The 144,179-nt window shown below is 40.3% G+C and overlaps 6 protein-coding genes and 1 long non-coding RNA gene across 9 annotated transcripts; 5 read left to right on the top strand and 2 right to left on the bottom strand.

Annotated features, from left to right (window-relative positions):
* Nucleotides 1-1,882: 1,882 nt before the first annotated feature.
* LOC145458761 (SCO-spondin-like) lies at nt 1,883-25,452 on the bottom strand. The gene is made up of 27 exons (XM_080337228.1): nt 25,285-25,452; nt 25,025-25,162; nt 23,710-23,865; nt 23,052-23,192; nt 22,830-22,982; nt 20,927-21,079; nt 20,195-20,356; nt 18,733-18,888; nt 17,123-17,269; nt 15,361-15,510; nt 14,288-14,434; nt 13,754-13,891; nt 12,934-13,092; nt 12,721-12,876; nt 10,697-10,858; nt 9,777-9,938; nt 8,006-8,161; nt 7,790-7,945; nt 7,236-7,391; nt 6,983-7,159; nt 6,592-6,677; nt 4,705-4,822; nt 3,790-3,911; nt 3,534-3,732; nt 2,351-2,459; nt 2,155-2,287; nt 1,883-2,091 (listed from the first exon to the last, which is right to left on the bottom strand). Exons 1-27 carry the CDS (start codon nt 25,349-25,351, stop codon nt 1,954-1,956), a joined length of 3,897 nt encoding a protein of 1,298 aa, XP_080193354.1. The 5' UTR covers nt 25,352-25,452; the 3' UTR covers nt 1,883-1,953.
* Nucleotides 25,453-30,336: 4,884 nt separating this feature from the next.
* LOC145458618 (transcriptional activator protein Pur-alpha-like) lies at nt 30,337-43,465 on the top strand. Its single transcript, XM_080337036.1, has 8 exons — nt 30,337-30,593; nt 34,947-35,078; nt 36,311-36,414; nt 36,674-36,744; nt 36,806-36,921; nt 38,073-38,157; nt 40,213-40,427; nt 41,277-43,465. Exons 1-7 carry the CDS (start codon nt 30,426-30,428, stop codon nt 40,398-40,400), a joined length of 864 nt encoding a protein of 287 aa, XP_080193162.1. The 5' UTR covers nt 30,337-30,425; the 3' UTR covers nt 40,401-40,427; nt 41,277-43,465.
* A 9,821-nt stretch (nt 43,466-53,286) lies between these two features.
* Nucleotides 53,287-82,290, top strand: LOC145459203 (guanine nucleotide-binding protein G(i) subunit alpha-like). 2 transcript variants are annotated; one of them, XR_013921305.1, is made up of 10 exons: nt 53,287-61,320; nt 63,557-63,681; nt 64,695-64,788; nt 66,381-66,485; nt 68,515-68,666; nt 70,746-70,878; nt 71,897-72,074; nt 73,850-73,974; nt 78,959-80,259; nt 80,326-82,290. XR_013921305.1 is itself a non-coding variant. In XM_080337835.1 (9 exons), the coding sequence occupies exons 1-9, from the start codon at nt 61,237-61,239 to the stop codon at nt 79,022-79,024; spliced, it is 1,062 nt and encodes a 353-aa protein (XP_080193961.1). In that variant the 5' UTR covers nt 53,287-61,236; the 3' UTR covers nt 79,025-82,290. The 2 variants fall into 2 exon arrangements, 1 of the variants encoding a protein (XP_080193961.1); XM_080337835.1 differs by having other exon boundaries at nt 78,959-82,290.
* Nucleotides 73,981-78,051, top strand: LOC145459204 (uncharacterized). Its single transcript, XR_013921306.1, has 2 exons — nt 73,981-76,051; nt 76,111-78,051. It is a non-coding gene; the product is annotated as an uncharacterized LOC145459204 (long non-coding RNA).
* Nucleotides 82,291-90,076: 7,786 nt separating the features above from the next.
* On the top strand, nt 90,077-114,891 carry LOC145458981 (protein Niban 2-like). Of its 2 annotated transcripts, XM_080337497.1 has the most exons (16): nt 90,080-90,293; nt 94,777-94,910; nt 95,581-95,706; nt 97,351-97,465; nt 97,530-97,721; nt 97,990-98,105; nt 98,924-99,058; nt 104,795-104,927; nt 105,616-105,701; nt 106,209-106,351; nt 106,726-106,852; nt 107,494-107,607; nt 108,374-108,481; nt 112,316-112,424; nt 112,495-112,572; nt 114,388-114,891. In XM_080337497.1, the coding sequence occupies exons 1-16, from the start codon at nt 90,239-90,241 to the stop codon at nt 114,441-114,443; spliced, it is 1,827 nt and encodes a 608-aa protein (XP_080193623.1). In that variant the 5' UTR covers nt 90,080-90,238; the 3' UTR covers nt 114,444-114,891. The 2 variants fall into 2 exon arrangements, with proteins under 2 accessions (XP_080193622.1, XP_080193623.1); XM_080337496.1 differs by having other exon boundaries at nt 90,077-90,293; nt 112,495-114,891.
* Nucleotides 114,892-117,858: 2,967 nt separating this feature from the next.
* On the bottom strand, nt 117,859-124,179 carry LOC145458979 (E3 ubiquitin-protein ligase RNF31-like). The gene has a single exon (XM_080337492.1). The coding sequence runs from the start codon at nt 122,567-122,569 to the stop codon at nt 118,997-118,999; it is 3,573 nt and encodes a 1,190-aa protein (XP_080193618.1). The 5' UTR covers nt 122,570-124,179; the 3' UTR covers nt 117,859-118,996.
* LOC145458688 (beta-1,3-galactosyltransferase 5-like) lies at nt 123,874-141,040 on the top strand. The gene is made up of 8 exons (XM_080337137.1): nt 123,874-123,902; nt 124,176-124,274; nt 129,426-129,477; nt 129,551-129,675; nt 130,222-130,354; nt 134,128-134,371; nt 137,280-137,470; nt 140,488-141,040. The coding sequence occupies exons 1-8, from the start codon at nt 123,874-123,876 to the stop codon at nt 140,704-140,706; spliced, it is 1,092 nt and encodes a 363-aa protein (XP_080193263.1). The 3' UTR covers nt 140,707-141,040.
* Nucleotides 141,041-144,179: the final 3,139 nt, after the last annotated feature.

Here is a 144,179-nt window from a genome sequence, read left to right as displayed (position 1 = left end):
ATATGTTTGCGCTCGATGGAGTCTGTCCACTGCACAGTACACAGTCAGTGACTTCCACATTTCACATTTGGCCTACTTTATACCGTTGTAAATAGCTTATTATAGCCTACCCATATTACGAAATGAAAGGGAAATAATTAGGCTGTGATGATGTGATGCTCAACACACCTCGAAAGGTGTGAAGTTTTTCGTAGGACTAAAGTTTTTTGTGGTGATGGTGTGTGGGTAAAGCGAGCAAAAGCAGCTATGACTGACTGCAAAGATATAGGCTGGTATCTCAAATCTGAAACAAAACTGCGTATGGTTTACAGGAGTCTCTACGGTTCACGGTCCAAACATAGGCCGAGTAAAGGTAGGCCTATAAACGTGTCGCAAGATCGCAACTGAACCAGATCGATCTATCAATCAATGCCATATATAGTAAGATCTGTCTGAGATTTGGCTCAAATTTGCGCGGGTAAATAATCCCAGGGCCTGCAAAGAACAAATTATCAATTTTGAAATGTTTGCGGTCCACGAAATCTGTCTCTAATTTAACCTCCTCCGGTACTTGCTAATGCGGGGTGAGAGAAGGGCGGGTACACTTAAATATGCACAATGCACATGCACATGTTGACGTTTAACGAATTTTGCTAGTGAGATGCTCCTGAGCTGGGTGTCTTTAGTAACTCTTTTATATGTTACAAATATCTACACCTTGATATTTATCTTATCATATTCAACTTCATATTTTTAATGTACGCCATCATTGATGTACGCCATCTACTGATTTGAACGGCTTACGAATAAAAGACTATCTCTCACAGTCGACACTCCAACCGCAGTCTCCCGTGCACAAAGTCGTGTACCATCCAGCTGTGATAACTAGGGCAAGCTTTTGCAACTTTTTACAGCTTTCGGCAGCTTCCTAAATACTCGGAATCGGAAGATATGTAGTATGCCGTTTTAAGCTGTTTGGAGAAATCTTATAGTGTAACTTTTGTCTTTTTTTTCATGCAATTTTTGCAACATTTTCGATGTTACTTGAAAGTATTTTCGATTTTGGTGAAATACACGGCCAAATCCAACTGAAATACCTTAAATCAGCACTGAAGTAACGATCTCGCGGGCATTTCGCGAGCTGAGTCGGTAAGTTGACTTTTTTTTAGTCAACCAATAGAATGCGGATGGAAAACTGTATTTCGGGAGTGAAACTGGGAAGTTGACCTTTTTTTAGTCAACCGAGCAAAACGTGGTCTTCTAGAGAAACTTTTGTGAAAAAATAAATGCAACTTTTGTCAAAAATAAATGCAAATTTCCACGGATTTAACTGCAACAAAAACTTGCCCTAGTGATCTAGGGCTGGGCAAAATCGAGTACCTGAGTGATTCGATTCTGAATCACGAAATATGCTTCGAGTCGAGTCGAGTAATCGAGTATCACCCAGTATGACGTCAGAACAGAATTTAATACGTCAACGTTCAAATATGTACCGTTTATGCCACCACAAAGAATATAATGCCTGTTATCCATCTCATAAATGATACTTTGTTATTTTTTCGACCATACCGATTTCATCCACTTGGTGTGTGGGATACTTACGACTTCAAAAATGTGCTACGTCCAGTAACCTTCGTAGCTTTGTACTATATGTTTCGTATGCTACGATACCGCCAATCAAGGTTTCAAGGCTTGAACAGTGAAAATTAATATCGAAACTATAATTCCCGTTGATAAATTAGCTTTCACTTGCGAGAAGCGTATAATTTCAGTACTCGAAAAAATTATCTTTTACTACTCGACTCGAATCATTAGAATTAATACTAGATTCAGATTCGAGTTCTCGAATCATTGTGCCCAGCCCTAGTGATAACTCCTTTCACAAGATTCGCAACACAATCGCTTAATACAAGTACAATCTTTATTCATCAATCAGTGAAATAGGCCAATACAGCTTAATCTGTGTCGGCCATTCTATTCCATTGATTTGGATATCCACTGAATGAGATGCGTAACGTCAGTATAATACTGAACCGTTGAAGACGAGCACGACCAGTTCTTTGTGAACAATCCGACTTGCACCCAACACTTGTTTGCATCGCTTAGCTGAACCTAAGAATATCCGTTTATTTCAATAGCTGATCTGAGATAGAGCATCAGCGCAATGATACTTACCTGTTTCACCAATGGATCCCCCGGGGAACCTTCGCATGGTTGCGGAAGTGGATTTTTATCCGTACAAAGATTCCTGGGGGTAAACCTAGCTCTTCTGTGAGTTTTTCTTATATCCTTCATCGCAGATTTACACCTTTGGACAAACATTACACATATATGACCTGCGCGAACTCACGAGTGAATTGAACATATTTACGTTTCGCCTTTTTGGAGTTGCATATCGTACGAGTGAAGGCCGCCTGAATCCTTGTTGCCAAACCCAAACAAGGCCATATCGGGGTTATCGGTTGATTTGATATTTCTTGCTGAAGAGAGCAAAACGGACAAATTATAGATTTCTTCAGAGGTGGTCAAATTGGTCAGTGATACCACTCTCAAGAAGAAGTATATGAGTAACACCGTAAATTTTGATACCTACTCAATTACACCGAAAAGTAGCGATATCTAAGGCATGTCTATGTCCAAACTACTGAAAATTGGAGTAGAGATTGAAAGATTGGAGAAATACTCAAGAACACTCTAAATACGAGACAACGCCGTACTCCAACACCAAACTTCTTTTCAGGTGTTTAGTTATTTTTACACAAAACAAGTTCTCTTTGGTGTTGACACCAACGGAAAAAGTTTTAGAGTGTATATAAATTTTTAAAAACTAGATTCACTCAAGGGGTCGCATGATTGTCGTAGTTAATCGTGGCTGACTGCTTTTAGAAATTGCAGCGTTCATTCTTTACGATCGGAAAATTTCAGATATCGCTACAAATATATGCAATCTTCGCAGATGTATTTCGTTACTGAGATATTTCACGCGTTTCTTCCGACAATCTCACTCGTAAAAGCGACGCAAACGCAGGGTTGTAACCAAGTCACACTGTCCCCAGTCACAAGTCAATTGTGCTTTTATAGTTTTGACACGAGTCATTTTCAATCCACTAAAGCGTCACGTCCGAGTCCAAGTCAGGGTTCAAAGGTTCTATTCCGAGTCACAGTGTTGAGACCCGAGTCCGAGTCCAAGTCATTGGGATCAATGCTCATCATCTAGGGCAAACCTGTTCAACTCACGTTTTTACAGATTTGTTTGGGTGATCTTGAATGATTCGTGTTCATAATGTAGTATTTTTCCTAATTTATTACACAGTTTCTGGCCCTATTTTACAAACGCTAGTACCGATAGACGAAATACCAATAATGTGGTGGATTGCTATTCTTCGAAGCTACAATGAAACGCCTGTTATGACCGTTGGAGTGGAGAAATGGCAAAACCTACTTGAGTACTAGGAAAAAGTAGGAATATACTATACAAGCAGGAATTACCGCCTCTGATTCATTTACTAAACTAACTTGAATTTCATCAAGTTTTGCGGGTGATAAATACTAACCATATTTTTGACATCTTTTTCTATTATAAGGCGCAATGCGAATTCCATTTTCTTGTGCATTTGTAGCGTGGTCGCAGGCACTTATACATGGTAGAGAAACTGGGCTGATGTGGTTATCAATTTCGACGGGCCCGCCCCGACCGAGTGGATCGGAAACTAGGTCATTCCCGCTCACTTGTAGCAGATCTCCGACTTTCACCTGCAAGGAATGATTCTCACCGACAGTTACCGTAATGATAGGTATAGCTTAACTTACGAGGGCGATGTCATGATCATATGTTCTCCCATTGTATTTTGGGTGGATCAAAATCGTCCCAGCTCTGTATATCTTCGCGTGTGACGGGATAGACGCGCCTCCGGAAATTTCCGCAGTGATTCCTGTTTATATGGAAAATGAACATGCGCCACTACATTTGTAGGTTAGGGAATTTAAATAGGCAACCGTTTCACTAGTAATAGAAATATGCATCCTCGACTAACGCAAACTGACCAATAGCGTAACAAATAGCTGGACTGTCGAATTTAGATCCTGTCGCCGTGATGTATCGTTAGGGTCATTTCAAATGATAACAGATGACTATTTATGCAAAGGCCATTTTCTGTACTATTACAATTAGGGAAGTAGGAACTGCCAGAATGAAGTGAACGCAAAACCACTCGAAATCAAGTGAAAGTTGACAAGACCCATAGGAGTATTTAAATATAGCAGATGCAATTCGTTACCGATTACTTATCTTCTCTCGGAATATCTATAGTGTGGGCGTTCAAAGTCAGTGGGTAATGTAGGCGAAAATACATGCAAAGTACATCGCTGTCTAGTGTCTATATCTGTTGATAGTGCTGTAATATGTACTGTTCAAGTGTTCATACTGTAATCGTAAGCGTTATAGCCTACTATACAACTACAAATAGTTTAATGTATCAATCAAATGATGGACTGGTCACCGGACACTATAATCTACCTTGAGTTCATTTCGTAGCTTATACTTCGTTTGGACTTCACGCAAGCCTTGAATAGCAACGAATTTATTTTCCATTCAAATTGAAAAGGAACTCTATTATGTTCTTGTGAACATTATTGACTTCGTTCGACATCCAATAGTTTTGTTCCATCATCTTGGCCAGAAGCACGTTTTTAAAATCATTACCTATACTTATAGATTATCCATACCTAACGCAAGAATAGCCGATGTTGGATTGGTCTGAGACAAACTTTCGATCGCATGGGCTGCTGTTAACACCCATCTGTCGTTGATTAGAGAGCCACCTCCTAACTTTGCTTCGTTGCTCTGAAAATAAGTCAGCTTTGTAAGCTAAGTCAGCAATCTAATCTCTAATACTTGTACGTACACGAATAGAAAATCGAATTAAAAACACGCAGCATATCATATGTGACGCGAGTAGATTATAAGAGGCAGAGATGAGCTGTAGATCGAAATGGCCTCCCTTATTATATCAAGTTAATTGCTACCGCTATATCCAGGGTTGCCATACCGTCCTTATTTCTAAGATTTGTCCTTATTTTGAAGGGCCGCGTCTTAGAAAACTCGACTGTCCTTATTTCTAAGAAATGTCCTTATTTTCGACTTGTGTCCTTATTTTGTCTTATTTTCAAACACTACACTACTGAACTTCGGTCGTTTTCCTCTGGTATCTGTGTTGCATAATATTTTAAAATTATGCTTTTGCATCGAGATTTTATGACATCATAACTGAATTGAACTCTCGTGACGTACACAGCACAAGATTTGACTTCTAAGTGATGAGATAGCTCGTGCAGTGATTAGTGGTATAGCAGTTTCGTATGTACCAAGCTACCGCAGCGGACGTCATTTTATCAGTAAACAGCAGTGCCAGGTTCCTGCTGTTTGGTCTACAGCAGAATAAGCTCAAGCTGTGGGGAAGGCAGCATTTATTGCGCAATAAAAAAGGCGCAGTGCAGTCTACACACTGGTTAAAAAGTAGTAAAGCTATAAGTCATTGATAAATTTATCTAAATTATATTGCACTTGCGCATATAGTTTTATCTACTAGTAAGGCTACATCTGATTAGTTGAAATGAACAGGCGAAAAAACGTGTTTTGTGACGATTATGAGAGAAAATTCAAAGATATCTAACGAAACTTGAAGGGCGAGTGTTTCGCACATTGCAATATCTGCAATTGTGACGCTAACCTGGAGGCTATCGGAAAGACCACTATTTTAACTCACATTGATACCCCAAAACACAAGAAGTGTGTCACGATGATTAATTTGAGCCAGTCGATGAATAATTTTTCCACAAGGCTATCAGCATCAACGACCAAGGCAGCTGCTGCAGAGGGTAACTGGGTAATGGGTATTCCATACTGTCAAAACCAGCAATCGTTCCTCACCAACGATTGCACATTGCAATTGTTCAAAGCAATATTCCCTGATTCCAACATCGCAAATAAGTTTTATTCGGCCAGGACTAAGACTATAAGCATCGTTACTGGAGTTCTTGCTTCATACGCTCAAAAAATGATTTTGTCTAGACTTGGCTTCTAATCGCGAGGTGAAGAAGTTTGGTTTATTACCCTATGGGGGGAGGGGAACCGGGCCAACGTTTTTTCTTCCTTTTTGGGGGGGGGGGGACTGACGAAGTTCTGTTTCGGCCCTGAGTTAAGGTAAACCTAGACGAGACCTGAGCTGTTGTGTGATCCACGAATAACTTTCTAATAATAAGTAGTTGCAGGAGCATGTTGTTTCAGGAGAAAAGTATGGAATGTGATATGCCACAGCTCGTAAAAATACAAAGTTTGTAAAAAACTCTTTCTCGTTCTAATCTAATTTTTCGACTGTCCTTATTTTTGGGTCCATGTCGGTGGCAACCCTGGCTATACCCCATAGATATTTGATGCATGTTTGTGGCATGAAAACTTGTCCAATGTCAGTTGTGACTTAATATGGTGGTATTATATGTTTTGTGTTCGCGGACAACCAGAAGAAGCTCTTTGATTTATACAATGACGCCTTGTGAACAATATGAAGTCGCGGATGGCCAGTCGCGGATGGCCAGTGCTAAATAACATATTACCTCCATCAATATGTTATTTCTTTCTTGTAGTATGATAACATACCAGGGCGCGTCCTTGGATGACGGATCATCAATGCTAACGCCAGCTGCAATAAAGCGACATTGAGTACAGATAGCATCAACTATAAGACGGTAGTAACGATGTCTTTGTGCGATGACCAAAGCTTGTCCGCATGCACTGAGGGAATGTTGATAAAATCTGGTTCTTATTTGTAACAGACGCTACATAGATATAATCAACCTATACGGAGGTTAGTCATCTATAGGCACTTCATCGTTATGGATACACATTTCTGCTACATTCTTATTGCTTACTCACACGTTATTCCATGTTAAGCAAATGTATTGGTAAATATTGTGCTTTTATATGCAGACACCGATGTGTAATTACCCCTGCCCATTGCCTTTTGACATGGCGGTCGCTCGCATTGTCTGACCTCTTCGCCCTCTCCGCTACATAGCCCCGGGGAACTGCAGATTCGCGACCTTGACTCTACCCCATATCCACAACTCACTGGGCACTCACTCCAATTCGACCACAGAGACCATTTTGTAGTTGTGTCTTCCCCTAAATGTCACGCATGATTGCTTGCAGTTTGACAGGAAGGAAATCGCCATTTACGCGATATTATGTGGCGACTTACCGTCGCAGGGACCGTCGGAACAATCTTTCGTCTCGCTTCCACCCTCGTTGCAGCCCTTGTCTCCGATACTGCCACCAATACATACGCGTGTTCTTATCGCAAGGCCGTCGCCACATGTTTTCGAACACATGCTCCATAGCTGCCATTCTCCCCATCCTGTAAAACATGCACACAGGCGAATCGTGCTAGTCTATTTCTTCATTTTATTAAATCTCGTGGTGCTTTGAAATGATGAAAATATTAATAAATTGAACTGATCTGATGTAACGACCAGAGTTTAAAATGGCCTGAGTCATTTAGTACCTAGTACTCGTTCGGTCTGGTATGGTACAGTCCGGCCTGTGTCACCTGGCCATATTGGCTGATGTAGATTAGTACAAACGTATTCTGTGTAACTCAGCAGTAGAGGATGCGCGGTGCCTTCTTCCACTACCTCGTGTTATTTCCATCATCCACGTCCGCATATATATTTGCTGGTTTTGAAGTGTATTCCGATAGTCTTGGGGGATTAAATGTGAACTTCCAACATAAGTAGAATGACTTCTGTTACTCACTTGCAGAGCAATCTTCTTTAGTGCATGTCTTGGTATCTAGCTTGGGGCCGGGGCAATTATTTCCTGGCGATTCACAAGTCCTTTCTCTGTAAGTAGTGCCGATACCACACGAAGCGGTGCACTCCGTCCAGTCTGACCATTCTCCCCACTTACCGGCTGTGCGAAGTAGTTCAAATTCGTAAGCCTGCCCAGAGATCATGCATTCTTCATACTCACATTTCTTAGTACATGCTTCAGTTTCACATTCCTTTTTTTCTTCATCGACCCCTTCGCAATTTGTGCCGGTGTTGCACACTCGCTTCATGGAAGATATGCCTTTTCCGCATGTTGCGGAACAAGCGGACCACGGCCCCCAGTCACCCCACTCGCTCACTAACACACGAAGAAATCACTGTAAGTTATTCACTTTTATATACTTATCAATTCTTTTTTCTACGATGGTTGGGCCAAAATACGAAAGCTTGACAATGAAATGGCATCATTACTTCCCAGACAAAGTATCACCATTGGATATCGAAGGTGTCTTCATTCAACTGGATACAGTCCAATTTCGATAGTGTCAGCGCCTCAGCGGTGTCGTAGGCTACGATATCGATAATGATTATCGTCTTCAAAAGTTCAGGAGGCTCCACCCGTGCATTTTTAGTTTAAAACTATTGTATTCGAATGATAATATTATGGAAAGATATGTTTACATTGATTAAATTTATACAGGCCTGATTATCTCGAAACTTCAGATTTAATAATGTGCAATATAGAATGTTGATCATATGATAATAATTTGAAGGGTAAGTTTCAGTGGAATTGCGTATTCCCAAAACTATGTAGAAACGTACCGTCACATCAGCTTACATTGCAATTGTGTTTGAAACTTGACAAACTTCACCCGTGCCTCTTTTCAAGAGTTAACGTCACAGCGCAGCATAAGACATATCCTTTTCAAAAGAAAACCAATATGTCCATACTTAAAATAGGTCTTCGTGTGAGAAGGATATCTCGCATAGCTTCGTCGTGACGTTACCTCGTGATAGGAGGAACACGAAAAGTTCATCGAGTGTCAAATAAAATTGCGATGGCAGTTGTTAAGAAGGCTATATTTAGGTTCTGTACCACAAATCAGTTGTTCAAATTTTAGATTTGATTATATTGTACATTATAGCATATACTAGGTGATATAGTATTTAAAGGTAATATTTCGTAGGCTAATTTTATTGCCCGAGGTCGTACCAATGACAAGATGTTTAGCAATGTCGCGAGGATTTCTTATAGCATGTACAATAAGGTTGTTCAATAATAACTTTTCTTCAAGTTTTTGTGGTTATTAGATAAAATTGTTAGGTTGGCTAAAACGTTGCACACCAAATTTGGCTCAATTGCAACCGGTAGATGTAAAGCTATAGGATCTTTAAAATTTTGAAATTATACTAAAAAATTTAAAAATAAATCCATCTAATTTTACCGTTTACCCTATGAAATTGTTTAGTTGTCTACAAAAACGATGCAAAGAAAATTTTACACAATTCCGACCCTTAGAAGCGAAGTTATACGAATTTTCATTATTAATTCTGGGATTACCCGCCGTCAATGCTATTTCCACAAGTCCAAAATTTACAACTGCAATAACTTCGCTTCTGCCGATTTGAATTGAGCGAAAATTGTTCTGCATCGTTATTTTAGACACCTTAACAATTTCATGGGGTTACCAGTAAAGTCTGAAAAATATTTTCATATTTTTTATAATAAATAAAAAATTTCCAAATTCCTAAAGCTTCACATCTACTAGTTGGAATTGGGCCAAATTTTGTGTGCAACGTTTTCGTGGCCAACCTTTATCAAATTGCCGCAAAAATTTGAAAAAAAATTGGAACAACCCTAATGTACAATTTGAAGTACCTTTTAAACGTGACGCATGAAAGATCAAAGTCGTTGACATACATTGCACCAATTTATAAACGACATAACGTGATGTTTTTATAGTATACGAAACCTGTTACGCAAGGGCCCTCTTCGCATTTGTTGGTTTCGGAGGACGAACCCTCGCACCCAGGATCATTCGGCGCTCCGCCAATACACACCCGCTCTCTGTTTGTAGTACCCTCGCCGCAGGATGCAGTGCAAGGACGCCAGGGCGACCATTTACTCCATCGAGCTTACAAGAGATCAGAATTAGAATGCTACATTATGAGACTTTGAGTTGTGTAGAGCTGTATCTACACCAATGTTTTGAACTCACAACTCAAGTTAAAGAAACGAGTGGTATTTGTTTCAACACCAGACACTTTAAATCCAGATGGAGTCAATAACTAAGTAATTCTACTTTTCGCGATACTCGAGTAGGTTATCGGTAATGCCCCCTTACAATTTACCCAAGTCTACTTTTTCCCTGTTTCCTTTGCTACTTGTACAGTTTCCAGGCAAAACTACATCCTTGAGTTTTGAGAAAAGTGGGCATCGCTTTTACAAGTAAAAATGTCACAATAACCCGCAATATATATTGGTAGATGACAACTATTTGTAGTGCCAATAGTCGTTTTGAATGCGCCATGCAATTTTGAAAGCAGCTACCTTGACTTAACTGCTAGAAGTATGCAATAACTCGACAAAATCTATTTTCGGAAACTACGTATACTCGATTACTTTTCAGACCTTTCGTTTTCTAATTCCATTCGAAGTAGCTTTGACAAACTGGAAAAAGTTACTTGCGTTACTTCTGTTTGTACTTGAGTTAAAACACTGACTATAGTTTGACCATCTCTTGTTCGATCTGTTCAGCATTAGTCTCGTGAATCTACAGTCTAACAAACTTCGCAACGAATTACTCTTGAAGTCGAGAACATGAACCACTGCTTAAACCCCCAAGTTCGACTTCTACTACGATGGGCCATCATACAGTTGTGAAGATCTCACCGCTGATACAAGGCGGCTGGGTGCATGGTTCCTTGTCAAGGTTGCTACCAAAGCATCCTTCATCCCACTGCTTCCCGTTGATACATATTCTAGTTCGAGCCCGTTCGCCGTTACCGCAAGATGCTGTGCAGTCGCTCCATACGCTCCAATTGGACCATCGAGCTTGAAGAAGTATGACAAAGTACACTATGAATGCCATCTTAGCCGAGAATACAACCGAGATTCGTATGTATGTAGGACCAGCATAATGTCCTATATGGTGTGGACACAAGCAAATCTCACGGCTCACTGCAATTGGTCTACGTCACACTTTCCATTTGGGTAAAGGCAATTTAACGGTAATTTTTGACCGGCTTGCCGAGCATTAAATCTAATAAAACGGGTATGAATCAAAAGCTTCCGATGAACTGATTCCGCTCATGGTCCTGGAACCCCCGCAATTAGCCTCGAATTTCTCATTGTTATGAAGATTGGCATTGTGACGCAACGTAGGGCCCTAATGCACTATGAACCCAATTCTACCCTTACAAGCCAAGGCTGGTAATGTGTGCTCACTTCTACCGAAGCACCTGTAGAAAGTGTCAACAGCGCAACGTTTCTCTGCGACGCGATTCCACTTCGAAACACAAGCTCATTGCCTATTGCCGCATCGCCAGCTGAGCAGTGAGCACTCTCACTCTCGCCGCTCAGCCGCTCATCTGCTCTTGAGCTGCGGTCTCGTTTAGCCTGACAGCATTGTTGCATCACAATGCCAATCTCCAGAACCGTGTGTCCACTGTCCACACCATGTAGGACACTACTCCACCCAGATCTGGGTTTTTCGAGCATCACCTGGGTTTCTGGGTTTTTATCCTTGAATTTTGTTTTTTTTTCAACATCATGTTGGTCAGGTCAATTCTACGCTAGAAAATTAATAATTAGATTAGTATGATCATTAGGGCTCTTCAAAAATGACTTTTTTTCTCAAATCGTACTGGCTACTTGATAAAATTGTTAGGTTACCTAATTTAAGCCTACACACAAAATTTGGTTCAATTCCAGCCAGTAACCGCTTTGCTACAGGAGAAGAAAGTTTCTAATTATTATATAAAAATGAATGATAAAAAATTTGAAAATTTTCTGTTCACCCCATGAAAGTGTTAGGCTGTCTATAGAAACGATGCTCACCAAATTTGGTTCGATTCCAACCAGTGGAAGCGGAGATATTGCCGTCGAAAAATTTGGATTTGAATAAAATAGTATTTACGGTGACCGATTCTTCGTTTATTTATTATAGTTGTGCTCACCGTAAATACTATTTTATTCGAATCCAAATTTTTCGACAGCAATAACTCCGCATCCACAGGTTGGAATTGAACCAAATTTGGTGAGGATCGTTTCTATAGACAGCCTAACACTTTCATGGGGTGAACAGAGAGAGCCATTTGGAAATCCCCCAGCAAGTTAATCAGCGGGGGGCGTTATCAGCACATTCAAATATACGCTGGATTTCATAATTTGGTTGTATATTTTTCGGTTTAATGGTCAAGACTCAAGATCATTGAAGTATATATAGTATAATGTGTGGTGTGATTCGAATTTTTTTGTCACAAATATCAAGTTTTCATCGGCTATGTTACGAGAATTCTATAGTTTTACATACGTTCTACAGAAGCGTCAGAGTCCTACTACTCGCTATAAGCCATATATATAGCTAGCCATGGAGGCTAATTATCATTAATCTAGATATGGTTGATATTGTCACCACGCCTTTTCTAGAATCCACTCGTTACGATGTACCCATGTAGCCTACTGGGCGTTATTAATGAGCTGACCATCCATTGACTTTACTAATTCTATATAATATCTTGGTTACGGAATACATTTCGAGTTAAAAGGCAGTAAAGACAGAATTTTCACACAGTCGATTCGGACGACAACAATTGCTCTGCACATTGCACGCACATCCAAAACACTAATGCGATATTTTAAACGAAATCCAAAACATTAAGTTGAAAGTAAACACGTAGGTCAGTGGTACTAACCTTTCAAGCAATCGTCGGTGTTACACGCTTTCGTCTCCTCGTCGTCACCTTCGCAGTCGCCGGTACCAGTACAGTCACGTTTACGTACCGATACTCCAGATCCGCAGTTCTCCGAACACTCTCCCCAGTTGTTCCACGGCCCCCAGACGCCCAAATCTAATCGAAGGACGTGTTAGAGATGTAGGGTAAAGTGATATGGGATTGAAATCCTACCGCTCTCGCAAGGCTGAGTGTTGCATTCCCTGAAGTCTCTGTCGTCACCAGGGCATTTCTCGGAAGGCAGGGATTCAACGCATCTCCGCCTCCTATAGTCGAAACCGGACCCACACGTTTTATGGCATCCCTGCCACGCGCTCCAATCCTCCCAGCCATCTGGTACGAATCAAATTAGTTCATAAATGTCGTATGGCTGCATAGTGGACACCCTTTATTAGGCTACATCTTCGACAAGAGAAAGAAGCGAAGAATTCTTCAATGCTGCCTCAAAACTATATATCCATTTATCCATGCATATAAAAATAGAGTCATGTGGTATATTCCGCATGCACAATCTAGATATTAATATGACTATTGATTTCCGCTGTATTGGCTAATTTGACAACGCAGTCGTGACGATCATTGGTAACACAGCAATTCATAACAATCATTTATGGGAGTGGCACGAGGAATGAGCATTTCTGAGCATTGTGATAATGTTATTCTCACAACATAGTGCATATACAAGTAATTATGTCGGCATTATGCCACGATTAAACCTGCAGCATGCAGCAATACACCTGTGATTCCTCTATTCCAGCATCGTAATTCATTCAAATTCAGTGTCATTTATAGGGTATTGTTAAATACCACATGGCCGTTCATATGTTCCTTCAATACCATCAAACAATTACTGGGAGTAATTGGATAGGCTTACATGCCTACGGTTAAACAATCAATATGATTTCGAGCTTATATATATATGTTATATCATATTCACATTACACAACCTCACTATTTTTGTCTTGTTATTGGCGTTCTCATACGACAGGCTTACCTGCACACTTGGGCATGTCGCAAGGTGTTTGTTGCTTTTCCTCGCAAACCCCAACGGTACAAAACCTCTTCCTAGTCGCAGTTCCTGGTCCGCATGTCACGGAGCACCTGCCCCAATCCTCCCATTCTGTGTAGTCCGCTGATATACACAAAACAACATTCGTCATATTGAAGCGCGTTCATTCATTCAATTTCTGATCACTATTTTCGACCAGAATTGAAAAATACATCCACTCTTAGCCTATAGCGCATACAACGGGGCTGACTAGTCCTATATGAAGTGACGCGTTGATACTCATGAACTGTTTGAGCAGTGAACACGAGATCAGTGCGGTATAATGGCAATGATTCCTCGAAGATAAGTCATGGGCATCTGTATCAATCCCTTGCTAGTTACAAATATAGGTGCATTCGTATGGCCTCAAAACTAGGGAAAACACATTTATAGAGCTCGAGCCTGTCATGTATCAACCAGGGTTTTCTCATAATCTCGAATCAATGATTTGAACTAGCGCGTGTTGGCAACTTCACTCACTTGGACACGCCCCGAGCCGACATGTCTTTGAAGACGTTTGATTGCAATTCCCGACTCGGCAAAATCGCTGCCTTTTCGAGATTCCAAACCCGCATGTTTTGCTGCACGCACTCCATGCTTGCCAAGGACCGTACTTGTCTTCAAGATCTGAAACAGATATACGGCAGCGGTTCTTAGACAGAGGTACACGGATCCGTTTAGGGTACAAACCATCAAAGTAGGGGGTTCGAGATGCAGTGTGCAATCATATGATATCTAATTACGCATATTATTTTGCATATTTACATAAAGCGGAATATTATAGGCCAGATTTCGTCAACACGAAAATTTTCTTCGCGCAATTCCCTTTCATGAGCTTTGTTACTTAAACTTTGGGCTCGTCGTCCCCTACTACCAAATAATGGTAGGCTTATAATGAAAAATACAACACAAGTTGCAGAAATTAGTCTATAACTTTTTCGCAATTACGAGAGAATGGTGCTTAGAGGCCGTTAGGGTGCTATATTCGAGGGGTGTGAAACCTGCTGGGGCGGGACTATCACACTCCCACATATCGGCGCAGGCCGTAACTTACATCTCTGAATACATCAAGACCTGTGACATTTCAGTGTACCGGCGGTGGCGATTTACATTTGGACCCTGAAATCACAGCATATCAGCGAAACCTTCGATAGAAATTTCTCCAGTCGCTGAAATGTCTCCTGAGCCTGCTATCCAAATAAGTTGCGTTGAAAACCCTATGGGGTCTTTGGGGTGGCTTGACAAATTGCTGTTTCGATCCTGGATAGGGGGTACGAAAACATTTCATATTAGCTCAACGGGTATGAGCGCAAAAAGTTTAAGAAACTCTCATATACGGTTCGAGTTCTTCCTGTCCACGCGTCACCGTGATTACGTGTTAAATTCCCTATCTCATTCGCGTAGGCAGTGTCTTATAATAGCCTAGAAGTGGGCCGTGCTACAAGTAGTCGGCAGCTAGGGAATAAACATTAAGAATATCGGCCTGGTGTAAATGACCCTTGTAGTCGACTAACACCATGAATACCACAAACAACCACAACAGTATTATTTACTTATAGTTTTGCATTCCTGAAGCGTGCATGGTTTTGTTTGCGCGTCCTGACACGTTCCAACCTTGCACGGGCGGACTCTGGTGGATATTCCGGTGCCACAAGTAACACTGCAACCAGACCAACTTTGCCAGTTCGAATATTTGTCGTCTCCTGTCAATAGCAATTCAGCCATAGTCAGGTGTTCTTATTGTCAGCATATCAACATTATCAGAATAGAAGGATGTGATTTCGTCGCGCTGTTTCTGTATCAGGCATTGCAAAGCAGTCGAATTGCGATGTGTTAAGGTGATATTATTAAAGCCTAGTGTTAAGCTAGTTAGAACCAAGTCGGGCGCTACATTTCTTCAAATTTTTACATACCATGTCGTCTACAGCTCATTCGTAATCCAACGCCCCGTCTCACTACATTATACTATAACGCTCCGTGCGAAAAGATTGATCATATAAATTTATTTCATTACGGTATTGCCATCAATGCGACGGTTATAGGAAGTGTGTGAAGTGAGTAATTGCGTATCGAGCAGACATATTGTCACACAACAGTTCATGACGTATAGTGTCGAGATATAGCGGGCATTGGTGTTGCATCAGAAATGCACAGAATATGTCTGAGTTCGGCTGCCAGCGAATATTAACCTTACTGACCTTGCGGACCGGTAAAACATCAAAATAATTGTCGAGGACCGGCGAAATTTTAATTATCAAAATTCACCCAAATTACAATTACGACTAATGTATTCAAATAAAAGGTAAATATTGGAGACTTCTTAAAGCTTATGATATTAGACGTGTGGTTCCATCGAAGTTTCTACGAGGCTGCTGCTGTTCAAAACCACTAACGATGGGTTTGATTGTTCTGTCTCTTTGAAAGAAGTGGGATCAGGCCTATCAGTAATCAGTACTGAAAGAAGTGGGAATCTGCTGTTTGCTAGCTAAATGTCGCTAAATTGTTTAAACGTCTTCTTATAGCTTATAAATGTCCCAAAAAGAGCCGTAAGCTTCTTTTAAACAGTTTAATACAACACCCGCAGGCTGCAGCATTGTGGCGGTCACCAAGTCCGTAGCAGAGCATGAACTCTATATATTACGACACCATGCGGAGAAATATATCTCAAATTTCGAAATCAATTAAAATTTGATGTTTCGATTCTCTAATTGATCGACAAGTCTCCAACTTCTTGTATTTTGGAATTGCGATATAAAAGTCTGCTATATTTGGCGGGACGGCAGGAAACTTGCCACGGACCACTGGTCTAAAAGATTGCTCCACGAATTGCTCAAAGCGAGTTGTTATGCCGCTCTCGTAAGTTAAGCTATAGAATGTATAGATAACTGACCTACGGAGGTTAGCTATTTATAAATGAACACAGGAGTATCGTATGCAGCTCGGTATACGTGTGCGGTATTGAGTATTGACTTGGAAGCAGTATCGGTAATGCCTGCATAATTTTGTGCCTTCTACATACGTTAGCGAAAAATGCAACTGTAATCGTTGTGCTCGTAACATTGTCTGTAAATTAATCGGGTCAGATTCATTGTGATGGCAAAATAAATAAACACAGAAAACAATATTGTATGATGTCAAGTTTCATTGAATTGCTCGCGCATTGGCGGGAAATTTTATGTTTAATTATAATTTAATCCTCATGACGATCTGCGATAGCTTGGTTGTTATCAATACTTGCATTGTCCACTATCGCTCAGTCTTCAGACAAAAATATGTTATCGCCCAAGATAATCTGAAATAGACTTCTCGCTATACCTCTGTCGCATGGCTTCAAAACGCATCCTTTCAATTGCTGTTGAGTAGGACCATTTGCAACGCTGGTTCTCGTCCGTTTAGACTCCCCGGATCCACACGAAGCGCTGCATTTCGACCACGCAGACCATTGACTGTATCGATTTTCAGCTGAAACGATGTAATATGTTATGACTGTACTGTACAGTAATTTCATACAGATCTACAAGGCGGGTCGCGGATGAAATTCATCCATGCAAATCTTTGGAATCAATACGAAAACGTAAATGTTGGAGGTTTATCTAGGCTTCTTCTCGCCATCTGGTCCGCGTAAACGGTGTCTTAAAAAGCTGGTCGTACAAGTCAGCCGCTACGGGAGCATAATAAAGAATATAGGCTATGTCTGGTGTAAATTACCATTGTGGTCAAACGTCACCATGTATATATCACAAATAACAACCCCACGTAAACATTCAGGAAAGTATTCCAAAATGTCAACGCATTGATATCCCAACTCAGGCTGTTCAGACAGAAAGCAAGGTGGTCTGACCTCATTAAAAAATGAGAAGAGCTTCGGTGACCACAACAGACGTATACTGTCCTAATTCAGTGGCTGTCAAGGTCAGCCCGTTTTCCCGGCGACCCATATGAAAAAACATATATTGGTAAAATCTTGCGACCAAAATTGTGAATGTGACTGGTGCTTGAGTTATGTATTGTTGAATCGGGATATTTGATATCCACCGTTTATCTTGGCGAGAGTATCGCGAGGTCGCCTTGCGAATAAGCAATTAGATGCAGAACAGTAGCTGAATGTTGAATTTGGTAGTCGCATCACTCGTTGTGACTTGTATTCCATTGTTAGAATGTCATGTTGGAGTAGTTGGACCATCTGCATTTCCATTCAACTTAAAAAGGACAAGACACAGGTTTACACCGGTACTGTCGTCCAGATCTGAGGTTGCCGAGTGCCGACACGGCCAAATCACAAACGAACTCGTTGATTGCGAGTCGTGCTGCGTCTCGAATTACAAGAGTTCACATGAGTTCAAAGCGCCCTCACAAACTAATATTGGCGCTTCGCGGTAATTTAATTCGAGAGCGCTAATTGCCGATGGCTGGAATTATCATTTACCACACTTTTTGTGGTATCTCTCCCGATATTGACATGAACTTGGTGTATGTATTTTCAAGTTTTGTGGTCTCTTCACGTACTCCGTGATGGTCGCTGTCTATGTGATACTTAAAGTACGATTTTCCGTTGGCAAGGGAAATATATGCATGCTAATATCGAAATAGCAGTACATAATTATTGGTTAGTGGTGCTCATAATTTTCTGGCTATCTATGTTATCAATGAATCCATTGGTTTATCGCGACTCCGTTCTACCTGTCGAATTGCAATTGCTTCATAATGAGAAAAGTCTTTCATAGATGAATGTGTTACTGATCATCAGACTGCATCAATTTTAAGCGCCTAATCAATTATGCGAAGAGACTGCTTTTCCAAACCAATGTCCGTTGCAATTGCAACGCTGACTTTCACAAACAGGGCTTCGTGGATTTGCATGGCAGTCCCGAATTATATGTCAGGTACATGTCGAAAAACATTTGATCACATGAATCAAAGCTTACTCGAAGTCGTACAGCGCTGAACATTGCAGGTTTGGGCCTGATTTTCCACGCATTTCGCTGGCGCCTTGCATCCTCTTGATCTGCGCCTTTCTCCACCCCCGCATGACTCGCTGCACTCTCCCCAAGCGGTCCACGGAAGAAAATTGTCTTCTCGCGCTGAACAAAATTTCAGGTGGAATTGATCGAAAGTCTGAGTGAGAGTGAGAGTATAGCAGAGCTTGCGAGTGTACTGCAATTCATACATATATCTAACACGCAGCAGGGATCCTCAGCACACCGAACGTATGCTAAGAATGGCGAAAGAAATTTAACACAGATCGTATGTTGAGTTGAATGCTACATTAAACTTTGGTGTGCTTCGAGCGTTTGTGTAAATGGGGGACAGGTGCTTGTCAAAAAAAGCTTTAATCTTATGGTGACGTCTTTTTTATAATGTCGAGATGACGCGAGGTTGTGATTCCGAGTTTTAATGTAATTTTCAAGAGCTATATACACAGTGACTGGCCTGTCCACAACTCACAAGGCTCTTTCGTGAAATCCAATCGAAAGAATACTAAGATTGACATTCACATTCGCATATATACTGCTGCTAACGAATGATGAGATTGCAGATTCGAGTCGTTACCTTACTCTAAAACTTCACTAATGCTTAGACGATATCAGTGAAATCGCCTACCCGAATCTATCCACAAACAGATTTCCATTTTACTAATTTTATGAGGTAGAAAAGAAAAATAGCCAATACTAAACTATTTGCGCAAGTATATTACATAAGCATTGTGCATATTCCTTAGCGAGCAACTGTAAATTATCGGTAATTTATACAGATAATTACAAATCAAATTGTGGTGATCGTGTGGGAACAGGTGAGAGTTTCCGCACTCAACGAGACTCGTCCAAAATATCTGCAGATGAAGCCTGGAGTTAGATCCATACGACATCCGTCTGTATACTTAGATAATAAAGTCTGGAATTACGAAACACCGCGGGACACTTGAAATTCTTTGGAATTACAAGCTCGATACATTATAATCCTATAATGCAGGTTGTTTCAACGAGATTAGTTGTGATTAGTGGTCAGTACGACGACGTAAATGAACGCAGAATGAAAGTGATAGTGTAGTTTGAATCGGTACGTTCTATGCAGGCGTATGAGTGGCGACACAAAAACGAAAAAGCAATCTGTTGGTATTATTGTCATTTCCGACAACATATCCTGACGCTATGTTACCACGATGGGTTTTAGATATAAGCTTGGGCGTCATAGGCTTAAAGCCAAGCGGCGAAAAACTGAATTGATAAATTTATTTCCTCGCAATGGAAATAATGTCACAATAAGAGCGATTACTGTTTGTCTCTATTATCTGTTATAATTATGTCACGCCGTTTATATAGATCAGTGACATAACTGTAGACCTTGGACTACGGATACAGTGAGAATAATCATATATGCAATAATTACTTGTTCCTGGGCAAGATGGTTTAAGACAGGTCTTTCTCATTACTTCTTGGCACAACCCTACTACACACTGCCGCACTCTTCGCTCCAGGCCAACTCCGCAAGTTACGCTGCATGGTTCCCAAGGTCCCCACTCTTCGTATTCCTTATTCTGACTCGACGAGTCTATGGTTGGAAATATAAATCAATTACTTTAAACTAGAATTTGGTAGAATAGATTGTAGAATCAACGATGATGCGCGCATTCTTAGTGAAAAGAGTATAGTAGCTATACTACTGGCATAATGCATGTTACCGAATGCAATCGCTGGAATATTAATATTACTTCTAATTCTAATGTAAATATCCTTATTCTACGTGTAGGCTTATGTAGGACAATCAATAAATACCATTTAACTAAGACCAACACGAATCGGTTGCTATATGTATTTATACTTGAATAAATGTGAGAATGTTCAAGGAAGGAATGTATCTGATGTTTCTGCAAGATTGTCATTCGTCACATTTTGCCCCTACCAATTCAATTTTGTCGTCGTTTCCTTCAATGCTACGACGCCGAACATTGAGTGTGCAGATGACATTGTTCGCTTGGATCAAGCACAACGTTTGAATTCGCAATATCATTATTCGTAACTTATACCATCAACCTCCAAACCCAGGCGATATTTTTAGCATCAATGACGCATAAAGATTGAATATCCGTTACGCAATTTGTTTACTTGAAGTGAATTTTACCTCCCGGGCAAACCTCTGGCCTGCAGCTAGAGGTTTGGGTCTGCTCGCAGACGCCGACGACGCAATTTCGGATTCTTCTACGAGTGCCTGTTCCGCACGTCACGCTGCACTTCTGCCACGCCTGCCATTCACCGAGAACAATACCTGGCAAAACTATACAAGAATGGTTACCGTCTGGACAATGAAGAGTTGCATATAAGAATAATATGTGACTTTCGTCGAGGGACTGGAAATTGACTAAAGTTTTAATGCTGGTCGACACGATGTTTGTGGCAAACAATTCACGAACAAAGTCGAACATATGTCCAGTCTACTCGACAAATCTGTTTTTGTCGAGCATAGTTGAACTTGTTAAACCTAGTGCGATAACAATTTGAGAGTAAATATTGGAACGCTGATCTCAATAACGATAATGCAACAATAGGCATTTATAAAAAATACGCGTGCCCTAGATATGACCCGCTTGACGATGCTGTAGTTCATTCAATTCAACAATGGAGTCGCTAAATGATATGCATCCAGGCGCTAGTTATATTTTTAGTTGAAGATGAAAGTATTCATATGTAATTTGGTAACGCGAGACGCCTATTGGGTTGAAGATATAATTTTCAGGAAACCCAAACACGCAATTGCTTGTAAATCCGAAATTGCACGAAGATCAACCGAGCTCTTTTCCCCGATCCATTACACTAAATTTATTTTGATAGTTTGCTGCAGCATTCAGCCATGCAATCTGCTCTACCATACTATACTGGCAAAGGGTTTCAAATTCGAAATAATACCCTCGTTCTTGATGGGAAATTCCATAATGTTCGCGGTTGAAAATTCAGGATGATTCAGAAATATCACTTTGCCTAAACACTTGCATAATCACTTCGCAAGATTTTAGTTTATTTAGATATGGATACTCCCGAGCGTTAGACCTGCACTCGAAATGGCAATAGCCCTAAAATGAAATTTGAGGCCCTAAACGGCCTAAATAATTTGTACGACTTTGTTTCGTTTGTGTGTTTATTCGGACTGATAGTCTCTTGGTTTATTGTATCAATCACATAACGGAGTTGCGAAGTAGCGGGGTGTTCACGGCCGATTGTTCTAGCACGGGGCAGGGATGATAATCCATGGACTGGACACTGGACAGTGGACACCCGCTGGATTATTTTTACTTTTGGTATGAACCGGATCAGGGCCGGATTGATAGATTTTGTTATACGGCAAGAGCTGGATCGGAGCCGGCTTCCATTTTGAAGAAACAGGATTGAAGTCGGACAAGGGAATTTGTCGATACGCCCCGCAGTAATCGGTTGACGATTTTGCGATACGGAAAATATAGCTACATATCAGGGTCTGCTGGTACCAGACGTGGGTTAGGTATAGGTTAGGTTAGCTTGAAAACAGAATTAGTGAACACGCAATCCTTGCAGGCACTGTTGGTTACTGTATTATATTGTACTGTATTAAAAATCGATGCGTTTCTTAGTGTGTATTCAGACGCAACAATTGTAACACGAAAACAAAACCTAACTTGGAATTATATCGCAGTTATAAATCCTACGTGCCTCGGCATACCTTCCTACGTCCCTACGTGTAAGCATCATTTGGATTAAAATATTGTGACATTGATTTATACAGCAGTGTAAGTTGAGGTTGTATGTGGTTTCGCATACCACTGGTGTATGTATTCACACTCGTATCACGGGTGACACGCGGGTGTGAGTGAATACACTACACACGTTTTTCGCTAAGTGTGTGGCTCAAAACCTGCTGAGATAGCCTAAGATACAAGCCTAATAATCATCTGCAATGCGCGTACTCGTACAGGAATAGTATTCGTGATCATAAGAGCGGTGAAAGAGAATAGCACCCAGATGCGCCTTCATTATGACAACTTGCGTTATATTACCTTCACCATCGCATGGCTTAACAGAGCATGTCTGAACTGCATTTTCCTTGCATGTTCCGATCCTGCAGCGTCTACTTCTTCGCCTTTCTCCTTCGCCACATGTTTTGCTGCAGCCGGACCAAGTTTCCCAAGCTGTGAATGTATCTCCGCCACCTTTGTGGTAAAAGATGACGAGGACTAGCGTAAAAGGATAAAGTACAATTATTGACGTGAAGAGCTTACTTCCGCCAGGGCAGGTCTTTGAGGAACACGTTTTAGTCTGCCGTTGAATGCAACTTCCGACGGCGCACCGTCTTTGTCTTCTTGCAATTCCCTGACCGCAAGTAGCACTGCATCTCGACCACTCTGTCCAGCCCTCGATGTCTGGAATGAAATGGTGTAGCCGTATGAATGCGTCTATTCGTAGCTAGAATATTGATATACGATTGTGTTGCAGTATCATGTCAATATTAACAGCCTCAACGTCCCCAGACTCGAATAACCAAGAAATATGTCATTGTTTTACACGCGCACGTGCATCACTCTGTGCTTTGTTGAACGTTTACTATTTTTGTGATAATTGGCAATTTCATGGTGATTTGCAGCAGGCTGAGGTAGGCATACGACATAATGAGGCTCAGTTGCCACGCATTTACGTCTTGCTTGCGTTATCGTAACGAACGAGTAATTTCAACTTCCGAAAGTATAGACCTCGACTGTCCAGTCTGTATACTAGGTCAAACCTTCGACTAACTTCAGGAAAATTCAAATTTGACTCAGGTCAGGTCAAGTCAAGTCTATTAACATTTTTCTAGTTAATTCACGAGTCAAGGCATGCACATTTTCGACGTGATTCGAGTTAATTAAACTCATCTCAAATATTCCGATTTCGAGCTAATACCTTCTGGGCACGTTCGTATTCTGCAGCTTTTTGTTTGTTTTTCCAGGCATCTGTCATTGGTACACTTTCGCTGTCGTTCTTGAACGCCGTCGCCACATGATTTGCTGCACGAAGACCAGCTCTCCCACTCCTTGAACTGGCTTCCTTCAGCGTCGCCTAAGGATTGTACAGGTCACTGTGCAGTTGTAGGCTACATATTGTACAGAATAAACACGACCTCAATATATAGTACGATTACAAACAGAGTCTGATGCTTCCCAAACTTAATCACCGGAATACGCGATACACTATATGATTATGATAAAGGTAATGTCTGCAATTCTGCTATTGGACAACTTTTGCCTCATCCTGAATGCGCAAAACCAATGGTTCTTAACCGAAGCTCCCGGGAATCCCCGGATTTCCTGGGCCGTTATCAAAGACAAAAATAGGCGGGTACGATTATATAAGTTGTACGATGGATATAGACTAGAGTGACGTAGCAAGCAAATCATGTCAGAATTAAAAAAAAAATACTGTTCAAGTTCACTCACGATGCTGTCTCGTGTTCGAAACTTCAGTTGAAGGCAGCAAAATTATTGTAATCGTGAATAATCGTGATTACGTTTGCTTGTAATCGGAATCACGCATTTCAGAAGTAGTCGTAATCGAAATCGATTACATTGATACGGCAATCGCCCTATGTCTGATGTCTACTATAGTTGTCTGTTGTCACTATTATCACGTCGTCCAGACTTAAAATTTCGATATTGATTCATCGTACCACCGGCCTTCGCTATTATATCAGAGTCAGTAGAAAGAAAGGCTTTTAGATAATAAATTAACAATACGAAGTTATTTTTACGTGTAATTCTGAAGTTCTATACGACAAAAGGTTTCTGTGAATATTAAATTCAAATTTGTTGTCCGTTCAATCGCGTTTTTATTTATACATTACCAATCTCTTCTCGAATCCAATATCACATCAGCTTTCTTTTGTAGATTACATTCGCTCATGGATCATATACGTCGTTAAGTTTGGTAATTCGCATTTGTGGTATATGTAAGGCAAAGCCTAGTGAGATTGGGTTTTACTTTGAGGCTCTACCTTAAGTCGACGGCAACAATTGAGTGTTTTCCTTTCTCATGGTATATGTTTATTGTTTAAATTAGTCATCGATAATGACGATAGGTGCACGATATTCTTTAATTTCAAATATATATCATAAACGTCATTGTGATACACACGATTATTTCAATAATGCGGACGTTTGATCTACATTAACTGTTACGTTAATGTTCGCATAGGCGCAACAGGTGATAATAACTTACCTACCTTCACAATCTTTCGGTAAACACCCCTTCGTTTGCCGTTCAATGCACGACCCGTCTGCGCAACGCCTTTGCCTCTGCATTGTGCCTACTCCACAAGTTACCGAACACTTCGTCCACACACTCCATGGTTGATATTTCTCTGCCGAAATTTTTTCCTACTGTCACCGGTGCAAAGCGTAAAACAAAAATACACCTCGAACAAATATGACTGCTTATTCATCATAAATTTAAATTAGATATTACACAATAAATCACACTTACGGCAGGACGCGCTTCCAATGATGCAAAACACAATTGCAAGATGTATTGAAGAGTTTAATGACAACATATCGCCTGTATGTTGACTAATCTAATAGCCTATATATGGCGAGTATTAAGGATATATGTAGGTTTCAAGAAAACCTGTGAACCAAAATAAATTATACCATCTGCGCCTCCAATCAAACTGCCGATTCCAGCAACAGCCCGAAGGCGTGAATGGCTAGGATATTATGTCACCCGGATATAAAAGTATACATCAAACCATAGGAATTTGTCATCTTCCAAATTGGTGTATTACTTGAGACGGAATTTTTTCATCAAAGCTCGTGCTTCTACTGTTAAAAGTTGCTGGATTTTTGGATATTTTCTGGAATGGAACTACGGTGACGCCGCCCTATTGTTTAAAACATGTTGTTTTATAGTTTTTTTTTCTATTTTAAGCCACGGCGTCACGAATATTCAATTGTGACGCCATAGTCGATTGACATAGTCAATTGAAAACATGGGTAAATACTAAATATAGCCCCTGTCATATACGGATCAAAAATCTTCTTTACCAGGACTACATCGTAATGCAGCATTTTTGCGGTCGGCGGTCATCTCCATCAGGACATTAATTCCGTACCAATTATCTATATCTACGTACTACAGCTGTTGAGCCGACTATTTTGAGGATACCAACCGTTCCATATAGTATACGTCGGCTATATTGGGTATAAACCGTCCGTAGGCTCATACTACATGTATTTTTGGAAAGTGTTTACACAATTATGGTATAATTATACAACCTAAAAAACACGATTTTTTCAAAGAGGCATTTGTTTAAAACACTGTTTAAAACATGTTTTAAAGAAAGTGTTTTAAACAACCATTCATACTTTTTTTTTATAAACCGTTCTTCCTTTTTACGATACTTATAGGCCAGGGGGACTTTCAGTGACACTAAGAGGTTTAAACTCATTTATATATTTACATTGTATCGCACTCCTGAGCTGTTTGATCCAGGGATATCTAATCTACTGAAATTCGTAATAAACTGCATTGAGCCTCTCCCACGTCAAGTAATGACTACCACAAAAAAGATTGTCACTAGTGGGCGATCGATAGTGGTCTACTGTATAGACAACTAACCTACGGTTAGCTACTGTCGTTCGCATTACGAAAATATATTTATATTCTGGATAGCGCACTGCAATTCCGATATTCAAGTGGCCCGCGCAATGGTTCGTGAATCTAATATGGCCCGTGGGCCGAAAAGGTTGGCCCCCCTTAGATATATCTACGTTGCTTTGGCGAAAAGCTCAATGGAATCACTCCTACGGTGCTCGGAACAATGCATATTTGTGACTTGTGCTTCATCATCATCATTGGTTTATTAGCAATTTTATCAGTTCAATACACCACAAAAAATGCGATACAATGGAGAGAAGGGAAGATGTCGAAGCGACTAGGAGTTGTCTATGGAATCGGACACCCACCTTGGCCTAGGCGATGTAAAGAGGCGGCATGCACACTGAATGAAAGTAAAGAAGATAGTATAGAAAAAGAAAGTGACAAGAAATAGGGCGGCATGTCATGGGAAGTGAGATCGATAGGTCAGTCGTGGTCCGGTAATCTTGAGGATGGACTTTATTTATTTAGTAGTAATTGCTTGTATTTCGACTTGAATGTGGACATGCTCGTCGACTGTCGGACGGCCGGCGGGATACTGTTCCACACATCAGGTCCGGCATATTTGATAGAGCGATGATCTTTTCGGTCGCTCATATGATATTTGGATGCTTCCGGGGACTTTTAGTATGGTTACCATATTTTAGAAATCTGAAAAGAGGGGACACTAAATTTTTCCCACATTGTGATCAGTTGACTAAAAAAAATGGTCAACTTTTCACTCGGCTCCCGAAATACCCGACGGAGCGTAACTCTGGTGCTGATTTACGGCATGACAGTTGAATTTTGCTATAGATATGACCAAAATTCGTAAAAAAGAGAACAAAATCTCAAAAAAAGGACAAAAGGGCGTCCTCCGAGGACACTTTCTAAAAAGTCAAAAAAGAGGACAAATCCTCTTAAAAGAGGACGTATGGTAACCCTATTTTTAGGGCCCTTACATATTTGCTCTTAATGAGTGTTGATCTTAGCTAGCGTTAATATATTCATATCGAAATTTACTCGAATATATTAGGATGACACTGGTCAGGGGTAGGCTTACAATCTACAGCAGCGGTTCTTAACCCTTTTTCCTCCAGCGCCCCCTTTCAAAAATTATCGTGCTCCAGCGCCCCCCAACTTCATATTGTAAGGAATGTAATGAGTAAGAGTGAGGGCCGTACCAGCACTTCGTCAACCCCCCTAAAAACGATTGCCTTGCGCACCCATAGCGTGATAAACCAAACTTCTGAGGGCTTCGCCCCCACGAACCCCATAGCGTGATTTCGATGGTCTGCAAAGTTTGTGTGGCCTGGTCGCCCTAGGTACCAAAATTTTCTATAATGCATAAATGAATAGGTGGTAATTACATAAATAAGTCGCTATAAACTTTTATCCTCTCAGCCTGGGCCCCCATCGGGTGATAAACCAAACTTCCGGGGGACTTCACTCCCAGACCCCCATCCGGCTGTCCGCTATTTGCTGATACTGGTCATCTACATTGGGTGTGCATTTACTGAGCCAGCTATTCTCGCCTAGACGCGCGAAGCGCGAAAAATTTCAATAATTATTGATTGAATTGGTCAATATGATCGGTAACTGCATATATATTGATATCAATTTTTATCCTCTCTCTGCTCACATAAACAGATTTACCGGTAGAGCTGAGTGATGTGTGATTGAAAAGGTAGGACTCCTCAATAATAATTATACATCTTAGGGCGTATACCCGTTGGCAGGAACGAAACGACATTTCGTCAGGCCCGCCGAAAAAACTTGGGTCTTGGGCTCCCATAGGGTGATAAACCGACCAACCCCCCCCCATCACGTTTTTCGCTTTTGCCACGAAATCAGCTGTATTGTTTAGCGAGCCAGTGCGAAGCGCGAAAATTTTCGATAATTCATGATAAAATCGGTCAATAGGATCGGGAATTGCATATATATTGCTGTCAATTTCTTGTCCTCTCTGCTCACGGTACCAGATTTACCGGTAGAGCTGAGTGAGGTGCAATGCTCCCTCTAAGCTGCGCACGTGCGCAGTGCTGACACGGTCTCTGCGCACAGAAAATCTACGTTGCGCACAACAAATCCGAAGTTATGACCTTTTTTTAGTCGTTACGCACTGTTGCCCAAGGATCTGCGCAGTGACTTTGTGAGTGTGCGCAGACTCGTCAAAACGTAGAGGGAACATTGTGAGGTGTCTTGGAAACTGTAGGGCCCGTAAGAAATAATTAAACATAGTCGGGCGGGGGGGGGCGGACCCGTAAGTTTTCGGTGTTAATTCGCTCTGAATATTCATTAAGGATATGTCCTACTACCACATCATCTACTGCGAAGCCATTTTTCTCCAGCGCCCCCCATACCGCCCCCTGATCCCAGCGCCCCCCATATCGCCCCCTGAGCGTTTCCGCCTCCTTCAAAATCGCCAGCAGCGCCCCTTGGGGCGCTGGAGGCAAGGTTAAGAACCACTGATCTACAGCAATAGAGAATTGAGAAGAAATTCGAAACGATTGTATCGCCAAATATGACGTCACTAAAATAAAAATTCAAATAGTTAATATGTACGTACGATTTTTGGATGGCACAAACTAGATTGGCTATTTTGATAAAGCTGACTCCAAAGAACTCAAATAAGAAAATGATACGGTCGTGATCGGAGTATAGTTGACCTCCAAGGTCGTAATGGATCATGCCTATCTGACACCGAATACTGTGAATGCGTATTATTTCTGTGCCATCATTATTGCTGTGTCTTTGTCAGTGGAGGCTTTTGGGGTGGGCGATATGGGCGGTCAGGCATATTTGATAGAGCAATGATATTTTTGTCCACCAGGTGATAGTTGGACGACGTGGACGCGCGTGTTCACTGTTCATACTTATGCACTTTTGATACCGAGGTAAAGAAGTAAAGAAGCTTTCCGGGCAGGCCGCAGTGGTAGGCTACTGATACATAAACTTGGCAATTTCTAGCCTTCGCATATCTTTTATATTTAGGACACCAAATCTTTTTAACAGTGATTTGTTGGACACATATCCTGGTCCCTTTGGGTCCCTGATAATCATCAAGTCTCTGCAAGCGGTAGAGGTACTTAGTTGTGACGTAGTCTATCCTTGCAGCCATGCAATAATAGATAAAACCTAATCCAGCGCGGAAGTCTCGCCCACCCCCGACCCCCCTATCGTAGGGCCACCACTGCTATTAGTTATGTATTTTGGTTGAATGAAAAACAAAGACTCTCTCTCTCTCTCTATCTCTCTAATTATTTTCTCCTCATACCAACAACACAAGATTCCGATGCAATGACAATATAGGAATGTATCGAACCGACTTGGAGTAGTCTTTGAAATTTGACATCCACCTGTGCTTACTACACGATGGAAAGAAGAGGCATGCAATACACACTGAATGAAAAGTAATCGAAGACGACGCTAAATCTTCATCATCATCATTGGTTAATATGTCGTCTCGATAATTTTTCACGCAAGTAGAATAATCTATTAGGCGTTTGCCTATTGGGGGATTCACGGCCGTTGCCTGCTCTGATTCATACTTTAGGGACGACCTGACTCCGAGCGTAATGTGCGTGTTCTAATAAATTTAGGGACATGCTGTTTTATACGGTCCTACAAACGTTATGTTCAGTTCAGTTTATTATCAATTTTTTTTTATCTAATTAATACACCACGAGATTGCGATACAACTTTGTTGACAAGACTGGGGCCATGGGATGATTTTCGAGGAATGACAACGAGTTTATTTTTATTTTAGTTGAAAACTTATGATTAAAGAGAAGCGCGTAAAGATTAAAAAAACACCAAACCGCAGCTTTTTGATTGAAACAGTGGATTATGACTTTTACCGTTTATGATAATAATGTTTATGGCTCACGATTGCCGAAGAGCAAACTGCTGTAGTCTGCATCTTCGGATTTTGGGTGGTTATCGAATTGCACAGATTGATTGGGAGTTGTTTGCGGATTGCTGGTAGGACGATGGCGGACCGCGAGGTTAAGTTTGTTGGAGAAAGAGAGAGGTACCAGAGAAGACAGGCAGAATCGGGAACACAAGAACTAGCTTCAAGAGTGGTATTGATTCAAAACAAACGATTCTATTTGGATGTAAAGGAGAACAGTAGAGGCCGATTCATCAAGATCGCAGAGGTTAGTTTTGATTCTATTCTCAAAATATTCATGTGTAATAATAAATGCGTTTAGTTTTTGCTCACTTCGTCTGCATGCAGTTACGTAGATGCAGCTCATGCTGTAATATTGAATAGGCCTTTCAATAGGGTGTGCCACAGAATCTGAGAGCTATATATACTTGAGATTTTGCAGGATTGTATGGTGTTGCAATGACCATATATAGTACATTGAATACTAGTTTGGTAACCATGTCCATATCTCATTGAGTTAACAGGAACATTTATAATTAATCATGATTCAAAATGATTATGAAATATCCATCCATCCCTGTCTTGACTCTTTGACAAATTTATTAGTTAATTGCAAATTTAGAAGAACTTGATAGTTGTTGTATATAAAATAGCTAGAAATACTTTATGGACATTTCATTTGTAATGGTAATCTCTATTAATTGATTAAATTCAGAGACAGCTTGATATGCAACTGAATTCTCCTTTCTTATCAAACGAGTGTCTGTAGTGCACAGACAATGTTGCTTTCTATGAACTGATACCAATCCTAAATATCGAATTCGCTGTGTTTTTGTGAGACTTGCAAATATCTGTGGTCCGTGGATAAAAGGGTTCACAGCCGATGATTGAGTTGACTAGTAACACGTGTACAACCGGTTTTGATATTCCGCCTGACTATCACAATAGATTGGTATTGTTTCATAAATCCTTCATCTGTATACCACAGAGGAAAACTTTCCTTCGCGGGTTATTAGTTCCAGAAAACATGCTTGCATCCCAGTAAGGCTTTGCTTCATTAGGCTGATTATTTTGAGTGTGCTACAATCAATCTTGTTTTACCTTAGCTTCTGCTTCAAACAAATCGACTGTGATGAGTGTGGGAAACGAACTATTATAATTTTATCATAATAAATTAACAAACAAGTTGAGTAGCCTGTGCATTGTTAAAAGAAAATTTCCCTTTCCCTCGCCGTCATCTCTATTTCCCAAAAAGTTATGTCACAAAATGCGGTGTCATAAGCAATATTGAGAGTGTGCTGAGGGTATATTTTCACACATTGATGTGGAATTATAGAATACAGGCTCATAATATTGAGCATAGAGTGGCCATTCAAGGTCAGCTCAATATGTATCAAATTACTGTCTAAATTACTGCTATCTATTGTGGGGGGGGGGGGCGTTCTTACACTTTTTTGATAGCGAACCCCTTCAACAAGTTTTGTGGGCAGTTGCACGTTAGGGGTGTTCAAAAATGACTTTTTTTCTCAAATTCTATTGGCCACTTGATGAAATTGATAGGTTACCTAATTAAAGCTTACACACCAAATTTGGTTCTCTTGCAATGGTGCAAGACAAGAAAGTTATTCATTTATTATTGTGTTCACCCCATGAAATTGTTAGGATGTCTATAGAAACGATGCTTATCAACTTTGTCCCAATGGAAGCGGAGTTATTGTAGTTACATAAATTGGGTTTCAATGAAATCATATATACCGTGTAAAATTCACCGTAAATACTATGATTTGAAATCTCAAATTTTGAACATCATTTACTTCGTTACTACTGGTTCGAATTGAGTCAAACTCGTTGTGCGTCGTTTTTTCTGACAATCCAACAATTCCATGGGGTCGACAGTAAAATTTGAAAAAATATAGATATTTATTTTGAATGAATAAATCAAAAAACTTTTTCTCTTATAGCAATGCCACAATAAATTGGAATTGAGCCAAAATTGGTGTGCAGTGTTTTTTTAGGTAACCTAACAATTTTATCAAGTAGCCTGTACAGTGTACAATTTGAAAAAAAAAGTCATTTTGAACACCCCTATTGCTTGTACCCCCTAAATTTTAGAATCCGATGATTGTGAAATCATCACCTCATTCTCAACTCCATTTAAGCTATTCCATGCCTCAAATAAAATATCTGATCACTAGAAACTTTCGTAGCTGCTTTTGTAGTTTTTTTGATGACGTATTGCCATTTCATGGACCCCCTAAAACTAGTTCGTTAAACCCAGTTTCAGAACACCAGGTCTATTGCGGAACTATATCAAATTTCGAACTATTCACTGTTGTAACCAAAAGTAAATTTATCTATCACAGTTGTCATGCGATGATGAAAAGCTGTGCACTGTGTAGCATTTTAATATGATCAGGTATTGAAGTAGAAATCAGGTCATCAGTACAGGTACAGCTTTCAGTATGCGGCTGCAAAACGAAACTTTTCTGTCATGTAATTGTTCTAAATCAACGATCAACAATTGGGACAATGGGTAATGTTGATAATTGAACCCGAGCAACAAAACTATTCCCACCTCGAACGCCTTGTGGTCAATAGCTGATTCTAGTTATGTGATCAGCAACTCCTGGCTCTTTTTTGTGTAATGTCAATAGTTTGATTAAGGTGATTAACTGGCCTATTAGTCAGCTAGCATTATTGTCTATTGCACATTTTCTAAGCATGCGACAATATTCCGTCTAGTCGCTGTACGTCTGCACCCACAACATTTTTCATGTTTATGAACATGTTAACTAGCCTAACTTGATCATATCAAATGCAAGACTTGACTTATTTCATCAGATGCGCAATAAAAAATGTCCCGGTGCACTTGCATTTGATTGCGGCAGCTATAAATTTATATTTGCATTACGCTCCTGTGATTTTGTTAGCCATTCCTAAATTTTGAGTACTATGTTTCATCATCAAGACATTCATTGCTAGTTGGCAGGAATTGTACTTGCCATGACTAAAAATAGATACTTGGTACTTGGCAGAAAAACATGAAAGTATTTCCTTTTAAATCAGCTGTGATATGAATTAGCCCATCCCTAAACGACACTCTTCTTGAAATACTTGGGTAGTTGTTGTCCGCTATCGTTGCATATCAGTAGCTGATTAACTTACAATCCTGAGGATATTTGCCACACCCTAATTCAGGGCTGGATAGTTCTGAATGTAGCATAATTAAAAGTCTAATCCAAGTATTGACAATATGGAAAGCGTCAATATATGAATACAATTGCTAATTTGGGTGTCATACAGGAATTGGAATATATATTTCTATTCACAATTGAGTGCACTTACTACCTACCTCCATGATAAGATTTCAAATTTTGTGTTAAATTCACAACTGCAAAATTCTTCCAACGCTTTGCTAGGTAGGACTTTCATATTGAATGGCCTGATCTGCTGATCTTGGCAACACTTTCAAATAGATGTACGAGACTGGTTAAGATTGGATATATAGACTTTCTGCAGGCCGGTTCATAATGCAGCTTTGCCATAAAATGACCATAATCATGAGACTTCTAAAATCAAGATTCAAATCTACTTAGTTCTAATGAGGTTCATTATGTTTCATGCAACACACATGTACCACTCAGCTGTGTGTCCGTATTTTGAATAGGCCTATGATTTAGAAGTAATGGCAACCTCTATACTGATGAAAATGAATTATTTTTAAGTGCCGGTAATCATATAATGGTTGACATTGCATGGCTTATTATTCTGCCCTGTACTAGTTCGCATAACAGAGATTATGTTGTTGTGGCAGTACAACTATGCCAGGCATATACAGTTTTACAAATTATCATGGGTTATTGTTATATTTTTGTGAGCTGTTGAAGTATTCTGTGTCGGTATGATCATTAGACGTCAAGTTACCAGTTGGCAATTATTTTTCATCGACTTATATGCAACTCATATGAGTAAATCCTACCTTCTACCGTTTCTACAATCTTTAAAATATGTCATGTCTATATTGGGGGGGGGGGGGGAGAATAGGCCTATTTAGTGAACAAACTGTACAAGTTAATTCTTGCAAGTTTGATGTATGAATTTGGGGAACTAACTTGAAATAGGTTTGCTTCAGTCAGAGCTACTCGCATTAAGGATCAATGATCAAGATTTCGCTTAATTAACATCTGTCGGTATGTTCCATCTTGTTTCCATTCAGAGGGAGTTTCTCTTGACTCTCCTTAGAAACATTAATGATGACAATAACAAGAAGCTGTCAAAGTAATCACTGCTCTTCAATAATATGGAAGGCCTGTTTTAAACCTAGCAGAGACTTCTAACGGAGTGTCTGCGCTGGTTTTTGAATGTGATTCGTTACATTAGCGACTTTGATGATAGACCAGACCTACCCTTTTCTTCCGAAGGATAAGTTTTAAAGCTCGCGCAATAAATCATTGCCATGGTATTGACAAGCTATTTTCTTGAATACAGCATGGATCAATATTGTAGATATATCGTTGAATGAATAGTGTGGTGTCCACATTTAACATTGACATGTCATTTTATGTTGCCATTTTATTTGTAGCGCACCGTGTTTGAGATGTCATTATCAAACTTTCAACAGGTCACACCTGGCGGCAACAAAAATCGGCTCACTCTATCGATGGCCATCGCTATTGATTTCAGAAATCTCTTGGGAGACTTCATTGAGCATTACGCCAAGCTCGGGCCATCAGATCCGGATTCACTCGTTCAGGTTATCTTTCTCTTGATGCTTCTTATTGCCGCACAGGCGTGTTAATCATCAATTATCACGATTAACAGTAGATAAAAATTTGATCACTGAAACTACTCCAATCCGATGTCTTTCCAGTTAGTGATTTCATTAGTGCATGTCAAATCTGCAAGCCTTTGATTATTATATTTGTTCTGTTATTAAATTGACAATGTATATTTGTAACCATTCCGTTAAAAAATTCCTTCTTAATCGTGTGTAACGAGCCACCTCGATGACTCCTAATATGTACTTGACTTGCTAAGATCATTGGTAGGAATTTGTGTGAAAGAACCCTGTGTATTGTTCTATCGTTTTACCCTTATCTGTAACTTCACTGGCTGTCCAATGTCCACTGTCCAGCCACGATAAGATCTGATGTCACACTATTCTTTGATAAATAAAACTGTAGACAGTGGCACATAGTACAATGAAGACTGTTTTATAAATGGCGTTGTAGCCTACACATCTGAAAGTTCTCAATTTTAGTCAGATTTAATTTAATTTGACATTTTGTGTGTGTGGGATTGATTTATTTGCTATTGAGTTATGGTCTGCTTCTGCTCTGATATTTCGCGCCTCTTGATAATGTGAGAAGTAGTGGTTCTTGTCTGCTTAAAGATGTAGCAGCTTTACCAACTGGAAATGAACGCAATTGCTGTCATTTTAAACGAGCAATATTTGTCTTGTGCAAGTTACAATAACGTATCAGAGTAATGGTTAAATCTTAAGTCAGTAAGGCCTTTGTCTGAAGCTTTTATGTAGAATAGCCTAGTTTTACATCATAAACCGGCTATGCCACTAGAAAAATCCCAATACATGACTATAGTATAGACTATTAGTTTGTGCTCTTGATATATATCGTATGGTGATAGTTGAATAGGGAAGTGTTAATGTCGGACGTTGACGTTGCCTTCCAAGACCCTTGTAAAAGTTATCTTATGGATAAACTGGTATGAGTCTAGATTTATCATTGATGACAATTCATGTGCGGCCCAGATTACTATTTATCACTGATGACAATTCATGTGCGGCCCAGATTACTGAAAACAATGAAACGTGAGCATCATTGCCAAATGATAAAGGGTATGTCGTTAGAGCAGAGTTTCGTAGACTTGGTTCACTATTGAAGTCCGCCTTTGTCATTATGCGACTCTGGCAGTAGGCATTCGCTATGTGAGCTTCAGGTTCAAATGTCATTTGAACTCTTCCAGGAAGAGATGAACAAACCTCTGAAAACCGAGCGTATCATTCGTGACAACAAGAGATATTTTCTGGACCTCAAGGAGAATAGGAGAGGTCGTTACCTCAGAGTGAGGTATGGCTCGGGAATTCACGAGTGCGGCGTGCACTGGCTGTGTTTACTGGAATTACTTTTGTAGATATTGCATTTTGAAAATCCGCAATTGCCTGATAACTACCTCTTAGTCCAACTTCATCCGGATAGACAGATATTTGCCGATGTATGTAATTCATTAACAAGGGAACCCTGGCAGATATTTTGATACGTTTCTGCTGTGGTTGACCGTGTAGACTTGCAACTTGTTCGATTTTCTTGATCTGCACCTTTCTCACAGGCAGCAGCAAGCGTACATGATGATGGGTCCGAACAGCCAACCCCCACCGCAGATAGCCCTTCCAGCTCAAGGTGAGACTTGTTAGAGTCCTCTGTGGTGAGCTCGTTATTCACCGTGTTTCTCTCTGGTTAGGTATGGTCGAATTTCGTGATGCAATGACGGGGGTAATCGACGAGTTCGGACAGGACCAAGAGGAGCCAAGCCCGCTGCCCACCAGCACCATTATTGGGGACCGGCGGTCGAAGCAGGTAAATGGAAGTCTGTTAGTCTGTGTGTTCGACGTCTAATGCAGGTTCACCAGCCCATTGCTCCATTTTTTAAGAGCTTTTTGGAGGTACAGAACGTCAATATACAATTAAATGGTAGCCTATATTCATATTGAAATGAACCCGGATATTTTCGGCTGACACTCGTCAGGGGTAATCGTCAGAAACTGGTAGAGAATTGGAAAGAACAGTGTAGGCCTACGTCAGCAATCGTATCACAAAATATGACGTCACCAACATGAAATTTCATTTCTGTCAACAAAAGGAGTTCGTGTACCACCTAAAAATGATACATTGAATGTTCTGTCATTGGAAATTTCATGCTGGTGACGTCATATCTTGTGATACGATTGTTGATATACAATGTTCTTTCCTTCTACGAGTTGCTGACGATTACCCCTGACAAGTGTCAGCCGAAAATATTTGGGTTCGTTTCAATATGAATACAGCTCCATTTTTGTACATTTTTCACCAAAAATATCATAGTATAGCCAGCCACGTCTACTAGACTAGGTTCATCTTGAAGGCCTGGCATGTTTACTTGTCTGCACAAGGGACTTGTGATATTTATTCTATGTCAAATTGGATTTACGTACTGTTCTGTATGCAGAGTCGGAATGATACTCTAACTTGCATTTGTAGTTTGTCCAATGTACACAAATGCAATTTGACATTGAATAATTATTGCAGGCTCCTTGCCTCCGTACACACTCCCCTGCATCTCTTGCTGGTATATAAGTAAAAGACATGCCTAAGGTCAAGATTCAGATATTGTAACGTCACATCCGTCATCGCTTGGTTCTCATTTCTGATTTAATGTAACGATAAGATGACATTGACAACATGGTTCATATGACTTACAGGAAAATGGTTTGAATAGTCGAACAAAGCTGCCAGTATGATGCATATGCGAGATTGCTCACACTATCTGAATTTTTAACCTTTTGACAGTATGTCCTTGGTGACATGGGTGTTTTATGCAGTGGTAGTTGATATTGATACATTGCATCATTTTGAGCCGCGCTGTACCATCATTTTTCTGCTGACTTGCAATAATTATCTTAAAAGTAACGGCTGGATGTAACAGTTAAAATGCCGTTGCATGGGGCTATGTTTTCTGCATTTTTTTGCAGTTTTTCATGGACATTGGACAAAACCAACGTGGCATCTATGTCCGTGTGACCGAACAGACTCGCTATTTCAGATCAGCTATAACCGGTAACTTATTACTTATTCAGGATAATTTATTTGCAGCTCCTTAGTGTTCTTATCTGTTTAGTGTCGTTCATATCGCTCTGTTGAGTACAAGAATTTGCACATTATTACATCGTTATGCCCTCTTATTGATTGAACTGGGCATAAGAATTCTAGGCGAGTACCGTAATTTTCTATGCATAATGCGCCCCCATGTATAATAAGCACCCTGAAAATGACATGTAGATTCTGGGAAAAAACCTTTACCCATGCATAGTGCCTAGTACGCACCCTGCACGAGCAGTACATGCATAGATGCCGGTTTTACAAGCGTATCGTGTTGACGAACTTGCCCGTATGATAAGTTACCAGCGATGGTTATGTTTTAGCACGCACGTTGAAGTGTTCACCTTCAGGCTAGTGACGATATCTTGCGCGTCAGGCCTACTGCAGATGCGATTGCTCAGGCCAATGATGATATAGTGCGCACCAGGCCTGTTTTAGATGCGATTGTTCAGGCCAGCGATGATGTCATGCGCACCTGACCTGTTGTAGATGCGATTATTCGAGCCTGTTGTTGATGATGCAGTAAATCAGGCCAGCGAGGATTGCGTGCGCAACTGCGCAAGTGCGCATACAGCAATCAATGACTTAATTTGGCTCTCCTGTGCTGTTGTGCAGTGCAGACGAATCTCGCTAATAGGCAACACGCTTTTCACTAATTGGCACCGCCCAGCACTGATAATACGAAATACTGTACGCGATTGACGACAAGCAAGAAGAAAGGTGTGATTGCGACTTTCATTTCGGGAGATATCTTGCAATTGCAAGGATTGTTGTACGCTTGTGTGTATGCATAATGCGCACCCCCCAGATTTTAGGACAGAAAATCGATAAAATTTTGTGCATTATACATGGAATATTACGGTACGGCAATTATTTTAGATATTTTTGACCTTACTAGGGTAAATTTAGGGCAAAGTTTCAGTCTAATTTTGTTAATTGCATCACCCCGCCAGTATATCCTTGCTATTATCTTGCAGAGTAGGCATTGTGGTTTAATTGTTTATGAATGTCAGCCTCCCATGATATCACAGCCATCTGCGCTAGTTATTCCGCGGCACTCCAAAAGTTTCCACTACATCAGTTTTACAAGTTCCGTCATCATCCTCTCTCAATATCTTCATATTTATAACGTCCTCGCCGGGAATGTGGGTCTCTAATCTGAACTCCATCTCCTAGAGAAGCCATTAAAGTTCTCTTCATGCAAAGTTTTCTGTTGTTACGGCATTGTTCTAATCGTGTCCGGTTGCTTGAAGGCGCAAGTTGGTTGTTTGGTTGGTGTTCAACACGATATATTGGCTCTGGATATATGACTTCTGCAGGAAGTTGATTTGGCCCCTCGATCCCAGCTCTTCGATTTATGAATCAAGTACTACCGTCAGCATCATGGTCATTGGACAATGGAAATGCGTCAGACTTTTGCAAACCACTGGATTTTGAAAATGCGCAACTGGAAATAGAACTGACCACCGTCACACAACAGACGACGCATGTTTTGTAGTAGTTTGACAGCTAATTTTTTATAATGCGAAGCTAGAACTGGAACTACATATTTTTTTAAATCCGCGACTAGAACTACTCAAAAGCCAGTAGTTGGTTGGCCGTCAGCCAACTGGATTGGTAGTTTGTACTAGTGTAGACTTAGGATAGACGCAATATCTTTTAAATACCTACTGAAAATATCGTAGTTATCGGTAAAGGTGCTGGCTACTTATGTGTATCGTGATTGTACATTATCATTACTTGATTACAATTACTGCATTGTGTTGTACTCATCGAGTAAATGACGACAGTCATTCGTTTTCTGTAGCCCTGCACGAAAGGACATTCTGTTGTGTCTGCATCAGTAAATTATTAAGTTAGTACATTACATTTACCAGAAATCTGATATAGGGCGGGCTCTATTCGTAAATTTGAACTCAACGCTAAGTATTTGACTTTGTCTAGCGCTATGTCCAGGTGAACATGCTCTGGACTCGTGTAACCATCTCTATTTTCTGTCTCTCTCTAATCCAGTTCCGGAACGTTATTGGAACGACTTTGCCAAATTCTTCGAAGAGGCGCAACACGAACTGCAGGTCACCAGCAAGCCTGAGGATGCGTCCGACGGTCCTGACAACGATGAGGATACCGGGGACGAGACAGGAACAAGGAGACGCAACTATGACGATGAGGACGAGGAGGCCGCCCTCAAAAACGAGTGATCGCGCGTGTGCACGATATATTTAATGGTGAGTAATGGCCGATTGAATGTTATGAAGCGACAGTTTGGAATGACATGGCGTAAGTTGGTCGACTGCGTTTTTGTTTTAATGTTGACATTAAATAATGTTTTTGGAGTATGGAACTTCATTATCGCATCAAACAATATGTTCATTGTTCATGCTGGTAAATTGATCCCACTTGAAGCTTTTCTTTCTATATTTTGAAATTGGATAACCGCAATCATATGAATTCCCATATTGCAGTGGTTGGCAACCTTTTTAAAAAGTGACCCTGATTTAACGAAAAACGGCATCGGCATTTAGACATGCGACCCCATTTTGTTTTTCGGTACGGAGAAAAATATTTCGGGTAATGCTGAAACTAAATAATACAAAGGTATTTGAAAGTGTTTGTTTTTAATTTCAATTACCTTTCCAGTTCATAGACTCGATAGAGTACCTGACCATGTGACTACTAACACACTTCTGTATGCAATGGCAATCCTGTGCGATCAGCACTCATCAATAAAACATGAAAAATTGCTGGTTCAGTGGCCTATCTTAATCTAATTTTCACACTATCACAAAATTCAAAGCATTGTCACAACTATTCAGTTATTGATTATTCTACCGCAATGGTTTAAGTCTGACACGATGCAGAAAGATCGACTTCAAAACATAGGCAAAGCTTGCTACCTGGAACATAAAAGTATCGTTTTTTTTTCCGGTGATAAATTGAATGTCGTGACTTATGGCAACCCCAGGATGCACCGGTTGCCGACCACTGCCATATTGTATGTATGTTTGATATCCACGTAATATAACAAGCGGACAAAAAGACAGCCGTAATCTGTAGCAAGGATTTTTTGTTTGCAGACTCATGGAAGCGGCAGAGACTCATTGATCCGAGTAATTGTGTTGTACTGTATGTTGATTTTCACTCGTAGGCATGGAATGTATCCCTAATGATAGCTGGCCCCGCGTGACTGTGGGATCGATCCGTTTGATATCTGTTTGGAAGCAGAGCGGACGATATTTGCGCTTATTCGAAGCCCGGGAATGCTTCGCATGAACCCTGACGCTTGCTTGCTTGGGGCGATTATGCGGTAGATAATCAGTGCTGATTACTTCACAGTAGCGCACTTTTGCGGTTATGCTCTTCGAATTGACAGTCTTACAATATGTAATGGATGCAGGCGTTTTCAGCTGCGTAAATTGTAAAAAAAAACTCTGTATCTCAAGCCCGCTAGGGCTTATGTATTATCACAAAAAGTAGCGGTATTTTAATTATATAGATATCAAGTTTTGTATGCATGTTTGATCCGTGTGAATATTTCCAACAAGTCGCCTAACAGGTATGTTTGTATGCTCACTTTGATGTTCTACTAATATTTTGGTGTTCCGTTGAACCCCCTTTTAACCACCGCCGTTATGTCCGTATTGTACGATGTGACCTCACGAGTTTTTGAACTTTGATCGAAACTTTTTACAGTTGACTCGATAGCTGTTACTTGATTTGGCTTGAATGTGATTCACTTTGAAAGGTCATGGTGTTTCTGATCATTTGATTGTGTTGTCTTGACGCCTTTATGGCTAGTGTCTTCATCTTTGACTATGTATTGACTTTGTTAGCCGACTGTAGCATGCTCTTTGCAATCATAGAGTATTTATAAACAGATTTGATCCTCCGTATGTTGTGTGCGATGCCCGTTTTCACCACGTATTTTATCGGTTTGCTGAAAACAGTAATGGAAGACGGTACTCCTCGATCAATATCAACATGGATTGAGTCCGTGTTCGTGCATGTTTGCATGCGATGAATTCGCCCGCCGCTGGATTTTATTTTGAAGACGGGCCTGGTGGAGAAATGGTTGTCGTTGGTATTCCGTGTATGGCCACTGTCGCCAGGCGCCGTTTTTCTAGGTATGAAAATGCGTTTTGTGACAAGCAATGTGTCTTCAAAGTAGCACTTTTATTGCTCGGTAACAATTTGATTGGTCTTGAACAGCGCGGCTGCACATTTCTTGTCACATAATTCTAGTGCAATGCATGGCGATTCCACTATGTAACTAACACACAATCGCCAGCGCACTAGTATCACGAATTTGAGGATTGGGTTTCTGGAATAAAAAATCTGAAAGGAAGGTCTGTGAAATGTTAATGGTAACCGTATCCAATATCCATACATCGTTTGGTCATTTCTGATTCGATCCCATTGTCAACTTAACAATGAGCTTTCTATCCTGGTTATTTCAAAGTTGCTCAGTTTCATGCTTGTTAGTGAATAATTCACTTCATAATCGAGTACGACAAGGTTCGACAGTACGTAAGGTCGGCGGCATACCGAATATATGTACGACTGTTTGTGTGGTCGATCGACGGCTTTTATCATGAGAGGAACATGTACGTTTTATATCTAGGTCTTAATGGATGAAAACTCGGTGTCCCGTTTTCTCATTGCATTTTTCCAACAGCTCGGTGTCATTTTGTTTGGCGTTTTATAGACGAATTATCCTGTGGCTTCAAACACTTCAGTCCCGCACTTCATTTTCGATACTGTGGTGATGAGTTCCTGATATTTATTGTTAGAGAAAAAAAATATTATTTACACCCCAATATATTCAAGATATATCGTTGTAGGCGAATCGTACACTCCCTACCGATAACGCTATGTGTTCCTTGGTATTTTGAGCCTAGGCAATAGATGAATCAAGCACCAGCGTACCCCAACCTACATATACCGATTATGTTTGGGAGTTGTGCGGAAGCATGTCCTACCCGCTGTGTTTCTGAAGCATAATCGCCTGTGCTCGCGTCCACGCACGCCTGTTTTCGATACATTTCCTTGTCTTGAAGCCGCGTTGAATGTGCTATCTCTTGTTGCATCGAGCTTGAGTGTGGTCTATTTCTGTAACCGTTTTTTTCCTCCTTGTGACGCCGACACTCGACTTGTCATTTTTACTTTCCACAGTTTTTGTGGAACCGGTGGAATGTCGTTGCATTAGTGAAGTAGACTGTTGGTATGTTACATCTGCATCGTTTGAGTAAAGTAGCTTGATTGGAAATCGTTGTAATACTTCAAGAGTGCGGCAGGGTTATGTATAGGTATATATATATAACCATAGGTTATTTCGTAAGATGTGCTACTGCAATGTTTTCACGTTACGGCAGAAGTTTTTTCACCCACCTTTTTAGGGCTGTACTAAAGACGACAGGGTAGGTAGAGGTCGAAGTCGGCCTGACAGGTATTTCGGCTTAAATAGCACCGCCACTGTTTCAGAATAGTTGAATAGCACCGCCACTATTTCAGAATAGTGACATTTTTCTGTTGGAGATCAGCCATAACCTTCAAGTACGGTTCGAGCCCTGTACAAGTGTACAGTGTACACACTACACATCTGCAATCTACCTCTGCAACGTCGGTGAAGTGGTTTGGGGATTCTCTTGGTGCGACCGTTAACTAACTGAGACTAGTCTAGAGTCTAGACCAGTGGTTCTCAACCGCCGGTGCCGGTCCGCGACGTCATTCCTGCCGGTCCGCCAGGTATATTACAATTTTATACCTTAAGTTCAAGATGCAATGCTGAAGGGTTGTCCATTGATAAAATGATTAAAACATCAAATTTTAAACTGATTCAGAACTTCGTGAGGTAATATTATGGCTGAAAACATGCTCGATTTGACATATTAAGTTCAAGACGTGTCATTTGACGATATGCGAGCGACAAGTACAGAACAGATACGAGCTGACTCATCGCTAGACAGCGTAGTTTGCGCGATAATTCGTATATGATTCATTCATTCTATGCAGGATCGTAACTGGGGCGCTCCAAATCGCCCAGTTGGAGAGGGCCCGAGCTTGAGAAGAGCCCAAAATTATTTTGCAATGAAGATAAACGATAGCGTATTTGAAAAAAACTTTTCCCAACATTTTTCAATTTCTTTTCGCGCTTAACGCTATTTATTGCCACTAGATGTCTTGCTTATTCGGTGCCCGTCTCCGAAAAATACGCATGATTAATAGAAATAGGCATTTCGGCGTCAGCAATTACCGCGCCACGACGTGCCAACACATAATCAAGTTTAGGCTAACATGGGACTCCGAATCGCGTGCCGAAAATTCGGCAGCGAGAGAACCGATTCAGTCATGACTCATGAACGATCGAAAATTCTCGCCATTGGCGCCTTATGGGCCCAAAGCCAACGTTTTGGGGCGTGGGCCAACAAAGTGCTTTTTCGGCGCAGATTGCATGTATAGAGAGGTATTTTCTTCAGGCGCGCATTGTATTCGTAGTTGGCAGAGTAGCTCAGGCGTTCGGTCGCAGTGGATAAAGCGCAAAGGTAACACGAGAAGGTGCTTGGTTCGACTCCGAAACGCTTCTTAACTTGATATTGTCGAAGAAAAAAATATTATTCGAGTTGACGTGGTCGCTTAAACCCACGACCTTTGGCGCGAAAGACTGTAAACGACTCGTAATTAATTAATTACGATCAAAACCCTCTTAATGTCACTCTCTAGCACCATATAATTGCAAAAAACGGTTGCATACTTTACATATTGGCTTCATTTCAATTTTGAAAGTTCACCATTTTTTGAAAATTTGCCGGTCCGCGAGATGAAAAAGGTTGAGAACCACTGGTCTAGACCACGGCTTCGAATACTGTTCACGTAAGTTTAGGCCTACCATATTTCAGAACCCAAAAGAGGACATTTTTTCAGCAAATAAAACCAAAGTAGGCCTATGGCATTGTCAGGTTTGAGTTTGATGAAGTTCTACACCTCTTTGGTGAAACATCAATGGGTGGTGAATCCGAGTCGGCTCCTCCTCGCCACCTGATCCGCGCAAGCTGTGTCTTAAAAAAAGCCTACGAGTCGGTAGGTTCGGAATCAATTGAAAGACAATCGGCGTGGAGTAAATGACCATTGTAGTGGACAAAAACCTAGCTCTGACGTAGTTACACGTGAAAAAATTTACTGTAACAAGTTTGATGCGCAGCAATCGAAGGCCATAAATTCTGCCACTGGCAAGCATCTGTTGGGCTAATCCCGTTCGCGAGAAAAATTATCGAGACGACAGATTTCGCCTCGTATGAAGGGGGCGCGTTCGCACTTTCATTTGGGTGCCTTGGAGTCGACTTTTATCAAAATACACCAGTCAAAGGCTGTGTCAATAAAAGGAGTTCGTGTACCATCTAAAAATAGCACATCGAACGCTCACTTATTCGAAATTTCATGCTGATGACGTCATATTTTGAGATACGATTGTTGATATACAAGTTCTTTACAATTCTCTACTATAGTTGCTGACGGTTACCCCTGACTAGCGTCAGCCGAAAATATTTGGGTTCATTTTAATATGAATATAGCCTACTATTCGATTGTATAGCATACACAAAACAATAAATTAAAAAAAAAAGTCATTTCTCCGACTTGGCTCTAATATAGCCGTTTAACGCGCCATCGCCCCCTATCGCCCCTGCGCTATTTTCGCCCCCTTTGTCCATTTTCGCCCCCATTCGTAATTTTCGCCTCCCTAGACCGCCAAATCGCACCCCGGGGGCGATATCGCCCACGTTTGGAACCAATAGACCTAACATGAAAATAGCAAAGGATAAAATGAAGTGGAGTGTGTCGAGAACACTGAACACTGAACAGTGATGAGCATCGGACGGACTCGGATAGCGTTAGGATCGGATTTTGCACGATTTTGATACAGTACGATCGGATTCTATTGCAGATTATATTTCGGATATTTTAGGATAGTTGTAACTTTTGCTTCGGATATTTTTGGATAGTTCTGACCAATTTTTAATTTCAAGTCAAAAGAGAATATCATCCTGCCGACAACCAAACACGGACAGTGTAAACACGTTCTGATAGCACTGGTAGCCAGAGGTGGTCAGTAACGAAGTTCTTCTACTTTTTCGAAGTACTCAAGTAGTTTTCCTCTACTTCTGGTACTTACTCAAGTAGATCTTTTTTTCGATACTTCTACTTCGTAATATTTTGTGAACTACTTACTTACGTTTCGCTATTTTCAAGTAGAAGTAGTTTAATCCCCCAATAAGAAAGATAGCACAAGGAATTTCGAGGCTGTTTTCACGTAGTACCATCATTTAATTCTCATAAAATAAGTTGTGTAATACCGAGAATTTTCGTTGCGCTTCGCGCACAGTAGAAGGATGGAGTGGCAAATATGTTTTAAGGAAAGTATCGCTGAATATAATTAAGGTGGGTTATACGTGGTTCCGTTCACACCGCATTGTCGCCTATATGAAATATTTCATCACAGTAAGTATGGCCCCCCATAACGTTTGAAACTACCTTTTTGCAATCTAGAAATTACCCATTATAGCTAGCAGCCCATGACGTGCACTAATCTGGAAAAGTGAACTTTGACTTTTTTAACGTTACACCTGTTTTCGCAGACAACCGTTGAAACTTTCTGGACAAAAGACATGAAAGATATTTTCCGCTTTTTAGAAGTAGATTTGTATTTTTTCTTTCAACTACGAGTATTATACGTCGAGTCTTGAGTTTTAATATAGTTTCAGTTATTTTGTCTGGAGAACATATTCTACATGTTGAAGTATAAAAGCAAAGTAGGCTTAATGCCTTATATTTTCTGAAAATAAAGCTATACACTATATGGCAGTTTTACCATCTGCCATATTTTTAATTGACGTATAATAATCGCGTAAAGTGCTAAAGTATAGACAACTAACCTACCTGTAGTTAAAACCGCATCCGACGAGAGCGACACTAGAAAGAAAGAGCCATACACCATTGTTGCGTCACAATGCAAAATTCGAGGCTGGTATTGGGGAGTTCCAGGACTATGAGCAGAAACGCGCGAAGCGCAAGAAATTTCAATAATTCATGTTTGAATCGGTCAATATGATCGGGAATTGTATATATATTGCTATCAATTTTTATCCTCTCTCTGCTCACGTAATCTGATTTACCGGTAGAGCTGAGTGAGGTGTCTTGGAAACTGTAGGGCCCGTAAATAATAATTAAACATATTCGGGCGGGCGGACCCGTTGGTATGACTTCGTTAAATGATGTTATTTCGTGACCTCCTGTCTGCTATATCAAAAAACATAGAATCGCCCAAACGTACTAAACTAGAAGATCACACGATTTTATATTGGTATTTCTTCAGTGGCATAGTATATAATTTTTCCCTGCGGGATGGTATTTGTCTTGTGAGGTTCAGATTGCCAAGACAGGAACATTCGGTGCCAGTCATTTAGACGCCTATGGAAAATTAAAGAGAGAGAGAGAGACATGATATTCTTTTTCGCCTGCACCATCGAGATGCCGTGACGACGGAGTTGCGATACGGCCGTGAGGTCATCTAGTCTGCGCCCCCGTTTTGTTTCTCCTCCATGCTATCCATGATTGCTGAGCGCCTAGCAGGATGGCTGCGGATACCAATTTTCGAGTCTTTGGTATGACCCGGCCAGGGATCGAACCCACGACCTACCGATCGAGAAGCCGGACGCAAAACCATTACACTACCTCGCTCTATCGATATGTATTTTGTATAACGAAGTTTTTGTTCGGCATAAGGGCAGTCCTTTTCGGCTAAGGTTTTCCCGCTGCCGATCGTTCTGGCACACTTCTTGGAGTCGCATGTTACATTACCTAAAACTTTATATGTCTTGGTGCGTCGTGGCGCGGTAATGGCCAATGCCGATATGCCCATTTCTATAAATCTTGTGTATTTTTTCTTGGAGCAAGAATACTCAATAATCAAAATATTTAGCAACTTGAAATCGCGCGTAGCGCGAAAAAATGTTCGAAAAGTTGCATAAATTTTCAAAAAATACTCTATAATTTATGCTAATTCACGAAATAATTTTGGACCCCCTTCGAGCTCGCCCCCCCCCCAAATTGGGAGGTTTGGGGTGCGGAAGTTACGGTCCTGAGTACAGCACACGCGCGTCAACGAAGAACAACTATACCATATGATCAGAGGACGGAATACAAGAAAACGCATTGCTCTATCAAGTATGCCCGACCCCAATTGTGGAACAGCATCGCGCCGGCTATCCGACAGTCGTCGAGCATGTCCGCATTCAAGTCGAAATACAAGCAATTTCTTCTAAATGAATACTAGCCTGCATGTCACCTCATTTTGTCGCTTGCGTCTTATATTCTCTGCATTACTTTTCATTCAGTGTGCAATGTGCATGCCGCTTCTTCACTTCGCCTAGGCTACTCCAAGTTGTTTCGACACCTTCCTATCTTTTCATTGCATCGCAGTCTTGTGATGTTTTGAAATGATGAAAATATTAATAAAACTGATTCATTGATTGATTGGAGTGATTTTTTCACGTCTTTTGCAGTATTATCGTAAACCGTTAGGTAGTAGTGTTTTCACCTGCAATGACTTGTCTTTGCAAAGTCATAGTTGAGTGACTTAGGTCTTTTGCATTTGAAGACCACTGTGATTCTATTAGAATTTTTGGCCGAAATCGGTGATCGGGTGAATCATGGAAAGATACTCGAGTGTCATTACGTTTTGTGCTTTGGAAATTACATCGGCATATTCAGGAACCTCTTGCCAGACTATTTCTTGGTGATGTATTCAACGACAAATGCACGTAAACGACGGTTTTCAGGTGTATTTCCGGGTATAATGACGAAAGAACAATTTTAAGAACACGAATGGATACCTACTACGCAGCTGTTTGACTGAATTGTTTGCAGAAAAATCGCCAGAAATGTGTCGATGATAATTAGCATTTCTGTTCTCTGCTCTTACCTTAACCAAACGGTTTAAGGAGATTAAATTCGAATATATAGTTTAAATAGTCCTAAACCATTGGCGCAGGCTCGAATTGTATCATATCAATTTGTAAATGGATAATGTATTGCATATCTTATCAATTCGTTTCTCTGTTCTGTATTTTCTATTTTAGCTGGTAAGTATAAACTGAGGCTGTGCAATTACTTACGTGGTTTAATCGTTCTACGTATATGTGAGCGATACAGCGCCTTCTTGCATGTACATTTAACTCTATTTTCGTTCATCGGTTCTGAATCAATGACCACTCAATCTGTATTTCAGACAGCTCGCAAGATGCAATGACGTAATCATTCCCATACTTCGAAAAGGCAACTTGACTTGAACTGTGACTTGACTCGACTTGGCTCGAGTCACTTCCAAAAATCGATTGACTTGACTTGACTCGAGTCACTTTTGAAAATAAATTGACTTGACCCGACTCGAGTCGAAATGTGCAATGACTCGAAATGACTCGTGATTCGAAGGTGGTGACTTGATCCCAACACTGGATCCCTTTCCAATAACCGGTAACTACCGCGCGGGCTGGAGATCTCGCATCAATTTAGATGCGCCCTCCACTCCTGACTGCACTCAACATTGCAACTCTGACTGACGACTCGCTTCGGCTACCGTCTCTCATGTGAGTGAAATTGTGATTTCGACTCTGAGACCGACTCCCTAAGGACAAAAAAAAATGAACACAATTCTCTGCTTCAGCTACTACCCCCGCGTTGCCCCAAGAATTGCTGTCAATAGTTCTTCTTCAATAACAGTGATTCTCAAACTGGGGGTGCACCCCCTTTGCAGGCGTCAAATCATCTGAAGGGGGTCGAAGCCATTTGAGAGAAATTATCATTCTTGAATTAGGAATGAGTTAAACTTGTGCTGAAACCTTCAAGTTTTAACAACAGTGGCAATATTCCTAATAATCTGATGATTTTAAATGTCATAGTTACGTCGTCGTGCCATCCACACACTGCTGATGGATTTTCTCTGACACCAGACCTTGAACCGATCATAAGATGTATTGTCTGAATTAAAAGTAGGCGTAAATGGTGAAAGCGTGAAGCTGTCAGCTCAGTGGTTCTTAACCCTTATCAAGCCGCAGAACCCACGGAACACGCCGATTTGGAGACCTTCACGGAACCCCAAATTTCATTAATACAAATATCTATCACAATACAACACAATACAGGAAGGCGAGTGGCGCAGTGTGCTAAGCATCACAGTCCCGACACCAATGATTGCTGTTTGTAGTCTCGGCTCTGCCGTGTTTCTATGCGTCTATCTGGGCTCCTCAGCGCCTTCACAAGCCCAGATGAAGAGAGAGACGAACTCAAGAAAGCCAAGCCGCCAGCAGAGACCAGAAAAAGAACGGCGAAGTCGGAAAAAAACCCGACTTTGTGGTTGGTTGACTTTAAAAAAGGTCATTTTCCGACTTGGCTCCAGAAATTCACACTTGTTGAATTCTTCGTTGATTGACTAAAATAGACAAAAATGTCGACTTTCCAGCTCAGCTCCCGGAATGTCCTCCGGTACGTTACTCCGGTGCCGATGTACTGTACTTCAGTCGAATTTCACCCTATATTTAACCATAATTCGCCAATAAATAGGACAAAATCTAAAAAAAAGACATTTGGGCGTCCTCCTGGGACACTTTCAAAATAGTCAAAAAATAGGACAAATCCTCTTTAAAGGAGGTATTGTAACCCTAACATTACTACAGATTACTTATGCGCAAAAATTAGCTGTACAATATCAGTTGCTCGTCAACAGAGTGCTGGACGAACAGAAGCCCCGGGTCTGGCGGGGCCCTATTTGTAATTCGGGTGCCCAAATTTCGAAAATGTCCAATTTCAATTCGGTTCTAATGAGATATATGTAGAGTCCGAACCCTAATTCTTTTTGAAATGGATTCTACTAGTCCAGCCAATTCCATCAATACCAAAATTATTATTCAAGTCGACGTCCCAAGGGTCGATCTGGGGCCATAATTGTGTCCGGATTATCGAAATTTCGAATATGTCCAATTTCAATTCGATTCTAATGAGATATGTGTAGAGTCCGAAGCCTAATTCGTTTTGAAATGGATTCTACTAGTCTCGCCGATTCCATCAATACCAAAATTATTATTCAAGTCGACGTCCCAAGGGTCGATCTGGGGCCATAATTGTGTCCGGATTATCGAAATTTCGAAAATGTCCGATTTCAATTCGATTCTAATGAGATATATGTAGAGTCCGAAGCTTAATTCTTTTTGAAATAGATTCTACTAGTCTCGCCGATTCCATCAATACCAAAATTATTATTCAAGTCGACGTCCCAAGGGTCGATCTGGGGCCATAATTGTGTCCGGATTATCGAAATTTCGAAAATGTCCGATTTCAATTCGATTCTAATGAGATATATGTAGAGTCCGAAGCTTAATTCTTTTTGAAATAGATTCTGCTAGTCTCGCCGATTCCATCAATACCAAAATTTTTATTCAAGTCGACGTCCCAAGGGTCGATCTGGGGCCATAATTGTGTCCGGATTATCGAAATTTCGAAAATGTCCGATTTCAATTCGATTCTAATGAGATATATGTAGAGTCCGAAGCTTAATTATTTTTGAAATAGATTCTACTAGTCTCGCCGATTCCATCAATACCAAAATTATTATTCAAGTCGACGTCCCAAGGGTCGATCTGGGGCCATAATTGTGTCCGGATTATCGAAATTTCGAAAATGTCCGATTTCAATTCGATTCTAATGAGATATATGTAGAGTCCGAAGCTTAATTCTTTTTGAAATAGATTCTACTAGTCTCGCCGATTCCATCAATACCAAAATTATTATTCAAGTCGACGTCCCAAGGGTCGATCTGGGGCCATAATTGTGTCCGGATTATCGAAATTTCGAAAATGTCCGATTTCAATTCGATTCTAATGAGATATATGTAGAGTCCGAAGCCTAATTCTTTTTGAAATGGATTCTACTAGTCTAGCCGATTCCATCAATACCAAAATTATTATTCAAGTCGACGTCCCAAGTGTCGATCTGGGGCCATAATTGTGTCCGGATTACCGAAATTTTGAAAATGTCCGATTTCAATTCGATTCTAATGAGATATATGTAGAGTCCGGAGCATAAATCTTTTATAAAAGTGTTCTACTATTCGTCGTGATCATATATTCGGGAAAATGATGATTCTTTGTAGCTTCCGCCGGTGTCAAACCATTCTCGCACTCTTCGAAATATATTTATACCCTGTAGCGAACCGCTGGTCCTTTTAACCCAATGTCCCTAGCTAACGTCAGGCATCCGTTATGAAGGAAATATACTTTGCTTGCATTAGGATTTTAGTATATCATGACAACTTGTAGAACTCTACTATCTCTGCTAGTGTTGCGCAAGCTTGGTAAGCATTGTTACGCCAAACATAGTCCTAGCTAGAGTACTGCCTTTTTCCTGTCACTAGAACTTAACCAACCCGTTCTCATTGGCTAACGCATTACAATCGCATTCATTGTTACGCATTATCGGGTATATAAACCCACGTTTCTCTGTGACGGCCCTTGAGATCTGAGATTCACCTCAGCGCCTAACGTATCTCTGCTGCAATACATCCGTACCGAGTGAAACTGTGAGTTAAGAAGTCGCCACCTCAAGACAGCCAGCCCGTCGCCAGTCAGCTATCTACTGCTCCAGGCACGACACAGCCACACTGGATTGTCGATAGACATGGTCTGCTGAGCGTTATCATCGACACATTTCTGGCGATTTATCTGCAAACAATTCAGTCAAACAGCTGCGTAGTAGGTATCCATTCGTGTTCTTAAAATTGTTCTTTCGTCATTATACCCGGAAATACACCCGAAAACCGTCGTTTACGTGCATTTGTCGTTGAATACATCACCAAGAAATAGTCTGGCAAGAGGTTCCTGAATATGCCGATGTAATTTCCAAAGCACAAAACGTAATGACACCCGAGTATCTTTCCATGATTCACCCGATCACCGATTTCGGCCAAAAATTCTAATAGAATCACAGTGGTATTTGAAGTATCCTGCGTTGCTCGGCGGGATATTTTTACTCGGATGAGGACTGGTACGTGTTCGGTTTTCGAAAGTACCGAAGTGCATGTTGTTTATAGATGGACACTGTCCATTGGACAGACTGCAGGCCACATTCTGAGTGCAGGACCCACAGCTTAAGCTACCGATTTTGCAATACTTCGCTTTGCCTTCGGCAAGGTGTCCATGGGTTGCACTTGATTTTTCAACTTATGGATATTTTTAATTGGACTGTTGATTCTTTGAAGCGTTTCCCATGAATTTTTATAGGCCGGTCGAACAAAATTGAGCGCCGAGTATAGGAATAGCATTATAGGAGAGAGACTATGTGATACCTTTTTGGTTTTTGCAGTGTCTATGAATATGATAATAACAATATGGCGCAAATGCCATATAGTCAAAGGCCCATAAAGGCCTATACACAGCTTTTCAGGTGATGATAGGCTATCATTGGTATTTCATGCTTGCATTGCTGGTAAATAAATTGATATTTGGATTAAGGTTAAAGTGGTGGAACTTGGACGTAAAGTTAGTAGATTGTTACAATATCATATTTTCGATACCTGTATTAACTTTTACTAAAGTGAATAATTGATGTGAATTTTAGCCATCGTTAAATGCTTCTTTACTCGCTTATTAATACAATAATGCACTATGATTGTCCCTCTGTTTTAGAGGAATTTTGCCTGAATTGATATGTTCATGGGCATACCATCCAAGTTGATGGTCAAGGATGATGGCCAAGGATGATCCAACTTGAACTTGAATTTATGAATATGCAGACAATATCGCAACTTTTTTTAACACAAGTTTAGCAATCCTATATTGAATCTGGCACTCTTTGTTGTACGGCAGACTATTATTATTCGATATTGTCGTGATTTAGTGTTCTTTTCCATTATATGATATCATTTTGAACACTGTATAGGGTTTAATTCAAAAGACATACGTTTATACTGCTGTAGTGGGTTATGTAATTACATGCAGTTATCAGTGAAGACTTGACCCTGAAACGATGTATGAGAAATATGAAGTAACTCATGGCTTGATGTCAAATTTTCAAGTCAATTTTCAAGGAATATTCTAGTAAACATAGTATAGGCCACCTATAAACCGTACTAATGCTTTTTTACTGAATTCCAATTACGTTTTGAATCTTGTAAATTCTATTAGAGGTGACATTGCAGGCAGATCATCTTCAGCATGCTTTTAACTACAGTCATGATGGCCTAGACTGGCATTATAATATTCATACATAAATTTATTCAAATTTGAGAATTAAAAATCAAAATTTGCATTGACTCGAAGTGACTTACGACTCCGAAGGTAGTGACTTATCCCCACTCTGATCAGTCTACTATGGCTTAATTCACTGAACTATCTCATTTATGGGATCCTAGCTTGGGGACCTGCTGCGAAAAAACATCTGCAGAAATTGCAATTCTTGCCATACAAATTCTGTCCGAAATCTAGATATTGAAATTTCGAAGCGTTGGAATATTGAAATTTGAGGTACTGTTAATGAAATTTATGCATAGCTATCAGGGTGAATTGCCACTATATTTTGATAATCTGTTCAAGATACCTTCAGATGATACCCACCAACATCATACCAGATTTTCTTTTAACTTGTCTCTGTCTGTGCAACACCACTCTACCAGTCTAGCACAAAATCAGTTTTATTGGTGTCAATGTTTGAAATAAGCTGCCACTTAATCTCCGTAATTTAGACTCTTTTGCTTTTAAAAAACAATGTTTTCATTCTCTTATCTCTAACTACCGCTAAATTGTATTTGCATTGTATTTTGAATTGGTCCATGATACTGTGTCTTATTTTTCTATGCGTTCGTTAGGTAATTTTATTTCTACTTATTAGTTATAAACTGTTAAAATATGCACCTGTCCTGGGTGGTGGGTGGCTCGGCTCTGAAGACTTTGTCATATCAAGCCCCCCGTCTACCTTGCATGACGCATTTCACTGTTACGTTTTTAGTACCAACAACACATTCATATTCGCAATTTATTCACTCTAAGCTTTTCAACTGACCCTCGTCAGGAGTGGCTGTCAGTAAATAGCGAGATTGCAATTCAAGATATAACGATGAAATATAGGTAGTGTGACGTAAGAATGGTATAACAACAACAACGAGAGAATTCACAAAACGAGAGTTACATTTTTGTAGTGTAATGTTGATATGTAATGTATTCGAGTAAAGATTCTCTCTCTCTCTCTCTGTCTCTCTCTCACTGGAACTACTTATTAAATATAGCCGACCTGGAAAAATCAATTTTTGCTATCATATATTTCTTTTTTCCTTGTATTACTGACCTATTTCTAAGAAAATTGAAAATGAAAAATGCTGTTCGATGCTGTTCGATAGGCCTATTGTTTTGGATGCTTGGAATCGATAGTAGTTGGTAGACTCAAACGTATTCATCTTCTATTTGAACTTTGCCTCCCTAAAGTTATATCCATGACAAGCAAGTTTCATTAGATTTTTGTCAAGTCATTTAGGCTTCCATTCTGAAGTAACCAGATTAATCTCCTTATGCATTGTTAGGTATCTTATCAATCTGCTTTGAAAGAATGTCTAACAAAGTTTATTTAGCATGTGTGCTGTGTTTTGTCTGTCAATATGCAATGGCTTAGCAATTGCAATACAGTCTACATGTGTTGAAAGATTAGGCCTACATTACCTTGCAAAACTGTGTGCATTGTCAAATGCTGTCCAGCGCAATGGTAATTGACAGACTTTGTGAAGATTATGAATGATACGCAGTATGCACCTTCAGGGGCATCTGATTTACAAACTATAGCTCTAAAGCTTTCAGCAAGATCCCCAATGATAGCAGTTGGTTGCTAGGGATCTGGTATTAGTCACCTTGTCACTGATTGAGCTGTCCCTCTCTCCCTCACATGCACTAGATTTGAACTTGTAATGAATCTGTTTTCGTTCATGCTTGGAATTGAATTGACTTGAAAAAGTAAATTGGATTGTATAATAATCCTGGAAGCCAGATTTTATTGATCATAATGATCTCAAACTTTCAGGTAATTGGAACAAGGAATTCTGTCTGAAGTATATGTCAATATTTTGTGCTTTGCACTACCTAGTCCCATTTGCGAACGATGCTGTGGAATGACATTCTTATATTGGCAATGGCAATATTGAGTGATGTTGAACATCTGAGCTTTGTTAGTTTCTTATTTGCCAGATTGGATTGTCATAGGCAGTCGTAATTGAAATTATGATAATCTGTACGTACACTGCTCCCAACGGATTCAATTCAATTAAGTGTATGTTAGTACAGTCTGTGTAACTTGGCCAATCCTATTTAGGATTTTTTTGCATGGATCTTAAAGTTGCGGCTAGTTTATTAGTATGTTAGCAGCATGCAGCCATGGTAGTGCAGTAGACGAATTTGTAGGTTCAGCAAGTATGAGATTTTGTGAAGAATTTTATGTAGGATAATGACAGCTGATTTACACAATCCAGATCTGTTTATCAGTAGAGAACCCACGTAATCATTTGTTTATCTGTACATTATCAACCTTGTTAGTTTTGATCAGTGCCTGCAATGCCAGGGTCAGCTGACTGGATGATTAGGCCTTACTCTATGATTGTATCTCTATAACAAACTTCCACCTCTCTCTCTCTCTCTGTCTCAAAATGTCATCTGATGTCACAAACTGTCATAATTCAAGCTGGTTTGTGATGCCATTGCTATTGCTTACTTTTTTTATTGGAATTTACAGAATGTAGTGTCTAATTGTACCAAAAATTCGGATGATTACCACATGCATAATAGCCTACTCTCTTAACATGGATCACAATACTAGTCATCTGCCTCCATAAATGTTGTTGTTGATTGACTATTGCTGCCTGCTGATGTGCAGTTGCTACCGAAATTTGATATAGATGTATTACTATTCATTATTATTGAGTTTATAAATTCAACTATGCTTCCCCTTCCTATTGCAGCATAGTAAACTAGTTCTAATCCGTTGCAGCTTTGTAAATTGATGAAATAACTTGTGAGAGGCGACATAGTCATTTCCTCTGACTAACAAAGATGTGTGTGGTGATACCTTTTTGTTGCCATTGCTGTTTTGATCGTCCTATGATCTTCACATGAGTGATAAGTGCAATCATCTTCGATACTAAGACTTGCAAATGAACCCAACTGGTGCCAGTGGTTTCACTAATTTAGATTGGTGTACAGAATTTCCACCAGTACAGTAGCGTTGGGGAGCGTTATCTCAGTTTCGCTATCAGGAAATTCAGTGACACCGCATGTTATTTTAAGTTCTGATACAATGTTCAGGAAATAACTGTTCATTCCATGCTTGTGTGTTGTGCAACGCATAATTTTGTTGCTTGTTATTGAATGCTGTATCATGAACCGTCGGGGTGACCGTAATGCTGTGCTGAAATTATGAATGATTAGGAATCAGAACGGACTGAAATTGCTTTACCCAGAATGTATTTGGGTATGTGAGACCAGGAGATTTTGAATTGATCCCGTTGTTGCACTGGTGTACATTTTTGGCCTGATTTCGTTCAATTGTCTAGTTAGGGATGTGCCATTCGCTATTCATTTGATTTGTAGTAGTAAGGAACATGATTTATAGCTCAAAACTATTTATACCCTTGAACTGCTGTTCACAAACGTTGCGAAAGGCTGGTTCATAGCTTAAAAGGTTTGTAGCGGTATTTTTTCTTGATCCAAACACCCATTTTCTAACATTACCGTACCACAAGATGCTATTTCTGCATTCCCATATTTTCAAAAATATGATGATGGAAACTATGGTGCTTTTGTTTCACTAGGATACCGGTAACCTACTTTTGCTGGATTCTGTAGGGCAGAACAGATTTCATCATAGATTGTCGTTCACGTATAGAGTTTATTGACTATACTTACACATAGTAAAGCATTGATATACCGGTAGTGCAGTTTATTGTAATTAGTCAGAGAGATGCTCCTTGAAATGTGAGAGTTGTTTGAAATACCCTACTACTGCTTGCATTTGAGTAGCCTGGAGTTTTGATTCTTCTTGAAAAGCATCAATGATTAGTTGATTACTCCTGTCTTCCCTGAAAATATCTATTACTGGTAATCTATCTCCGACTTGATTATATTTGATTTTAACATACACCGTTTTATATTTTGGCTGTTAATGGATGGAATGTATATTAGCTCTAGCTAGGCAATCTACTATTTGTAAACCATATGGATATGTAGGCTGTTCATTTATATTTTATGTGCTTCAAATGTCATTAGCCTATATATATACCTGTTGGGAATTAATGAGAAATTTCGATTTATTGATTGCTGTTCGTATTTTCCATTAGGACTGTTAGCATAAATTTTATGTTGTACCGAGGGTGAGAAATGCCGTGTTCCAATTTAACAAGCCTTGATAGACAGTGTTTACTAAGGTCCTTTAATGCCGTACGGACGGTCTTGTCAGTCTGTATGATTGGTAATAGGAAAGACATGTTTGACAGAGTCATCAAAACAAGCTCATTAGAACGTCTGTATTATATTATCAACTGATCAATAAATTTCGATAGAAAACACTTTTAATAACTTGATATAGTGGAGAAAATAATGCCAAAACCATTTTGCTATGTTTATTTATGTGAAATTTTTCAATTAAATGAGCTAGGGCACCTATTCATAGTCATGGTCGACTTCTCAAAGTGCTGCTCTACAGCATGGAAATAAATCTATTTGTGCTGTGATGAGGACAATAAGCTCTCGAACAATGCTCTTGTACTTGCGAATGCCAATCATATATGACCTTGGGTTGGGAATATTTCATTACTGGTGTGTTAGCTTTCAGTTATTCTGTAATTGAATTTGTTTCCCATTTCTGTTTCCTAATATTAGTATTCATATTTTGTTGATCATTATGATCAAGTGCTCGACTTGAGTTAACTGAACATGTTAACATCTGTTGCTGATGGACATGAGAACATACAATGAAATAATATTGTTGATGTTTTGTTGAATGTCTGCTGGAGTGAAAAAAAAACGAAACGAGCGAAACTTGAGGTCTCATAACTTCACATTTTTCAAAATAACAGGTAGCCTAGGCAACCAACTGATAATCTCTTAGCTACTGAATGAGGGATGTGCCTTTCAAAGGCATTTAACTAGAAATCTCTTAACTGGCTGGTGCTGATATCCAGTCAAATGTCACTACTCGGACTTCTTCATCAAGTCAGCGTTTCGCCGGCACCGCTAATAATTTATTCTCTGAACTTGGATGCTACCCAATCAAATTTTGTTCAAACAGCTAGCAGGGTTGCTCATGTCTCTATAATTATCCCATGAACAGAGGTCGAAAATAGACAATGCAAGGGATAATTTGATAATGTTTGATGTGCCTGGAAATATAAATTTCGTTCATTATGTACCAATTGTTTGGATTTAGTGAGACATGAGTATGGCTGACAAGCTGACAGAGTCGAGTGATATTAGCAGCAAATACATCTGCTGCTAATAAAACTCGTTTCTTTTCTGTGTTAGTGGGCAACCTTGACTGTTTGAACTGTTGAACCCCATTGAAAGATGAATTGATCTGAACTCAGTGTCTGCTGGTAAGTTGTGCAATTGCAAACCCAACGAGTGCAATAACGACATCAGTGTAGGGCAGTGGTTCCCAACCTTTTTCATCTCGTGGACCCCTTGGACGAAATTTGAGCCAAAATTCCCCCCTAGGAGAAATCAGCCCGGTCATTAAAAAAGGTCGTTTTTTTCCCGCGCACACACCTGTTGACTGAAGAATAAGACGGGCGCTACAGAGTGTTTGTGTCAAGGAGGAACGCAGCAATACTTTGTCGACGTTCATTTGTCTGTCATTTTGGATTTTAAGTGATATCACCGTCGCTCTTTATGTGCGCACACTTCGCGGATTCGCAGATTTCGTGAAACGTTTCCAAGTCGTGATGTGTCCTTGCGTGGATATGCATGTGCCAAATGGTCTCTCACTTGCCTACTGCCCAACTCTACACCGATACATCCCTACGGTATTTAGCGAGAAAATACTGTCCTTTCATAATTGTCAATACAGTTCTACTCAATTCTGTAAATCAAGCGTAATTAATGCGTTATTATATTAATCTTTAGTTTTCTAGTGAGACTAAATCACGTGAAGCGCACAAAGAAATGTTTCAGGTTGAATGAATTTGCCCCAAAATAGTCTATTTAAATAACTTCAACAAACAAAATTACTAAAGAATCGAAGGCATGGTCTCTTTTGCTCTCCGGCTAATAAATATAGCACAAGAAATTATAGCTTTCACTTTCTGTTTTGGCAACATTGCACCAGGTTAAAGCATGTTTTTATCACTCAGGTAGCTGTTCACTAAAACTAAGGTTCACTTGCGATCTCTTTGACTTGAATCTATGACGTTGGAATGTTTTGTCTCTAAAGACTTCAAATAACATTTGAACATACATGAGAAAAATATGCCTGCCGTTTGAATATCATGTGTTTGATTAGCCTATTCAAGAAATTTCCTATCATTTCATGTCTCTAAAGTTGCCAATTATTCCAGGCATATTCCTCGCCGCAATGTAAAAGACAATCCTACAACTTTGGGATATGGAATGACAACCTGCTACTAACATGCCCATTATTATCAGCCTTTATAACTTAAATAGAAGCATGATGTTTATAATAGAAAAAAGACTATAATATGCAAATTAAAGCCACTAGTAAAATGTGATAATAACTGACCATACAAAAAAATACAGAACTGAGAAAGCAATTTCAAGTTAGTGTGGTCGTTGTTCGGACATGAGGAATAAAGTCCTTTTGGCATCAGTCTGTTTTAATATTGTTTTCTATTACAGTATTCAACCAGCAATGTGTTTACTTCGCTTTGCGTTCAGATCTGCCACTTTTTAAGTGGGATATTTTCTATCTAATAACGGTAACACAAATATAAGCAAGCTGTCGAAATTACTCATGGGCTGCAGTGGATCGAAGGAGAGCCAGGAGGCGTATGAGAAGGCTCGGCAAATCGATCGCCAACTGAAGGAAGAAATGAAGGTAAATACTTTCCCTTGGTAATAGTAACTTTGCTGTTTAAAGCAGACATGTGCCGGTGTCTGCGTCAATGTAATAAAGGCTGAATATAGTAATCAAAATATTTGATATTGTCCCACTTGTATTCTGATGGTTATAGAATGTAATAGTTCGCTTCCTAGTAATTTTTAAATATGATTCAATTACGATAGTTTGATAGCATGAGTATTCTTTAATGCAACTAACTGTAATTTGCGAAAATACTCTACAATTATTGGTAAGGAAGTGTCGGTGAAATCTAAGTTGAAAAAATCTTTAACAGGGAACCATTACTACTCTAAAGCAATGATGCGTCTTGTGGAATTTGACTTGACTAATTCCTGTTTGGATTGACCGTGAAGGACGATGTAACCTAGCCGACAGCATTAAGCTATTCATTTATAAACGGCGGCGGCATTATTGAGATATGTGCACTAGTTTGGGGCACCGTAATTTCTCGTAGGCTGTAGTGTTGCGGACCTGATTTTTCAACTCAGCCATTATTGATAGCAACCAGTTTCCTATCTGCGTATCATCATTAGCTTCAATAGAGTAGCATCTGGTTTGTTATCGCCATTGAAATCCATATACCGTACAGGTAAAATTGCAACTGCTTTTATGGTCGGTTTCCCCAGTCAGCAGTTGCCTCCACAAGATAAGTCTGGAAACTGTTTCCTTTTCAATAATAATTCGACTCTTTCTGTATACCATGAGCATAGAGGAGATATTTTTCCAGTCTTTGGTCATGTAAACCATCACATGGAGGAGTCAGACAAATCCTATACCGGTACTACAATGTACTAAACTCTGACACTCCAGCGCCCGGTGCATCATTGGCGGATATGTTTAATTTGATTCTCTATGATCATTTTCTGGTCTACTAGAAACTTTACCTCTTTTGTCCAATAGTAGTACCACATATTTGATTTTGACTCTTGGGTTTAAATGTCACCAAACTGTACTGTCGAACCTTGTTAAATTTTGTGTCAGATTTTTTCCTAGCTTTCGCATATACCATATAACAAGTTCTAGATTGCTTCAAATTAATTTGCTGGATCACTTGCAGCATTTTGGCCCAAGTTTACAATCAACTCTATATTTGTGCCGAAAAAAATATTCAAATTTCCAAATCGGGTTAAAATTTGATGTCTTCTTCTCTTTTACTTCTTGCATAATGCAATTGAGATGTAGAATTGAAATATGTTTGGCATACCAGCAGCAATGTTGACGCTAACTGGCAGCTAAGACCCACCATGTATTATGGAGCTGATAATTGTTGTTATTGCACTTATATGTATTTTGATTTGGGTGGCATGGTTAAATCTTGTCCTAGGACTTCATTAGACTACTGGTTATGTTGGTCTGTCTGTCTTTGGGATATTTATTGCAATAAAAAACTAAACTTCCAAGGCAATTTCTTTCAAGACATTTTTTCTAAGTCGCCCCCCATCAATGATCCTATTTAACATTCTGATTGTTACCTTGAATGTAATAAAGCTGACGGGAGACCAGGTACATTTGTTCATTCATAATTTTTCAGTGAATAGATTTTGTACGTCCATTACATTGTTTAGGGTAGTTCAAATGTAGGCCTACAACTACTGCGCCAGCTTAGGTAAATGTTGGTCATTGTACATCACCCCAGAATTTCACTGTTTTCGATCTTCAAGTAGCCTAAATTGTTTGGTCATTCTCATTATGTTGTACAGTCATACCAATGCCGATTAAGATTTCAATTGATTTTACTAATGTCAACTTGAGAACTAAGGTATTGATGCCACTTAATTCTCATGATATCACCTGTTACTGAGAAAGTCCTTTTGCAATTTCTGTGTACTGGGTAGAATGTTACTACCTGCACCAGTTACTTATTGCAGTAGTTTTTGCTTTCTTTCTACTACTATTTTGAAGCCAAATCGCTTGATCAAATATTATGAGATCAACTTCGGTTTAGTTGCGTCACTAATCTTATTGGCAGTAAGTATTCAACTCAAGTGATTCCAACTGTTGCCTACGTGACAACTATCCAGAGACTACCCCTATTCAAATGGAATTTCCAGGTGTTATGGCAAAAGTAAACCTTGAACTTTCTGACGATGAATGGTTTGAATTGATAATGAGGAATAGAATTCATTGGGGATTCCATTTTCTTCGCTCTTTCCCAAAGGAGACTTAGCAATATTCGATAATCACTAATCCGATTTGTGTTACTGTTTCACAGACGTACAATGAGCAGATAAAACTATTATTGCTCGGTGCTGGGGAGTCTGGTAAAAGCACAATAGCGAAGCAAATGGTTATATTGCACAAAGATGGATACAGCAAGGAAGAACGTATGAGATTCAAGTACGCAATTTCAATGATCGAACGCACCCCTGTACTCTGTTTTTGGGAAAACTATCCCGGTTCTTTAAAATGAATGTCATATCATGTCCCTTGTTTCCATTCTTCTGACTTTCACTGCGTATTTTGGATAAAACAATCATTTTCCTGTTGAACCAAATAACTTGAGTGTAAATATACTACACAAGAAAAACTTTCATGTATTGGAAGGCTGTGAAGAATTTGAAATTTTATTGATTGCTAACAATACGCACCTACTTATTGATTTAAGCTTTTGCTCGGATTAGAACGTAATTCTATTACCTCGAATTCACATTATATTAGTACCGGTAGCTGATTTTTGTGCAGTCACTGTGCCATTCTTAGTAAGAAATGTCGGTAATCGGAATTGCAAGACTGAGCCAGGTAATTTGATTTCCCTGGTGAGTTTGAAAATCTAGGCAGAAGAAGGTTTATTTCTAAGAATTTCACTGAAGTTTGATTTCATTCTATTTTGGAAATTCTTGGCGTTAAGATCAATCTTTTTACCAGTCATGTATCTTGGGGGATAGGCTACTTTTCCATTTGTAGCCAGTGCGATAATTCTGACAAGTCAAGGTTACATGTTGAATTGTAATTGGCTGGTGTACTTAGTTATACAGTGACTTGGCACTCTAGTTATACTGGCATTATAATAGTATTTATAATAGTATTAAGAGATTATGGTCCTAATTCGATTTGTGCATGGTTGTAATAAAGACTTTTCCTGAAGCAAGACTTTGGGCATTGACTATTATGTGTGATTAAATTGATTATAGTGTGTCATCTAATCCGTTGTAACATGGATGTTGATTTCGCTAATTTGAACATGGGCGTTTTCAGAAGTTATAAATTCGTCATTTTAATATATGATGCATATCTACAAGAACACCCAAGCTTGTTTACGTTGAAAAGGTTAACGGGGATAAACACACTTATATTTGTTGGCGTTTTCGTCAATGAAAGTATTCCTAACTTGCTGCTTACTCTGACTCCAGGTCTGTTGTTCATGGAAATGTGGTAACAGCTGCGACTACGCTGATCAAGGCCATGTCTTTGCTCGGTATTACGTTCGGACAGCCAGAGAACGAGGTAATGACAAAATATCTCACAAAATAACGCGAGATGTGCTGGGGTGCAAAAATAAGACGAGTGTGCTTGAATTAATAGTTGGGATTTAGTTCTTTTTTATTGGCTTTATCTTCATCAAAACCACATGCTCACATCAATCCGTGTCTAAAGTCAATTCAAAAATCTCCAGTTATTGAGAACCTAAACCACTCAAAATTGGACGCTTTTCATTAGTTATTGCTCATACAGCAGGATTTATTCGACCAGGCTGTCGAACGCATGTTCACTACAGATCACACCAACATCATTACGGCCATAGTATAGTGACAATCATCGTTAGTGGCCCAGATGTAACATTTAAAAGTGTCAAATCGTATTTTGAAAGGTCGTCACTCTTGATTAAGTTGGCATCCTTACATTGTTAACAGCTTTTCTTATCATTTTTTAAAACTAATTAGGAAACATGGACTTTGCCTCTCCGAACTTGAAAGCTAACCAATTGTAACGACATCTCACTTGCACTCAAAAAAGGGTGTTAACATTTCATGTTCTGTCAAATGATGGAGTTTGAAAGAGATAACTTGGTTTGTTAACGTTTCCAACAGGTTCGGTCATGTTTTACTAGTGTGTTCTATAGAAGGAATAATGTATCACAAACCCACACATGCACATTTCTTGTGGGTTATAATCAGAAAACTGTTTTATAATACGACTCATAATCCATTATTGGGAGCTAGCTGAAAACTTGTTGAAGCACTCTCAGCTGCAATTCAACTCTTGTTGATATGTATGCTCTCTTACTTATTTAACTAAGGAATAACATGAGATACACTACAATATCTTGTAATATTTCCTCCTTTGGTGGGATTTGATTTGAATTGCATGCCTGGCAAAGTCCCACACAAAACGAATTAGCATGTAATGCATAGCCAATAGCCTACATAGATTTTTAGAAAAATGATCTGTTCTGTAGTTTTGAGAGGCTGTAGCTAAACTGCACCAACAGATTGCGGCAGTTCATATTCAAATTTCATATTTGTCTGCAATAGATTTTTGAAAATTCGGACATGCGAGTTGCACTTTAATTGCAAACACGATGAACTCAAAGTTGTGAGTTGCGTCACGCCGTCACCTGCACGTCGTACAACGCACGTGTGTAGTTAGTTAACGGTTCATAGTTCATGTCTTGGTCGAATCTTTGTTTAATAGAAACGGGTCAATTCCTTCAAAGCATATGGCTAGCAATTTCCATTCTTACACTTTCGAAAACGTAATAATCAGTGCGCAATATAATTGGCAGGAATCAACTCAATGAATCATGCTAATGGCGGCTCGTTCAGTTCACAAATAATTCAGTTCAGATGAGTGAAAACTCACCTTGTGACAAATACTAAATTCGTTCATTTGACTTAAAAATTAATGAGATCCTGTCAAGTGTCAACTCCCTTGTGTGAATAGTGAATGTCGGGCCAAGAAACTGATAAGTCATTAAAAGTTAGATCTCATGTGTAAGCATGTTGAGATGTCATTCAGATGATAATTATACACTCATTTCAATTTGTGTACTCATTTGTGAAGTGTTTCTCCTAACCCTATTTGCTTCTAACTTGCAGATACGAGCTCAAAAAGTCGTAGCGATGGCCACTCCGCTAGTGGAAGAAATAACGCAAGACATGGCGGAATTATTGAAAGTTTTGTGGCTTGACGCTGGAATTCAGGTATACAGCGATTTCCGTTCAATTGTTTTCAATTGCGCCTCCCGGTTATGTACACGGAATGAGGTTACGTCGTTCAATGTTAATCGATCAGCATTCGCAATTTTATAGTGAATATTTTATAGGATGCGCGACTGGTTTAGGAATTATTGTGGTTCCACGAGAAGGAATATATAATTTGCAATTTGATCGCCGTTAGATAGTCGCGTTTCGAGCCGCATAATTGCAGTGGAAACGAGTTTCGTGCGGGAAATACAACGTTTGCTTTATCTAAACTTTGTCCGGGATACGCCGATTCCACCTTGATCCTATGTGATTTACGTTTCTTGTTCAGTATGACTATTTTCATGAATTACTTTCGTGGCAACTAGGTTTTCATGGATTATTTCAAGCGTTTCATTTTCAAGTTACACAGCACGAGCTACTGTAGACTTTTAACCGTTTGCTGCTGCTCACGTGTCATCTATTTAATTGCCGAGTAATGGGCGTGTTGACTTCCAGAGGAGAGGTGCTGAATTTTTTCAAGGGATCCTTGCCCATTTCTTAAGATCGATGATGTCCACTTTTCATTGATAATGTAGTGTTTGAAAATACCCGCAATCATTGTGTACTGAATCTGTATGTCTGGATCAATCTGTGAAAATCTGTTCATCAATAAGTAGCCTCATTGTCTCTGCAGTTGGGGTTACTGGACTGAACATATGTATTATTTTGTAATGAGTACGGATAGGGAATTTACTGACATTACTGTGGAACGTCTGACGCAATCCGTACCGTACTTCGGTTACTTGCAAGCAACATTTTGGGTTTATCCAGTTTCAAATATATTTTAGTTGTTTCGTATCCGTAGAAAATTTTCTTCACTTGTTGGCCTACTTGTCATCTACTACTACGTCTGTCTCGCATGCAATCATATTATAGGACTTATATGACAGATTTTTGCCAGATGTGAACCACCGATATATTTCTTACCAGTCCCAGTAGAATTTGGGAAATTGGATTAGATTCGAACTTCTTGGTGCACTCTATTACCATTTGGAGCCAGCCTACACACTGCTTCGCAGACATCATGGTTTAAATTCATCAAAAATCAACAAAAACACCACAAAGACCAGTGCAGCGTGACTTAACCATAATTCAACTCTTGGCTTGAGGCTAGAGGTATCGTCAAATCCCAATCTTAATCGGTGTAGGAAAATAGTCAAATCTTTATGTGTGATTTTATCGTATATAATACAGCCGTCAAATGCTAGCTAGCCTCATTCTGAAAGTGTTGTGGAAATACAAGGATGCACTGTGAAAGGAAATTGGCCTTGTGCCGTTGCCTGAGGGCTGCGTAGTGAAAGTATTATCAAATTACAATACTTTGCCTCCGGATAATTGAATTGATCCTTTCTATAGTCATGCATACATCAGCATGCCATGGCGCTGTCCTATCTTGTTGTTTTGCTTTCAGTGATCGGTTGTGCGAGTTGTGTATCAAAAGTGTGTACTCAATTAGCAAGACGTGGTTGAAACAACCATAATTCACAGATGTGAACTCGATTATACCCTAATATTTCTAACATGTCACAAGTGGGAGTAATAGCAATTTTTCGCATCAAACAGCTAAAGCAAAATATGATATTCTGTCTTGGTATTGATTGACTTTGTTTTTTAACAAAACCAAATCCTTTGTCGTTGATTTGCAAAAACAAAGTGCAGTGTTCCTATTCTTTCTTTTCAGCTCAACAGTACAGAACAATAAATGCATTTTGCTAATATACCTATACCTTTTTACATTTGTTTGACTGTAAAATATTTCATGAAAGTTGTAACAAACTTGAGCAAATTTTAATCTGTTGTTTATGGGCCTTTGCTTCAAATAGTTGAGTAGCCTTGCAATAATACGTTTCGGAAACATGTTGTATATTCACAAATAATTGATTCATTCCGGGTTTTCAATGGGCCGGACTATTCCTACTCCGTCGCTGGTGTGAGGAACGTGACGTGAAAAATTGCACCACAATCAAGAGCCACCTTATTTCCGCAGGAGTGTTACTCGAGGTCGAGGGAATTTCAACTGGACGATTCTGCGAAGTATTATCTGGATGACATAGACCGCATTTCAGCGCTGTCCTACGTTCCCTCCGAACAGGACATACTGAGAACGCGAGTGAAGACCACTGGCATTATCGAAATCAAGTGAGATTGCGGCAATATGAAGCTCTGTTGTTGTGATGAACCGTTGGTGGTTAGAGTGGTTATGGTGGCCATCTCGGGTGGGCTGTGTTTGTTTTACATGCCAGAACAGAACTGAGGCCATCTCATGTAGGTGTGGTGTCTGTTTTACATGCCAGAACGCCAATCCAGGATGTGTATTGCAACGATGCGCTTTGAATCATTGCATGCGATGTTTGTTCCCAAATTGTGTCACCAATACAAGAGGAGAATGTGTGGCATGCAGGCTGCGAATTAGAGCACTGTAGATCTAAAACATTTTATTGATGGTGCGATGCTGATGACATAACCAATGGATGCTCGAGACTTGCTACAAATGTCAGAATTTCACAAGATTCCTAGTAAAGCAATGCAAACTGCTACAAAAAAGCAACAATTATGAACGAATCAAATAGATTGATGAAGGTCACCCATCTATCTTACTTTTAGTACCAGAGGCATTAGTTAACATTACACCACATATCCGATCACACTAAATCTTTACTTACCACATATCATTCTGTATACCGTAGTACTAGTAACGTTACTTATTCTAACGAAAGAATCACATAAAAATTCTATATTGGAATGCATTGTATTGAAAATTTTGAATCCAGAATCTGGATTGCGTTTCGAAAAATTACACATCAATTATTTTTTTGACATAATTCAACAAAATGGTTAGATTCTGAATTTTTCTTGATGGTAAGCCCATTTAAAAACATTCGAAATCAAGGTAATTGGAAATTCACAAGAGTTTACGTCTAGATTGATTCCGTATGCCTATGTGACTATTGTTGCACAAACATGATTGAATAGTGCAAAACTATTAAGCTTGTAACTATTTTCTATGCACTGTGCAATGCCTTGTAAATAGGCATTATCGTCTATATCTACTTCATGCATTTCCGCATTTCACGCTTTATGTTACAAACATGTCAAATCATCTCATGACCCTCGACACAGTTAGGCAAACGAGCAACTGAAGTTATGGAGTATTCCTTCTCACATTGTACTATGATCGTCTTCCTCGTGCAATTTTCATATTGATGAGCGTACCAATCCATCAATGAGCTTTCGATTGAAGGGGTTTTTAGAGCAGGTGTTTTTCTGCTGAACAGAGATATCCTTTCTCCAGATGACCAATTTGTTTTTGAGACCAGATCAAAAGCGTGATTATCTACAATATAAATCTCGTATCATGTTTTTAAGAGTCATTTCTTGGTTACGTCACATACTCCAGATAAAAGCAGTCTATAAATACCAACAAATAATGCCTGCAGGTGATATTTCAAATAGTGTTATTTACAATCATGAAAAGACGATTACAACAGCAATATCGAGATAGATTCCTACTGGAGTATTTGTAAGTGGGGTGTAAATTTCCATTTGACGTCATCATAGCTACTGGTTTTGCCGTCCAAAGACATCATGTTGATGATATAGCGATATCATAATATCCGATCACTGTCCTGGTTTGTTTTTGTGTATAACTGATTGTTGGACATGATAATAGTGTGAAACAAGACATAGGGTATTCCTTATACTGTATATTATAGTGTATCATTTATTGAACACTTGAAATACAGGGGTGTGTCACAGCATGTCGTCATACCATATATTTTACAATTGCAATCGTTGGTGACTGATATGCTTCCTGGTAGTAGGCCCTACTGTTAGTTGACCAGTGTTCGACGTGTTCGTTCTAAAGCTACTTTCACACTTCTATTTGAAAAATTTCAACATGTGTATCATATTAACAGCCAAGTTGTTTTGATTCGTGTTTGTACTTTGGAAACGACTTGTTATAATCTTTCACATACTCTTTGACTAATATCGATCCTTATTCCTGATATTACTATTGGTTTACCAGGTCTGTTTGCATTACTTACAAACTTCCTTGAAAAACAAGTAACTAATATAGCCGAGCTAGTTCTTTTGATTCATGCTACTACTTCTACTTGGAGAATGACTCGTTTGTCTACTAGTGTCTTTTGCACTCTCCTTGGCAAATTGTCTCAGTCTAGTATCACATCGCTCTCAATTGTGTTTCTTCCAACGCAGCTTTAGCTTCAAAGATATTAATTTTCTATTGGTGGACGTCGGAGGACAACGCACGGAACGACGAAAATGGATTCACTGTTTCGAGTCTGTGACGGCCATCATGTTCACAGTTGCATTGAGCGGCTATGATTTGGTAAGATACACCCTCGCTGAGGATTTTGTTTTGGTAGTTGAGCTCAAGCTAATTCGTATTAGGAAGATTTGTTCTGTCCCTAATGTTGGGTAGCCTTCATGATCTTATTAAAGATCAATGAATAATTATGCAGATTTGGATTATCTAATGAGAATAACAGACAAATATATACATAATGGGAGCATTTGAGCAAGTGCAGTCTGGTGCGCTATATATTTTGATGTTTGAAACTCAATATTGTAATATCTCCAATGAATGCGGTTAAACCAGTGCGAATGTAGGGAGAGATGAAACAGACAAACATGGATCGTCTTGCAACGGTTGAACGACCACATAGCTAGATGAAGGACAAAAACCATCCTGGGGAACACTTTGAGTAACTTTACAGGGAGACCTACCATAATCGTGGTGAAATTCATGAGCATTGTCCTTAATTATCATGGAATTTAAAATGTCATTGTGAATAGCAACTTTTCGCATGCTAAGGGGGGATGTTGTTGTTCGATGCGTGGTTTTGTAAATCGATTTCAATGATTGAGGGTTCCATGACCTTTAAAATTTTCTGCAAGAAGCCCATGACTTGAAAGGTAGGAAAGCATTGGTGCACGCTCAGAGTCGTATTAAAAATACGATGGAGAGATTTCAGTAGCATTACTGGCATTGGATCAATAAGATGAATAAATGAATCACTGTGGAACGTACTGCTGCTGGTTGGTGATAGGTTTATTTTATAGATGACCATAAGATCATAGCATGCTAATATTCGATACCGGTATGTATTATTTTTGATGTGTGAGGCTTGGGTCACCAGGTGGTAGTATGCTCATATTTGAGTCGCACTATGGAAAGTTTGAGAACCACTGGCATATATAGCAGTCTAGTCAACACACATGGATCACCAAAAAAAGTTGGTAGATGGACTTAACCATGGATGCTATCTGCCAATTGACATGTAAACCGTTGCTATTTTCTGCAATTTTTTCCTGGATTGAATGGATACGTTTTTTTTTGGCAATAGGTTTTGCGAGAAGACGAGGAAGTCAACCGAATGAAGGAATCGTTGAATCTCTTCGATTCTATGTGCAACAACACGTGGTTTACGAGGACTTCTATGGTTCTCTTTCTAAATAAAAAAGACATCTTTACGGAAAAAATCCGTAAATCTCCAATCACAATTTGCTTCCCAGAGTATACTGGTGAGTTGGTAGTGATGGCATATTTGATCTGAATTCTGTATCCACTTCCACAGTGTCTGTTTCCCAATTGGACGATATTCTTTTTATTTTACTAATTTTATCTTTCGCATTTAATAACATGCCACACTGTATAGGCCTAAGCATTGATTCCTATATTAGCATGAATTCTACGCTATAGTTCTTTTGAGCTAGGCCTGATTGAATCCTTCATTTATGTAGTAAAAGCTGAAAATACTGTAAAAATCAATTGACTAATGCGATACACCAATCATTATTATTTCTAGATTGTAAGCAGCCATATTTACGCAATTTAGTGACTCTGTTATTACTTAATGCTGATTCCAATGGATATGTAAGAAGAACAGCTGAGGGTGATATAGGAAGTATGATGTAGTTGCGTTGATGGAAAGTCCAATAAATTCTTTCCCTATACTTTGACTCAATTAGGCTATATGTTACCTTATTCATAGCTTAACGAAATTATTATTACAATGCAATTTCTGCTTTGGGACTTATGACTGACTCATCAGCAATATAAAGTATGCTGATAAAGATTGATCAATTCATTGTGTATGTTGTGCAGAATCCAGTAGCCTCATTTGAGAATGATCATCATTACAATGCACTAATGCTACAGCTTGACTGAAAAAATACATTACAGAAATAGAGGCTAGTCTGTATGGACTAACCCAGGACTGCTCAACCTATTTGCTGTACATATTCTTGAGCTGGCAGACAGCCGTAGAGGACCACCTGAACCCCAGTTATCCATCTTGAATTGACGACATCAGTAGTTAGCATCACGGACAGTTTTTTGGCTCCTGTGCCATCACGATCTCTGTGTGAAATACCTTGCACATAACAGTATCTAATTGTAAAAGCTATTCAATTGTAAAAGCATGACACCATGTCTCACAAACAGTGTTACACCTTTATTAGGCGCAAAAGCCTCCCGTGACTTCTTTTTGGCATCGCCATTTGCGAGCTAAAACTTCACGTGTTTTAGAAAAATTCGAAACGGCAACGATGCAGCTCATAAAGTAGACTAATTTATGACACAACGTGAAAGTAAATTCACGTCGACAAGATCGGACTACAAGCTGCTGGATCGCACGCTGTTGAAAAATCATAAAACCAACAAAGCTCAGTATAGCTTTTCGTTCCATACTAGCGGAATGGTGATAACATACCATCAATACCAGTGACTTGGCTTGAACTTGGAGAATACCTGACAGATCTCACTTGGAGCAAGATTAGAATTTTCAAGTTATGACGAACTTCATCTGTGATTATGCTATCGACTCTGTAACAATTTCTTTCATGGCAATTGGTTCTAGTGCGATGTTACAATAATAAATTATTACTGCAATCAATCAATCATGTTTGATGACAAGCCAGCCGACCATATTTTTTCTTCTATTGATGTCCAGCCTTAGTTGTATTGGTTCTGCTATGGCAATTTGAAAATAGCAGTCGTTTGAAATTATCTGAAACGCTAGGATTGGTCTTGGCTATTGGCTATTTGCAAAGTATTTCAATCCTAGTACATTGGTTAGTCCACCGACGGTGATTGCACTGTTGTGAATTGTTTGTTGGATTTTCCCACATTATTACGACACATATTACAGAAAATCAGTCCTTTCCCATGAGGCAATTGGTACTGATGAGGTGCTAATTAACAGCTCGCAAATGCAAAGTGAATTTTTTTTGCAGGGCAACCTAATTAAGGGCATACTTGGCTCTGTGAATGATTGCCATGAATTGTTTTCTTACAGGTGGGAATACTTTCATGGAAACGGCCAACTACATCAGAGCGCAATTCGAGAATTTGAACGGCCATCCCGACACAAAGGAAATCTATTCGCATTTCACTTGTGCGACCGATACACAAAATATTCAAGTGAGATTTCTGTGTTGTTACTTCCTGCTAGTTTTCCCGCTTTCATCACACGGATTCCACGCTGACATCTTGTTTGGTTGTTCATGGTAATCTCAGTATACGTTGGCATTCAGATGACGTAAGTCAAGAATATTTGTGACCGCACTTCTGGCTCTTTGTGAAACTGAGTATCTTGTTTGATTGCAGATTGCCAGTAGAATGATAGACACTGAATCGGTGCATACCAACAAATCTACATGCTTCTGAAAATATTTCTTCTCTTCTCTCCTGCTTAATTGGTTGTCAGCAACTTGCCTTGGAATTTAGATCCGCGCCAAGTATTGTCAACTTACTCAGCGCAACATTGATGTCCAAGCCTTGTAATGTCTCGGCCAAATGATTGCCGTCTCATTCGACTTTCAATAACGTCAACTGGCAATTGTGCTTTTGAATTTGTGACTTTGCCTTCGCTGGTCTGCTATGTCCCAATTTAGCATTTGGTAAGAAAATCTTGTAAGAAATAGTCTGCCGGTGTTGGTCTTTTTGCGTTCCTTTAACTGTATCGCAAAAACTAACCGTCATTGTCTAGTCTACATTGATGTCGGGGACATGTTTCCCGCCGCATGAATTGAGCTGTTGCTAAATGATTTTTCGTGGCAGCAATAAGGCAACGTAATTTGACACCTCAATCAATCATGTAGTAAGATCGGAGACTTCCCTATTTGAAACGTCTCTGTCTGTGTTCCAACATCCTTGTCGCGTCTAATCCTAACAAAATCGAGATCCAAACAGGCCATTCATGAACCAGCCTAGTTCCTTTGCAAATGCTGAATTTGAGCTGTACTGTTCTGTAGACTTTGTTGCGGATACGCTACCAGACAGGTATGTTAATGAATAAATGTTCACAGAACCACCTACTTTGAACTTGAAAATCGTTTATTGCACAATCACATTTTCCCCAGCACTGCTTTGTTGGTATAACGGAACCAAAATCATTCAAATGGGAGTAGTATTGTTACTCCAACTACATAGTGAATCGTTAATAGCATCTACCTTAAAATGGCAGCTTTGAAAAGTACATTGATTACCGGTAATACGGAAGGATTAGTTGAAGGTTGATCGGACAAAACCATGATTCGTTACTGGTGAGGATGAGGAAAGTCTCTGATTACAAAACTTCCAAGGGTAAGGCGCTAGTTGTAAGTCGAGTCGAAGAAAACTCAAGCAGAACTAAAACTAGTTTGTTCACAGTAGCAGATTCATGAACTTGCTCTGTCCGATCAATGAACCAGAAGAGATTAGTGTAACATCCGCTTCAATTGGAGGTATTTGGCGCAAAGTAAGGAGTACGTGAATCATCATTACGTCTGCCTGAAGATGCCTCGTCGGATTGCAATATAAGTGTTGATATTCCCAGTGTCATTCTCTCCTTCTTGACCCCGTGCTTAGCTTGTGTTCTGAATTAGATAAGAAACTGTCTCGACTAAAGTCTCAAGTCTTGAAAACAAGACTTTGTCACGAAAAGAACGTTCCTCAGCAGCGAATTCGCTGTTTGCATCAGGCCTACAACGTGAAAGCGTGTGGCCTTGCCATAGGATGGGAATGACGACAACAACGCAGCGCGAAATTTTTGTGTGTGTATCATCGTCTTATGATCTGACTCCAGAAGATTGCGCTTGTATGCTGCGAATGACCAGGCGTCACAGCATGTGTTTATTGCATATGAAGAAGGCTGATTAGGATTTATGATCATACCTAAAGGGTAGAAGTGTTTCGAAGAACTGTTTTCTGTAGCAGGTCAATATCATCTGCAGTTGGAAGAATAATGCTCTAATAGCTTTTAAATGTAGTTTGCATCATAGTCCTATTCTTGCCAACGACCAGACACCACTTCCCAAATTTCGAAATTTATTTCCGTGATTTGTGCACTATGACTAATAGTGCCAAAGATAGTTGCGGTTCTCCGACCATTTCCTGTAGATGGGATGCCGAAGATATCAGCCAGGTTTTGATGATGAAATTCAAAAGGACAAATTGCTTATGAAAACTGTTTATGTACAGTGTAAAACCAAGACCACTTTTCAAGCAGCTAAATTAGGTAAAATGTTGAGCACTGTCGTACCGAACCCTGTCTTATCGGATATGTCGGATGTTCAGATTAACTCGGATATTTTATGGTCAAGAGTAGATTCGGGATCGTCTCTGGTGGATATGTCGTCCTGTCGTCGTGACAACCGTTCGCTGAAGCTAAGACGGGCTTCATTGTAGGTTTGCTCATTGTCCAATATTACCTTGTCGTTTGGGTTACTTGATGTAAATAATTACGCGTTCCGTCCGATGACGAATGCGGTCTATTCATTGCCAGTTGAAAAACTGGTCATATGGCCCATTTCCTGCAAGCACGCAAATGTGAAGTGTAACACAATGCAACCGTATAGGATGTATTTCCCCCTCGCTTTCGACGTAGCGAACAGCATCAGTAAGAACGTTTTTCTTATTTCGAAGAAGCTTCTCGACGTTGCTTTAACTGCGTGATCGCTACGCATCAGTCGTATCAAATTTCGGAGTGATCTGAATACCGTAATTTCGACGAAATAGCAGAATATTTCTTATATCCGCCCATCGTATATCCGGTTGGTTGTAAGAGTAGGTGATGTGCTTGAATCAGACGTGAGTTTAGCGTTAATGTCAAGTGGAAGTAACCGTATCCATTACACTGGCAGTTTTTTTGTCAAAATAACAGGAAATTGCGCCAACAATACGTAACACGGAGGTCGAATGAGTGCGAGGGCCGAGGCAAATTATCGGCTTGTATCCGTTGAGATTTAGCGCCTTGTAGGTCCGGTGGATGTCGACAAAAAGTCTGATATGTTTCGTGCTTCTCATACAAACTAGTCTCGTAAGTGAAACCAGCCCAAAGCATATGTGGTTCACGATCACAGTTCAGGAAATGCGACTAAACCGCACGCTGACTGGTTTGGAAACATCTTTCTTGGTGAATCGGGTGTTAGAGAAGTAATATTTATTATTAGTACAAAACAATGCATCAACATTGCAGTAATAAATTATAAAATAATGCTTCACTGAATATGATCGTGCATTTTGACACATATTGAACTCGGCACATGTTATGTATGTAATAATTTTTGCATTCGGTTTGGCTTAGGGTAGTGGGGAGTTAGGATGGAGATTGGGGACTGCCAAACGACGAATTCACGTGTGATCCGCAATATCAAAGCAAGCTAGAAATGCGTCGGGAAGTCTTCGATATCCGAGATCTTGTGATCACGCGCATCGAGAGGTTTCAATAGTCTACCTACACTCGAACGTGGCGTCTCATATGTCTGTGCGACCGATTCAAGTGCCCGAAGCTCTGCTACGCATGTAATGAAGTTGTTGAAATGTTGATGCTCTCGAAGCCATCGTATCACGATACCAGGCTGGGACATTTATCTCGTAAAACCACACCACGCCGGCAGCATCGTCATGCTAAATTGAGGGTGCGCATCAATCATTATGCACACTGCACGGTTTCTGTTTATGGAAGCTCTGTGTACTCCGTTTGATGTTATCCACAGGGCTATTTGTAAAATTATAAAGTTTCCTTATCTCGGCAAGCATATTCATACTGCTAAATCAATTCTACTTCAAGATTTCAGCTTTTCAGCTGACTCGCGTTATCAGCGAACTGTAGCCGATAAATCCGATGAGGCGAATTTGAAATTTCGACAGAATCCTGTCGCTGTTACGCAATCGTGACTAGTAAACAGACTCTTGGATGTCACATGACGAACAAAGCTAACGGCAGCGAGATGAGAGTCTATTAAGTGGAAACCAATACCCAAGCAATAGTAATCATGTATTCTTTGGACCATATCCACTCAATAAGTCACTTAGTAGGCTCGGGCGGAAGCATATCTCATGTAATTATTCGTCGAGTAATCTTGTTCTGACAAATCAGCACAAACTGCGATGTTTAAGAATCAGATATATCGATCCTATCACTGGAATGAACGTTACGACGTAGCAACACACCAGGTTCACCGCGAAAACCTGCCCGTGGCAAGACATATGCACCACTTGCAAAGTAGACCTCTCTCCACATCTGACCTTCAACCGGTTTACTGAAATAAAATCGAAAAGTTGTTGATGACTAGCCCAGAATCGTTTCGCTGAGACAGTTGTGTTCAACCCCACCACGGTGAACTCTGAAACTTGATAGCTCGTGTTTGCGTTATCCGTTATGGCAGTGGTTCCCAACCTTTTTCCACCCACATACCATTTCGAGGTTTTATGCAGTGCTCGCGTACCACCAACATGAGTTACGCGTGCCGAAGGCGGCCAAAAATGTTTCCACCGTGTAGAGTTGCCGAAGGCATCGAAACATAAAATAAAAAGCCCATTTAAGGCGCAGTATACGATTTCAGTAGTGGATCCATTTAGAATTCTTGTAGCCAAATATATTAAAACGGAATTTGGTTAGGTAAGAATCCCAATACTTTACGACTAGATCTCTTCCCCGGAGACCGTCATTGGTGTGATTGCCCACGACGACGACGGCTTCAAAAAACTCAAAATCAACCCAAAATGAACTAATAACTCCGTTCGGTCGAAGGAAAAAACAGAATCTACTCGCGTACCACCTGTAAGACCTTCGTGTACCGCTAATGGTACGCGTACCACACTACCACAGGTTGGGAACCACTGCGTTATGGTAACGTCACTGCGAACATCTGGCACCAAGACCACGCAGTAGCGTTTCGATATATTTCGTATTTTTGGCACCGGTAGTAACGGCTTTATGCTCTTGAAATATATGAGATTGAACGACTTGGTACTTTTACGCGAATAATGTTCGAGACGATTTTGGCCACCCTGTTTGTTGCCGCGAGCAACACGCTTGTGTTCCTCGACCGAGGACTTTGGAAACGGCCCACACAGCGTGTATTATTGACAAACCAGAAACCAGCCAGATTTTAACATCACACGTCACGTCTGCTTTCAGGTTGTTTTCGACGCGGTGGCTGACATGATCACTCAATCCAACATGAAAGAAATCGGACTCATATAACGGAAATGGGCGGCTAGCTATCGAAAATGCGATACGGAGGAATCGGTATGCAGCGCTGCGGGACAACGACTCGATAATTGTACTGCCGCCGACACCTCACGCCGTACATTACGCTTTTTCTACGTGACGAATCCAGCTGTTTGTAATATGTGTCAGCGGTAAAATATGAGCATGGAGCGTGTCTGGTTTGGGTAGTGCTGGTCGGACCAAATTGTCGAAGTTCAAGGTATCCTGCTGTGGCGGGATCGTCACGCGAGACTTGCTGTATTGTTCCTTACTCTAACGTGTCCATCTACTAGGAAGTACTAGCTAATGTTTATTACTTGTATACGATTGCACTATAGGCGAATGTCGCACTACATAATTTACATGTTTCCAAGTCCGGAGATGGAGTGAATATCCGGATAGTGTTTTATCCTGCTGGTTGCTAGCAGGTTTCATTTAGAAATATTATTGTATGCGTTTTTTTACTTCCGTTGAGCTTCGACGAATATCTGAGTGTATGTGTGCTGTGCATTATAGCTTGTGTTTGCGATATGGAGAACTGGAATCAGTATCCCGCTTTATCTTGCCGGTACGATTGTAATATTTAACTTGTCATGGCTGTGTGTGTGTATTGAACTTGCACACGGCAATTGTCTTGCAACGGGATTCTACATGCTCATCCCCCGTGAAATTACGTGTGTCTAATCGCGGGCGACGATCAATCATTCAATCTGATTACCTTAGATTTGAATACCAAGTTAAGTCACCGACCACTCTGTTCGCCAACAGCATAGGATCTTAACCTGGCGTTCTCGGTCATGTAAGGCCAATACTGAAACTATACAGCTATAATACTACATTGTCCTTATTTTTGACTAACGACCGAATTTTGTCTTGTGTTGACCGCTCACCCTCTGGTCACAAGCGAAATTGATGGCCTGGTAACTTTGTAGGCAACCATTAATGTAGATCTATGGGGTCTTGATAAGTGATGACTAGGGCGATTATTTTATTACATAAAAACGATCAATTTTAAGTTATGTTAGAAAATGTGGTCTGAAAATTGGTATTGCAGTACAACTAGAAACACTTGGCTAAATTTTCTGATAGGCAGTCAGTCGAGCGTTCATTGAAATATTGGCGATTTTAAAGAACCACGAGATCTCGATATATTATTATATTGCGAAAATGGTTCGAACTGTCTGTCCTTACGAAGTGGATTGGCAAGAATGGATAAAGATCGGCTACCAGTAGCAGTTGTTGGCTGGCAGTGCCGAAGCTCAGCGTATATTGCTGGTAACACAATGTGTATACAGCGCAGTTGTTCATCCTGCGGTTTTTGATGTTTGAATGTTCACGCGAACTTGTTTCACATTCATATATGAGAATTTCTCTCGGTTTTCCGACACATCCTCCGATCCTCGCCTCAACATGAATTAAGGCCTACGTTTTGAAGTGTGCTGATCATCACACCATAAAAACCAACGGTTTATGGTTCACAAAATACCAAGGCTACGATGTTGACTTTTTGTGACGTATCAGAATATAATCGCCCTAGTGATGACGTTTTGTGTTATCAGCTTCCCAAATTTCGCGGTTGTGGGTCCACGCATCCACCTAACGAAATTGAAGGGTCCGCGCTAGACAAAAAGTTGAGAAACGTTGGTTTGGAGTCTGGCGTGCTCGCCAAATTTAGGGGGGAATCAGAATCTTGCATCAACTGTAACGTTGCAAAGGAATGCGGCTGTATGATGACTGAAATTCCGGTGGCAAAGTGCGCTGTTTGCCCTGGTCTGGCTACGCCGTCGGTCAGGTGACATAGTAGGCTTTTAAAAATATTTTCGCTTATGCTTTTCTCCAATTTACTGCTTTGACATTAGCTGTATGCTGCTTTTACCGGTATTATTTGATGTCACCTGACCTCCTTCCATGTCGAAATAGTGTCAGCTATTTTTATTGCTATCGTCCACTCATATTTACTGTGGATTGCTCCGGAAAACGATACTCGTCAAGTTATTTGTCGCGATACCAGTATTCTGAAGGAAAATTGTTCAATCAAATGTATTATCATTTTATAAGTCCTGATATTTTTGTAACTACGATTTCAAATTTTTAGCTCATTCGGTGATTAATCTCAACGCATCCATCTATTTCGTCATTGAAATGTATTTTTAATGGGGGTAACGATCGTATTGATAAGATCGCCCGTGTGCAATCTGTGTAGCTGAGTGGTTCTCAGACTTTCGTGAACATAACTGCAATGGACCAATTGTTACTTGGTGATTTGTTTTCATCGTGCACTGTTCAACCTCAAATCGAGTTGTAACCTATCCGAGAAATTTGCTAAAACTGTTCGGTGCCGGCCTTCATACGATTCTGGTAATTTCCCACCGCACTAGAGATGAGCATAATCGGTACCGATTCGAATCTATAATTCGAACTGCCCATCCTTATTCTATAGTGTTTTCTTATCTGCCCAGCCGTGCATTGTTCCGCTTGATACACAGCTTTTAACTGACTAGTATTTATATGAGTTAACGAATAGTCGATCTAGAAATGTGAAATATTTAGTCGTCTGTCAAAATGTAGTTTATTCCAACCTGCCAAAAGGTAGGTCATTAGCATCCGCTCAATCGCTGCACCATATTAGTTTTTATCGGAACCCACGATATATATGTGCACTTTTTGCAGAGTGCAGTAGTACTGCGTCGTGCTCAAATACCTTGTGAACAATCATAGTAGCCATTGACACTGTCTCTCTGACTGTTCGCTTTTCACGCAGTTATCCTTGCCATAACAACTATACTCAACTCATCCTGCGTTATTTGGGGTGTCACGCACACAAATCACGCAGCCGTCGCTGTCGCAGATCTGATATCGCATTATACTAGGATGTCGGTCCATTCCTTCGCGAGCTTGCGAGTGAGCGTGAACGCTTTTGCATTATAAGAGGACCTGGAAAGAAATGTTACTTATACGCTTTGAATTGGCGATTCCGATATTTGGCAGAGTAACCGCTTTAATATTTTATTTCCCGATTTTTCACTTGCGGTCCTGTAACAGTAGTGTCCCTTGATAAGATGAACATTATCAAAAATACGATGAAACCGTCTCAGTCGATGTGTTACTGTGAATGCGATATTGTTCCAATTTGCGGCGGTGAGTGTCCCTGATCCAGTTATGTTGGCACATGTGTTTTATGTGATCATGTTCGTGGTTATTAGTTCAACTGTATATTGTTATGAACTGTACTGATGACTAAATACATTTGATGCATCTCGTGTTCGTTGTCGGCAAAGATTACATCTGTGTTATTATCCGCTGGAAAATTTGTTCCTCTGGCGCCAATCATATTCATCATGAATAGGCCAAAATACCAACGGCTCGAACCACTAATCCGATTCGACCGAGTGCTGAGGTTGAGAAAACTGTCTATCAATTCAATTTATTGCAAAAAAGTTTTATCATTTCAATACACCACAAGACTGCGATACAATGAAAGATGGGAAGGTGTCGAAACGACTTGGAGTAGTCCTCGAAATCAGACAACCACCTGGCCGATGTAAAAAGGAGGCATGCACATGCACGGTGCACGCACACTGAATGAAACGTGAGAAGATATGATACGATCGATTGTAAGTATGGAATGGCAACGACCGATTTTGCAGCTTCGTTCCGCTTAGCTGAGGCTTTATTCAGTCTTATTTTGCTACAGCCACTGGGATTTCTGGTAATCCAAAAGTTCCAGAGTGTCGAATTAACTGAATCTGGTCTTGATCGAAAGCTGCTGTCACACCAACTCTGAAAATATAAATTAAATAATGATCAGGCACTGAACCACCCAGAATTCGCCCTCCAAGCCTGAATTATCGTCATTCTCTCCACTTCGTGCCTCCTGCTAATCGAACCGTTATTACGAAAATATGATGATTGTTCACATAAAGAAAGCAAAAAGTCAATTTGACGTAATTTTCCCCGCGTTTCGCACACTCGGGCTCATGCACAACACCCGCTTTCGAGTCAGACTTCTGATTTGCGAGACAAAGTAATTGTAAAAGCTATGATCATATGGTGCGTTGTAAGTAAAACAATATTATTGCGTCATAACGATAAAAGTTAGGGTGCCGCTGCATTTGAATTATCACGTCAAAATGGTAACAATTATTTACGATTGTCGTCAGCACTCATCCGCACAAGTGCGTACCAGCTCAGAGGTTGAGAAGCACTGCGATATAGAATCAGACCCAGACACCGGCTGTAATCGCAGCTACGAGAGAACGGTGCATTCCTTATATCACTTGAGGACGTTGAGATGCCTTGGTTTAAGTGCGTGTAACGGAACTTGCATGATTGAAGATACGCATTACGCAATGACTGTTTGCAGTAGCCTCCATGTTCGTTCGTCATAGAAATTGGGTCTGAGGGGCGAAGCCCCCTTCAGAAGTTTAGTGTGCTTATCAACCTATGGGGCCCCATTCCAATGTTTGTAGGGGGCTGATAAAGTGCTGCTTCGGCCCTGGCCATAATATATTTCTATTGGTATGGAAATACCGAAGTTTCTAGTATCGTGTAGGCTACACGCCTATACAGTTACACTCTCATTCACAAGCTGGCGTATCAGGCCCTGGAGCGATACCGCTCAATCCATGGAGTCATTCATCACTGGTGATATCAAGTTCCGGAGCGGGATTTCATCGATTTCTGACGTAGCTGAACTGGATTTGAATTTTGAATCAGCTTTGAAAGTCGAAATTTAGCACGATTTTACGTAGGTCTACCAGTTGATTTTTCCGACTCGGGATTTCTAATTGCTAATCGGAGGCGGGTGGATTTCGGTTGTAGAATCCGCTCATCTTTGGGCCTCAAATGCGGCTGTAGAATATTTTTATCGTCCATGAGTGTACAAAGTTGAGATGAACTGCTCCTACAACATCAGTAGGCCTATAAAGTTAAACTTGAAAGGATTCCAGATAAACGTGATCCATATATATTTCGTATTTTTGAACCAAAATTGTTTCGTAGCTCGTTGTCATCATTTTATCAAAACTTTGTGTTGTGTTGCGAATCTGACTTGTTAGAGTCGTACGTTATCACTGCGATGGTCGTCTTGTTGTCGGTGATGGTTAGCGAACTCATTTTGTCCAGTCGCGGAATTTCAAATATTACTATCGAATTTTTAACTACTAGCCCACCTCCTTAGACTTGCCGTTTATACCAAGGGATGGCCAACCTTTTTGCTATTCACGGCTGCATTTCGATTACTCATGTAGTCTATGGTCGCATCCCATGACACAGTCGTAAATGAACTAACTGGACGCCCAATATCCATATTAATATGTCCATTCCTGGTGAACTCCGGACTATAATCTATTTATTCATATCGGCTTACTATACGCACCAAAATCCAGAGGTGGTCAAAGTAGTCACCGTCACTGCTCAAGTAGAAGTAGAAGTAACGGCGGAATTTCTACTCGAAGTAGGAGTGATGGTTCACAAGTAAGTAAGTAGCTATTCTAGGCCGCTTATTTTCGCCTACAAAACTGAAAACTGTCAAGTAGAAGTAGAAGTAGTCTGAAATCATAACTACTAAAGAGTAGTGTGAGTAGGCAAAATTTACTTCACAAAGTAGAAGTACTTCGTTACTGACCACCTCTGCCCAAATCACGAGTGGTCACGTTATGAATCGGGCCCGTATCCGTTATGGTCGCGCCAAGCGCGAAAATTTTCAAATTCACAGGTGAATTTCCCTCTCTCAGCCCATATGATATCAGATTTACCGGTAGAGTTGTGGGAGGGGATGTTTTCGAAAATTCAGGGCAACTTATAAAAGATGATTGATCTTCGGGTTTAAGATTAATTATTATCTCTCAAAAATTCGGGAGTCAATTCGTAAATTCAATTTGCATGTCGACGGCCGCAAACAATTACTAATTGAGTTACACGCGTCCAACGGCCGTACAAATTTACTTCTACTGCCGCAGGTTGGTCACCCCTGGTTTATACTGACGGACTTGGAGTTTTCGAAAATTTAGGGCATGTAATCAATACTTATATATGTATCTGCGGGTGGGCGCGTTGTTATCACTCATTTTGTTGTGTGTTATCGTTTTTTCGTGACCTTCCGTCTGCTATATAGCAGTGTTGGGATTAAGTCACCATACCTTCGAGTCACGAGTCATCTCGAGTCATTGCGCATTTTGACTCGAGTCAAGTCAAGTCAATCGATTTTCGAAGGTGACTCGAGTCAAGTCAAGTCACAATTCAAGTCAAATTGAATTTTCGAAGTATCAGTGACGATTACTACGACAACGTAAGCTGTGATCATTTAGTTTCTGGTCAATTTATTTGTGATGTAATAATGGAGCATCAGGGAATGACTATATAATAGCTATGGTTATACTCTCACAAACTGACACCGGCGTATCGCGAACAATACGAATCATACACAAAATACAGTGATTCCATCGACACCGTATACTTGACGACTTGAAATTGACTCATAACTTTGCTTTGAGTCACGAGTCAATCCGCATTTTTGAAGCGCCGAGACAAGTCAGTCGTTTTGCTAAGTGACTCGAGTCAATCAATCAATCAGGTTTATTAATATTTTCACCGTTTCAAAACATCACAAGACTGCGATACAATGAAAAGATAGGAAGGTGTCGAAACAAACTTGGAGTAGCCATTAAGATCGGACACCCACCTTAGCCTAGGCGAAGTAAATAAGAGGCATGCACACTGAATGAAATGTAATGCAGAGAATATAAGACGCAAAGCGACAAAATGAGGTGGCATGTCAAGTCATGACTCGAGCCATCCCAACACTGCTATATATAGTCAAAAGATTTCGGAATCGCTGAAACTTTACCAGACCTAAAGAACTTCTTCCGTGCGACGCACACGACTCAAAGTCTCTGCGGGTGGCATTTGTAATGTGAGGCTCAGTTTGTCAGGACAAGTATATCTATCAGGCGCCTGTAAATTCGACATATATCGGTTCGGCAACATGAGGCGGTCCTTTGGGGTCAAGGTTTCCGAGCACCGAGCTGTTTGACAGCACACTTCGCAGCAGAGTTGCATGTTAGCCGAAAACGTCATTATCAACGTATTGGTATGTCGTTACCCGCGGTAATAGCAGACTCCGGAATGCTTATATAACTCTATAAATCATGATCATCATTGGTTTTATTAGCAATTTTATCAGTTCAATATACCACAAAATGCGATACAATGAAAAGATAGGAAGGTGTCGAAGCGACTTGGAGTAGTCTATGGAATCAGACACCCACCTTGGCCTAAGCGATGTAAAGAGGAGGCATGCACACTGAATGAAAAGTAAAGAAGATAGTATAGGGAAAAAGCAAGCAACAAGAAATGAGGTGGCATGTCATGGAAGGCGAGATCGATAGGTCAGTCGTGGTCCGGTAATCTTGAGGATGGACTAGTAGTCATTTAGTAGTAATTGCTTAATGCTTATATTTCGACTTGAATGAGGACATGCTTTCGACTGTCGGATGGCCGGCGGGATACTGTTCCACACATCGGGTCCGGCATATTTGATGCGCTATTTTGTTTGGGGGGGGAGAATCCATATATGAATATCAAGACAGATAACGACAAGGAATTGCGCGTGACGCGAAGATAATATGAAAAAAGTTTTATAAACATCTGAAAATACTCTATAATTCATGTTAATTTACGAAATAATTTTGGGCCATCTTTGAGCTCGCTCCTGATTGCAATTGGGGCTTTTGGGTGCGGCAGTTACGGCCTTGGTTACGGTCAACCGGGGTTTACAGGTTCCGAGGTTCCAACAATGTCGGAATAAAGTAATGATACTATAATTTTCGCTAATAAAATATTATCCTTAGTATATGATCAAGTAGGGTTACCATATTTTGAGATCAGAAAAAAAGACACTTTTTACTGTAAGTTACAAAAGATATAATAGCGGACGAGAGAAGTGTAATTTGGAAGTTTTCACGGCAATTAGTTTTGGGTTGCCTAAAAATGATCATTTATCCGAATGGACTCCAGAAAGACCCATATTCCCATGCGGTTGCAATTGACCCTTTGTAGTCAACCTACTAGCGCAGTGGTTCCCAACGTGGGCGATTTGGCGGTCTTGGGGACGAAAATAACGAAGGGGGCGATGGCGCGTTAAAACGGCTATATTGGAGTCAAGTCGGTGAAATGACCTTTTTTTTTCAAGTCATCTCGCGATGAGTCGAAAAAGGTTGGGAACTACTGTCTAGACTCCAGCGCAGCGGTTCTCAACCTTTTTGGACATGCGCTACCCTTGTCGAATCAAAAAATTGCGCCCCCTGACCCCCCCCCCTCGCACTAATCGTCATGTCAAAAAAGCACATCATCTAATACAGAGGTAGGCAACCTTTTTACTAATCACCGCCGTATTTCGATTACTTATGTAGCCGCATTCCAGGGCATATATAGTTGTAATGAACTAGCCTATACATACCTATAAATGCCTATGTTAATATGTCAAGTCCATATCCATTCCCGGTGAACTCCGGACTATTCTACTTTTCATAACGGCATATTGTACGCACCGAAATCGCGAGTGTCAATGTTATGCTGGGATTGCATATTGTCGCGCGGAACGCGAAAATTTTGCAGATTCACGAATTAATTCCGTAATTAATAGTAGCAGTATCACATATTACTTTCAAATATTTATCCTTTCCCAGCCCATGTGATCAGATTCACCAGTAGGGTTCATGGAGGGAGTGCTTTCAAAAATTTAGGGCAAGCTATAAATGATAATGCACCTTCGGGTGGGCCAATTGTTATTATAGTCACTTTGTTGCATGCTGTTATTTCTTGACCCCCCATCAGGATTGTCGATTGTATCGGTAGTCTAAATAGTGGCCCCCCAGGTTGAGAACCACTGCTCTAGCGTAGCGTGTGTTGTGTACTATGTAAATTTGCTCAGATCTCGTCGGAGACCAGTTTTTACGTCCATTACGACATTTTTTAGTTGTCTTTGTACGTGCAGTCGCATAACTCTCAAAGCTATAAAAAGAGGAGATTTTACATTTCTTGAAAAAAGAGGGCATATTGTACATTTTCGCTACGCGAAGAATCAACAAAAATCAACACCATTTTATATAGCTCAGTGTCGATATAGAGCAGTGGTTCTTAACCTTGCCTCCAGCGCCCCCCATGGGGCGCTGGAGATTTTGAAGGGGGCGGAAACGCTCGGGGGGCGATATGGGGGGCGCTGGGCTCAGGGGGGCGCTATGGGGGGCGCTGGAGAAAAATGGCTTCGCAGTAGATGATGTGGTGGTAGGACATATCCTTAATGAGTATTCAGAGCAAATTAACACCGAAAACTTCGTTATATACAGCCTACAAAAGACATGTAGGTTTAATTGTCCATGGGCGCCTAAATGACTGGCAGCGAATGTTCCTGTCTTGGCAATCAGAATCTCAGAAGACGAATTCCATCTGGCAGGGAAAAATTATATGCCAGTCAAGAGATACCAATTTGAAATCGTGTGCGTCTTTTAGTTTAGTACGATTGGGCGACAGGGATATATAAAACTTGATATCCCTGTTGGGCGATTCTATATTTTTTGATATAGCAGACAGGGGGTCACGAAATAACATCATGCAACGAAGTTATACCAATGGGTCCACCCGCCCGAATATATTTAATTATTAGTTACGGGCCCTACAGTTTCCAAGACACCTCACAATGTTCCCTCTGCGTTTTGACGAGTCTGCGCACACTCAACAACTCACTGTGCAGACCCTTGGACATCAGGGTGTAACGACTGAAAAAAGGTCATAACTTCGGATTTGTTGTGCGCAACGTAGATTTTCTGTGCGCAGAGACCGTGTCAGCACTGCGCACGTGCGCAGCTTAGAGGGAACATTGCACCTCACTCAGCTCTACCGGTAAATCTGGTAACGTGAGCAGAGAGGACAAGAGATTGATAGCAATATAAATGCAATTCCCGATCTTATTGACCGATTTTATCATGAATTATCGAAAATTTTTGCGCTTCGCACTGGCTCGCTAAACAGTACAGCTGATTTCGTGGCAAAAGCGAACAACGTGATGGGGGGTGGTCGTTTTATCATCCTATGGGAGCCCAAGACCCAATTTTTTTCGGGGGGCCTGACGAAGTGCCGTTTCGTTCCTGCCAACGGGTATACGCCTGAAGATGTATAATTATTATTGAGGGGTCCTACCTTTTCAACCACACATCACTCAGCTCTATCGGTAAATCTGTTTACGTGAGCAGAGAGAGGATAAAATTGATATCAATATAGACCCTTACATGCAATTCCCGATCATATTGACCAATTCAATCATTAATTCTTGAAATTTTTCGCTCTTCGTGCGTCTAGGCGAGAATAGCTGGCTCAGTAAATGGACACCCAATGTAGATGACTAGTATCAGAAAATAGCGGATAGCCGAAGGGGGGTCCGGGGGCGAAACCCCCCGGAAGTTTTTTTTTATCACCCGATGGGGGGCCCAAGACCAACGTTTTTTTTTTTGGGGGGGGGGCTGACGAAGTGCTGTTACGGCCCTGATAACGAATTATTTGTACCCACGGGCACGCCCGAATATTTTTAATTATTAATTACGTGCCCTTTATTTTCCAATACAACAGCTCACTCGGCGCTACTGGTAAATCTGATTACGTGGGCTGAGAGGAAAAAAAGTTTATAGCGACTTTAATATGTAATAACCACGTATTCATTCATGCATTAAAGAATATTTTGGTACCTAGGGCGATCAGGCCACCCAAACTTTGCTGACCATCGAAATCACGCTACGGGGTTCTTGGAAGCGAAGCCCTCAGAAGTTTGGTTTATCACGCAATGGGTGCGCAAGGCAATCGTTTTTAGGGGGGTTGACGAATTGCTGATACGGCCCTCACTCTTTCTCATTGTCTTTATTACATTCCTTACAATATGAGGTTGGGGGGCGCTGGAGCACGAAAATTTTTGAAAGGGGGCGCTGGAGGAAAAAAGGTTAAGAACCACTGATATAGAGGATGTAAGACATCCTCTAGTAAGACATCCTCTATAGTGCTGACTCCATGCAAGTCACGCACTGTTGCGCATTGTATTGTTTATAAAGATCGTGAACATGATGGCCGATCATCACAAACGTCGGGATTAATCGGTCGTTCAGATAGCATAGCAGCGAACAAGAACCTCACAGGTGTTGAGTGAACTCGAGACACTACGTTATGGGGGAATTAATGACCAAGTACATGTGGTATGAAAGGCATCAAGAAATAATCGGTGAGCTTTCCCCAATGGTATCTTTGCATTCGTTCAGGCCTGATCACAGAATTGCGTCGGCATTGTATTGTTTCAAACCAATTTCACTTGCCCACAACCATACTTATGCGGACTTACGCATGGTGTCGTATTGCTAGAATTATATATATTTGAAATAGCATAATGTTGGTGGCACTGACTGAGTCTGACCCTGAGCTAATAAACCTTGAAGTCCCTATGCTTCGAGCATCGCCGCCTTCCAAGCACCTCGATGAACCATGGTGCATACGAATAAACTCTCTTCCTCCACGTATGTGTAATCCTCATAATTTTACCTGTTAATTGTGATGAATTTTTAATTCATTTGTATTTGTGCAGCCATGATCCATAATTTCCAATGATTGAATGAATTATTCTCAGTCCAATTTTTTTGATCATCGGTTGGTGTAAAAAAATCTCTGTCTCTCTCCCCCCCCCTCTGTATTGCCAATGAAATGCTGGGTCAAGAATCAAGATCATATGTAAAATTTCACTTTTAACCATAATAATATAATTTTCCTGATGTCAGCGATGCGTGGCATGTATATGACATTGATGCAGGGGTGAACTAGTTTAACATTGAGACCTTGTAAGTTGATAGATTTGTGGTATAATGTTCCTATGACAATAGTTTTGAGGTTATTATTGTATCGCTACTGACTGGACCAAACCTTTTATTGAACAATTTATTTTCTGGCTAATTTTCACACCCAGGCCTAGATTCATGGTATTTGGTAGCCTAATCAATCATGTGACGTTTTAATTTAGTATACTAAAAATACAAATAAAATAGGCCTGCTCACTGTAAGCTCATTGACTGACGGGACTAAAGAATACTGAAATGCGAATTGTGCAAGAATCCGTTCAAATTATGATTATGTTACATAATTTTTATTTATTATTGACCTCTAAGTCACAGTAATATTGTTACAAATAGCATCTCAATTTAAATTAAAGGACCACAATCCAGCATGTAGCATAACTAATGTTTCATAAATTTTGAAAGAAGATGCTGATGAATTATGATTCCATTATTATAATGCTGTCTGTAGTACATTTCTTCTAAGAATGAGACATGTAATGTTTTCAATTGATTGTCCTGACCTGCGTTTGAAATTTCAAGTGGGAATATAAATCCCTAATATAATTAATAGCATATCCTAGTTCATTGCCGTGCCGAAACGTAAAGATATTATAGTAGGTCATAAAAATCGTTACCAATTCAGATTATGTATTGCCAATATCCTGAAATTGTTCTTGACAAATCAACGCTTCTCTCAGATTTTTCTCGGTGATGAAAAAATATGAGCTGAAATGAGTGTGAGTTACAGAGTTTACGAGCTGTTTTTAATGACACTCATATTATGGCTTTTCTAATATTTGCTGACGAATATTTAAGGCCTATCATTACCTCTGTGCATATTTAACAAGCTCAAGCGTCAAACATTATAAATCTTTCATGAGTCTGTCTCAATCCAGCTGGTACTTGCATATGAATGCTATGGACACTTGCTCAAAGCAAATTTGTATCATTCCAATCCATCCAATTACAACAATCTATTAAAACAATCAAGTAGGCCTAATAGAAATTCCACCACCAAAGGCATTAAATTCCCATTGTCCACAGGCCAATATCTAGGACATACCAGTACTCTGAATTGATTGTCTTGTACTCTAATATCCATATACGTCAACAATTGTATCGTTTGGCAAGGACTCTCGGGGTGAAGGACACACAAATAACTTAAATTCACAATGGGTATTATATCTTACCCTAGACCAGTGGTTTTCAACCTTTTTTTAGACACGCCCCCCTTTATGATAGGGAAAATTTATCACAAAATCCAACCAACACTGTTTGATGGCATGGAAGCTGGTTATGACTGTTGATGAGAGAATTCAAAAATATGAAATTCGTTCTATATATATAGAGAAACACGCATGAATTGTAGGGAAAAAGTTTTTCAGTTGACCGCTTCTTCGCGCTCCCCTTCAGATGCTTTCACGCCCCCCAGGTTGAGAACCACTGACTTAGACCTATACAACGAGTTAAATGATACTATAACGCAACAGAATAATATCTGGTGTGCAATGACTCATTACAACTTGGATTTAATTTATGAGGACAAATCCACTTTATATGCTGTATTGGTCAGTATTTTTTAAGTTTGGTTTTTTATCAATGCAGTATCAATGAACTATGGCAAAACATTCTCTAGAACAGTGGTTCTTAACCTTGCCCCCAGCGCCCCCCAGGGGGCGCTGGCGATGTTGAAGGGGGGCGGAAACGCTCAGGGGGCGATATGGGGGGCGCTGGGCTCAGGGGGGCGGTATGGGGGGCGCTGGAGAAAAATGGCTTCGCAGTGGATGATGTGGTGATAGGACATATCCTTAATGAGTATTCAGAGCAAATTAACACCGAAAACTACGTTACATATAGCCTTCAAAATACATATAGGTTTAATTGTCCATGGGCGCCTAAATGACTGACACCAAATGTTCCTGTCTTGGAAATCTGAACCCCAGAAGACGAATTCCATCTGGCAGGGAAAAATTATATGTCGGTGAAGAAATACCAATCTGGAATCGCGTGCGTCTTTTAGTTTAGTACGATTGGGCGACAGGGATATTCCTGTTGAGCGATATCCCCGTTGAGCGATTCTATATTTTTTGATATTGCAGACAGGGGGTCACGAAATAACATCATGCAACGGGTTCGCCTGCCCGAATATGTTTAATTATTGGTAACGGGCCCTACAGTTTCCGAAAACCTCACATTGTTCGCTTTAAGTTTTGATGAGTCTGAGCACACTCAACAACTCACTGCGCTGACCCTTGGACAACAGTGCGTAACGACTAAAAAAAGGTAATAACTCCGGATTTGTTGTGCGCAACGTAGATTTTCTGTGCGCAGAGACCGTGTCAGCACTGCGCACGTGCGCAGTAGGGCTGTTCAAAAATAACTTTTTTTTCCCGATTCAAGCCGGTCACCTCTTAAATCGTCAGGTTGCAGTAGAAAACCTTGCTCACCAAATTTCACTCGATTCCAACCAGTAAAGGCCTCCGCAGATCCAATTAAAATTTTTAATTTATTATATAAAATATAAAATAAAAATTTCCCAATTTTTCTGCCAACCCCATGAAATTGTTGAGCTGTCTTCAAAGACGTTGCAAAACAAATTTGAGTCAATTCCGACCAGTAGAAGCGGAGTTATGTGAGTTTTTCGTTGATAAATCGCGGATTATCCACCAATCCAGGATAATCCGAGAAATATCATCGAAAAACTCACATAACTCCGCTTCTACTGGTCACAATTGACTCAAATTTGTTTTGCAACGTCTTTGAAGACAGCTCAACAATTTCATGGGGTTGGCAGAAAAATTTGGAAATTTTTATTTTTTATTTTCCATAATAAATTAAAAATTTTAATTGGATCTGCGGAGGCCTTTACTGGTTGGAATCGAGTGAAATTTGGTGAGCAAGGTTTTCTACTGCAACCTGACGATTTAAGAGGTGACCGGCTTGAATCGGGAAAAAAAAGTTATTTTTGAACAGCCCTAGTGCGCAGCTTAGAGGGAACATTGCACCTAACTCAGCTCTACCGGTAAATGTGTTTACGTGAGCAGAGAGAGGATAAAAATTGATCTCAATTTACATGCAATTCCCGATGATATTGACCAATTCAATCATTAATTAGTGAAATTTTTCGCACTTCGCGCGACTAGGCGAGAATAGCTCCCTCCGTAAATGTACACCCAATGTAGATACCTAATAGGCTATCAGCAAATAGCGGACAGCCTAATGGGGTTCTGGGAGCGAAGTCACCCGGAAGTTTGGTTTATCACCCGATGGGGGCCCAGGACCAACGTTTTATGTTTGGGGAGGGGGGCTGACGAAGTGCTGTTACGGCCCTAGTAACGAATAATTGTACCTGCGGGAACGCCCGAATATGTTTAATTATTAATTACGTGCCCCTTATTTTCCTATACAAAAGCTCACTCAGTGCTACTGGTAAATCTGATTACGTGGGCTGAGAGGATAAAAAGTTTATAGCGACTTATAAATGTAATTACCATGCATTATAGCAAATTTTGGTACCTAGGGCGACCAGGCCACACAAACTTTGCTGACCATCAAAATCACGATGGGGGGTTTGTGGGGGCGACGCCCTCAGAAGTTCGGTTTATCACGCTATGGGTGCGCAAGGCAATCGTTTTTAGGGGGGTTGACGAAGTGCTGTTACGGCCCTCCTTCTTACTCATTGTCTTTATTACATTCCTTACAATATGAAGTTGAGGGGGGCGCTGGAGCACGATAATTTTTGAAAGGGGGCGCTGGACGAAAAAAGGTTAAGAACCACTGCTCTAGAATAAAGTATCACTATTCCACGTCATTTTCTCCTCACTTTTCAATTTCAGCTTTGCTTCATCTCAATTTTTGAATATCTATGTGATTTTATTACAGCCGATACCAAAAAGTACGTAGCGGAAATGGCACAAAGATATAAGAGTGCGTATGTGTACTGTATATTCAAGAATCTACGGGCGAATATGTTGGGGAAAGATGAAATACATGTGTTGTTGATGGAACAGAGGAAGGTTTGTTTTGAAGTGCAAGTCCATCCAGACATATTTGAACTGTTACGTTGTAGAAAAGCCAATTTTAGAGAAGTATTATGGAACATAGGCCATTGTCTTATTAAATTACCTCAGATATGTGACTGCATGTATCACTTTCCATTGTTTATTTAGCGAAATATATAATGCACTATATAATAGTTTTTGATCAGGTTTCAGTAGTTTTAAAAGCATCCGCAATTCTTTCTATCTTTGTCTCGTTCGCTGTTGAGCAAGTCATAAATAAATTATTAGCTGTAATGCAAGACCATTAATTTATTTTATGCTCGGCTGAATACATTTTGTATCAAGTTGTGTAGCATAAAGTCTGATATATTTTTTGACAAATATTATTGATGTGTCATGTCATCATGAAAGCCAGTCATCAACTAGCGTGTTTTCAGATGATTAACTATAATTACGCAGATAATTTTTCTTAGTAGGCCTACAAAATGACTGTGTATTTTGTTACATTTTATTACTTGTATTTTCTAGTTAGCCCTCAATCAATTAGGTAAAACATACCAACAATACCATAACGAACTGCGCCAACCGACCACCCCATATATATATACCAGTTTGTTGCATCACATATTGTTTGAAATTATTCCTAGAATGCTACTTGCGTTTTACCACTGATATATATTTTCAGTGGGAGAATTACAACAGACCCCTGATTGCCGGGTCACTGCATATCATGCGAGACGAGAAAAAGTGGCAGTCTGTGTACTGCGTCCTGCAACCGACTTACGTCCTGGAAGTGTACGGGTCGGAGAAGGTAATGGCTGTGTAACGAAAATGTTGCCGTGCAGTTGTTTCTACATGGGTATGACTGAATTTGCAAGAATTTTTCAATATCCTTCAATCTTGACCGATAACTAGGCTCCGCACAAAATCAGTATTAGGCGTCAAGTATTTCTGATTATGACGTCACAACATTCTGAATGATGTAGAAAGTTCGAACACGTAGTGTACCTTTTACGCGACCACAAAGTATATAATGCCACTTCTACATCAAATTGAGGATAATTGGGTATTTTTCGACCGTAACTATTTCATTGTACTTTGTGACTACGCTCTAGACTGCTCATGAATTCACAGATATTTCATCCACTACCTCACGTAACCCTGCACAAAATGTTTCGTATGCTGCGATGCCACCAATCGAGGTTTAAGAGCATTCCACGGTGAAAATCAATATCATTCCGGTGATAAATTGACTCATGGTTTAGTTTGTTTCGGTTTGTAGTTAATGATTTTTTTCTCTTGTGGTGAGGATTGTATAATTTCCGTACTCGATAATAACATATATCACTACTAGACTTGAATCATTAGAATTGCTACTCGCTACAGATTCGAGCACTCGAAAACCACAGTTGCCATAGACTTGGGTCCGTAAATGGGGACAGCTGAAAATTTCGGGTTGTAATAGGAATCTGAGAAGCCTTACTGCTGAATTTGGGAAGCTGCAGACTAAAATCAAACATTTGTCGTCATTTTCGTTCACCCCTGATCACTGAATCAGTGCCAGTTACGGTGCATTATTGAGGTTAGCGCTGTAAGTGTGGCGATTGTGACCCGTAATGATCACTGAGACTGCACACAAGTTGGAAATACAGACCGGTCTTATAAATACGCACGTTGTGGCGACCCCTATCTCATCACCAACGATGACGGATTGAATTTCAGTTTTGACCATGGTTTAAAATTGAAATCAGCAACAGTAAAGTAGCGAGTGTAGTGGTCTGCATATATGACAGTGTTGGATGTTACACGTAACATGATATCGCAGTAACATTTAAACTTTGAAGCTTTTCGGTTGACTCTCATCAGGAAGTATCAAAGTATCATCAACTTGAATGGAGTAAATCAAACAGGTATAGAGTCATTCAAACATACCGTAGTTCTAGTATCACAATGAGACCATTGAAATGTCAAGTTATTGGTAATTTTTACAGAGATATGAGTTGCGCTGAGCTTTTAATAAAAAGTGATTCCAATTCACTGAGATGAAGATATGAATAAGCCTTGGATAAAGAGTGAAACGATGATCGGTGTAATGTGAAGCACAAACTACATACTCTAACCAATTGTTGATTGATTGGCGCCGCATGTGAAATGATATCGTCATACTCGTACTCTGTTAAGAAATCGAAAGCTTTGCATTTCCGCTGCTTCAATTCCAAGCACGAATATTTGTAAACTAGATTACTTTGACTTATGTCACTGTAAGAAATTTTCATAAATTTCGTCAAATTGTAAATTATATTCTTGTACGCTGTCCCCGTCTGATTTCTACGACGATACTAAGTGAATGGTATTGTGATGAATATCTTATTACGTGCGGCATTGGATGTATGTTGTATATCCACAACTTTTGATATCCCACACCCTCTAATCATCGATGTCCACTCCTCTTAAGGCTTTTATATCTGCGCAAAAGCCGAATTATATACTTCCTCACGCGATTTACGAAGTGATCGACAACGTGGAAGCCCATTCGAGTGACATGTTGAAAGCGTATCTGCGAGACTTTGGTTTGTATTCCTGCTTTCCATGAAATTCCCACTGGAACCCCAACCATTCTATGTCCGGTAACAGGTTATATCATGGAGAACGTGTCCGAACTTTCGCAAAAGCTAGGATCGCCCCTAGAAGGGAATAAGAAACCGTCACAACACATCATGTCTTTATACCACAAGTACAAAGGTTCCGTTTACCTATCGTTCGATTCGGCTTTGGAGAAAGACAAATGGCTGGCTTATCTGCGAGACGCGCACCGTCATCTTGCAGGTACTATGCCGAGTCATGTTTTGACGGCGGTGTTGTGATTTTTCGTAGTGGGATCTGTGTTGATAATAAGGTCAGACCGGCACGTTTGGTGCGTCGATTGAAATTATTGATTGATCATGCTGACTTTTGTGCGGCATGCTTTGGGTAATCTATTTTTGAATTGGCGATAACTTTGCGGTCGGCCGTGTGGCTAATTTTGTGCTATCAAAACAGATTTAGCGTGCGCGAAGACGAGTTATTTTTATGACTTTTGCCGGGATATTTTTAGGCGTCCATTGTGAAAATGAAATACAACATAAAGCCTTCGAGATCGCCGTGAGGCAAGCGTGCGACGCCGAAGACCATTGTAATCTACAAATACAAATGACCGGCACGCAGGAGCAGGTAGTTTTTAATCCCTTTATTTCTGTAAATGTCCCGAGGCACTTTTCAAGCGTTGATGCCTGATTTCCTGCCTTGGGTGCATGCGCATGATGTGTTTATCTTGTCATGGAGCGATGCAAGGTACTTTTCTGAAGATTCTTTTGTCACGATGATACTTAGCGTGCGGAGTCAGCAAATATCCAGAATGTGATGTAATCGAAATTCGTATATTGCAATGGTAGCGTGACGCTTTTCAATAATCGCTGAAGACTGCATTCGTTTGTTGTGTCATGATTTGGCAATGCACGCCGCATTGCCGGTTTACTACACCAACATTCATTTCAGTAACACAGTTGTTGATGCAGATATGTTTTGTCAAAGTCATTTACAAATCCAGTCTTACGTAACGCTCAGTCTTATGTAACATTAACTAATTCACATTCCTATCCTTTTCAACGGAAAAGCCCCGCGTACACCACTACACCTCGAGTTTTATTAACTGTGGCAATCATGGTTTAGTCTTGATACAACTGTTGCCATTGACATGGAACAAAAACTAAGGACAACAACGCGAACACTAGCACATCATCAGTCCTAATATAACCTGTTGACCGCAGTTTTTGTGAGATGATTCCTAAAGATTTTCAACACTTTTGTCCAGTCGTAATATCACCTTTTCAAAAGTAAGGACAAATCTTAGAGATGAGGACATTGTAGTTTCATCAGACATTTCCCTTCAAAATAAGGAACGGCATTTAGAAATAAGGATGGTATGGCATCCCTGCTCACTGCACCGCGGTTGTTGAGTCTGTGGTTATTGCTCCTAATTTCTTTTGCAGATAGTAGCCTATTTCATCACCGCATACTTATCGAACGGATGTAAAGCCATGTTGCAAACCAAGGTTAAAGGCGACGTGGTGAAAAAGTACAAAATGTGGGCCATGCTCTCGAAGGGATTAATTGACACGGTGGAGGTAAATTTTATTGTATTTCTTTGCTTGTGCCTCAGGCAATCATAGGCCTGCTGTGTATTAAGATATTTTGACTTACGGAATATTTGACTTTGTAACAATTTTTCGTGTCATCGTGAACATGCCAGATTGCATTAATGAGTCTCAATGATTATTGTGTTGACTGCAACCTCCAAGATATTTTGATGACAAAGCAAATGTTTTCCAAGGATTATGTCACCAGCCAGTCAGTGACATAAGCATTCTATATTTATAGATAGGACTTGTAGTTTCAGGTGCTTAAACTCAAATGAACCTCTTAGGCGTTGTAGGGATAACAAATGTTTAGTTCAAAGTACCTGTGTAGTCCTGTACTGATGAGTTTTGCAAGAATGATAAATCTGTTTGTTAAATTTGTGCGGAATCACGAAGTATTCAAACGATACAAGATAACTGTATGGGTTTTCCTTACGTTGTCTAATCATTTGTGCCTAGAATCGAAAATTATATAGTCTATTATGTAACTGAAATTATTGCCAGTTTGAAGTGAATCTCTGCCAAATAATTTCTGACCACTTTGGAAATATCTACACGAAACATTCTTGTCAAGTTTAGGTCTGTTTTCCTGTAAAACATTGAGGTCCTTGCTGGGGGGGGGATAGCAATCGAATGAATGACTTTAGTTTCAACTTGAATGTTCATTGTCGCTAAATAAAAAATGTGAATGTATTTCTACAGGCAGCTATGTGTAAGATACGCGGTATTGTCACTGAGGTTGTTATTGATGATACTTAAGTACAAGAAAAAGTGATGTCGTTGACTGCTACTCAATTTCAAGTAAAATAATGAATTGAAAGACATGGAAAAACTACCGTACTGGAAGTAGAAAGCTTGCGGTCTGAAATTTACTCGGGTAAATAGTTTGTAGCAAATTCGGACATTACCAGAGTTGTATCTCCACTAATGCAGAATAACTAACAGGTATGTGATAATTAGGGCGGTTTTTTTTACCTGAAAAAGGTAAATTTTGACCTAAAAATAATAATTTTGACTTTTTTTGACCTAAACAAACTGAATTTTGACCAAATTTTGACCCTACGTATGCAAATTAGGTGTTTCCCCACATAATGTGAAAATTGTACCACTTATCTTCATTGCTGGTTGGAACTGGCTGTCCTAACGAAGTAGTTTGGCCTGAAAAAACGTTTTTGGCTTAGAAGCAGACAAATTTCTACATGAAAAAAAATATTTTAACAAAATCTGGCCCTATGAAGAATTCCAGTGGTTACAATACGTACATGGTAGAAATAATTAAATTTTCTTGTAATACAAGAGATAATACGAGAGATACTTTCTTGCATTTATGGGTAGAAAGTGCATGTCCTTACTAAGAAGCTTGCCAAGGACGTTCAACAGTAGCAGTTGTTGGCTGACAACACTCAAGTTGTGTGTACACTGCTGGTCACACACCGTGTTGCTTTATTCTGACAATGTTGTCTACATCACAATTTTTCATTATGCGCTTCTTAATATAAGAATGATACAATGCCCAAGAAGTCTTTCTTCAGTTAGGAAATTGCGGTACGTTGACCATAAAACCATGTCTACCTATTTGTTTTATTTGACCGTTTATGATTCACAATTAGCCGTTTACAACGGTAGGCCTATAAAGTAGGCTACAAGCTGTAAAATATCAAATGATAAGTTCACCGACAGTGCAAAATTTACGATGCAAACGAAATGCAGACGTCAAAAAAATTTTGACTTTATGAACAATTTTGACCTAATGCTACAATTTTGACAAATTTTGACATGTCCAAAAAAAACCACCCTAGTGATAAGATGTAAAATTTTAGAAATTATAATCAGTTACTGGTAGGGTTACCGGGGCCTACGATATTTACGGCCTTGTCTGGTACATTTCACTTGTAAGAGCTAACAGGCCGATGCTCACGAAACAGAAATTCGTGATTACTCTTGACGTAATAATGGGCGAAAGTTTTGATAGGACGATTACTCTCAACGTGACAATCGGCGATTGTCTCGATTTCGCTTCTCATACCGGACTCTTCGCATTTTGAAGCGAGTTTTCGAGTTGAAGGTTGATAGCTATGTTTTAAGATGTCAATTTACCGTCTTATACTATTAGACAGGCTACAGTAATGCGATTTAAATACTCTGTAGCTGACCCCTCAAGTTTGAGTTGATGTTTTTGAGCTTTGAGCTAGATAAATGCTCCAGGGACGATATTCCGTATATAGTGGAAAACGTTTAGCTGTTGTTTTGACCGGCTTACAGCGTGACGTAGGATACCGCTATGCAGTGGTCTAATAATTCTTTATGGTGCGTATTATGTATATGGTGAAGAATTGGTGGTGAGCTTCATGTGGCCTTTCTTCCAGTTAATTTTGACTGGTTGTATATACTTGATGACTCAGGTTTAGGGTAAGGTAAAATAATTGATAATGGTCAATAAATGCTGTGCTTATGGTTGCATTGCTGGATATTTGATAACTAAACAAAACGTTTCAATTTCCATTTGAGGATTTGGAGTTACAAAAAATGGATATCTTTCGTGAATGGACGTGATTGGAAGCCAACGAAGAATTATGTGATTTGTGCGTTGCACTTCGAAGCAAAGTACATTAAAGACTGTGGCTTTCGAAAAAATAACTGCTCTGGGATAGAAAACCAGTTCATACCATCCGATCGGATCATGACCTGCAACGGCCTTCATTGATTCCGACTATGACCCCTTGCAGAAAACCACCGAAGAGAAGGATATTTCAGAATGATCAGTTAAAAGATTTTGAGCTGTCTGATAAAATGAGCAGTTTATAAGATTTGACCGAGTCCCACACTACAGAAAGCTATGCCATGTACAAAAGAGGGTAATCAATGTGTAATTTTCCACGGTATGGAATTCAATGATGACTAGGTGCATGTGACGTGACACATTATTCAACTTCCCGAAATATCTCAAAAATGTATGAGACAAATCCGAGCGAGACAATCCGAGCACGATTTACTGGAAGAACTTTTCGAGCCAGGAAATTTGTCTTTCCACCATTCTCATTCGCCGTTGATTGTTCAGGTGTATCATCACCCAGCGGATTTATTGCATGGAGCAATCTTCACAAAATCAGGGAATGTCATGATAATGATTCAAATTTGTGGAAAGCGCCAAAAGTGATATGCCTCGTTACTACATCCAAGCAGAATGTCAACTTAGCTCTTGCTCCATTCTATGAGTCGACTATTGAAGCTTGCAAAAGTTACTTGCCTCTCACGGAAGATATATGGCTTCATTCTTGAACCTGATTAATGCTTGGTTGACGATTCTCATGCTATAGGCAAATGTGTGGGGGGAGGTTTCTGGTTAGTTCAACAGAAGTTACCGATTCTGAAAAGATAATTCTGCTCTGTTCCATCCTAAAATATGACATCAAGCTCAACTAATTTTTACCATTTCAAAAAAGTCATTGAAGAAGTGGCTATTGAAATTACCGAATCATTTCTATCTCCTTACAGTGAGAAGGTGTCTGTAGTTGACTGGGTAACTTGGAAAGCAAGTTCACGCTATTTCGACTTACTCGAGATCGTGGGGGACTGCTTACTCCCGCAGAACCACTTGCCGAGTTTGTTTCATACAGATTTTTGATCCTAGACTGTTCTGATAAAATCATCTGCCCTCACCCTAAGTCGCAGTGAATAAGTTTTGCGTCGTTTCGTTTTTTATTTTTATTTTATTTTTTTTTGGTGGGGGGCTTTGCACTTTGCATGTTATGATCATCGAGATCAAGCTTTGAAATTGACGACAAAATCATTGCGAAAATATATATATTTCAATAACAAGCAGAAGCTAGTTAATGCCTCTGTCATAAAAATGCTTTAAAAACGGACTTTAAAACAACGACAGTTGAGCAAGACGCAGCTGGCATACTTCGGTGATGCATTTTGTTCTCATTACCGGTACTTGTGGTCGTAGCTTGTATGCTGCAAGTTTGTTTTTGATACAAGTTGGTTATTGCAAGGAGTTTCTAATATGACATGTGTACCAATTCTTCTTCACGTGCTTGACTTGATTTTACCATGCAATAAAATGGTTTACATGAGTATGTCGGTGTTTTCTCACTACTTAGCCTACTTCTGCAATCGGTGGATAACTGCGTCTCTTGTCACTTTCTGGCGGTAAGGTACTAATTTGACCTGTTGTACGAATACATACAGCTTATCTGAGGCGAGGCGTCTGGTAGCGAGAAGCGAAATCGCGCATAATCGCGAATTTCTGTTTTGTGAGCATCGGCCTGTTAGCTCTTGCAAGCGTAATGTACCAGATAAGGCCGTGAATATCGTAGGCCCCGGGGTTACCATATTTTTGGATCAGTGAAAGAGGACACTTCAATAACGGTGGAATTTTGCGGAAAATGGTGATCGGTGGTGGTTTGACCAAAATAAAAGGGTCATTTCTGTTGGGTTGCCTTTTTCTCAAACTTCGCATCAATTATGCAATTGTCATGAGTCTTTTCTGTCGTTATTTACCATTTTAGTTGTTTCTATGTCGTCACTTAACACTCACGGCGAAAAATAGGAGATTTTGACGTCCTCAGGGGACATTCAGGTCTACATCTTGAAAGCCGTAGAAGTAGCACTGGAAGTAGTTTCAAAATCATCACTCCTACCTACTCGAGTACGGTACTCTGAAAATGCAGAAGTTATTCGTCACTGGCAACCTCTCGTCAGATCACGATATATTTCACTTCGCAAGCCAGACAATTGACTTTGAAACCATTTGCTATCCAACCGTCTACGATTTGTTGATACCTGTCTGACATCCGATGTGCCGGTGGATTACAAGTAAAGACATGTTTATGCACTTGACTTGTGATCCATTGAACATCTGACGGTATAAGGATTAAGGACGCTTCCATTAGCCGGCAATTTCAAATTTGTAAAACCCTCGCGTTTTAGACATGAGTCATGTTCTTCATTGCGGATTAACGATGTTAAAAGGGAAATTCGATTCATTGCAGCGTCTTGCAGTATTGAAAATACAAACTCGTGACTAAAATCAACCTGACAATCTGAGTTAGACTAGAAAATTTTGAGCTTTCCAAATCAGGTATGAATAATAATTATAGCTACAAAGCTTTTCCCCATTAGATCGGAATGCCAATTACTGGCTTCGCAAAAACTTTTGCGCAAATCGAATCGAATTGTTTCATGACCGCAATAAGCACGACAATCTGAGTTTCACGTGCAAATTTTCAGCTGATTGGAATTATAGCTACAAAGTTTTTCCAAATTATATGAGAAATCAAATTACGGACTTTGCAAAAACGTAATACAGATTGAATTGAATTCCACATTAAAAAGAAATGCAACAAAAAATCATGTTCATTTTATATTGGGTCGGAGTTCGTCCGCATGAGCATGAGAGTACCAAATGTCTGTACTCTAGTTTTGACTCTTTTCACACTGTATAGTGCTCCAGCACCATTTTCAGAAAAATCCAGAAATTAGATTTGAATTCGATTAAAGGCGTATCACTCCAATTTTTCTAATTAGACAATATGAACTGTCCACTACTATCTGCCGACAATGTAGCCTACTCATAGCTAACCGGAGACATCAGGTTAGCGACTACAGGTCTCTGAATTCAAAACTGTACAGACACGCATGCATCATGAGATTACAAAGCATTAAGCATCCTTGTACTGGGACCACACCTGGTTTTGTTGACGACCTCGTCTCGTGCAGGGAATTGTGAAGCAACAATACCCGGAGCTGCGTAAAAAAGCGGAAAAAGAGGCGGAGGCTCTCACGCCACAATTATCGTCTTCTTTGACGCAATGCAACGCTGCCTACGATTCGGTTTCGGAAAATATCAGAGGTGGGTTCCTGCCGCACGAAACGATTTCGACTGCACCGTTTAGTGTCGTCCTGTTTTTGACATGGAAAAACTGCTTCAGATGGATGTGGAAAATGATCAGTTTGTTATGTTAGGACGATATTTCAGTCATCGACATCCAAAATTTCGCGGTCGGGCTAATCAAATTATTGGTGGGCTTTGCAAATTCACAAAAAATTACCTTGGCAGTACGTATTTTGATGATGAAACTAATTTTAACAATTCTTGAAGGCCACGGGTTAGCCACCCCTAACTTGCGTAGTTTTTGAAGTAGATTTGTCGGAGGCCCCGTACATTTTTAATGTCGATCGGAGACGTGGCTACTTTTGAAATTAATAGACTTATAAAGGATAACGTCATCACAAATACATACAGTTTTCGAAGATAAGTTCAGTTTATGTGATACAGTGTCTGTGTTACGCTGTTGTTATGCCATTTTCACCCACAAAACTGCTATTTTCAAGAGAGTAAGAACTAAGTAGTAGCCTTAAACAGTAGAAGGAAAAGTAGTATAAAAACATGACCATTTGAATAATCAATGCAAGCAACTAAAACCTACTTGAGCATTCCGAAAAGTGGAAGTACTCAGTTACTGAGCGTCTCTGGAAAGGCACCATCAACGACCACCTCTCTGTAAGACCATACATTAACATCTATCTGTGTATTTTAGATGATATGTCAGAAAAAATACAAGACGAATTTGAATGTCGGTACCAGCCTGAAATTCCGTACATAGTGGAAAAAGTTACAGAATTGGTGAGTATTTCGTGGTCTCCGGATAGCACGCCGTTTAACAAGAAAGGTGTCGAAGGAAGGGAGAGAGTCTAGTTTTTGATATAGCAGGGAGTTTATTGTTTTCATGGAAAAAATGAAGCGGAAACTACATATTTGTAGAGGCAAAAACGTCAAGCTAAATAGTTGTGTGCAAATGACCATGCGCGAAGAGTAAATATGCAGCACTGCTACATAACTTCTGACTTGAAAGGTCCCAGAATTGCAAAGCCATTCCGTCTGATTTTATCCACCAAATGTGCACTTTTATACGACATCAAATTTATTGCGCAGTATCACGTATGATTTTACTAGAGCAGAATCAATTTCTAATTTTAATACTTTTGTCGATAACGCAAAATCTAGAAGTGGTCAAAATAGGTTGCATATTTGAATTCAGCAGCTGAAAATCGCCGTTGAATATAACAGACACGAGATTTTGGTTGTACAGTGTCATTTCTCAACCCGTTGCAATTATCTTTTCTCTTTCAGGCATCTGCGACGTTTAACGAGGTGAGAGAGACCTTTGTTTTGCTCGCGGATAGTATGGTCAAGGAGAAATTGACGTCGGCCTCTGTGGAGTTTGCTAATAACATCGACACATATTTCGTGGAGCATTTAGATCGTTCACCAAGGTGGGTTTGTAGCGAAGTTATAATTGCGAATTGTGAGCAGCCACAAGTAAGCAATGACGCAGTCCAGTGAACGATGCATGCTTTGACACAGTTTGCTACCGTGTATAATGCTTCATGATATTGTATGGATATATATATATGAAGAGCTTCTTGGAGGTACAGAACTTCAATATACAATTGCATAGGATATTCATATTGAAATGAACCCGAATATTTTCGGCTGACACTCGTCAGGGGTAATCGTCAGCAACTAGTAGAGAATTGGAAAGAACATTGTATATCGCCAATCGTCTGCAACTAGTAGAGAATTGGAAAGAACATTGTATATCAACAATCGATATACAATCACGTTTTGTGAATTATTTTCGCACCAGGGACCCTGAAGTGATGCGAAGCGTTTTCAATATTGCAAATTCGTCGCTGGCAGGCCTGGCGAAAGGCGTCTTCTCGAAATTGCCCGCGTCTGACTCTGAACGGAAGCTTTGCGTTCTAGCGCAGAAGGTGATGTATGCCGTCACACAGCGTACGCAGTAGGTGGTGGCTCGCAGATTCTCCCAAACCAAATAGAAAATACCATCTCTTTCTTTCGTGAAGTATTGTTGGCTGTTTGGCATCGGTGGCGTCCCATTTCCAGATACAAGCATAGAGCTAACGGTTTTCTTGATTTTATTGGTATATTTTGATGATATGTGTTCGCTCATGTACTGGGTAGTGTACTTATTGTTTTTTTATCGACTATCGACTATCTCTATATCAAGAGCCTACTTATACTGGGTGTTTGTGGGAAGTAATTTGTCATGGGGGTGCTGTAACCAAGTCATTTCTATCCATTAGGCTTTTTGTGAATACACCACCACTTTCTCATTACTCAATATTAATATGTTAATGTATTAATTAACATATCAACTTCACACAGCCTGTGTAAACGATGTTGTCGTTTACCGATTTCAATTTAGAAGCAAAATGAATATGCCGCGGAATATAGGTACGTTTGGCAAGCCCTGCCAGTATTTTATGCTTTGAAAAATTATTGCCCACCCCTGTTTCAAATCAGGGGGCCATCGAGCAATACTGTCTCCCTACGATCCCTGTGCAGTGTAGCCAGTTCCAGGCATGCTCAACTCGCGCGGCATCCTTGACAGGTGCTGGATCACGCGGTGTTCACGTTTGAGGTATCGTGCGGCGAAGCCGTGTCTAAGAGCAATGGTTATCTTGAAAAGGAGGCCACCACTAAAGTGCAAGCACACGTGTTGAAGGTGAGAGATTTGATGATACGAGCGTATTTATGGTTGAATTCGTTATTTTGGGGTAAAATTCGATAATTCATGAACTATGGCGACAATATAACGAAAGTGTGGAGCGTCCGGCTTCTTGAACGGTAGGGGGTGGGTTCAATCCCCGGCTGGGTTTGACCAAAGATCTATCAGTAAATCTGTTATCTGTGACTGCCCCGCTTGGCGCTCAACATTTCCAGGATAGCATGGTGGGATGGTGAAAACTTGCAAGCCTGTATCTGTACATATACACAATTGTACATGTATATTATACACTGATGTTATGCATATGCGCAGATTCTGTGTGCGTACATGACGAGTCGGTGTGTATGCCACAAAAACATGAAGTACAAAAGGACAAAAATGAATAACGTCCTATGCTCCTATTCCGATGGAATCTAGCTTCTCAAAAATTGGTGTATTATGTGCTATTTGTACTTTCTATACCATGTAGGGTGAAGTCTTTCAATTGGTTAGCATGAAGTGAGCAGCCTGTCTATTCATGGAATGCTTGAAAATTTCGAATAATGCTCGATGAAGGGTTCCGGAGGCCGCTAAGTACAGAGTAGAATGCTTGAAATTTCTGATTGTGCAGGAAAGAATCCGCTGGAATTTGGTTCGATGCAAATACGGTACCGAGTTTTCAGAATTTTTCATAAACCATGTCATTGTCCGCACACTAAAACTGTAAAAACTATCAAGTCGAACAGGATTAGTTCTGGTGTAAACCAGTTTTTTTCGATTTCAGAAATTCGCCCACGACGCCAAGTCTACGACGAAGCAATATTTGAACGACGTCATGCGATCGGCGCTCTACGCGAATATATCTCCGTTAATCCACCACACCTTGAAAAGCGTGAGTCTACCTACAAGCTGAATGTATAGCAGTCGCGACTTGACACACCCTATCTGTGTTTCCCAGTGAATTCGCACTTGGCGGGCCCTAATCCTAACCCTAACTTCTAACTCTAAATCAGTGGTTCTCAACCTTTTTCGCCTCGCGGACCGGTAAAATTTCAAAATATATTTGGCGGACCGGTTGCAATCAACCATAAGTGTGAAGTTTGCAACCGTTTTTTGAGAGTATGTGGTGCTAGAGAGTGGCATTTTGAGCACTTAATTATGTTCATGATGACATCCATCTGATTTTACGGTAGTGAGGCTGCTGAGTCGACCGCCGAGAGTCGTTTACAGTCTTTCACGCAGAAGACCGTGGATTTAACCGACTACACCTACTCGAATAATATCACTTTCTTCGACAATATCAAGAGACGAAGCGTTTCCAAATAGAACCAAGCATCTTGTCGTGCTAACTTGCTCATTGCCCACTACATCAAATGTAGGCTGCTATGGCTACTACGAATACAATGTATACGACACGAAAATGACCGACAACAGCTATACCTGGCCATCCACAAAATCAGCGCCGAAAAAGTACTTCGTCGATCTATCCCCAAAAACGTTGATATCGCTGTTGGATGGATGTTTTCAGTTCACCAGTACTTGTGAGCACATTCATTCTACTAAGTGTAGGCAGAGAGTTTATGTGGCCTAATCGCGCGAACACGAAAATATTCTATAATTCATTACTGAATCGATCAATGATATTGGTAATTGCATATATATTGTTACAAATTTTGTATCCTCTCTGAATTATTAGAGTCGTCTCGGACAGGGCACGTCATTATTTCGTGACATTCTGTCTGTGAAAAAGTGAATATAAATTGAAATCTCCTAAGCGTACTAAACTGAAAGACGCGCACGATTCCAAATTAGCATTTCTTCACTGGAAATTAATTTTTTGTCTGTTGGATGGCATTTGTCTTGTGGGGTACAGATTGCCAGGACAGCAAGATTTGGCGCCAGCCATTTAGGCGTCAATGGACACTTAGACATTAGACATATATATTTTTATCGATGTTTTTGGTCAACAAATGCCAGTCCTTTTCGGCAAAGGTTTTCACGCTGACGAAATTTTGGCACTTTTGGGAGTCTCATACGTTAGCCTACTTCATTATGTGTTGATGCGTTGCGGCGCGGTAATGGTTGACGGCAAATGCCTATTGAAATAAATCATGCGTTTTTGTTGCAGGAAGGGAATAAATAATCAAGACATTTAGTGACAACAAATCGCGCCTACCGCGAAAAATGTTTTGAAAAAAGTTGAAGAAAAGGTTAAAAAATACTCAATAATTAATGCTTAATAACGAAATAATTTTGAGCCTCCTTGAAGCTCGGCCACCATCAATAAGGGGGTTTGGGGTGCGGCAGTTACAGTCCTGCACAAAATGAATGAATCGAAAAGGAATTATCGTGCAAACTGCGCGGTTTAGCGAGTCTGCTAGCACTGGTCGCTCGCATGTCGGCAAATGACACGGCTTGAACTTCAAATGAAATCGAACATGTTTCCAGACTTATTGTTATCTCGCGAAGCTCTGAATCTGTTTAAAATTTGGTCTTTCATTTGTTTTAATAACTGGTAAGCCTTCCCCATATTGCATCTTGAAATTAAGGTATGAATATAACTACCTGGCGGACCGGCAGGAAAGTTGTCGCGGACCGGCGTGTTCACAAATTGATTCAAAGTATATCGATGCATGGCTTGCGTATACATTTCTATATTTCGAATCCCAAATTCGCCAAGTGCAGCATTTCACAATCCATGCTCATATTCACTGAAACATTCATTTTCTTACCTATTAATACAACATTGTTGTGTCTCATTCCCAGAGGTGGTCAAAGTAGTCAAGAAATCTACTCAAGTAGAAGTAGAAGTAGCGACGAAAAAATCTACTCAAGCACGAGAAAAGTACTTCTTCCCTAAGCAACCTAAAACTACTTGAAGTAGAAGTAAAATTGACTGACTTTAAAAGTACTCAAGTAAGTAAGTAGTTGTGAAAACGATCCTAATTCGTCCACGTGGATTGTAAAAAGGTTCAAATTGAGTTATGCGAAAGGTGACGAGCTTGATTCATATTGATGCATACCAGCAGGTATCCAATTTTCGACAACATAAGTATTCGTCCACATCATGGGATGAAAATGATAGTATTGATATCGAAATGCGATGCTAATCCTCTTTTTTTTTTCGAACAGCACATTTTAGAAAATAGCATGGTATGGCGCCATTACCCATATTATAAGGCCCGTAGTTTAGCCGAAGAGCAATACGGAGACGTTGTATAGGATACGGTGTAAACACTTTGCGCGATTAGTAAACGTTAATAAAGAATATGGTGGACCGTAAAAATGCCATATTGTGTAGCTTTATTTCCAGAAATTAAAGGCATTACTACACTTGCTTTTATTCTTCAACATGTATGCTATCCGGACAAAAGAACTGATAATAATTATAACTCAAAGTATATGATACTGGGAATTGAAAGTGAAATATAAATACTACTTCAAAATGCAGAACATGTATTTCATGTTTTTAGTCCAGAAGGTTTCAAAGGTGGTATGCTAAAACAGCTCTAAAACTAAAAAAAAAGTTAGAGTCCACTTTTCGAGATTTGGACACGCCATGGACAATGGACATGCTAGATTACGATATGACAAGTAAATGCTAGATTGCGCAACATCAGTTTCAAACGTTATGATGAGCCATATATACTGTGATGAATTATTTGATATGGACGAAGGGCGACAATGTGGTGTGAACGGAACCACGTCAACCCTCTACCTCAGGGCCGGCCAACCCGTGGCCCGCGAGAAGATTTTGAGTGGCACGCGAGGTAATTTCCGAAATTAGTAATTATCAAAAATGGATTGCACAGATTGTGAGCTTGCTAGGCCAACCAAAATTTGATTAGTCTGGCCGCAACACTTGAGATGGGATGACTAAAATATCAGTTCCGACGCATTGGCAGATCCATGAGCCAGTCACATTTGGGTAGATCTTCGTACACTACAATAAAGCAGAATAATTTGCGAAAGATTTATCAAAGCTAAAAACTTTCTCCACGCTTGGCGCAACATGTTGTCACTCGATTTCTTGCTTTTAATATTGTTACCCCTTTGTGAAAATGAAAGAACGCCTAATGTATCAGATTGAGTCTAACTATATTCGCGATTACGAGACAAAGTGTCGTTCAACATATGCGACCTGTCTCGAGCCCAGCGATATACAGCAGGCCCGCATTATAGTCAAGTGACAATATTTGACCTATGGGCTTCGAAAAATTTTCGCGCTTCACGCGGATAGTGTCCCGCGCAATAGTTCGTCAATCGAATGTGGCCCTTTGGCTGAAAAGGTTGGCCACCCCTGCTCTACCTAAATTATATTCACCGATACTTACGTGAAATCATACGGGTCACTCCTTATCCAGCACTGCGCGTGAAGCACGACGAAAATTCTGGGCTTTACTAAACTTTTATGAAAATCAAATGTTGTTACTCCGTGAAAACAGACCCGAAATTCCTCAGGCTATCTTCCTGATTGGAAGATTGAACTACTTCTACTTGACAAACTGAAAATAGCGAAAAGTAAGTAAGTAGATCACAAAATACTACGAAGTAGAAGTAGCGAAAATCAGATCTACTTGAGTAAGTACCAGAAGTAGAGGAAAACTACTTGAGTACTTCGAAAAAGTAGAAGTACTTCGTTACTGACCACCTCTGCTTTTTTCTAATAATAATAGTTGTTACATTTCTGATGCCGAATTCGCTGATATTCCTGTCGATCTCCCAGAAAATGCAACACTATCAAGAGATAGTCCCGCAGGACATCCGTCATATTTTGCCGGTTGACCGAATCTTATCGGAGACGATAGCCGAAAAAGTCATGGAGATGTACAACGGTAGTCTTTGCTTCGCTTTTGTTATTCTGAGTATTTGCAAACTGCATTTCATCTTCCGTATTTGAATCAGCTCTGGACACATCATCGTGTGCTGACTTTTTGGAAAATGGCTCATCGGCCAATCAAGCTCCGCAAGGGTCCGTTCCAGGTGAGATCTTTGCACCATACCGTCAGATGTTGGCAAACAATGTGGCATTGTTACTCGCTTAGATGTAAAACTGTAAATTTCTACTCGGTTACAAGCGGAAGTAACAATGAAAAAAATCCACCGTGATGCAGTTTCACATATCCATCGAATACTTTGAGGACGTGCATTTAGTAGCAGGCAGCCTTGCATTGTTTGTCCATAACACAGCCTAGTGATGGTGACTCATTTTTGTTACGTGGAGGGAAGCACTTACACATTTACGCAGGACCGGTTTGGATAGCAGTAGAATCCAACGGGCTGGCAAGAAGCCTGGAAAATAAGTTTGTCCCTTATGTCTCCATAAGTCGAAACAAAACTAGCAGTAATTTTGCTGAAGCCTTGATAAGCTATAGTGCCGTCAAAACCGAGTTGATGTGTACTCTAAATCTCGTTGTTGGTGAAATTATTGAATGTAAACAGAGAATGGCAACGACCGGTTTTTCTGCTTCGCTGACGCTGGATTCTGGATTGTTTTTCCGCAACAACAATTGGATTTCTGGCAATCCAAAAGCTATCGTACATAGCGCAGAATTTAGTAAAACTGGACTTGATCGAAAGCTACCGTTGCACTGATTCCGAGAATATAAATGAAAATCTGGACGGAGCTTGGAAACCTGACCAAAAATCACCCTCAACATCTGAAATCTGCATTGTTCAGAGGAATGGGATGGTAGTAAAACAATGACAACGCCGATACTTCGGTCTTTGAGGGCGGATTCGGGTGGTTTCAGTTTCCTGATTATATTTTAATTCATATTTTTGGAATCAGTGTGACGGTAGCTTTCGATCAAGACCAGTTTCAGTAACTTCCACGTCCTATACGATAGATTCTGGATTGCCAAAGATCCTGCAGTCGCCGCCGCGAAATAATCCATATTCCAGCCTCAGCGAAGCAGAACGAAGCCAAAAAAATCGTTTGTTGCCATTCCATGTATACCTTCGATAGTGAAATGATTAACTTATCATCAAGTCACTAGGTAATTGATTAGAATGTAACCAAGAGCAAGTAGAAATAATTTAGTGTACTTCTTATGCAATCAGAGTTAGACAAAGTAGTCAGCAATGCCAATATAATAGTGAAGAATTGGCTCAAACAGACAGGTAGAGTTGAAGAGTTGAATGGCATATCCAGCCACTTGGCCGTCTCGATAGTAAATAAAGTCTGTTCAGAGCTTTGGACAATAGGGTTGTTCAGATATATCAGTTTGTTCAAATTCTACTGCCTGCCTCCATAAAATTGTTAGTTTTGCTAAAAAAGCAAAGCCACAGGAGTTAAAAAATATTAAATTTAATATAAAATAATGAAATTGTTAGTTGCTTGAAACCACGATTTGCACCAAATGTGCCTTAATTACTACCAGTAGAAGCAGAATTATTGGAGCACGAAATTTTAGATTTGAAAAAATCAGTATTTACGGTGGCAAGATCTTCAATCATTTATTATAGAACTACCCATTGTGAATACTACATCAAACATTTTTTTCAAGTTTTTACATATTAAATTTTCTACAGGTTAGAATTGTGTCAAATTTTGCGTGCATTGTTTTGTTAGCCAACCTAACAATGTAAAATTTGATGGAAAATGTTATTTTTGAACAACCCCAATGGACCTATCCTATTCTAGCCAGTGCAAGACTTGACCTAACTGTTTCTGTGCATTTTAATGACATTTTGGTTGTCGTCATATGATTGGAAACATCGCTGACGCCTCCTCTCTTTATTCCGTCTACCTTGATGTGTGATACACTGCTTTCGTTATTATTTTTGTATCCAAAGCTAATTGCGTACAAGACAACGAAACCGGCGAAGCTACCACCTGTCGTGGAGAGTAGGATTTGAATGTAAATTCGAAGAATCTGATCCCAACGACGGCTCGTACTGCCAAAGCAGGGCTGAGAAGACTGCGCGGTGTATTCCAGCTCCTTTGTGACACGCTAATGGCGTTACAATACGAGCATTTCCAGTTGGATTACGACAAGCTGAAGTTCACAAGTTGCTTCTTACACTTAGTGACATTCTTTACCCGTTATTTTTATCTGATTTCGCTACTGGTCGCTTGATATTTATGGTACATTGTATTCAAAATCTCATCGCAGAGCACTGACGGCTATGCGTTACACAAAAGATTTATTTACCCGATGTGATTTTTCTCGCGTTTTCCTCTGTGGTGTGTTTTTATCGCAGCTAATTCTGAAACTATCAGTCTGCACTTTCAGTATTATAGTACCTTGGGAAATGTTGGCACCAATCATGATTTTATAAATACAGTGTTGTTATGAAGTCGTGGGTGTATTGTCTATGCGTACATGGATCTTGTGAGACTATAGGTGCTAGTGCAGTGGTGCTCAGCCAGTGTTCCATTTTCTTCTCGCAAGGGTGCGCTAGAGATTTCTCCGAAATTTTGATATAATTCGCAAAATCATGCTAGTCAGTGGTTCTTAAACTTCATTAGACACACCCCTTTTATGATAGTGAAAATTTTTTCGCCCCCTTATCGTCATATCACAAAATACAACCAGAGTGCTAGCCACACCAACGGATAGTTTGATGGATGGATGTTATGACTGTTGATGAGAGACTTCTCAAATAGGAAATTCGGACTATACACAGCGTAATAACCATGAATTGTAAGTTTTTCGCGCATGGCGCGACAAAATTTTAACATGACCGCAGCTTTGCGCCTCCTTCAGATGCTTTCACGCGCCCTAGTTTGAGAACCACTGTGCTAGTCTACAGCAAACAATCAATAATCTAAATCGGGCTTGATGTGGAGTTTCGACTCATTGTCTTCCTAATCATCAGCGAGAGATGAGCTCCTTTGGAAGTGATGTATAGGTTAACAAATTCGAATTACAAACATAGCCATTAGCCATCCACATTGCGTTTTTCATGTAGCGTACCGGCACTGTCGTTGAAATGTAGTCTCAGAGCGCAACGTTATGTTACAGGCGACGAGTTTGAGTAGCCTAAAGTTGATCGAATCATATCGGTTGAACAAATTTCCCCGATGCTGAGATTATTTAATCCGGTTTGTTGGAACTATATAATTGAGCTGCGGGTGACTGCTCCTGTCAGTAAAACTAGTGCAGTATTACTATCCCCAAGAGCGCCACACCACGAAATGTGTTTGGTAGTTTCAGGGGCTAAGTATTCTGATAGTGTACAGATGCCGTATGGCAAAAAAGTTGAGAACCACTGTGCTAGTGTCCCGCGAACTTTTTTTTTCGTATTCAAAGGGTGCCGCGAGGTGAAAAGGTCGAGAACTACTGTTCTAGTGTGATCAGCAACGCGATAAGTCGTCTCAAGTGAACTATGGGATAAACGTTGCAAGTTTCACTGACTTTTTGTAGGGCACTTATGCAAGTAAAAAATACTGTTTTCTCAAGTATGGTGCGAACACCTGGAAGGTTGTGCTGCTTTGTGTGAACACGAACCTCTGTCGTCACTATGCTTATTTCAAATCTTCTTTTCCGTATGGATGAATATAACTGTACGTGTACAATAGTACCGCGAGTTTCTTGAACGTAATAATATCAGATCGTCATTGTGCCGTTTAAAAATATGACGACTTCATTCAAAACCTGACTATATCACCCTTAAGCTCGTTCACTCACGACTACAATTAAAATGCGTTCGTTCGTGAGAATCAGGGATGTCGATCATGATTCAATACGATTAGTTTTCTGCCCGGTAAAGAGAATATCAACAGTAACATGCGCTAAATAGAACTTTGACTCGATGAATTTCAATGATAAATTTTGTAAGCCTAATTATGCATCGTATTTGCTAGTAGGCTAATATGCACTACCTCACATGTTATGTCTCCCCTGATTGCACGTCCCTATCAATCAATTCCCCAAGATGTAGAACATGGAGAAATGCCAGACTGCTGCTCTCTGCTCAGTGCTCATGTAAACCCGATCTCATATGCAACACTTTGACATGCCATATCATGCAAATGTAAATATAAATTCACCATGTAAATGAGCCTAATGACGTTGATGAGCACTGAACACTGAACAGCGTAATTACGTACGTGAATCGTATGATTGGCTGCAACAGCTAGTCACCGGTCACTCACTGATTTACTGAAAAATAACCAACCACAAAATCAATTATGATTGGTGCCATTTTCTGTTTCCGTCTCAAATGTCGAAATCCAGATCCAAAATATTTGACTCAATTCCAAGCTGCAGAAGCGGAGTTATTCAAGTTTTTTGATGATAATTCTGGGATGATACACCAATTAAGGATAATCCCGGATTTATCAAAGAAAAACTGAAATAACTCCACTTCTACGGCTTCGAATTGAGTCAAATTTGTTTTGCATCGTTTTCGAAGACAGCGCAACAATTTCATGGGGTTGGCAGAAAAATTTGAAAAAATTTTTTTTTTTGCATTTTTAGGCAAATTCAAAATTTTCAAACTCTACGAAATCCGCGAATATTGGTTGGAATGAATTCAAATTTAGTGTGCGTCGTTTTTTAAGGCAACCTAACGATTTAATCAAGTAACCTGCAGGATTCAGGAAAAAAGGTTATTTTTGAACAGCCCTGTCCACATTCAAGTAAAAATTCAAAAAATTTCTGCTGAATGGATACGAGTCAGCCGGACCACTACCTGACATATCGATCTCGCCTTCCGTCACTTGCCACCTGATTTTATCGCTTGCCACTTTATATTATTTTCTTTTACTTTCATTCAGTGTGCATGCCTCCTCTTTACATCGCCTAGGCCCAGGTGGGTGTCTGGTCTTCAGACTACTCCTAGTCGTTTCGGCATCTTCCTATCATTCAGTCTTGTGATGTTTTGAAGTGATGGAATTTTATGAATAAACTTCAACTCTCTCTTTAGTTACACCTGCCGTTTACCCGTGCTTGGTTGATTTTTCTTTACTTTGACGACATTGAGAGCACTATGATGGGCAGATTGTTCGCTCTTCGCCGAGAAAAGATAACTCTGAACGTCGAAGTGGAAAAGTTCAACCGAGCGCGGGTAAACGGCAGGAGAAACTAGTAGCTCTTCACATCTAGATATTCATACATTCTTTACCTTTATCCGGCTATACTACAGCTGAGCACTGGCCGCTGAACGTTGCATGACCAGAGGTGGCCGAAGTAGTGACCGTCTGCAGGCTACTCACGTAGAAGTAGCGCCGTAAATTTCTACCCAGTAGAGATTTAGAAGCAGGTTAAGTATCATAGGCCTAGTTTTGGGTGAAAATTGAACGCCGTCAAGTAGTACTAGTCTAAAAACACAATTATATGAGGAAATAGTTGAGTACTTCGCAAAGTAAAAGCACTTAGGTACTAAACAATTCTGTACATGACTGAACAGTGAACACTATGACTCGGAGTCGATTCTTCATACCAATTTGACTCATGGCCTAGTTACAATCCTGTTCCGAAAGGAGTCACTGAAGGTGATAAGTCAAAGTGACGCAGGGAAAATGCGCTCTTGGAGCATTGCAAACTTTTGAAAGACGCCCATACACTCATTCACAGTATGTCGGAACTCTGAAGTTCAATAATAACTACTGCGTTCATTTGTGAGATTTTAATAAGATTATTTCTCGACACGGTAAGAATAACAACGATAAAATACACTATCAATAATGTTTGCAAGCCTCGCGTCAGTATTTTCACTTGCATGTTTCGACATTGGTTGCTACACAGTATAACCCGATTGTAAAAGCAAATCTCGCAAAAACGAATAGCAGCAAATCAATTTTTTTGATATCCAACATACATATACATTATACATGCATGAAAAGTAGTAGGAGTACGTTAGCAGCAGGTGTGTGGAGTTGATTCACTACACCGCTGATATTTTCAATATACAGACTCCTGCTTTAAACACACCGACTGTAAATCTGCTCAGAAAATTTATTCCTCTGTTACATTTTTAGCTATTTATCTTACCAATTGAATCAACCTGGCAGAAAGAAATTAGGTTTGTGATGGCCTCGGAACTTTTTATTAACATTTGAGAACATTTGGTTCGATATTCGTAGTCGGAGCATTTTAACAAACTCTCAATCCATCCAGTATATGTGATCCACCATCTCCAAAGAGTGTTACAAAATTTCTGCGACTCCACAGTCCGGGTCAGCAATTACAAAGATTCCATTTCCATGGACGGAAAAGGCTCTACCGCAGTCTCCTTAACACCCACTGGCACACATCAAGACATATATCAAACATAGACTCGGATTAGGAGTTCGCAACGTGTCAGCGTTCGCCCTCGCGCGTTTCGCATACCACAGACCTGGCCGCACCCATCTCCTATTTTCCCAAACCTCGAAGACGAAGCCAGTCTGATGAGAACTGCTCCAAAACAAGTTCCCGTTACAAATTTGAAATGGTCACTTTTCCTCACGCTGTCGCTACTGCAAAGGAAACCTTTTCACTTCGGCCAGCATTCTCTTCCTAAAATCTTGACTGCTTTCTCTGCCCCGCTGGGCCATTGAATCACCGACCCCTTCCCGAAACAGACACGCTTTCAGCTGATCAACAGTCATAATATCCGCAGGATCTAATCCGTTCGTGTTGATCAAATTGACGAGATACTCGATAAAATGCAGCTTACACAGCCCGGCCAGGCCTGCCTCTACTGGCCTGCCGCAAGGCGCGTCTTTCAAACCGTCCGGCGTTTCCTTCTGCTCCATCACATCACAAGCTTTTTTCTGCGATCCTCTCGTGTCTATCGGAATCCCGTTGTCTTTGAGCAATTTCACGAGCTTGCTAGGTTCCCAATCGCGGAGATAAAACAAGCAGTCGCGTGGGTGATGCGCGTGCAACCCTTTACTCGAACACGAAGGTAGTTTACCGCACTGTCTCCCGTGTTTGAAAGCTTGCCTGCACCCGCTGCAAAACTCATGCGAGCACTGCGTGCACTTGAAATGCATGCAGCCGCCTTTCGCTAGCGCGTATCTGTAATTACAATCCGGGCAATCGATGCCGTTTTCTCTCAAATGCCTCGCGAGGCCCGCAGCCTGATATTCTGGATCATTAGCTTCTTTCCATTTTTGAAACTGCTCGCAGGATATCCCGTCATGCTGAGGCTCCCATTGCTTTTTACATTTGTAGCAGGTGTGCTTGCGGCAAAACGGGCACAGCATCTTCACGTTACCGTCGGCCCCATCAAATTGAAAGCCACCGCTGCAGTGCGAACACCAGCGAAAATTCGGCATACGCATTAGAGTATAGTCTCTCATCTTATCCTGGTAGATTCCGTGCACTCTCCTTCCGTCTGGCATGTTCCTTAGTATCGCGTCGATGTGATTAAAGAAATGCGTCTTGGTGTCTTCATCGACTCCGCCGATATCCGGGTTCGAACACATAGGACAAACGATGTCACGGACATTTCTCTCGCTGACACAAAGCGCCAAATGCTGTTGCAAGCAAGACAAGCAGTAAGCGCATCCGTTTTCTCCGCACGTCGGTAAACAACTGAGTTTGCTGCGCGGGTATCGGTCCATGCATATCGCGCATTCGTTGTCTAAATGCCGTATGGCTGCGTCTACATCGTGAACCATTTCGTTATCGACAATCGCCTCTACTGCATCTTCAAGCAGTGTGTCTCGCAATCTCTCTGGCATGACACGAATTAAATGATTGAGAGAGTCGGAGTACACACCGTCCGGAATTTGCAGTAGTGCAGTAATCGCGTTACGTCTTCTGACATCGTCTTCAATCTCTAACGCAGTGGCTACATCAGAACTTTCATGTTCCGAAGCATTATTCGACTCACGGAATTCGCTCAAAAACTCCACCAATTTATCTTTCTGCATCGACGCCACCGCGAGGTACTTGTCACCTTTGTGTTTCGTCAATGCCTTCTTCGCGGTTTCAAACCCAAATTCTCCGGCTACGTCTGCGATTTGTTCGTTTTGCGCCGTCACAACAAGTTCAAGCGCCTTCTCGAACACGTTATCAGCCTCTATAAGGATATCCTCCGCGTCTTCCGGATTGATTCTGAAACCTTTCTCTTTAGCGAGCCGTATAAAGTCTCTCACTTGGTCTGTCCAGTTTCGCTCCAACCACGAGTTGGGAGTCGCCAGATTCGAGCTGTTAGTCTTATCGAGCTCGCGGAGAGCCACTTCCACTTGTTCCGGACGAAAACTGGACACGTCGCCCGCACGAACGTGATCCAGAAACTGCGTCGTCTGATACCGAACTCCCTCCTGCCTTATCTTCCTCTGCAGTTCGTCTTTCGGCAGATTCGATATAAACTCGCGAGAGCGCGCTTCGCTACGGTTTTTGAGACTGGCGGACAGTTCGTCGTCGAAATTGCCAGCGCCTTCGAAAATCGTCATGTTTCCGAATTCATCGGAAATGCGTGCACTCTGAGGCGCTGTTTCGCCGTTACGTTGCACCTTAGCCGGCTGGTAGGACCCGGACTGCTCGTCATCGATATTTCTCTTCAACGATGTAGTCTGTTCCGCTAAAAGAATTTGGTTATCCCCTGGACTCGTATGACTGAGCGGTTCGAACGGTTCAGCGGGAGGAGGGTCTAAATCGATTAACGACCCTTCGTCCACCGGTAGCACTACATTACTACATGCTGAACCGCGATTGTCTAACGATGGATTGCTGTAGTGAGTTTGCCGGGGTTGCTGTGGTCGAGTTTTCTGATATGACGCAGACTGACGCGGCCGGCGTTCCGGTACGTCCATGACCCCGCACAGTATTCGAAATTGCTCTTTGGCGTCGATTATTTCTTGCAACTTGTCGGTGACATGATGAAACAGATTTTCCTTCTTGTTCGAGCTAGGCTGGCTCATTAGAGTGTCGATGACCGTCTGATATCTTGAAGCTTTTTCGTCGAGTTCAGCCAGACAATCCTCGAGCCTTTGACGCTTCCGATTTTCATCGGATATATTTATGATTTCTACTGCCTTTTCATTCATCCAAGCCACGAAATCGTCATCGTTAGGTGCTGCGGTAGTTATCGAGGGTGGTTGCGGCACCAACGGTTGAATCGGCCTAGTTTCGACGGCTTCCATGCTACTTATTTTGATTTTGGGTTTGTAAGAAATTAATTTATCCCTGTGGTTTCGTCTTTTAGGATTACCATGCCAGAGATTGTTGCAATCTTCGCAATATACGCTCCTGCAAATTTCGCATTTAACAACGGGAGGCACCTGCCCGCACAGATCGCATAACTCGTCTTGTGGAATATCTTGATGCGCCGGTTCTGGGACGCCTGCAGCATGAATATCGCTGCTTTCTGTGGACGCATGCGGGTGCGGATAAATTTCAAATGCGCTACCGCGTGTTCCAGCACCTTCAACTACTTGGTGATAAGTGGGAGGTGGTGGGAGCGGGGTATGAAACATGGGTGTCTCTGCGGGGAGAGGGGTTTGAAAGATTGGTGTCTCTGGAGCTGCGACTCCCATTTTTTCTTGCACAGTCTTAATTTCGATAGCCGGAATATATGAGTAAAAGGACGCCTCTTGTCTGTGTTCGCCGTGGGCAAGCAGAATCAACTCCATTCTTAACAGCAAAATGTCCGTGGTGACACCAGTAACCACTGGAACATCAGGAATCAACTGCGTGTCCGAATACGCCAATCCATCCTCTACCGCTGTCGTATACCCGAGTTGACCTAAAATCTTTCTTGCTCCTTTCACGTTGTCTACTTCTTGCTTGAATATCGCGTTCGAGAGCCGTACCACTCTCCACTGCGGCGGTTTCTCCGGTCTGAGCAAATTTTTGCCGTATTTTTCAAGGATGCTCAGCCCGCGGATCAATGCTTCGAGTCCAGGATTAAAGGGAAGGCAGTTGTCTCGTAGAATTCGTATGACGTCGAGAAAGTTGTAGCGTCCGGCTATAGGAGTATCATATAATAGCATCTGGTCGACTAGGTCGCGAGTGACATCTTTTCTTGCTTGTCCCTGGCGAACTTTGGCTTCGAGGGATTTTCGTACATCCTTATACTGCAATAACGCACTCATTATCAAGTCACAAAGGCCTTATATTAAGACCTATCATCATACATTTTAATACTAATAACAACAAACAAGTCAGTTAGAGCTTTTTGCACTGACAAAAAGTTGTGCGATCCTTATCTAGGCCAAAACTAATTCAGACAGTGAAGAAGTAGCTTACATATGGTGAGTTCTAGGTAAAATAACAATTCTACTAGGGAGTCTACCCAGTAGTGAAGGTAGATAGTGATTAAGATATTTGTTTGAGAATAATATACCGATAGAATGATTCATTGATCTTGCTAAGTTGAACTACCAGCAGACGCAGTACCCAAATATTAGAACCACGAGTCGAGTGTAGCAGTGTTTACTGTTTGCATGAAAGTAAGGTAGTTGGTGAAAGTAAACATAGAAATCATGGCCGCTCAACTCAAGAATAACCATGAATCATTGGTAGTTGTGAGACTAATATATCAGTATATAAATTGATATGAAAAAAGATCATTTCGATGAGACCAAGTCGCTATCAAGTCACCTTGAATATTCCCTAAACTCTCTTCAGGATGACGGTAACAAAAGATTACATCATTATAACCATACGTAAATATATCCATAATTGGTAATTTCTTAACAATTTCTAGGAAATTTGGTAACAAAATTATCCTACAAACTTGAACATTAATTATTCTCCACAGGATGAGGTTGGCACTGTCTTTTCAGCCTTCATGGAGAATTTACGTCAATAAAGTTGGATTACATTGAATCATTTACACTCCCATTCAATTTTCAATAAAGCATACCCCACGGTCAGTATTTCCATCAATTTACACATACCTATATATCCAACTCGACTTACATCGTTTTATGTTTAAAAATGTCACCAAGTTTTACTTTGAAATAGTTTAGCAAATATGCAATAATGTATTTGCATCTGCACATTAAAGTCAACATAAAAGGTCAATCTATTTGATGGGCGGAGATCGGAAAATATGAGATGATGTTGAGTCACTTCATGACTTGAAAGATTTCTAAATTCCTGCCTTCAGTAAAAATTTGCGAGGACTTGAGAAGACTTGTGACTCGAAAGTAGTGACTTGATCTCAACAATGGGAGGTAGGAAGGTACAAACGTTCGCTCTGCGTTAAAGAAGGCGTCACTATGATTCAGTGAATTTTACGGATCTTGGTTTGATTGACAAATTGACCTTGGCCTGCCGCAAGTAGAAGTGCTCAGTAGATAAATTATACATAATATTAGATATATAAATTGTGAACAAATGCATTGCCAGAGGAGTGAGATTGGACGAGGAAATATAGAAATATTCACACAAAATGCAGGAAAACATTGAACAAAGTGCAAGGTGTGGGCTGATACGAGCTGCATGACATAGGCACTCACTAAGACACATTCACGTCACACCGTTGGTATTGGTAATAAATAATTTCAATTTATTAGCTCCCTGTTGATGATCAAGTGTCACGTTGAATCGAATCATCACGAAAAAAAATCAATAATCACATGGGAAAACTGACCTTGGCCATCTGGAACGAAATATATTCAAAAATTTAGTGCAAGAGTTTGTGACAGTTGGAATGATTGAAAAGAATCGAAGTTGACTAAAAATCTATCGAAGGGAAAGGGTGGAATGCAAATCAGGAAGGCGATTAAATATCTTCAAGCTACGTCTATGCTTCCAAAAAGACTGCTTTTCCCGCTGGAAACAAGAAACAATGTGAGTGGGACGTTTTTAAGGTCATTTACGGTTCATGATTATTTGTTCAGCAAGTACAGCCTCTGATTTCGACTGTACTACCCGCTTTGAATTTCGTTTCGATTGAGCAATGTCCTGCTGTAACGTTCGGTGCCATAAAAATTGAGAAGTACTGATGTGGTGATTCGATTAGATAGAGGAAGTGGTTAGAAACCATACGGTACCTGTGCTGGAAATACGATTGCATTTTGCCCTAGTCGAGTCTCGAGAGCATAATATTTAGTGTCTGTGTACAAGCATATGTGAGGCTGAATTGAGCCTGTAGCGACTTACGTTTTAGAAACAATATTTCCATAAATCAGCCTCGCCCTCAGTATAATTTCAAATCCTGGAAGATTACGAAAGAAGGTGAAGCCCCTTTAAAAGTACCCAGTAGTTTACTAGTTTCTAGCAGAGATGAGCGGATTTGAAATTTCTATGTCCTAATCCAATCCAAATCCGAACCTTCAAATCCATATCCAAATCCTAATCCATAACTTTTTCCTATTCAAGTCCATGTCCAATCCTAATCTGATTCCAACTGGAAATTCAGAAAAAATACTAATTTATGCAATGGAGGGATTCGGAAATTTTCTTTCACAACCAACGATTCACTTGATTCAAGATAACTTAGTAAGCATAAGTACACTAATAACTGATCTGAATAAAGTTGGTCGGTGGTCGCCATTCGCCACACGACATTTCAATCTCCCAGAAAATAGGTAAATCCAATCCAAATCCTAATCCGTTCTGAAAAAAATGTCTAATCCAAATCCAATCCAAATCCGACAAAATTTTACAAATCCTGTTTTTTCAAAACCTAATCCTAATCCATGCTCATCTCTGGTTTCTAGTTCCGTCGTCGTCATGCATGAATTAATCAGATCATAGAATCATCATCATCATCATTGGTTTATTAGCAATTTTATCAGTTCAATACACCACAAAAATGCGATACAATGAAAAGACAGGAAGATGTCGAAGCGACAAGGAGTAGTCTATGGAATCTGACACCCACCTTGGCCTAGGCGATGTAAAGAGGAGGCATGCACACTGAATGAAAGTAAAGAAGATAGTATAGAAAAAGAATGCGACAAGAAATAGGGCGGCATGTCATGGGAAGCGAGATCGATAGGTCAGTCGTGGTCCGGTAATCTTGAGGATGGACTGTATTTATTGTATTGATCGAAAGAGCATATCATCGAACAAATGTCACGGCTCAGTGAAATTGGTATCGATCACTCTTTCCATTTGGCTGAAGGCAATTTGACGGTGATTTTTGACCGATTTGCCGAGCGCGAAATTTGATAAAACGGGCATCAATCGAAAGCTGCCGCGGTACTGATTGCAAAAATATAAATTTTATTTTGCTGGTGACCCTGGAACCCTGCAAAATCAGCCTCGAATGTTGCATTGTAACGGAGTTTGGTATTGTGACGCAACCAACGCCGTCTGCGCAGCTCAGGAGCAAGTGTGCACGAGAGTGAGAGTGTGGATGCTCCATCGGTTGCGCAACAATGGCCAATACGCTTGCATTTTGCGCTGCTCCTCACCTGCTCCCAGACGGCATGGTTGCGTCAAAATACCAAACTCCGTTACAATGCAACATTCGAAAATTTCACATATCTCTAGAGTCATGACTCATGAGTCATTTTTCGTTGGTTGCGATGTTGCACCGCAAGTCATATTTTTAAAATTTCATTATTAGGGCAATCGTTTTGACCTAAGAAAACGTAGATTTTGACCTGAAAATCAAAATTTTGACATTCTTTGATCTCAAAAAACTTAATTTTGACCTAACGTATGCAAATTAGGAGTTGTACTACTTATCTTCATTTCCAGCTCGAACGGTCTGTCCTTACGAAGTAGTTCGACCTGAAAAAACTTTTTTGACTCAAAAAGTGACAATTTTTTCCATGGAAAAAACTTGATTTTAACGAAATCTGGCCCTATGAAGAATTCCAGTAGTTGCATCACGTATTATGGTAGAAATATTTAAAATCTGTTGTAGTACAACAACGACAGATACTTTCCTACATTCTCGGGTAGAAAGTGTCTGTTCCTAATAAGTAGCTTATTGCCTAGAATGAAAAAAGAACGTTCAACAGTAGCTGTTGTTGGCTGACAACACCGAAGGTGTGCGTGCAATGCATGCGTACACTGCTGGTGACACACCGTGTTGCTTCATTCTAACATAGGCGTTTACGTCACAATTTTTCACATAATGCGCTTCTTGATATAAGATCCATGCAATGCCCACACAGTCTTGCGTCAGTTAGGAATTTGCAAGATGTTGAGCATAACACCATGTCAACCTATTTGTTTTATTTCAATGTTTATGCTTCACAATGAGCAGACAATGGGCCGTCTACAACGGTAGGCCTATAAAGTAGGCTACAGGCTGTAAAATGTCAAATGATAAGTTCCCCGACAGTGCAAAATCTAAGATACAAACGCAATGCAGATTGTAAAAAAATGACTTCGTTTACAATTTTGGCTTTTTTTGACATGTAAAAAAATTGCCCTACACATTAATAGTCGGCCTTGATTTTCGACTTCTAACAACGTTGATTAGATTAACAACATCTGGCTATATCCTATATAAATGGTATGGATTATAGTGAGGCGTTTGGTCAGGCCGGAAAGACCTATCAGACCAGAGGTCTCAAACTCAAATGTGCTCGCGGGCCAATTTTCCCGTTTTTGATGACGCCGCGGGCCGCAGCATCAATAAGGGTATTCCATGTCTTTCCAAGTAGGCCTTAGTTGACGGGATGAAGTTGTCCTATTGAAAGTGAGCCGATAAAGCAGACTTACATTCAACACACATCATAAAATGTTATTTATTTCCGTATCAATTTAGGCCTGGCATGAAAAAAATCATCACATTTATGACCATTTGAATAGAAGTGTTTTTGTACTTGATATATATTAATTATAAGATATAGACGCCATGTGAGCGAAAAAATATATAATGTCATCAAAAAAGCTATCACGTATAATTTTCTAGCTACTATAAATATTTTGAATTTAACAGGTTTATAATAGAGATTGATCTGATATCACAGTATTTTTGGGTTTAGCAGTGTAGCCCAATCCAGGATTCTGAAATATTCCCTAATAAGTAGGTTAATAAGCTCATGGTCAATTACCTTCGAATATTAGAGCAAAAAAATAACAATATAAATATATTATTGAATGTGTCATAGTTATAGAAATCTCGGAACACCGAGCAACCCATAACTACTTGATTAGTAAGCGAAACACCGAGCTGCGACCTTCTGATCTATCCCCGTGACCGTGTCCATTCGGGTCATTTTCATTTGGCCATCGAGTCTGCCCGAGTCCGAGTAATTCATATAAAGGTCGTGTCCAAGTCTAACTCACACATTTCAGTCACGAATCGTCTAAGCATAGTGCTGTCAATGACTAGAGACTAACTAAGGGTCAGAGTTTGTCGTCATGAATTGGAAATGTGGCGAAATAGTGAATTTTCTACTGCACGGGCGCAGATAGTGAAGTTTGATGAATAGTGTCAGGCTTTCGGGGCAATTTAAGAACGAAGTTTCACTTTAAAACTTGAAAAGATATATGTGGCAGTTATATATTGTAAAATTAATGAAAATCTAAAATGTCGCCGCGGGCCGCACAAAATGATCTGGCGGGCCGTGTGTTTTAGACCTCAGTACGATAAGTAAATCAGGCTAAATTGATGATGGCATAATTTCTTAATCGCTAATGGCTGCTAATGAGTTAATCAAATCGGCCGCTCCATTATTTTCATCCGCCAAAACGCTGCACCCCAAATTTGGTTCAATTTTAACAAGTATGAAACTCCGCAGATCCAAATAAAAAAAAAGTTCAAAGTAATCAAGGATAATCCGAGAATTTTCGACGAAAAACATCAATAATTCGGCTTCTACTAGTTGGAATTGAGTCAAATATGTTTTGTATCGTCTTTGAAGACAGCTCAACAATTTCATGGGGTTGGAATTGAACCTAATTTGGTGAGCAGTGTTTTTTTTTAGGGTATTTTGACAATTTAATCACTGAATGGCTGCAATCCCCCCAAAAAAGTTATTTTTGAACAGCCCTTAATATATAGCACTATATCTATCCCTAAGTTAAATCTCATACACTTTGAAACGTGCTACAGCCGCGACTAGAACCGCAGTATCTTGTGCTTTTAAATGAGCCGTATTCAATCGTAACAAAACAGTTAACGGAGTACTGGCAAATCCTTACGGACTAGCAAGTGAGTAAAATGCCGGGGGACATTTGTCATACATGTATGGGCGCTATAGCAGCCAGTCAGTGCACTGAATAGAATAGAATGCAATGTCACAGTATATGCTTCATTAGCAACTTTGAATACGGTGGCAATCTGGAGAGAAAGAAGTAACAAGATTGCGTCGATGTAAGCTTGCTGCAAGATATCGATGTACAATTTGCCTAGCCGGTTTCTCAAAAAGTTAATCTGCTTCGGATGTGTGTTATATATAACACTAATTACGGTAGAACGATTTTATTATCAGAGGTGAGTGAGTGTGCTGTGGCTTTATTGTATAATGACAGCTTTTATGATGTATACGTAATACGTATAGCGATAATATCCCATCATAGACGGTGTGAATTTGCCAGAGGTGAATCCAAGGCTGTAAGAGCTGAATCTGAACTCTCAGTTATGGCGAACGTCACATCATCGTCGCATTAATTTGCGGATGATTCTAGAATGAAAATTCAATTCAATTCGATTCAATTTATTGCTAATAATTTCATCATTTCAATACACCGCAAGCCTACGATACAATGAAAGATAGAAAGGTGTCGAAACGACTTGGAGTAGTCGTCGATATCAGACACCTGCCTGGCCTGGGCGATACAAAAAAAAGGCAAGGACCCTGAATGTAAAGTAAAGGAAGATAATGTAAAAGTACAGGTGATAAAAAGGTGGCAAGTGTTGGAAGGCGAGATCGATATGTCAGCTCAGGTCATGGTCCGGTAAAATAGGGTGCTAACTAGTATTGATTTAACAAAAGCTTGTATAGATTTTACCGATGTGTCCATTTATGATTGTACAAAGATAGATTTTGATTATAAGTAACGGATTGACATTTATCCTTATCTATTTAGAGCTTCACACCGCATACCAAGAGAAGACGACGAGTTACCAGAGTCGGATAAAGTGATAATAATCATTTTTGCTTTGGCCATTTATGTAGAATGTATCGTAGGTATGAAGTACATCATTTTTGCAGAGAATAGTCGATCAAGATGTTGTCATACCTGCAGGATTTTTGATTGACATTCCAAATATATCCCAACACATCTTCCCCTATTTGCTGACGCCGGAACGGAATCTATGCATCGGTAACCATGCAAAGTGAGTTGATCCCTTTGGGTTAAACAGTGTCCTGAGGTCCTATGCGTTTCGGTGTAAATATGTTAACGAAGTAAGTGTGATGGTAAAAGGTTACCATTCGGCTACGCAATTCGCTGGGGTCAAGTGCGAGACGATGAATATTGCGAGAAATATTACTGAAAGCATAAGGAAGCATATTGCAAACTCGTTGCATTACTTTGTTGCAACGGCGAAGACAATCGGATCGAGCTCTACGAATGCTGTGTATTTTACTGGAGGAAATGCTCGCCATAAAGTATTGCGGCAGTAAATCGAGAGAAGAATGAAAATGTTTCCGAATTGAAGAAATAAGACAAAATGGTACTCTATTTACAATAATTTTGCCCCCCCCCCTCGAGCTTGGCGAAAGCTTGTCAACCTGTTCATTACGACGCCATGTGTACTGTGCTGTGCACCACTCGTCTCAATTTATATGGGACGTCAAGTACGTGTCCAACAGGCGCCGTAACATTTTGCCGAGCACTATCTTTCTTCTCATGTGATACCTAAACACCTATATATCTTCAGTGACATCCCGGAGGGAGAGCATCGCAAGCGGAAACTGCTGATCTTATTCATAGTTCACAGTAGGGCGGACAACTTCGAGCACAGAAAAGTAATCAGGGAGACATGGGGTACGATAGGGAACCGCTTCACTGAGGTTAGTGCTACCGACTGAAAAAACGAGCATAACAGACGTATAGATTGAAACTGTTGGCTTCTTATTTCATTCGTAATGCCTAATTCGAATCGTACCGCATCAGAGATAATTCGAATCGACTTTGAATCAGTTTTACACAACGTGTTTTCGATCCACAGTTACCCCAGAAGCGGATTTTGGAACCACGATAAATGCGGTTTATTATACGATTCGAAATCATACCTGACCATGACCAGTAATAATAAGCCAGCATTCTGATATTTCGCAGAATTGGATAAGTATTTGTTACCACTTTGAATCAGTTACATAATTTGCTTTACCTTTTCTCTCCTACCACCGTCTTATTCCACATGTTCTAGGTCAAAGAATCTACCATTTCACATTTCGAATTTCGTCACGCAGAAACTGTTTTTAGGGTGCATTTACGTGTCCGTTTAGTGTTTGACAGTGAAATTATAGTGATAATAGAGCGATAGAGCTCCTCTATCGAGGTCGCGAAGTATGGTTTCGAAAGAGCAGTTATAGCCTACCTGTGCCATTCCATGCCTTCGTCGCCAACAAGCATCTTCTGATTATAAACGTTTTCCACTGGGGACTAGCAAGTTAAAAGTTTGAAAACACATATGGCCTTATCTCACCCAAAATAACTAAAAATTGCATAATTCCGATTTTTCCGGCATATCTTTAGTATCTTTTATTACTGGCAAATGTTCGTTAATGTTTCGACCCATTGTAAAATTTTGTAAAATAGCTTTATCACGAATCGAAAATTTGTATGACATATCTGTCGTAAAGTATTCAATCATGGTTATTTGAAAAGCTAACATCCAGACCTATGATGTGCTAATAGTCGTTTGGCTTAGATCTACCCTGCTGCGATTTACGGAATTTCTGAGCGAACTTTCGAAAATAAACTTGAAATTTTAATGTTTAATGTAAAATTTCACGAGGTTGGGTTGCACATATTCCTTCAATTTAAATACTGACCTAGTACATCCTAACGAAGGACGTCAGATCGAAAGAGGGGGACCACAATTTTGAGATTTTATGTTCATCGTATAGATGCACTTTTCTGCTGTCAAATCTAAATTGTGCAGAGTAGAACTACAATTTCATATTTATATGTATTATGTATAGATCATAGCGACACCTAGCAGCTGTGAAAATGTCATAGTGATAGGCGTCGCCGTCCGAAAGAGAGCGCTGTTGACTAGATAGTCCACTTAAAATCGATACTTAAGTTATAGAAATTAAACATGGAACGGCAACGACCGATTTTGCAGCTTCGTTCCGCTTCGCAGAGGCTGGAGAGGAGAATTGTTTTGCGTAAGCGACTGTAGGATTTCTGGCAATCCAAAAGCTATCTTCCCGAGCCCAGAAATTATTGAATCTGGTCTTGATCGAAAGCTACTGTTGCACCGATTCCGAAAATATAAGTTTAAATAATGATCAGGCACTGATCCACCTAGAATCTGTCCTCCGAGTCTGAAATATCGGCATTGTTCAGAACAATCGGGTAACCGCAACACAATGACCATAACAATGACCCGTTGCGACTCTCCGATTGTTCGAACAATGCTGATATTTCGACTTGGAGGACGGATTCTAGGTGGATCAGTGCCTGATCATTATTTTAATTTATATTTTCGGAATCGGTGCAACAGTGGCTTTCGATTAAGACCATATTCAATAATTTCTGTGCTCGGGAAGATAGCTTTCGGATTGCCAGAAGTCCTACAGTCGCTTACGCAAAACCACTCTCCACTCCAGCCTCGGCGGAGCGGAACGAAGCTGCAAAATCGGTCGTTGCCGTTCCATGTTTAATTTCTATACTTTAGTACTCGTACTGGGACGAAAACTGCGGCATCGAATCAGCGTGTACTCAAAGGTGGTGTGGACACTCGGAAGTCACGTGACTTTCACGCCCAGATACCTTTGACGACTTTGTTATTGTCGATCCGTCTGCAACAGTAATTAAAGGCAAAGTCGCTATTGCTCTTCGTTGATTTTAACTATTTTCTATATCGAGTTGGGTGACAGAATTTCGTATGGTATATTTTGACGCTGTCATCTTGTGCTGTACAAAGTTTCAAGACTATGGCTTTATGACTAGCGTAGTAATTTCGCTGTCGAAGTCGAGTATCGAGTAAATCCGCGCGCACCGATATATTGTAGACGTTGATAACGGAATTACTATGCTAATCATTGAGTGACGATACTGAAACCGACTGCGAAGCTGCATAACACAACCAAGATATACCATGCCAAATTTCGTCATCCATCTCGGTATGGAACACTTTCAAAATTCACATACCAATATCAAATTTTGCGAAAATTCATTTATGCGGTAGGCTCAATGCCAAATCAGCACACGTAGACCCTGATACTCGAATTTGATAACGTACTTAGTACTGTAATTATAGAGTCATACCCTTGAAACTTGTTACAGTGTTAGATTCCTTCATCAAGATATACAATACGAAATTTTATTATCCATCGCCTTATAAAATACATTTAAACTGTACAGTGTACACATACCAATACTGGCTTTTGCGAAAAATCTGCTATGCGGCAGGCTGAATGCGATTTTGATAACGAAATTGCTACCGTAATAATTGATTCACAGCCTTAAAACTCGATACAGTGCTAGATGTCTCCATCAGGATATATAATACGATATTTTGTTATCCCCGCTGAATAAGACACATTCAAAACCTACATATAGCATTATAGCAATTTCGGCTTTTGTGAAAAATCTGTCATGCGGTAGGCTAGATGGCAGGTCAGCGATGTACTAGATATACTCGACTACGATAACGAAATTACTATCCTGATCCCCGAGTCACACCGTCAAAAATTGGCTCAGTGTAAGATGCAATCATCTGACCTTCAGCCTACCGCATAACTGATTTTTCACGTAAAACAGTGTTGGTATGCGTAGATTTTGATTGTGTTCAATACGGCGATGGATAGCAAATTTTGTACTACATATCTTCATGATGGCATCTGACACTGTACGAAGTTTTAAGGCTGTGACCCAATAATTACAGTAGTAAGTACGTTATCAAAGTCGAGTATCAAGGTTCCGCGTGCGCTGATGTCGTAATGAGCGTACCGCTCAATGGAATTTTCGCAAAATTTGATATTGGTATATGTGAATTTTGAAAGTGTTCCATGCCGAGATGGATGACGAAATTTAGCATGGTATATCTTGGTTGTGTTATGCAGCTTCGCAGTAAGTTTCAGTATCGTCACTCAGTGGTGTCCACACCACCTTTGAGTACACGCTGATCGAATTGTAGATAACTAACCTACGGATAGATGCGCATCACGTAATTCACGTTCGAGTGATGCTTCAGTCGCAGATTTGTTGTCGCTTCATAGCATGAAATAGCAAAGTAATTGCAAATCCCATAGATGACGACGCGATCGCTCAAATTTAATGGAGTTGATCTTATTTGAAAGCTAGTCGCGCTGATTCTGATAATACACATTAAAATCTGATCAGGGCAATGGAACCCCATCGAAATACCCTTCAAAGTCTGAAAATCGGCATTGTTCTGAACAATCGCAACCACGCAAGGACCATTGTTATGGTCATTGTGCTGCGTCGTTGCGATTGTTTAGAATAATGCCGATTTTCAGACTTTGAAGGCTGTTTCGGGGTGGTTCCATTGCCTTGATGAAAATTTATTGTTAGTTATCTATAATCGAATAGCAACAGTGACTTCATTTTCGACTTTCGCAAAGTACTTGCAATGTAATCTTCGCAGTTAATTTTCCTCCTCGGGAATCCGGGCAATTCCACCCTCCAAAAAGTGATCGCGACAGAGCATTCCATACACGCCGACATTCTTCAAGAAGACTTTGCGGAAGTGTACCGGAACATAACGCTGAAAAATGTAATGGGGTTAAAATGGGCTTCCCGCGAATGCTTCAATGCGAAATACATCGTCAAGTCTGACGACGACGTGTACATCAATTCGAAATTGCTCATCAGTTCTCTGATACGGACGGGTAAGTTCGAACAGGTAATGGCTCAACTTGCAGTCAAGCCGCCTATAGCTGATCGATAAGTTAAGACTCAATAACTGACGGTAACCGCAGCTCAGCCAATTGGTAACATTCTAGTGTTACCATATTTGGAGATCCGTAAAAAGAGGACGCTTTATCGTACGGGGCGAGAAAAGGGCTAATTGAAAAAGTTTGTACGGGAAATATTTTTGCGTTGACTAAAATAAAAACTCGACTCCCGAAATACCAGCTCCCATGTAATTTCGGTTGGCGTTGACTTTTTTAGTCAACCTTGCCGTCACTGCCATCGAAATTCAGATGTCTCGTCATTTAGGGAATTTTTTGAGTTCTTCGTGTATGATCGCCTGGCTCTCAAGGCTCAGGCTAAAAAGGGGAACGAATTGCCAAAATGGAGGACTTTTGGGTTTTCTCAGAGGACGTATGGTAACCTTAGTTAGCACTCCTCGCATCGAAAGCCATAGGTTTCATTCCAGTTGGCTGTTTTCCATAACCCAGCAAGCTGATCGGTGGCGAGCAAAATCAGTGCCGGTCCAATCCGGGGTAGATGGGGATGTGTGTTGAATTGATTATAATAATTTCAAAATACCACAATAGCCTCAGGCTTATATATTTTCTGGTTGATGAATACTTGATCCACTCAGATTACTATATTCCCAACCAAAATATGTATGGGAGTATACAGGGCGTTTGTATCCTCTGCATCTAGGCAGCATGTTAAGCGCGCTTTTGTGAAGGTACTGCCACCATTATGCCACAGTAATTACGTTTGCTAGCAACAGTATTTTTGGGCCCCACCAAAACATTCAAAATGGGTTAATGGGATAAGAATGCCCCAAAACCATATAAATAGAGAACGCAGAAACGAATATTACCCCACTTTGGAGTCGGAATTGCCAGAGAAACCCCGATTGGTGGCTATGTTTTAGTCTATACACAGGGTTGCCATCGACATGGACCCAAAAATAAGGACAGTCGAAAAATTAGATAAGCATTAAAAACCGTTATTGTACAATGTACATACGTTGTATTTATACGAGCCGTGGCATATCACATTCCAGAAACAACCTGGTCCAGCGACTCCTTGTTATATAAGGTGCTTCATGGATCTCACGACAGCTCAGGTCTAGGTTTACCTTTACTCAGGGCCGAAACAGGACTTCGTCAGCCCCCCAAAAACACATTGATCTTGGGCCCCAAGGTGGGGTGATAAACTAAACTTCTTCACCTCGTTGTGATTTATGGCATCAACCATGATGGAAAAAGGTTGTACATCAAGTTTAGATGGAGCAAGAACTCCAGTAACAATGCTGGTAGTCTAGGTCCTTGCCGAAGCAAACTTCTTTGCTATGTTAGAATGGGGGAATATTGCTTAGAATAATTTCGATGTGCAATCGTTGGTGCGGAATGATTGCCGGTGTTTGCAGTATGGAATGCCCAGACACCCTCGGCAGCAAGTGGTGATTCAGTACCATTTGACCACTAGATGGTGAATATGCTGATTGCTTTCTGATTGCCTTTACGTCATGACTATTAAGTTCATACTGATAGCTGGGTGCGGTATCGTCTCTGTTTGTTGTACCTGCGTTAACTCTGTTTTATTGCCGTATTGTATTCAGATACATTAGCTTTAATTTTATGTTAATAAAATCCTAGGAACCGATCGCATTGCGTTCTATCAACGGGTACAACACAAAAGCTCCAGGTTAATGTCACAATCGCAATGTGCGAAGCACTCGCCCTTCAAGCTTCCTTTGATACCTTTGAATACTCTCTCATTATCGTTACGATAAGCGTTTTTACGCCTGCTCATTTAACTACCAGATTTAGCCTTATTAATAGCTAACACTATATGTACAATATAATTTAGGTAAATTAATAATTTTACTTTAGCTTCACTTTTTAACCCTAGTGTCGACGCCATTTTTCAGTACGCAATAAATGCTGCCTTCCCTGCAGGTTATTCTGCTTTGGACTAAACAGCAGAAACCTGGTAAGCGATAGCTTGGTACAGCCGAAACGGCTACACCACTCACTGCCCTAGCTTAGGGTTACCATATTTTTGAAATCTGAAAAGAGGACACTTTATAAAAATTTTCTGAATTGCAATACCGAAGGAAAGCCCTGAAAAATGGTAAATTTTTCCCACTTCGTGGTCGGTTGACTAAATAAATAAGGTCGACTTTCCGGCTCAGCTCCCGAAATAGCCGCCGGAGCGTTACTTCAGTGGTCATTTACTGTGTCTCAGTCGTATTTTCCCTGTATTTAACCGAAATTCTCAAAAAAGAGGCAAAATCTCAAAAAAGATGACATAAGGGCGTCGTCAGAGGGCACTTTCAAAAAAGAAGACTAATCCTCTTAAAAGAGGACGTATGGTAACCCTACCCTTGCTAAGCTATCGCACCACTTCGAAGTTAAATCCAGTTACGGGAGTTCCTTTCATTTATGAAGTCATAAAATCTGGACGTAAAAGCATAATTTTAGAATATTATGCAACACAGATATACCAGAGGCAAATGATCGAAGTTCTATAGTTGTTGAAAATAAGACAAAATAAGGACGCAAGTCGAAAATAAGGACAAATCTTAGAAATAAGGACAGTTGGGTTTTCTAAGACGTGGCCCTTCAAAATAAGGGCAAATCTTAGAAATAAGGACGGTATGGCAACCCTGCCTATACATAAAGCAATGAATCAATCGATCAAAGCTCGGGCTACAACCGATTACGATGGGTAACATCGGATCTAAGGTTTCGGCCCTAAACTTGAAAAGAATACATTTTAGATGCGTTAGTAATGTCCCCAGCGCGCCGTATCATGATTGTCAGTTATATTTGTATATTTTCGTTGTATAACCGGAACATTACCCGAACAAGCGGTCGCCTTTTATCGCAGAAACACCTCGGAAAAACCTCATACTCTGCAAGATCCATTTCTTCAAAAATGTGCCAAGGGAAGGCAAGTATGCAATACCAAAGTCGATTTACAGTCCAGACTTCTGGCCGTCGTTTTGCTTCGGCGGATGTTGGATAATGTCGACAGACGTCGTCGCGAAGCTTTACCAAATGTCTTTGCAAACGCGACAAGTAAGTCCACGGAAAGCTAAGATGTAATCAGGGACGTTGCTTTTCTGGTGCACTTTTTGTCATTGTATATATATATATATGATGGCAATGTTCTTCTACTACTGCAAGGGTTTCAAACAATTTCCTGGAGCTGGTGCATCTGATTGTCAGAGTCTACTTTTAGAACCTGTATGTTGGCTGCACAGTGCACATAATACAACCACTGCACAACAGTATATGCTACTCCCTATTAGAGGTCGATTGATATTGATTTTTGCAGGTCGATACCGATTATAATTATTATCGACTCACTCTCACATTAGGGTTGTTGAAAAATAACTTTTTTTAGCGGAATCCAGCCATTCACTGATTATATTGTATGGTTACCATAATAAACGTTGCACACCAAATTTGATTCAATTCTAACAAGTATAAGCCGCCGCAGAGCCAATTATAATTTTTAATTTATTAGGGAGAATTTGAAAAAAATCCTTGATTGATAGATAAATCCGTGAATTATCAACGAAAAACTCAAATAACTCCGCTTCTACTCGTTGGAATTGAGTCAAATTTGTTTTGCATCGTCTTTGAAGACAACTCAACAATTTCATGGGGTTGACAGAAAAATTTGATTTTTTAAAATTTTCCCTAATAAATTAAAAATATTAATTGACTCAGCGGCGGCTTATACTTGTTAAAATTGAACCAAATTTGGCGTGCAGCGTTTTGTTAGGGTAACCTGACAATTTAATCAGTGAATGGCCGAAATCCGAAAAAAATGTTATATTTGAACAACCCTAACTCACATGGCCGATAACCGATAACATAGGCCGATATTAATATAGAATGAGCAGAGAATCATTTCCTCCCAAAATAATATATATTATGAAATATGGCACTTGTTCATACCACAGAAAGCTGTCTGAAATCAGAAAGAATTGTTGCTTAATTGTGCCCATTCATTGAAATTTAGGCTATTACTCGACCACGATATCAACCATCATAGGCCGATATCGATAATCTGGAAAGTTCCAAATATCGGCCTCCATAATCGGCCAAGAAAATACTTTTACTTTTACTCAATACTCACTCAAGCAGTTTTTAAGCATATGTATTTTATAGGATAGAGAGCAGTTTAAGGCAGTGGCTCTCAACCTTTGTGACCTCGTGGACCGGTAAACATTCAAAAATCAAAATCGACCCTATATTTAAATACGACAAATGTATGCAACTCAAATGTATTATTGCAAAACTTCATTCAATGCTGTCTTTTTGTAGTAAATATTTATGAGTCATTCTGTTAAAGTTTACGCAGGGCGAGGCTTGCGAAGTCAAGTTAAACACCACTAACTTGATCGTGATTGTTCGGTTTCCTTTGAAATATAAGATGCTGTTTGCCAGGCGTTATTATACTGCTAATATCGCTTAGTTGCAATATCGGAATTTAACGACGTTTGTTTGAAAGTCTTTCGCAGCTTTCACTTAGAACTTGTCCGAAACGAGTTGTAGGCTAATATTAAGCAGTTTCGTACAAAACTTGCACAATTGTGACACGCCCAAAGTAGACCATGAAATCTCTACGGAGACACAATGCATAAATATATACGTTCCAAACTTCTCAATAAATTTATAATTCGATGTTTCATTTCCCTCATTAACGGAAAGTCGTCCATCTTCCCGCATTTAGGAATTGAGATATATAATTTAAAATATCTGTAGCGGATCATCGGTTGAGAATCGCTGGTTTAGGGTATGTTTGCTCTACCTAAAATGCGTAAAAATCTTCTGGGTAAATCATACCCCATAAGCAATATATACCCTGCACCGCGGCAACTGTATTTTTTCTCGAGAATTTACATTATTCGTAGTGTCAAGAACCATTTTGTGTTGCACGCAAAGATGCTCCCCGGAATTTCAAAAGTAGCAGCTCAGATGGACTGCGATAAAAGTATGCGACGCAGGGTTGTAACCAAGTCACAAGGCTCTGATTCACGAGTCAATCTCAAGTCGAGTCATTTTCAGTTCACCACCGAGTAAAGTCCGACGCCAAGTCAGTGATTAGAGGGTCGAGTCCGAGTCATAGTGTCGTGACTCGAGTCCGAGATCAGTTCATTGTGTTCATTGTTCAGTTTTGAGTTCAATCCAGTTCCGCCTACTTTTTCAACTCTGCTCGAGTGATATGGAATGGCTCGTATTGATGATATCGTAATTTTCCTCAGTCACAACAGTTTCTGGCCCTATTTTCCAAGTATCAGGACTGTTGGACGAAATACCAATAATGTGGTGACTTCATTCACTTTACTATTCTTCGAAGTTACAATGACATGTCTGTCTTGGCCCTTCTAGTCTCGAGTCACGTGACTTGGTTCGAGGTCATGTACAATGACTCGAGTACAAGTCGAGTCAATAACCAAATTGACTCGAGTCGAGTCATTCTACGCATTTTAAAAAATTACTCGAGTCAAGCAGAGTTAATAATCAAATTGACTCGAGTTGAGTCATTCTACGCATTTGAAAAAATGACTCGAGTCAAGTAGGGTCTCAAAAAAATCGTGACTCGAGTCATCGCAACCCTGATGCGACCCTTCGAACAAATCTACGACACTGCATGAGTACTATTCAGACCTTCATTTGCTACTTCAACTTGAATTAGTTTTGACATGTATACTTCTACTTGAGTTCAAATTTACGTCGTTGGTTATACTTGAGTACCAACAAACCGTGGTCAAAATAGTTATCGTTGATACACATGTACAAGTAACTTTGTGATTTTTGACTCAAGTACAAAAAGAAGTAGCGATTTTAAAGTAAGTAAAAAAGTAAGTGCTCGATGCCTAGTTTTCCCTATAAATCTCGAATTCTGCCAAGTACAATCACTCCGCACACAATTGACCATCAATCCAGTAATGATGTTTTACAATTTTCTTTTGTGGATTACGTCGTACTCCTAATTTATGTCTTGTATAGTTATAAATAATTAATAAATAATATTTGTTTATTTTATGCCAATAAATATTCTAATACTTATCATCTTGCAGATCTACCTCGACGACGTTTACGTCACTGGTATTTTGCGTACCAAGCTCTCCATACCCATTCGGTATTTGCCGCGTGCCTACCGACTGTTTTGCCACGCTAAAGGGAATTCCACTATGGTTAGGCAGATGTGGAATGATTTTCGCGACGAAAGAAAACGGCAAATGGTACAAGGGGAAGAAGACGCGCACATTAAATTGTGGAGTTATTGCTTCACTTGAATGCTGAGTGATTCCGAATACCCTAGCTTCCAACAGCAACCTGCAAAAGTCGATATCTTATTGATCAAGACCTGTCAATGAAAATCTGCCTTGGTGAAACTCGCCTGGACTAATGACATATTATTCACACTTTGGATATAGGCGCATCATTTACAACTGGTTATCAGATAGATGATATAATCCCTGAATCATTTTACTATCATGCACTATAGTGCGAATACAATTTCTGACCATAATTATTAGCGTTTTAAGGACTTTACAATAACATATGACAATGATGATTCTATACGCGTCTGATGTGATTCCTGATTTTAACGTATATGTTGCCGCTCAATTCGAAGTGTTTCCTTAAGTTTTAGGTTCGTTCAAAATTTCAGGTTACATCATAGAACCAACGTGATGTCACAGGGAAGTGATGATACAGAGTTGGGCATGTATTACATCAGGGGTGTCAAACTATAGATAACTAACCTACGGATAGATACGCAACACCCGTCGTCACGCTTGCTTGCCCGGTACGCAATTACTGCTCAGCAATCTGAACGCAACATACTTGCTAATCCCATAGCTGACGACCCCGCGCGCTTAAATTCAATAAAGTTGATCTTATTTGAAAGCTACTGTCACACTGATTCTGAAAATATACATTAAAATCCAATCAGGGCAATGGAACTCTCTTGAAATACACCTCGAAGTCTGAAAATCGGCAGCACATTGACCATAACAATAATAAGTAATAACAATAACCCTTGCGTGGTTTCGATTGTTCAGAACAATGCCGATTTTCAGACTTCAAGGTGTATTACAAGGAGGTTCCCTTGCCCTGATTAGATTTTAATGTATATTTTCGGTATCAGTGCGACAGTAGCTTTCAAATAAGACCAACGTTATTGAATTTAAGCACGTGGGTCGTCAGCTATGAGATTAGCAATTATGTTGCGTTCAGCTTGCTGAGCAGTAATTAACTCTGGGCAAGCAAGCGTGACGACAAGTGTTGCGTATCTATCTGTAGGTTGGTTATCTAAGTCAAACGTACGGCCCGCCAGAAGATTTCATCCGACCCGTGAAGCAATTCTGAGAAGATTGAGAAATGCGTGTATTACAGCACATTTCTTACAAACGTTGAGATTTGTAGTAAGAAATAGTTCCATTGACTAGTCCTCGAAGCAGTGTTGGGATGACTCAAGTCATGACTTGACTCGAGTCACCTTTTTCGTATGACTTGACTTGAATCGAGTCACTTTGCTAAAATGACTTGACTTGACTCGGCGCAGGGGCGTATCTAGCCGGAAAAAACGGGGGGGGGGGGGGGGTACCTTTAGAAAAGGGGGGTGTTTTTAAAAGGATAGGGTGTACCTAGTTCTAACCGATTGATCGGGATAAATGCATGCACAAATGCAGATATTACCATGGTCAGATAATCTTACTCGTGTTTGTGACTTCTTCATTCGCATATACAAAACTAAGTACAACTAAACGTATCATGATAACCCGTAAGTGATGATAACAGCGGAAAGAGAGACAGCCAGGTATCTTGACCTTAATTACCAAAGCGAGGATGTTATCACGACAGTGCGCGCAGATCATATTACAGCACAGCGGGAGATCACTCCATTCGCGCTCAAATACGAACACTCGACTGTAAAGACACGCTAATGAATTATAGTCTGTTTTCGTTTGTGTCAACTCTTCAGCCTGTTCTTACACATGATCTGGATTAATTTTGGTCTAAATCAGTGGTTCCCAACGTGGGCGATATCGCCCCCCAGGGGGCGATTTGGCGATCTAGGGGGGCGAAAATGACGAAGGGGGCGATAGGGGGGCGAAAATGGACAAAGGGGGCGACAGGGGGCGAAAATAGCGAAGGGGGCGATAGGGGGGCGATGACGCGTCAAATCGGCTGACCTTTTTTTTTTTTTTTTTTTTTTTTTTTTTTTAGTCATTCACCTAGCAATTCGGAGAGAAAAAAACGTTATTTTCAGCTCTGAGCAGAGACAGATGACCTTTTTTTTTTTTTTTTTAGTCAACCCGCCGGTGATTACAGCCTGTATGCCCTATTATCGGTGCACAAAATTTGGGGGGCGATGATCGGTGTTGACCTTGAAAAGGGGGCGATGGGGCGAAAAAGGTTGGGAACCACTGGTCTAAATCAATATGATATCGACTGTCTGTCAAGATAGTGTAGTATTTTTGGTGTGTGGAGATGGTAAACGTCACGTCAATAACAGCGGCCCGACGCAGGCTTAGGCTCGCGATCAAAATGCATTCCTAATGCAAGTGTTATTGTAACTGGATAATAGCGTTCATATGAGGCGAGAGAGCCATGTGACGATGCGCTTTTCGGGCTTCCGTAGACGAGAGAATAATACGATAAAAACGCATCAGCGCACTGCGTTGTTTGCTCGATCGCTGGCGTGATGATGCTGCGCGGCAATACGGGGATTATCGATTTAGTAGAATAAGTAATATTGGATCAATGGAAATAGATTTAGGAAGCGGGATAATCGAGCTTGGAAACGGGGCGGTACCGGACACCGATTACCCCCCTGAATATGCCCCTGACTCGGCGTATCAGAAATGTGGATAGACTCGTGACTCGGAACAAAATTCACGAGTCAATTTCAAGTCATCAAGTAATCGGTGTCGCTAAAAATCACTGTATCTTGCATATGGTCGAATTGTTCGCGAAACGCTGGCGTAACCCGTGAGAGTGAGCAGTCATTCAATAATTTAATGAGCCACCATTGTTCTTTCACAAATAAATTGACCGCAAACGAAGTGATCGAAGCTTACAGCTTACGTTGTCGTAAACTCATGGTAAAATAATTTAACAGCAAAATGTATATTTCTGTTCTTACCTTAACCAAGCCTCGTGTTTTATTTTTATTAAATTCGAATATAGTTTCTATAGTTCTCAATCATTGGCGCAGGCTCGAATTGTATTAAATCAATTTGTAAGTGGGTAATGTATTGCATCTTATCAATTCGTTTCTCTATTCTCTATTCTGCTGCGAACTATACACTGAGGCTATGCAATTATCCACGTAGTTTAACAGTTCTACATATATGTGAGCGATACATCGTGTATATTTAACTCTGCATTCGTTCATCGGTTCGGAATCAATGACTATACTCAATCTGCATTTCAGACAGCTAAAAAATGCAATGACGTAATCATGCCCCATACTTCGAAAAGGCAACTTGACTTGAATTGTGACTTGAATCGTGACTTCACTTGACTCGATTTGACTCGGGTCACCTTCAAAAATCGGGTGACTTGACTTGACTCGAGTCACTTTCGAAAATCGATTGACTTGACTTGACTCGAGTCAAAATGTGCAGTGACTCGAAATGACTCGTGACTCGAAGGTAGTGACTTGATCCCAACACTGCCTGGACTGAATACAAGAAAACGCATTGCTCTATCAAGTATGCCGGACCCCAATTGTGGAACAGCATCTCGCCGGCTATCC

The sequence above is a fragment of the Botryllus schlosseri genome, chromosome 16 (assembly GCF_051294905.1).
Source record: "Botryllus schlosseri isolate E-star chromosome 16, Bs_hap1, whole genome shotgun sequence".
NCBI lineage: Eukaryota > Metazoa > Chordata > Ascidiacea > Stolidobranchia > Styelidae > Botryllus > Botryllus schlosseri.
Note: the sequence above shows the minus strand (reverse complement) of the source record. Positions and strands in the feature narration are given on the sequence as shown.

Coding starts and splice junctions, on each gene's coding strand:
- LOC145458761 (XM_080337228.1), bottom strand. CDS start 25,351: ATGTTGTCATTAAACTCTTCAATACATCTTGCAATTGTGTTTTGCATC. Junction 21,080..22,829: donor TAAGCCATGCGATGGTGAAG/GTAATATAACGC, acceptor ATTCTTGTATAG/TTTTGCCAGGTATTGTTCTC. Junction 2,092..2,154: donor GGGATCCATTGGTGAAACAG/GTAAGTATCATT, acceptor GGATATTCTTAG/GTTCAGCTAAGCGATGCAAA.
- LOC145458618 (XM_080337036.1), top strand. CDS start 30,426: ATGGCGGACCGCGAGGTTAAGTTTGTTGGAGAAAGAGAGAGGTACCAG. Junction 35,079..36,310: donor ATCCGGATTCACTCGTTCAG/GTTATCTTTCTC, acceptor GAACTCTTCCAG/GAAGAGATGAACAAACCTCT. Junction 38,158..40,212: donor TTTCAGATCAGCTATAACCG/GTAACTTATTAC, acceptor TCTCTAATCCAG/TTCCGGAACGTTATTGGAAC.
- LOC145459203 (XM_080337835.1), top strand. CDS start 61,237: ATGGGCTGCAGTGGATCGAAGGAGAGCCAGGAGGCGTATGAGAAGGCT. Junction 63,682..64,694: donor GAAGAACGTATGAGATTCAA/GTACGCAATTTC, acceptor CTCTGACTCCAG/GTCTGTTGTTCATGGAAATG. Junction 70,879..71,896: donor CATTGAGCGGCTATGATTTG/GTAAGATACACC, acceptor TTTTGGCAATAG/GTTTTGCGAGAAGACGAGGA.
- LOC145458981 (XM_080337496.1), top strand. CDS start 90,239: ATGGGGGAATTAATGACCAAGTACATGTGGTATGAAAGGCATCAAGAA. Junction 105,702..106,208: donor TGGAAAAAGTTACAGAATTG/GTGAGTATTTCG, acceptor TTTCTCTTTCAG/GCATCTGCGACGTTTAACGA. Junction 106,853..107,493: donor TTTGCGTTCTAGCGCAGAAG/GTGATGTATGCC, acceptor CATCCTTGACAG/GTGCTGGATCACGCGGTGTT.
- LOC145458979 (XM_080337492.1), bottom strand. CDS start 122,569: ATGAGTGCGTTATTGCAGTATAAGGATGTACGAAAATCCCTCGAAGCC.
- LOC145458688 (XM_080337137.1), top strand. CDS start 123,874: ATGCAGGAAAACATTGAACAAAGTGCAAG. Junction 129,478..129,550: donor AGTTACCAGAGTCGGATAAA/GTGATAATAATC, acceptor TCATTTTTGCAG/AGAATAGTCGATCAAGATGT. Junction 129,676..130,221: donor TGCATCGGTAACCATGCAAA/GTGAGTTGATCC, acceptor ATATATCTTCAG/TGACATCCCGGAGGGAGAGC.